The sequence below is a fragment of the Rana temporaria genome, chromosome 3 (genome assembly GCF_905171775.1).
Source record: "Rana temporaria chromosome 3, aRanTem1.1, whole genome shotgun sequence".
Lineage (NCBI taxonomy): Eukaryota > Metazoa > Chordata > Amphibia > Anura > Ranidae > Rana > Rana temporaria.
Window position 1 is genome coordinate 59317095 of NC_053491.1, and position 144179 is coordinate 59461273.

General features: G+C 43.6%; 2 protein-coding genes across 5 annotated transcripts in view; both read left to right on the plus strand.

Moving 5' to 3' along the window:
- Nucleotides 1-10299, plus strand: part of SHC4 (SHC adaptor protein 4) — a 142945-nt gene extending 132646 nt beyond the window's left edge. Inside the window, exons 9-12 of the mRNA XM_040342647.1 lie at nt 1239-1299; nt 3322-3456; nt 7496-7719; nt 9308-10299. Coding sequence (XP_040198581.1) covers nt 1239-1299; nt 3322-3456; nt 7496-7719; nt 9308-9457 — 570 coding nt within the window. The 3' untranslated portion in view covers nt 9458-10299. The remainder of the gene's footprint in view (nt 1-1238; nt 1300-3321; nt 3457-7495; nt 7720-9307) is intronic.
- Nucleotides 10300-30938: 20639 nt separating this feature from the next.
- On the plus strand, nt 30939-108289 carry CEP152 (centrosomal protein 152). 4 transcript variants are annotated; one of them, XM_040342648.1, is made up of 28 exons: nt 30939-31045; nt 33938-34062; nt 36296-36405; nt 41495-41558; nt 41671-41997; nt 44616-44781; nt 44866-45006; nt 49995-50134; nt 52343-52543; nt 61022-61169; nt 62173-62264; nt 63758-63912; nt 68198-68408; nt 68503-68613; nt 72587-72717; nt 77585-77713; nt 77824-77959; nt 78049-78240; nt 82098-82367; nt 83313-83444; nt 86801-87412; nt 87503-87620; nt 91777-91980; nt 95993-96080; nt 96189-96292; nt 99337-99493; nt 101369-101472; nt 107378-108289. In XM_040342648.1, the coding sequence occupies exons 2-28, from the start codon at nt 33973-33975 to the stop codon at nt 108211-108213; spliced, it is 5169 nt and encodes a 1722-aa protein (XP_040198582.1). In that variant the 5' UTR covers nt 30939-31045; nt 33938-33972; the 3' UTR covers nt 108214-108289. The 4 variants fall into 4 exon arrangements, with proteins under 4 accessions (XP_040198582.1, XP_040198583.1, XP_040198584.1 ...); XM_040342649.1 differs by lacking the exon at nt 83313-83444; XM_040342650.1 differs by lacking the exon at nt 78049-78240.
- Nucleotides 108290-144179: the final 35890 nt, after the last annotated feature.

Sequence of the window (144179 nt, forward strand, 5' to 3'; positions counted from 1 at the left end):
ATAAAAAAGATATAAAAAAAATGTATTCCTCAGTTTAGGCCGATACATATTCTTCTACTAATTTTTGGTAAAAAAAATCGCAATAAGCGTTTAACGATTGGTTTGCGCAAAATTTATAGCGTTTACAAAATAGGGGATAGTTTTATGGCATTTTTATTAATATTTTTTTTTTACTACTAATGGCGGCGATCAGCGATTTTTTTTCATGACTGCGACATTATGGCCGACACTTCGGCCAACTGACCCTGATTTCGAGGGACTGACCCTGATTTGGAACAAAGTCCCTCTTGTCCTTCTTTCCTCCGCATTTGTTCCTCGATTTGGTCTGATCTATATGATTATATATAAAATTCGCTATTTATCTTTTAAAAAGTGTTTCCCAGTGCTAAACCTTTCATCCAATCTCTAAATTGCTGCATTTGTAAATTCCAAAACCAGTCTAAGGAAATTGTTGTGGTATAAAAAGCACTTGGGGGTTTAACTAATCATTTGTTGTATATTTCTTCTTTAAGGGGGCGTGGCAGGGGGTGTGTCTTATGTCTACCTACTTTTATTTATAAGTGTCCCTCATTGGGAAGTATGCTATTGAGATTGCAGGCAAAGCCTGACAAGTGCAGCCTTTTCTGGTCAAACACTAAAAAAAAAAATTCAAATGCAGATACATGCGTTTAAATTATATGTAATCCCTAACCTTGTAAACAAACCCATTCAGTTTAAAATATAAATGAAAGGCAAAACATTTGTATATAGATATAAAAAACATTAATAACACCTTTTTTCCATTTGTTTTATAAGTGGTCACACACCCTCTGTTCTCAGCTGCATAAGAGCTGAGGGAGAAGAAACGGCATCACACTGATCTTCCCAGTGAATGGCTTACAAGGGGGGGGGGAGGGTGGGCGTGTCAAGAGAAGTCTGATTATTGGAGGTGAGCAGGCTGGGTTCCCAGCACAGCTAGAGAACTGACTATCTGTGCTCTCAGGCCTAGTATGGTCAGTTTTTATTAGGAAATCATAAGGACTGGCAGGAACACTGGGAATTTCACACAAATGAAGCAATAAAAAGAGAACAGGAGACTTTCTCATACAAGTACATGGTCCAGCAGGCACATATCAGGAATATGAAATGTTGGGTTAACATATTTTTTTACTAGAAGGCCCATTGACAGTTATTAGCTATATGATATAAACAAAAATATGTCTTCTATGTTCTCAAAACATATCTTGGCTGATTTCCAGGTGGATTACAAGAAAAGTGCCAACATATATGAAAACTGCCTAGAGAACCAGAAGACTCTAGGTAAGATATATTTAATATTCTGCACATTGTGTTTTTCCCTCCCTGTATGTTATTATATTGGACAAATCACAATTGTCTATAGCAGCCTTTCTTGACCTTTTTACCCTACAGGAATCAGTGATGGCCTGTAGTGGAGGGCACATGGGCGCAGCTCCCCTAAACCATGTGTCCGTCCCCCTAATCTAAATGCAGGGCGCCGGACGCATGGATTCCAATGGGGTTTTTTTTTTTTACGCATGCGATTAACCGCTTAACGACCGCCGCATGTACATATACGTCGGCAGAATGGCACGGACAGGCAGAACAACGTGCCCGCACATCGCTGCCTAGACGCGGGTCGGGGGACCCCCCCCCTCCCCCGATACATGTGGCGGTCGGAAATCGTCGGGGAGCGATCCGGGATGAGGGCGCGGCTATTCGTTTCTAGCCGCCCCCTCGCGATCACTCCCCGGGGCTGAAGAACGGGGAGAGCCGTATGTAAACACGGCTTCCCCGTGCTTCACTGTGGCGGCTGCATCGATCGAGTGATCCCTTTTATAGGGAGACACAATTGATGACGTCACTCCTACAGCCACACCCCCCTACAGTTGTAAACACACACTAGGTGAAACATAACTCCTTCAGCGCCCCCTGTGGTTAACTCCCAAACTGCAACTGTCATTTTCACAATAAACAATGCAATTTAAATGCATTTTTTGCTGTGAAAATGACAATGGTCCCAAAAATGTGTCAACATTGTCTGAAGTGTCCGCCATAATGTCGCAGTCACGAAAAAAATCACTGATCGCCGCCATTAGTAGTAAAAAAAATAAAAAAAATAAAAATGGAATAAAACTATCCCCTATTTTGTAAACGCTATAAATTTTGCGCAAACCAACCGATAAACGCTTATTGCGATTTTTTTTACCAAAAATATGTATAAGAATACGTATCGGCCTAAACTGAGGAACATTTTTTTTTATATGTATTTTTGGGGGATATTTATTATAGAAAAAAGTAAAAAATATTGAATTTTTTTTTAAATTGTCGCTCTATTTTTGTTTATAGCGCACAAAATAAAAACCGCAGAGGTGATCAAATACCACCAAAAGAAAGCTCTATTTGTGGGAAGAAAGGACGCAGATTTCGTTTCGATACAACATTGCATGACTGCGCAATTACCAGTTAAAGCAGCGCAGTGCCAAATTGTAAAAACACCTCTGGGCATTTAGCAGCATATTGGTCCGGGGCTTAAGTGGTTAAAGCTAGCGGTTCTAATAGGCTTCTAAAAAGTTTGGGCTCAGGGCAAAGAGCACTGTCCCCCGAGCCAACCCAATTGTGTTACAATAGCGAATTAATATTCGCTATTGTCTTCCTGATTCTCCTCCTGGCCAATCAGGAAGCCGGTCCTGAGACCCGTCACCCAATTGGCCAAGATCCTATTGGCCACCAAGGAGAAGGAGACGCAGGAGAAGCCCCAGGAGGAGGAGACGCTGCCCGGAGGAAGCGCTGCACGCCCCCCCCCCAAAAAAAGTATACCACGAGCCGTCACTGACAGGAATCCTTCAAATTATTTTCAGGTCTCAAGGTATTGGGGGTCAGTGGGAAAAATGCACCTTATATCGGTGGCTAGTGCGAAGAAAGCCTCCTTTACAGAGAGGTGAATAGATTACTGGTGTCATGCAGCCGGCTCTGCCAAGTGGCACTGCCCCTGGAACTATACAGGCACCATAAAATGGGATGTCAATTAACCACAGCTCAAAGAAGCCCTGGCAACCCCTGGAGGAACCCTATGGTTCCATGTAACCCTGGTTGAGAATGGTTGGTCTATAGTAGTGATGGTGACCCTTGGCACCCCAGATGTTTTGGAACTACATTTCCCATGATGCTCATGCATTCTGCAGTGTCATGGGCAATGTAGTTCCAAAACATCTGAGGTGCCAAGGCTCGCCATCGCTGGTCTATAGTTTGCCTATGTTCTGATTAAGCAATGACAAAATATAGGAATCAAATAAATGGAAACACACATTCTTTTTTTTTCAGGTCTTTCTAATCAGGATGGAGAAGTGTCAGCAGGTCGGGAAGAACTATTCGATGATCCCTCTTACATAAACACAGTGCCAAAAACACAAAGTCCAGATAAGACTCCGCTTTCCAGGAATGCCAATATAACTTCAGGTTTGCAAATAAGCATTTGTTTTGTTCTTACAAGAATATTTACATTAGTAAATCATGTATGCTTCAGGTTGACTATTTTTTATTTTCATATTGTATGAAATTGTTGATTAATAGTGTAATTATGGACAAAAATAAAAAAAAAATGTTTTTATTGTCTGCCAATACTGTACATACAGCACAGAATTCTTTTTTTAGTCTCCCATATATAACATGGCTTTATTGCCTGTCAGTCCTGCCAGTACATCTATTATTTTTGCAATTCCAGTACAGACTCAGCTGTCCAGTAAAAGTGGCAATTTAACGGGTTGGAAGAAACCATATGACATATGGGGGTGCATTGCATGGACAGTTTTTCCATATTGCATAAAGGCGAAGTGGGACCAAAGCTCTTTTGGCCATACTATTCCTATGGAGTGCACTCCGTTCTGCACTCCTGTGACACGTACCTAGCTGACAGCAGACTAAAATCTGCTGTTGGCTGATGTCACAGCTGGTCTATTCTCAGTATGTATCCCAACAATATGGTCAGGATCCACCCAGATGCCTGAGCATCAATTGGCTCTGCCTCTCAGTGAGCTGCTGACTGCCTTAGCCAGCCGCTCCCACCCCCTGCCCAGCCCGGCGATACAGTGAACACTGGAGAGGCAGAACAGAGATCCGGTGACTGAAAGCACCACCTGGTGGCCAAATGCTGTATCTTCCATTTGAAATCAACAGAGAACATTCCCCCTGCACAGGAAATAACCACTTAAGGACCCCTTCACGCAGATATATGTCGGCAGAATGGCACGGCTGGGCACATCAACGTACTGTATGTGTCTCTTTAATGCCCAGCCGTGGGGTCGCAAGCGCGCCGCCGGCGGCGCCCTCGCGTCCCGGTCCATGGCTCCGTGACCACGCCCGTGGGACCCGATTGCCGCCGGTGTCCCGCGATCGGTCACCGGAGCTGTAGAACGGGGAGAGATGTGTATAAACACCTTTCCTGTTCTTCACAGTGGCAGTGGCAGTGATCGTCTGTTCCCTGATATAGGGAAACACGATCACTGAAGTCACACATGCGGCCCCCCCTACAGTTAGAAACACATATGAACACACTTAACCCCTTCAGCGCCCCCTAGTGGTTAACTCCTAAACTGAAATTGTCATTTTCACAGTAACCAGTGCATTTTTATAGCACGTTTCGCTGTGAAAATGACAATGGTCCCAAAAATGTGTCAAAATTGTCAGATTTGTCTGCCATAATGTCGCAGTCACGAAAAAAAACGCTGATCGCCGCCATTAGTAGTAAAAAAATGATTAAGAAAAATGCAATAAAACTATCCCCTATTTTGTAAACGCTATACATTTTGCGCAAACCAATCGATAAACGCTTATTGCAATTTTTTTTACCAAAAATATGTAGAAGAATACGTATCGGCCTAAACTGAGGAAAAAAAATGTTATATCTTTATTGGGGATATTTATTATAGCAAAAAGTAAAAAATATAGAATTTTTTTCTAAATTGTCGCTCTATTTTTGTTTATAGCGCAAAAAAATAAAAACCGCAGAGGTGATCAAATACCACCAAAAGAAAGGTTTATTTGAAGGAAAAAAAGGACGCCAATTTTGTTTTGGAGCCACGTCGCACGACCGCGCAATTGTCAGTTAAATCGACGCAGTGCCAAATCGCAAAAAGGGGCAAGATCCTTAACCTGCATAATGGTCCGGGTCTTAAGTGGTTAAAGAGAAGGACCAGCGCCCCCCCACAAATACTGTAGCTGCTGACTTTTAATAATATTGGGACACTTACCTCTCCAGGGATCCCACAATGTTGAAACCCCCGCCAATTTTCGGATCGGCTCTCGGGTGCTGACGCCGCCATTCATGGTAAGGGAAACCGGCAGTGAAGTATTTCGGCTTCACAGCTAGTTCCCTACTGCGCATGCGCATAGCGTGCTGCGCTTTCTATCTGGCCCAGCGGTGGAGGAAGGAGGAGGGGGCAGAACTTCCTAGGGATGGTGCCTGTCAAAAACAGGTACCCGTTCCCCCCTCCCCCTGAAAGGTGCCAAATGTGGCACCAGAGGGGGGGGGGGCAGAAAAGCGGAGGTTCCACTATTTGGGTGGAACTCCATTGTAAGAACATTTGTTTTTGGCCTTCATTTGCACAGAACAATTGTGCATGCGCTCTACAGTGCAAATAGCCCCTAAAGGTTTAGTCATATTATTATGCTTTAATAAATGTCAGTCCATGCAGGACAGCTGCAGTGTACTTCTAGGATGAAGCAAGCCCATACCCGTCACACAGGCCTGAGCATAGCAGTACAATTTTGAGCTCATAGTTGATTTACCTTACAATGTTTCCTTTCTAGGATAGTCTCACTGGCAGGCAATGCACACAGCTAAACAAACAACAACTGTCAGCCCTTATATTGTTTTACAGGATTACTTTGACCACTTCAATATGGGCACTTTTACCCCCTTCCTGCTCAGGCCAATTTTCAGCTTTCAGTGCTGTCTCACTTTGAATGACACTGTACCCATATGACATTTTTTTTATAATTGTGTTCGCACAAATAGAGCTTTCTGTTGGTGGTATTTAATAAATAAATAAATAATAAAAAAAACATTTTTTAAATTAAAATTTTAATTCTTTATATATTTTTTTGACAATTTTTTTAAACGCACTTTGACCAGAGCAATATAATGTTTCCATAGTAATATTGTACTGCTCTGGGGAAATTATCAGTATTTTTCTTTTACACATTATCTTTGCTTATAGCAATGAACTTCATTGCTATATCGAAACAAAAAAGAAAGTAGGGCGCACCGACCTTGTGCATTACCACTAATATTTTTTTTTTTTTTATTAAAACAGAATAAAAAGCAATGGTCCTACTCACAAGACAATCGTAAGTAAGCACTTTTCAGACAACTGGACTGGGCCTCGCGGCACCTGCCAGTGGAACTTCAGACATCTGAACGGTTGACGCGTTTCTGGTGCGTACCCCCTTCTTCAAAGCCTGGATAGTCCGTGACTATCCAGGCTTTGAAGAAGGGGGTACGCCCCAGAAACGCGTCAGCCGTTCAGATGTCTGAAGTTCCACTGGCAGTTCTGTGAAGGGCTGCAAGACTTCTGATTTTTGCCGTTACACTACACTGCTGTACCCGGTTTGGCGAAACACCAGAGCGCAGGAGGTTTCGTGTTTTTTTTCTGTGCTTCATTGCTATATGCAAGCATTTTACTAAATTAAATCTACTAATTCAGTTTGTTTTGTTGTGATTAGCTGTGATTGGCTACAGCTGATCACATAGCACAGATGGGCCATGATTGGCCCATTCTGTACCATGTGGTCACTGTGACCAATGACAGCTAGCAACACAATTGTATACAATGGATGGCTTGGAAGGAAGCCATCCATTGTTTACAACTGTCATGTCACCTGCTGTGATTGGTTACAACGGTCGCATGGTACCGGCAATGGGCTGGTACAACGATCAGTCATCGGCTGTGTTTGTGAATGCAGCCGGCGCAGACACCGGCGTCATTCCCCCATAGGCTGGATGGGGACCGGTTAAAGTCTCTTGTACATTGCCTGCCACTGTAGAACTCAGGGCAATTTTTTTTCCCATTCTGGACAGAGTAAAGGAAGGTTATAACCCCTGTCAGATTTTTTGTCCCATTGGGGAGATTTCTCTTGACTTCATGTGCCATAGCCAGAAAAGGAAGTCAGAGGAAATTCCTCCAGCAAGGTAATCCCTGGTTTTCACGAGAACTAGTGTCCCCATTGGAAATTTTCCTCTCTGTTCCTGTTCTGGGGACAACCCAATATTTGGTATTTTCTTTCACTGTCAACTTCAGTGATAACAGTAAATGGGACATAGTGAGAGGTGATTCTCCATAAAGAGGACACAGACAGCAATAACAACCGGACAAGTGTTCTAATCCCTCTCCACTCCATCCAAAACTCCAAAAAAAGTTTTACCTTTAGTTATGCTTTAATTTGAATGTTTTAGGTGATAATTTCCTTCCTTCATTTTTTTTTATTTTTTTTATTCAAGATCTCGGATCCCCTTGTGAAAGTGGAAATCCACCTATCAGCAGCTCCATACAGAGAGAAGAGTGGTTTCATGGCAGAATGAATCGGAAGGTAGCAGAGAACCTTCTCCTTCATGATGGAGATTTTCTGGTTCGAGAGAGTACTACTTCCATTGGTCAATATGTATTAAGTGGATTACATGACGGACACCCGAAACATCTGTTACTGGTGGACCCAGAGGGAAAGGTATACACTTCTGTTTTCTTCAGTTACAAATACAGGTGTATAGTGAAATGCTGCAATAAAGATAGGTGGACACATACAACCTTAACCTCTCTGCGCCGACAGCACGCAAACATGCGGCCTCTTAGTGGGTGGTCCTTGGCGCAGAGCGGCCGCATATTTGCCTGCAATGCTGCAAAACAAGCTGTGCCAAGAGCGTTTGCGCCCTTTGTGCTCCCGGCACAGTTACCAGGGGCTAATGGAAAGCTTGCCAGCTTTCCAATCATGTGATTGGCTGTCACTATGGTCATATAATAATAAACCCTGCCCTGCCTCCTGACAACTGAAACTCCTTAAAGGGGGGCACCAAGGAGTTAAAAAGGGTTTCAAATCCCCCCCAAAAAATGTTTTAAGTCAGCAGCTACAAATACTGCAGCTGCTGACTTTAAATAAAAAGAGACTTGCCTGTCCAGGGATCCAGCGGTATCCTCACCTGTTCCAGCTCTTCCTCTGGGAAGCCAGCTATGACTCCTTGCAGCTTTACAGTCGGCTCTTAACTGCACATGCACCCTGTGAATGCCCCCTGGGACCTGTGGCGTATCCCAAAAGGCTGTGGGCAAGGGGGAGGGGGTTGGATGGCGGTGTGAACCTTCGCTCACCTAGGCAAAAGTTCTAGGCATGTGCATTTGTTTTTCGTTCCGAATCGAAATTCGGACACATTTTTAATTATTCGGACATACGGATGCATACGAATTCCCGAATTGTAATATAACGAATTTAACCGAATCCGAACGAAAGTTTTTGAATCGAAAACCCGCAGACGAAATTCGATCGAATTCGAAAACAAATTCTATTTGAATCTAATTAGAAAACAATTCGATTTGAAAACAAATTTGAATGAAAATTGAAAGCAAATTTGAATCAAAATCTAAAAAATATAAATCGATTACTAAAAAAGAATGCAATAAAATAGAATATAAAATAATAAAACAATAGAATGAAAATCAAAGAATAGTAAAGAACAGGATGGAATTTAATAGAATGTAATCAAATACAATAGAATATGACCTGGCTTCTTCTATCTATCTTCTATCTATCTTTCATTTTCTGAAATTCGAAATTCATATAGAATGAACTTAAATTTGAATAGAAAAATATTAGAAGAGTAGAATAATAATATATATATATATATATATATATATATATATATATATATATATATATATATATATATTTTTCTGCTCTATTCTAATATTTTTCTATTCGAATTTGAGTTCATTCTATATGAATTTCGAATTTCAGAAAATGGAAGATAGGTAGATAGAAGATAGATAGAAGAAGCCAGGTGAGCAAACAAAACTTGTCGTATTCATTTTATAGAACTATCTCATGTGCCATCTAGTGGGCAAAATGCAGTATTTGGTTCTGAGTACCTCAATCTAGAAAAAAATGATTTTTGTCCACTAGATGGCGCTTCGATCATCCCAGATGGTTCTGTAACATAGAATACAGCAAGTTTCGTTGTAGCTGAGCGGATGTGTGTCACATTCGTTCAGCGAACTGTTTGTACATTGACCCCATAGACTGAAGCACTAATGTTTTTTTTCCCTAGGTGAGGACTAAAGATCATGTCTTTGAAAATGTGAGTCACCTAATTAAGCACCACGTTGAAAATGAATTACCTATTATATCATCTGGAAGTGAACTTTGTCTGCGGAAGCCAGTGAAAAGGCAGGAAAAATTGAAATCCCAATTAGAATGAAAGATATTTTACCGCATGCGTAAGATATGCCCAAGAAAGTGAACGTCTGGGACAATGTGTCATTTTTGTGTATACAATGCTTGCTGGACCTGTATAAATTACAGACATACATAATAAATACATGATTAAGGCTACAAAGGTTTTTCCTTTTATATGTAAATGTGATTTTCCATTCTGGAAGTCTCTCAAAGAACTTTTGCCATAAAAGCTGTCAGTATTCAATAGAAAAATCTACATGCAAATACTTGAAAGCACAACCCTCACTAATTGTACATTAGAGTCAGCCAGAGTGAATGCTACGTGCCTTGGAATGACATTTCCTAGCAGGGTCTATGTTTTATGTCGGTGTAAGGACTGTCACTTCCCTTGTCAGTATTCCGTACCGGCCTATTAATGGGCCATACAAAAAGTCAATGTTATGTAATGGAAAATATTTGAAGCAGGTGTTCTACATTTGGGATGTACATACATTTTTACCAGCTGTAAAGTTCATCTTAAAATGTACTGCAAATATATATATATATTTTATTAACAGTAGTATTTTTGTTTGATAATGAATAGAGACATATATGTGCCATTGTAATATATTACAGAGATGTTTTATTTTAAAGAATCGAATATCATTTGTCCTCATTAATCATGTGCCATATAAGCATCAGCCACACTCCTGGGACATTCTATGTCATATGGGACCAGGTTGGTTCTGTCTGTATTGTTTTTATTTTAATTATTACTTCTAAACCTAAGCAATATGGTTGCCCTTTTATGTTGGGTGTACATGTGATGATACAATCGATTAATGTAATCATTGTTTTTAAATAAAGAATAGTTCAATAGTTTCAGAAATAGTTTGCTCTGATTCTGGCCACACATGTTACAGTCATTTATAATTATGTGTATGGCCAGATCTAATTGTTACAAAATATAGATTTACCCTCAAATCCTGTACTGTGTGACTGGACAGGAAGTGAGGTGTGTGTGTGTATGTATGTATGTGTATATATATATATATATATATATATATATATATATATATATATATATATATATATATATATATATATATATATATATATATATATATATAATAAATAGACCAGGGGTGCTCAACCTTTTGAAGAGCGAGTGTCACTCAAGTGATTTGGTAACCGGTCACGGGCTACAAAACAATAAAATTTTAAAGTCATTGTAAAGGTTCGAATTAATTTTTTTATTAAATAACATACTTATAATACTTACCTCTGCTGTGCAGCTCGTTTTGCACAGAGTGGCCCCAATCCTCATCTTCTGGGGTTCCTCGGCAGCTCCTTCCCGCATCAGATAACCCCCTCTGGGGAGCATTTTACCTTGCGGACGCATTTCCGGGTCCAGCATTTGCGTCTATAGACACGAATGCCAGATTAGGCCCTGGCGCCTGCGTCATTGGATTTGATTGACAGCAGCAGGAGCCAATGGCTGCGTTGATATCAATCTATCCAATGAAGAGCCAAAAAGACCTCGCCGAGATCCAGTGCATTCTCGACGCGGGACTTTGGAGGGATCAGGTAAGTAAACTGGGGGGGCTGGGGGGCCAGTAATTATCGGATGTTTTTTCACCTTAATGCATAGGATGCATTAAGGTGAAAAAACAGGAAGGTTTACAACCCCTATGAACTATTTCCTCCTGTAGCCACTGAATGCCGGTGGGAGGGAGGGGAGGAGAGGCCAGATTTCAGCGGTTGCGGGTGGAAAATTTTGTGAATTGGTTCCTGTAAATGCCGCCCCTCCTGTCCAAGTGTAAAACAGAATGTGATATGGAGGCTGCACGAACCCCTTAGAGCAGGGGTGTCAAACTCTATTTCACCGTGGGCAGCGTCAGCATTATGATTGCCCTCAAAAGGGCCGGTTGTATCTGTAAGATTAGATGTCCAGCGCAGCCCCTCTCCTTACATTGGATGTCAAGAGCCCCCCTACCATCAGAAGTTGAGTCCCCCACTCTCTCTTACATCACAGTACACCCCCTTTCCTTATGCTGCTGCTGGGAAGCAGCTGTATGCATTGATTGAAGGCAGAAAGGAAGGGTCCAGAGGAGGATCAGAGGAGGGCTGGAGCTCTCCGGCAGCTGCAGAAGAGGTGTGAGGGCCACATGAAATGGCCTGAAGGGCCGGATTTGGCCTGCGGGCCTTGTGTTTGACACCTGTGCACTAGAGCATAGTTTAGAGTGGGGGAGTGTGTGATACAAACAAATCTCAATTATGGGGTTTTACTGCCCCCCAAACTACAAATGTAAATGAGCCTTTACTGTCTTGAGCCCCCTATAAGGGCTAGTTTACACTTGCTTCAAATCATGACTTCAAACACGCTTTGTTAAAGCTCTCTGAATGCCAATCAAAGCTAAATAAAATGGTTAGCTTACAGTCCTGTTTACACCTTGCTTTAATGAGGCTTCGATGAGGCTTTGGTGGGGGTTTGGTGACGCTTTGTGGAGCTTCAGGCGATAGACTTCTATGGAGGCTTTGAAGACGCTTTGGAGCAACACTAAAGCTACATGGGGTATCATTTTTGAAGCAAAGCCAAAGCAAAGCAAAGCAAAAGCAAGGTGTAAACAGGACTGTAAGCTAACCATTTTATTTAGTGATGGGAGCTTTGACTGTCATTCAGAAAGCTTTAACAAAGTCTGTTAAGCAAGTGTAAACTAGCCATTAGGGCTTGTGACGGTATTACAATGATATCCCCGTCAACGTTCCCTTCTTCCCATAACGAAAATCACCCCAATATTCCACGAGGAGGAATATTCCTGGAATTGCCCAGAAAGCCACACATGAGACAAGCTTACTGCTGGAACAACACAGACTTTAATGGTTTTCTTCTCAGCTTTTTATACAGTCCAAGACATTCAAGCAACAATGAAATCTCCACCCCCCCCCCCCTAATCACACACTAAGGCTAATTACTAAAACATTCTAGACAGGTCGGCACCGACTGACAATTATCATGTCTAATCACTGCACATTCCTTAAACAGCATAACAACAAACCTGTGAAAGGGGGGGGAACTAATGCGCAAATCAACCTAACCAAGGTAAACAACTAGACTAAAAATGGAATAAAATACATAAATAACAACTAATAAGCAGCAGCCACGACTAAAAATGCTCACGCACTAAAGGTAAATAAAACAAGGGTGGGTGTAGTGGCGCTTGCCCAACTGAAGCAAATAACTTAATAAAAATATATGACAATCCAAAATATGTAAAGGCTAAAAAACATCAATCCACCACCGACCGTGGGTCTAAAAGTGTTCCACTCAAAAGTATATCCAGAGAATGACCACCCAACATTTAGGAATCAAATGTGGTAAGTCATAAGAGTGGTAAATAATAATACGGAGAAAAAAACAACAAATGTGCCAACCTCAGCACAATGTATATCGCTAAGAACAGTGATAACAATAAATATAATTGCAAAGAAAGATAATGAAATCCAAAAGTGCTTCAAACAAAAAGTGCATAGTGCAAAATGATTCAATATAAAAAAAGTCCACAAAATTGGATAAAGGACCAATAACGTAGCATGCACAAGTGGGCATGAACAAATAAGTGATAATGTGCAAATCAAAAGTAATTCAGATAGCAATCAATACCGAAAGTGCAGTGTTGAAAAAGTGTCCAGTGCACAATCCGTGCAAAAAAATATATATATATTATTCTTTAAAAAGTCCAAAATCTATAAATCAATAAAAATAAATATTAAAGTGCAAATAGTGCTCCAATGAATCCATCGAATGATGGATGGATTCATTGGAGCACTATTTGCACTTTAATATTTATTTTTATTGATTTATAGATTTTGGACTTTTTAAAGAATAATATATATATATTTTTTTGCACGGATTGTGCACTGGACACTTTTTCAACACTGCACTTTCGGTATTGATTGCTATCTGAATTACTTTTGATTTGCACATTATCACTTATTTGTTCATGCCCACTTGTGCATGCTACGTTATTGGTCCTTTATCCAATTTTGTGGACTTTTTTTATATTGAATCATGTTGCACTATGCACTTTTTGTTTGAAGCACTTTTGGATTTCATTATCTTTCTTTGCAATTATATTTATTGTTATCACTGTTCTTAGCGATATACATTGTGCTGAGGTTGGCACATTTGTTGTTTTTTTCTCCGTATTATTATTTACCACTCTTATGACTTACCACATTTGATTCCTAAATGTTGGGTGGTCATTCTCTGGATATACTTTTGAGTGGAACACTTTTAGACCCACGGTCGGTGGTGGATTGATGTTTTTTAGCCTTTACATATTTTGGATTGTCATATATTTTTATTAAGTTATTTGCTTCAGTTGGGCAAGCGCCACTACACCCACCCTTGTTTTATAACAACAAACCACCTTCACACACTGAGTTTCCTAAGCAGACGTTTCGTCTGCATCCAGTTTGACACCTATTAACACCTCTGAGTATCACTAGGTTGTAGACAGGGTTATCACACAATTAAAGGCCTTTCAAAAGCTAGCCTTATTTAACATATGAACAGTCTTTACAGAGAGAGATGAATCACACATGAACACCTGTTACCTCTAACCCACAGCATTAAATTAGCAGGGAGAATTAAACTGGAGCATATATAGGCAATTGCATCACAATGGCCCCCCCTTTTTCTCCCTGCTCCGGCAAACCCGGTTGGACCTTCCCTGGTCCAGTAGGGTTGACGGGTTCAGAGCTTTCAGTCCGAGGTTAACTCCGTTTGGCGTGACTGACCTCCCGTGGCAACTGCTTCCGACTTAGGTATGTCACCGGGTTGTCAGATCACACGCCGGTCAGTCCCCAAGTCTTTGTGTGATCTGCAGAGTCACCAGAAGTCAGTGTGAAGACGGCGAATGGGTCTGTGCGCCGGCGTCTAGGTGTCCCGCTATGGGAGGGGGCAGGTTATGGCTCTGAAGTGACAATCACAGGAGATTCATAAAAAAAAGAAAAAGTTATATTTGTTGAAAGGCTGTAGCACTGGTGCTCAGAGTCGGGGGGAATCAGTGCCCCATAGGGTCAGCCACCCCCTGCTCCTCTCTGCAGCCGCCGGTTCTCCTCTCTGAGCTTCTCCAGCTCCATCTCCAGTTCATGGAGCCTGGGGGGGGGTCAGCCTGCTGTGACCTGAGGTGGTTGTTCTCCTCCTCCAGCTCCATGTACTCACGGATGAGATCCTGCTTGCTCATGTCGTGCAGGCTCTCCACGTGGTCCTTCATCATCAGGAACTGGGTGGTGGTGTAAGGGGCCACCGGTGGGCCCTTGGCGAACATTTCGGCCCGCATCTGTGACGACCGCTGCGACTCCCTCTCCTCCAGTCGCTTCTTCTCCTCCCAGGTCAGCTTGTTATACGGCTTCCAGGACCTCTTCTTCTTGGAGGGTGGCCGGTGGTGCCTCTTTCTGCCCAGCTCCCTCCAGGGCCCCTCCGGCTCAGGGCTGGCGCCCATGACCAGCTGACAATGGTGTTCCCTGTTGTCCATAATAACAGATTGTACCATGAGGGCTTCGTAAGGGGTGCCCAATGGTTCTTCCCGACCCAGCTCCTGGGGATCCCAAGCCGAGTCTACACAATGGGCTGCTGCTGGTGGGCGGTACCCAGGTTGAGACCAATTTGACCTGGTGTTGTCATTCATGGGGCAATTCTGCTTGAAGTGACCCAGCTGTTTGCACTGGAAGCAGCGTTGTTCGTTGTCCTCCTGGCGTGGATAGCGAGGGCTAGATGTCATCGGTCTGTTAGGAGGTTGGTATCTAGCGGCTGGTGGGTGTGAGGGCGCCGTTGGTCGTGGAGGTTGTACCCGTGGTGTGACCTGGTTTGTCTTGCGAGTATCCGCATATTCATCCGCCAACTTCGCGGCCTCTGGTAGAGTCATGGGCCTGCGATCTCTCACCCAATCTTTGACATCCGTCTGGATGTGATTGTAAAATTGCTCCAGGAGCATTAGTTGCAAAATGTCCTCTGCGGTGGTGACCTGGCTGCTGTTAACCCAGTTAGAGGCCGACAGGGATAACTGGCATGCCCATTCCGCGTAAGAGTCTTCCGTGGTTTTGCGTGAGTCCCTGAACTTCTGTCGGTGGGACTCTGGGGTTACTGCATAACGAGCCAGGAGCGCTTCTTTAACCCGGGCGTAGCTATGGATATCCTGATCTGGCACGGTCCGGAAAGCATCAGAAGCTTTGCCTGACAGTTTGCCTGACAATATTGAAACCCACTCTCCTCTAGCTATTCGGTGCAGGTTACATTGTCTCTCAAAATCTGCCAGGTAGTTATCAATTTCACAGTCCTTTTCATCAAAAGCTTTAAAAGCGCTAAACGGAATCTTCCTTGTGTTTGCTGTGCTGTACTCACTGTTCGGAGAATGTGCGGCTGCTTGTTGGACTGCTGCCAGTTTTAACTGTAGCTCTGCGTCTCTTATTTGTTTATCCTCCTGTAGCTCTGCGTCTCTTCTTTGTTTAGCCTCCTGTAGTTCTGCGTCTCTTATGTGTTTAGCCTCCTCCGCTAACAGGTCCATCACTTTCAGCACCACATCCGCCGTTGGGTTCGGGCCGAACCATGCTAGCTTCTCTCTCATTAGCTTGTTGGCTGGCGATTCCTCTTCCTGAATCACTGGTGTCTCCATCTCTTGTACTGCTGACGTTGCTGCAACCAAGTTCTCCTGGTCTCGCTCCATTAATTCCGCTATGATGACCCGCTTGGTTTTGTTGCTAGCAATCCTTCCACGAGCTTCCAGTAGTTCTTCCAGTGTCTGCTTGGAATCCGGGTGTAAAGGAGAGTAGAAGGGAAAATCCCGCTGCTGCCAACCAATTGTGACGGTATTACAATGATATCCCCGTCAACGTTCCCTTCTTCCCATAACGAAAATCACCCCAATATTCCACGAGGAGGAATATTCCTGGAATCACCCAGAAAGAGACAAGCTTACTGCTGGAACAACACAGACTTTAATGGTTTTCTTCTCAGCTTTTTATACAGTCCAAGACATTCAAGCAACAATGAAATCTCCACCCCCCCCTAATCACACACTAAGGCTAATTACTAAAACATTCTAGACAGGTCGGCACCGACCGACAATTATCATGTCTAATCACTGCACATTCCTTAAACAGCATAACAACAAAACACCTTCACACACTGAGTTTCCTAAGCAGACGTTTCGTCTGCATCCAGTTTGACACCTATTAACACCTCTGAGTATCACTAGGTTGTAGACAGGGTTATCACACAATTAAAGGCCTTTCAAAAGCTAGCCTTATTTAACATATGAACAGTCTTTACAGAGAGAGATGAATCACACATGAACACCTGTTACCTCTAACCCACAGCATTAAATTAGCAGGGAGAATTAAACTGGAGCATATATAGGCAATTGCATCACAGGGCTCAACACACATCAACGGCTAGTTTACACTTTCTTTAAAACAAGGCATCGGACAGGCTTTGTTAAAGCTCTCCGAACACTGTGAATGAAGCCCAACCAAAGCCCCATCGAAGCCTCATCAAAGCACCAAGCAAAAGCAGGTGTGGACAGGACTGTAAACTAACCATTTTATTTAGTGACAGGAGCTTAGACTGGCATTCAGAGAGCGTTTCCGAAGTCTTGTTTTGAAGCGTTAACTAGCCGTTAATGTGTGTTGAAGCCGAAGCAAGTGTAAATGAACCTCAATGCCGCATACACGCGACCGTTTTTCACGACGAGAAAAACGACGACGTGAAAAACGACGAGAAAAAATACAGCAAGTTTTACATTTTTAATGGCCATTTTTCTTGTCGAAAAAAGGTTTGGATCATTTTTAATGACCAATTTAAAAAATGGCATTTTTCTCGTCATGAAAAACGGTAGTTTTTTACGTGGCATAAGGCTGCTTTCACATTGTTGCGCTGCAATTTACTCGTATCATGGGTGCAGTGCGGTGCACCTGCAGCTTTCCTGCGGGTTAGCTGTGCTTTGTCAAAGACTTCTATTATATCTTGCAGGTGTGGTGCACTTTTCTGAAAGCGCACCAAAACTCCTGCAGTTACCAGTATGTGATAGAAGTCTATGGCTCAGTGCGGATAACCTGCAGGAAAGCCGCAGATGCACTGCGCTCCACCTGTGGATTAGTGTAGAAGCTTTTATATGCGCATTGCAAAACTATGATGTTTAATATATAATATGCCCATTGCTTAACATTGCTGGCTGTTAGGTTCCTCTCCCTGGTGGAGGGATACCAAATGCATTTTGCCTGGGACAGGAGCCAGTGCTATACAGTAAGCATCTTGCAGCTCCTACTCCCTCCGCAGCCACTTGCTTCCTCGGGTGCTGACTCCATCCACCCTGATGCTCTGGGAGGGAGGGTCGGTAAGTCGTGGTCTGGGCATACTGACCTGCCATCCCAGTGCAGGAGGGGCTCCATGGTCCACATGTGGCCCATGGGCCACTGGTTGAGCACCACTGGTCTCTGGTCTAGACAGTATATACTGTGTGTGTGTGTGTATGTGTATGCATATATATATATACTGTATATAGTATATATACACTTCTTTTTTTTACTGGAAATGCCACATGGACTTGATAGAGTAGATTGTTTTAAAAATTAATGAGATATAATGAGAACTATTACAAGGAAACTGCATGATTTTTAAGGGTCCAAATATACTGTTTAGTTTTAAAAAGGAACATAGTTATCAGTGGCGAAGCTTCTTAGGTATCAATGTAAACTATTAGAAATGTTGTCTTTGTTTCTGGAGTTGAGGGAGCTCCTAATATGCAAGTTAGATTATCCCTCTTAAAACAACCACTAATTTAAAGCAGAACTGTAAACTATAGTGCCTTTAAAAAGTATTCATACCCCTTGAAATTTTCCACAATTTGTCATGTTACAACCAAAAACATAAATGTATTTTATTGGGATTTTATGTGATAGACCAACACAAAGTGGCACATAATTGTGAAGTAGAATGACAAAAATAAATGTTTTTTTATTTATTTTTTACAAATAAATACCTGAAAAGTGTGACATGCATTTGTATTCAGCCCCCTTAAGGCCTCTTTCACACGTGGGGATCACTCACGCTGATCCCCGCTGAGCCGGCGGATGACAGGGTGGTCCCCGCGCACGGTGCAGGGACCGCCCTGTCAGATCTCCGCTCTGCTCTATGGGTGGATCGGATGAACACGGACCGTCTGTCCGTGTTCATCCGATCCGCAGATGGATGGAAAAATAGGTTTTTCCTCCATCTGCAGAAACGGAGCATAGCGGAGCCTGATGAGATCGGATGTCAGCGAATGTTCATCTGTTGACATCCGCAATCCCATAGGGATACATATATGTCCGTTTTTCAACCGAAAACGGATGGATGAAAAACGGACATATGGTCTGCATGTATGAAAGAGCCCTATCTCCAATACCCCTAACTAAAGTCACCTGTGTGTAATTTAATCTTAGTATTAGGCCCCTTTCACACGGAGCAGTGGAGGTGCGGTGGCGGTATAGCGGCGCGATTTTTAGCGCCACTATACTGTCGTATTTACCGCGATATTCGGCCGTTAGCGGTACGGTTTTAACCCCTGCTAGCGGCGAAAAAGTGTTAATACCGCGGTTTCCTATTGATTTCAATGGGAAGGAGCGGAATAGGAGCGGAAAACACCCCACTCCTATACCGCTCCAAAGATGTGGCTAGCAGGACTTTTGGAGCGGTCCTGCTAGCGCACCGCTTCAGTGTGAAAGCCTTCGGGCTTTCACACTGAAGACTACAGGGCATGTTTTTTTCAGGCGGTATAGAAGCGCTATTTTTAGCGCTAAACCGCCTGAAAAACGTGTCAGTGTGAAAGGGGCCTAAATACAGCACTCAATACTTTGTAGAACCTCCTTTCACTGCAATTAAAGCTGCAAGTCTTTTTGGGGATGTGTCTACCAGCTTTGCACATTTAGAGAGTGACATTTTTGCCCATTCTTCTTTGTAAAATAGCTTAAAAGAGAAAGGGGTATGAATACTTTAAGGCACTGTAATGCACGGTTTTGGTGAAGGCACTTCATGTTAGTGTTTCTGATTACAGGTTATTTGAATTAGCAGGTTCGGCAGTAGATTTTGTGACTGAAACTGTGACTTTATGATGAATCACAGCCGTCTCTCCACTGAATATGCATGAGATCTCTCTGTGCAGTGAGACTGGTCTTGCAGCCTTCTGGTTCAGTCCCAGGAGGCTGTGGGACAGGAAGTAGGGTGACACTAGTGACATCATCCTCACCTAGGTGTGAACTGAGGAAGTGGGAGCGAGTACCAACAAAAAAAATAGGACCCCCAAAAGAACAACTGCAACAAGCTGGGGGACTGGAGAGCATTAGCGGTACTTTTTTTATTGAAGTTCTGCTTTAAATAAAAGTTTCTATCTATTATAAAACTATCTGAAAAATGTGCAATGTTCTGAAAAGCCTTTGAATTGGTGTTCAGTAATTATGAACAAGATGCATGTGTGTAACAATGTATTTTCTTGCAGACACTATAAGGGCATTTTTAAGAATACTTTGTGTTGTCTAGTATGTTTCTTATATATAGATTTAAAAAAAGAATAAAAAAAAAATTGTGTGTATCCACCTTTCATTTAAATGCCATTATTTTCAATAAACACTAAATTTTATAAATGCTGTTGTCAATGTTTATTGTTGCTGCCTGTTCTGAAAACTGAGAAAAATACATGTGCATGAAAATAAAGGAATACATCAATACGGTAATCCTGATTTAGCATTTGATAAAGTCTTTGGGCCAGATCCACGTACATGCGCCTATCTTTAGGCGGGCGTAGCGTATCTCAGAAACGCTACGCCGCCGTAACTTAGAAAGGCAAGTACTGTATTCACAAAGAAGTTACGCCTTTAGTTACGGCGGCGTAGCGTATATCGGGCGGCGTAAGCCCGCCTAATTCAAAAGAGGCTGGTTGGGGGCGTGTTCTATGCTAACTAATTGTGACCCCACGTATTTGACGTTTTTTACGAACGGCGCATGCGCCGTCCGTGAAAGAATCCCAGTGCGCATGCTCCAAATTACACCGCAAATCGTCAATGCTTTACACGTGAACGTAACTTACGTACAGCCCTATTCGCGAACGACTTACGCAAACAACGTAAAATGTAAAAAATTTGACGGTGGCCCGACGTCCATACTTAACATTGCGTACGCCGCATATAGCAGGGGTAACTTTACGCTGGAAAAAGCCTTACGTAAACGACGTAAAAAAATGCACCGGGCGGATGTATGTTTGTGAATCGGCTTATCTACCTAATTTGCATATTCCTCGCGTAAATCTACGAAAGCGCCACCTAGCGGCCAGCATAAATATGCAAATAAGATACGATGGCGTAAGTGGCTTACGCCAGTCGGATCTTAGCAAAATTACGGCGTATCTTATTTTATGAATACAGAAAAAAGATACGCCGGAGCATCCTAGAAGTTACGCGGCGTATCAATAGATACGCCAGCGTAACTTCTTTGTGGATCTGGCCCTATATCTAAAACCTCACCTGAGCCTTTTTATTTATCAATGCGGCTGACCTTACGAGGAAGCAGACTATTTTTTCAGGAGATATTTTACTGCGCATGCACGGGAGTTACGTCATCCCACACCAGCCAATCAAGACCGCCAAAGACCAGCACCCAGAAAAACCTGTGAAGAAGACGCTCATGGACATTGAATCAACGGAGAGGAAGGCCGTAGTGCAGAATTTAGTTTCACTTTAAAGTGGAGTTTCCATCAAAAAAAATGTTTTTCATTATTGTGCTCATAGACCTAAAAAATAAAAAAAAATAAAAAATGTTTTTTACTCACCTGGAAATGCCTGTTGCTATGCGGTCCCACGAAATCTGCCTTCGGGATCACCTAGGATTCTGACATCATCTCCCTCGGCTCCTCAGCACGCTAATGCTCCTGGGAAATGTGTGTCATCAATTCCCAGGATGCAGTGCGCTACCCCTAGCGATGGAATCGCGGGACTTCGAAACAGGAAGTGACGCGATTCCGGCTTCTTCTTACACGGTTCTACGTTGTTGTTGTTGGTTGCCATCACAACGGCGGGCACGTCAGAGGATGACACCCGTTGTGATGGCAACCCGAGTGCTTGGCGGTGCGGTGCTGCTATTGCAATGTGCATGCGCGAGAATGGGGAGGGACGGGCGGTCCATTATCACTCCCCATCATAGACTTTCAGGAAGTAAGTGCGTGTGGGCTTCACAATGCCCACAAGCAAAATGACAACGGTCTGGATGGAGTTTTATAAACTATCTTTTCAGAATAACTATGCGGCGGCGGATTTAAAAAACGTAAGTGACCGGATTTATATCATAAAAACACATGATGAAAGGACATACATTTAAAAAATGCTAATTGTGGTTGGAACCCCGCTTTAAATTACAGTGATTTATTTGCCTGCAATACATTTTTGGCAAATCTCCCATTCCTTTTTAAATATGCCACCAGCATGCTGCATATAAGTGCAGGCCAATTAACCAATTCTGTGCAAAAGGAGTTACCTCCCTGAAACAATTATGCTATCTGAAGCTATCTCAGGCTGCACTACTGGCTCATTACTGTGAGGTTCAGGGGCAAGGAGGGTGAACCTACCACCACATCATGGTTTCCTTTTGCATGAGGCAGCCTTCTTGTTTTAAGGCTACTGGATCTATCTTAACCACTTAAGACCCGGACCAATATGCAGGTAAAGGACCAGGCCCCTTTTTACGATTCGGCACTGCGTTGCTTTAACTGACAATTGCGCGGTCGTGCGACGTGGCTCCCAAACAAAATTGGCGTCCTTTTTTTCCCACAAATAGAGCTTTCTTTTGGTGGTATTTGATCACCTCTGCGGTTTTTATTTTTTGCGCTATAAACAAAAATAGAGCGACAATTTTGAAAAAAATGCAATATTTTTTACTTTTTGCTATAATAAATATCCCCCAAAATATATATATAAAAAAATTCTACCTATTTTTGGTAAAAAAAAGGCAATAAGCGTTTATCGATTGGTTTGCGCAAAATTTATGACACATTTTTGGGACCATTGTCATTTTCACAGCAAAAAGTGCTATAAAAATGCATTGTTTACTGTGAAAATGACAATTGCAGTTTGGGAGTTAACCACTAGGGGGGCTGAAGGGGTTAAGTGTGACCTCATATGTGTTTCTAACTGTAGGGGGGCGGGGCTGGACGTGTGACGTCATTGATCGCCTTTCCCTATATCAGGGAACAGACGATCAATGACAGCGCCACTGTGAAGAACGGGGAAGGTGTGTTTACACACACCTCTCCCCATTCTTCAGCTTCTGTGACCGATCGCGAGACTCCGGCGGCAATCGGGTCCACGGGTGCCGCGGTCATGGAGCTTCGGACCGGGTCGCGGGCGCGCGCCGCGGGCATGCGCCCGCGACCCACGGCTGGGCATTTAACAATCACGTACAGGTACGTGATTGTGCCCAGCCGTGCCATTCTGCCAACGTATATCGGCGTTAGGGGGTCCTTAAGTGGTTAAGATACGTAAATCTGGGAACTTTAGATTGCCTCTAGAGTCCACCTAGCCACTAGAGATGGGCTGAATGACCCCCTGTTTGGTTCGTGCCAGAACTCTCGAAGATCGCAAAAGTTTGGTGCCGAATAACGAACCCCATTGAAGTCTATGTGGCCCGAACTGGAAAAAATCAAAAGTATCCATTTTGAAGGCTTAGATGCAAATTATTGGGCATAAAACTGGTATGGGGGTCTGGGTACTGCTCTTGGGGACATGTATCGATGAATAAAAGTGTGTAAAAACACAGACTGTTTAAATAAGCATTGTTTTACTGATGCTTAAAGTAAAATTATAAAAAAAGTATATTTTTTAAATATAGTGCCTGGGGTGGGGTCCCCTTAGTCTGCCTGTAAAGTGGCGCATCTGTACCGTGTACAAAACCTGCTGCAGCAAAAATGACATTTATAAACCCAATCAAATTTAATCTTCCCTTCAAGCTTTCTTTATTTTATAAACAACGGCTTAGGGAGCCGGTCTGTATGATGAGGCCACATTTTAGAGCACACGCAACAAGATTTGAGATTTTTTGGATAAGTTCTGTTGTCTGTTTCGTAGACTTTGGAAAGAAGTAACAGGTGCGGTAAAATTGGGCTTTGGGTGGTCCCTTCACATCGTAACCCTATAGAGGCACTCTTGGTGAAAGCAAGAATAGGCCTTGCTGTCAAAAAAATGTAAATGATATGCCCCGGTCAAACAGGTGTGGAAACCCTATAGAGGTACTCTTGATGAAAGCAAGAATTGGCCTTGCTGTCAAAAATAGAAATGAAATGCTCTGTCAAACAGGTGTGAAAATATTGTTCCTTGGGTGTTAATTGTGCACATGAAACATATACCAAAAAATGTCTTCCAGATAAAATCAACACCCACAAGCTAGGCAGCCTAGACAGTCTCACACAGATTCCACATCTCAAAAACACTTAATCAGCAACATTGATAGCTGCTGCTAATCCAGGAATGATTCTGTCCCCAGCCATGATGACTTTTTCCTTGCAACCTTGCATTCCTTGTACCCTTGTCCCTAGCTTGGTCTGTATCTATATTTAGTTGTTCAGGTTCAACGGCTCTTGTTAGCTGGGTTTTTGATTCCTTTTGGGGTAGTTCATGTTTACTGTGTGCTATGTTTGCTGTGTTCATGGTTTGCTTTTTTTCACTGTAAATAAATATCACTTTAGTATATATATCCCTTGTTTGGTCTCAGTTCCCTTGTGTAGCTACGTGTCTGGTTTCCTTAGCCGCTGATCCTCACAGATTCATTTTGATAATTGTCAGCCGGTCAACAGAGTCTGTGGACAGAGGCGCTCTTTTATCTGTCACAAAACCTTTGGCAGCACTGAATGTCCTTTCGGAAAGCAGGCTGGATGCAGGGTATCCCAGTAGCTCAATTGCATACTGGGCAAATTCTGGCCAGTTGTCTATTCTCATGACCCAGTAACCCAGTGGCTTGTCAACTGGAAAGCTCTCCATGTCTGTTTTCCTCCCTAGATCATCTCCCACAATATGATGCAGACGCTGCCGATGGGATGTGGAAGCTGACAGCCCTGGGCACCGAGGATTACATTTTTTAAATGCATCACTGAGGTGACCCCCTTCTCCACCGCTCCTCTCTTGACCAACAGAAACTAGCTTTTCCATGAGACATTAACCTAGTCTGGAAAGTTATTACATGGTTAAGGAGGGTTGCCAACCAATAATTATGCTTCACCTTGATGCCACAAATCCTCGGGTCCTTTCGCAGGCTTTGGAGAATGAGGGAACCCATGCACCGCAAGTTTGCAGAGGCATGAGAAGCAGAGTCCTCGGGGTCACTCAGGATTACAGTATCTGGAACTGCCTCCTCCCAGCCATGTACTACTTCCAAGGGTTCTGGGGATGGAAAACCATCTCTGGGAGTCCTACAAGGAGAGGCAGACATTCCCATGGCACAGCAGAGTTGTCTCAAACAGATCAAGCGTTGCAAAAACACCAGCCATTTGGGTACCACATATTTGGCAAGGCATTTAACTTCCCAACACTCAGCCCATTGGCAAGGGCATCTGAAAGCCACACAAAGGGGACACAATTCTGCTCCTCCTCACTCCTTCTTACCTTTTAGGTCTACCCCCTCTATATGTCATGACCTCACAGCAGCCTCCACCGACAGGGATGATGGTATAGCGAAGGGTGTCACAGGTCCTTGCAGCATGTCTGCCAGCAGCACACCACCAGCTGTATACTATAGCAGGCACATTTCTCTACCTCAGCTATTCCGTCTTGTGGATTCTGCCCGCTTCCATAATTATGTGGAATGTGCTGTAACACAATGGCAGGTTCCCAGTTGCTATTTCTTTGCATGTAAGGCCATTCCAGCTCTGTATCATCACATGGAGGGCAATGTCGTGGCATCATTGGGCAAGGCAGCCCGCTGCAAGGTCCACGTTACTGCTGACACTTTGTCCAGCAAGTATGGTCAGGGACACTATATTTCGACCACAGCACACTGGGTAACTCTGCTTGCATCTCAGAAGGATGCAGGACAGGGCTCAGTGCTGCAGCTTGTTTTGCCGACACATCTCTATACAACTGGTGGTGATGATGAAAAATGTGTCTGCTCCACCCCCTCCTCCATGCCCTCCTCTGCTGAAATGTCCTATGAACCACCACTACCCCCTAAGTGTTCAAGGGGCTATTCAATGAGTCAGGCTAAAAGATGCAATGATTCAGCTGGTCTGTCAAGGGCACTTACCCTCCCCCTGTGCTGTGTTCTCCTGTCTCCTGCTCCCCCTGTACTGTACCCTCCTGCCCCCTGTACTGTGCCCACTTACCCTCCCCCCCTGTGATGTGCCCTCCTGCTCCCCCTGTAATGTACACTCCTACCCCCTGTGCTGTGTCCACTTACCTCCCACATTGTACTGTGCCCTCCTGCTCCCTCCTTTACTGTACCCTCCTGCCCCCTGTACTGTGCCCACTTACCCTCCCCATGCTGTGCCCGACTGCACTGTACCCTCCTACCCCCTGTACTGTGCCCTCCTCTCTCCTTTAATGTACACTCCTGCCCCCTGTACTGTGCCCACTTACCCTCCCTCGTGCTGTGCCCTCCTGCTCCCCTGTACTGTACCTTCCTGCCCCCTCTACTGTGCCCAATTACCCCCCCCCCTGCGCTTTGCCCTCCTGCTCCCGCTGTACTGTACCCTCCTGCCACCTGTTCTGTTCCCACTTACCCTCCCCCTGTGCTGTGCCCTCATGCCCCCTGTACTGTGCCCACTTACCCTTCCCCCATGCTGTGCCCACCTGCTCCCCTGTACTGTACCATCCTGCCCCCTCTACTGTGCCTACTTACCCTCCCCCTGTGCTTTGCCCTCCTGCTCACTCCTTTAATGTACGCTCCTGCCCCCTGTACTTTGCCCACTTACCCTCTGCCTATACAGTACATTTTTATCGCTTGAATTATTTTTCCCATTATGGGTGTGAGTGAGGCCTCATGCCTAAGTTTTGCCTAAGGCCTCACAAAGCCTAGAGCCGCTTCTGCTCAGAAGGATGCAGGACAGGGCTCAGTGCTGCAGCTTGTTTTGCCGACACATCTCCATACAACTGGTGGTGATGATGCAAGATGTGTCAGCTCCACCCCCTCCTCCATGCCCTCCTCTGCTGAAATGTCCTATGAACCACCACTAAGTGTTCAAGGGGCTATTCAATGAGTCAGGCTAAAAGATGCCATGCAGTGATTCAGCTGGTCTGTCTAGGGCAGGGATCTCCAAACTACAGCCCTCGAGCCGTTGCAGAACTACATGTCCCATGAGGCACTGTAAAACTCTGACATTCACAGACATGACTGGGCATGATGGGAATTGTAGTTCCTAAACAACTGTAGGGTCCTAGTTTGGAGACCCATGGTCTAGGGGACAGGAGCCACCCTGGAGCAGAGATTCTTTCAGCTCTGCAGGACAGGCCCAGAGATGGTTCACGCCATGCCAGCTGGAGTCAGGAATGGTGGTGTGTGATAAAGGCACTTACCTCATTTCTGCCCTTAGATAGGGAAAGTTGACACGTGCCATGCCTGGCACATGTCCTCAATTTGGTGGTGCAGCGTTTCTTGTAGTTACGTAGGATTGGAAGATATGCTAAAGCAGGCCAGAAGAGTCTGTAGCCATTTCAGGTGGCCATACACAGTCAGTGCTTGGTTGGTATTGGGACAAAAGCCATGCAGACCAATTTGATGCAGTGTGTGGCGTATGGTCTGAGCACTGACAGGCTGACCCCACCACCCCTTCAACCTCTGCAGCAATGCTGGCAGCACTCATATGTCTATTTCCCAAAGACAACCTCTGGATATGACGCTGAGCACATGACCTCAACTTCTTTGGTCGACCATGGCGAGGCCTGTTCTGAGTGGAACCTGTCCTGTTAAACCGCTGTATGGTCTTGGCCATCGTGCTTCAGCTCAGTTTCCGGGTCTTGGCAATCTTCTTATAGCCTAGTGCAGGGATATGCAATTAGCGGACCTCCAGCTGTTGCAAAACTACAAGTCCCATCATGCCTCTGACTCTGGGAGTCATGCTTGTGGCTGTCAGAGTCTTGCTATGCCTCATGGGAATTGTAGTTCTGCAACAGCTGGAAGTCCGCTAATTGCATATCCCCGGCCTAGGCCATCTTTATGTAGAGCAGCGATTCTTTTTTTCAGATCCTCGGAGAGTTCTTTGCCATGAGGTGCCATGTTGAACTTCTAGTGACCAGTATGAGAGAGTGAGAGCGATAACACCAAATTTAACACACCTGCTCCCCATTCATATCTGAAAATGACTAATTGGGCCCAATTTTGTCATTTTCACTTAGGGGAGTACTCACTTTTGTGGTTTCGACATTAAAGTGGTTGTAAACGTAGTTACAGCCCTTTTACATACATGTAAGCCTATAATCGGCGCATGTGGACTGAAGAAAGGGCACCATCGAGCCGATTCTAAAGGACCCGTGCCGTGACCAGCGGCTCATGTGCAAATGTGTGGGAGTGACGTCACAGAGCCGGAGTCCACGTATCACAGAGCCGGAGTCCACGTATCACAGAGCCAGAGTCCACGTATTACAGAGCCAGAGTCCACGTATCACAGAGCCGGAGTCCACGTATCACAGAGCCGGAGTCCACGTATCACAGAGCCGGAGTCCACGTATCACAGAGCCAGAGTCCACGTATCACAGAGCCAGAGTCCACGTATCACAGAGCCGGAGTCCACGTATCACAAAGCCAGAGTCCACGTATCACAGAGCCAGAGTCCACGTATCACAGAGCCGGAGTCCACGTATCACAGAGCCAGAGTCCACGTATCACAGAGCCGGAGTCCACGTATCACAGAGCCAGAGTCCACGTATCACAGAGCCAGAGTCCACGTATCACAGAGCCAGAGTCCACGTATCACAGAGCCGGAGTGCACAGCTCCAGAAGGAAGAGGGCAGAACATGGATGTGGCCATCAGCAGGGACAGAGCGGACTTCGTTTGCAGGTAAGTGCATTATGCCTTTACGTTGAAGGGGGAAAATAAAGTAAAACCCATCAGGGTTTGCTTCCTCTTTAAAGTGGTTGTATACCTTTTTTATTTTTTACCTACAGGTAAGCCTATAATAAGGCTTACCTGTAGGTAAAATTAATATCTCCTAAACCTCCACTGATGTCAGCGGCGAATGCGCTGTGAAGGCCCGGCTGAAAGTCCGGCACCTTGCCCAGGAAGAAGACGCCGCAAACCCAGAAGAAACGCCGAGGGAACATGTCGGCTCCCTCGGCATGGACCAGGATCAGATGCCGACACTTCATTCTAAGGAATTTCATAATGAGCTAGTATGCTATGCATACTAGCTCATTCTGCATTTGCATTAAAGTTTTTTTTTAATTATTAGTTATTATGAGGGGACAACAAATTTGCACTGTTATACAAGCTGTACACTCACTAATCTATATTGTATCAACGTGTAATTTCTTCAGTGTTGTCACATGAAAAGATATGATAAGATATTTACAAAAATGTGAGGGGTGTACTCACTTTTGTGAGATACTGTGTATACAATACCTATAGGTAAAAGTCAGTAAAAGTCAGTAAAATAAGTTTACTTCCTCTTTAACCACTTCCCGCCCGGTCAATGGACAATTGACGTCCAGGAAGTGGTTGTGAAATCCTGACTGGACGTCTATGATGATCAGTGATGCGGGGTGACAGACGCGAGTAGAGGAGAGCCGATCGGCGCCTCTCCTGACAGGGGGGGTTTGCGCTGATTGTTTATCAGCGCAGCCCCCCCTCGGATGCCCACACTGGACCACCAGGGAAGCCCACACTGGACCACCAGGGAAGGGCAGAAAAAAAAGGGCAATAAAAAATAAATAAAAAAAAGTGCAGTAAAAAAAAAAAAAAAGGCAGTACAAAAAAAAAAAAAGAATAGATGCCAATCAGTGCCCACAAATGGGCACTGACTGGCAACATGGACCCCTCAGTGTCCATCAGTGCCACCCCACAGTGTCCATCAGTGCCACCCCTCAGTGTCCATCAGTGCCACCCCACAGTGTCCATCAGTGCCACCCCTCAGTGTCCATCAGTGCCACCCCACAGTGTCCATCAGTGCCACCCCTCAGTGTCCGTCAGTGCCACCCCACAGTGTCCATCAGTGCCACCCCTCAGTGTCCATCAGTGCCACCCCTCAGTGCCACCCGTCAGTGTCCATCAGTGCCACCCCACAGTGTCCATCAGTGCCACCCCTCAGTGCCCATCTGTGCCACCCATAAGTACCCATCAGTGCTGCCCATGAGTGCCCATCAGTGCCGCCTATGAGTGCCCATCAGTGCCGCCCATGAGTGCCCATCAGTGCCACCTATGAGTGCCGCATACCAGCGCTGCCTATCAGTGCCCATCAGTGCCGCCTCACCGGTGCCCATCAGTGCCGCCTCACCGGTGCCCATCAGTGCCACCTAATCGGTGCCCATCAGTGCCGCCTCACCGGTGCCCATCAGTGCCACCTAATCTGTGCCTATCAGTGCCACCTCATCGGTGCCCATAATTGAAGTAGAAAATTTACTTATTTACCAAAAAAATTAACAGAAACAAATAAAACCTTAATTTTTTTCTAAATTTTCTGTCTTTTTTTAGTTGTTGCGCAAAAAATAAAAATTGCAGAGGTGATCAAATACCACCAAAAGAAAGCTCTATTTGTGGGAACAAAATGATAAAAAAATTGTTTGGGTACAGTGTAGCACGACCGCGCAATTGTCATTCAAAGTGAGACAGCGCAGAAAGCTGAAAATTGGCTTGGGCAGGAAGGTGCGTAAGTGCCTGGTATGGAAGTGGTTAAGGTTACCTACTGATATATGACATTATGATGGTGTCCCCCATATATCTCTATCAGTCTAGGATTGGTAGGATTTAGCGTTACATGTACTCTATGGGGGGGGGGGAGATATTAATAAAAGTGTCCGAGACAAGTTCTATCTGAACTGGTGTTGTTGCCTATAGCAACCTATCAGCTTCAAGCTTTTATTATCTGCATACAGTTTAGAAATTAAAAAGCTGATTGGCTGAGACACATTTTTTTTGTCTCTGTCCCTCTCTATGAACCCCTCACAGTGTCATCTCTCAGGGTGTGATATTCTCTGTGTCCCCCGGGCGGGCACTCTCCCTCTCACTGACCCCCACACTGACAACTCACCCCTACTGACTAATAATAGAGAGCGCGCCTCAGCCAATCAGCGCCGCGCACTGACTTCCCGCTGACCATCCCGCCACTGCCCCGCCCTCTGGCGGAATGAATAGAGGCTGTTGGCTGTACAAACCAACCAAACCTTACTCGCTGTATTCAACCGCTGGGATGGTTTGCTTTCCCCCACCACCTATCAGCTGTAGGTAGGAGGAGTTGTGCAGGCAGTGTTGGTCATTGATTGGGCTATAGCGTTGTCACTCTGATCAGTATCCGACCAATCGCTGAATTGCTTCCCGTTTTGACTGTTAGGAGGGAAGTGGACGATGTGTTGTGTTGGGGGGCCGCAGATCGGCAGCTGATGTCCGGAACAGAGTGTGGGGGGCGAGAGGTGAGTGTGCTGTGCGAGCGATCTCTGCTATTCTAGTATGAGGAGCATTGTGTGTTCATCGTACTTTGTATTGTACATCTGTGTGATCACCTGGGCTGTCTTCATGGTGTCAGTGAGCTTGTAATCCTGGATATACACCATACGATGTGAGTGCATTGTAGACGATTGTACAGTCTGATTGCACAGTGCTGCACTATACAGTCTGGTTGTCGAATCGTACGCTATACAATCTGGTTGTCGAATCGTACGCTATGCAATCTGGTTGTACAATCGTACGCTATGCAATCTGGTTGTAGAATCGTACGCTATGCAATCTGGTTGTCGAATCGTACGCTATGCAATCTGGTTGTACAATCGTACGCTATGCAATCTGGTTGTCGAATCGTACGCTATGCAATCTGGTTGTCGAATCGTACGCTATGCAATCTGGTTGTACAATCGTACGCTATGCAATCTGGTTGTACAATCGTACGCTGTGCAATCTGGTTGTACAATCGTACGCTGTGCAATCTGGTTGTACAATTGTGTGCTATACAATCTGGTTGTAGAATCGTACGCTATACAATCTTCTTTAGCTCTACCACCAACGTTATAGTTCATGAGCCTGTCTGGTTGGATTGTATAGGTCGTGTCCTCATATTATTGGTAGGTCTTGGGCTGGCCATACATTATACAATTTTCCTTTTAGCTTTACTAAAATCATATAATATGAGATCAAACCTAAACCCGTTCATTGTATGCAATCAGACAGGTGCTTGTATTACTCGGGCGCCGATAAATCTCTCGGAGGACACATCTAAACACCCCGTACAATTGCATCTGACCAGGCAGACCCTTCTACTACATAGTGTGTGATGGATCGTACAATCAGATTGCATAGTATGTGGTCAGTCTTGGGACTTGCTTACACCAGATGCAGCGAAAAGTGTTTTCTAAAAGCCGTACAGGAGCCCCTGGGGGGGAAATATGTGTGTTTTTCAGTCGGCATTGTGTACACCGTTGTGGTGCTTCATGTGAATGCTACTTTTTTATTTTTTATTTATTTTTGCTCTAAGGGCCCTTTCACACGAAGCGGATCAGTAATGATCGTAGACGATTGTACAATCTGATTGCACAGTGCTGCAGTAATGATCCGCTCCGTGGGCCAGATTCAGAAAGATCAGCGGATCTTTCTGCTGGCGTAACGTATCTCATTTACGCTACGCCGGCGCAAGTTTATCAGGCAAGTGCTTTATTCACAAAGCACTTGCCTGTAAAGTTGAGCCGGCGTAGCGTAAATCCCCCGGGGGAATTCAAATTCCGCGGGTAGGGGGCGTGTAAAAATTTAAATCAAGCGCGTCCCCGCGCCGAACGAACTGCGCATGCGCCGGCCGCGACAGAATCCCAGTGCGCATGCTCCAAATCGCGTTGCTATTTGTCAATGAAAGCGACGTGAGCGTAACTTGCGCCAAGCTCAATTGTAAATCGACTTATGCAAACGACGTAAAAATTTAAAACTCGGCGCGGGAACGACGGCCATACTTAACATTAGCTACGCCTCATATAGCGGGGGTAACTATACGGCGAAAAAAGCCGAACGTAAACGGCGTAAAAAATGCACCGGCGGAACGTACGTTTCTGAATCGCTGTATCTACCTAATTTGCATATTCCTCGCGGAAGTATATGGAAGCGCCACCTAGCTGTCGGCCTGAAATTGCAGCCGAAGATACAACGGTGTAAGACACTTGCACCTGTCGTATCTTAGGAATATCTATGCGCCTGATTCTCTGAATCAGGCGCATAGATACGACGGCGTATCAGAAGATACGCCGTCGTATCTCATATCTGAATCCGGGCCCCTGTGTCCACAAAAGCTCAGCGGGGATCCTCCGTAAAATGGCAGCTGACAGGGCGGTCTCCGCACACTGTGCAGAGACCGCCCTGTCTTTCCTCCGCTCTCCCCTATGGGGGATCGGATGAAGACGAACCGTGTGTAACGATATTTTTTTTTTTTTCTAACAATTGTGCAGCTCTAACTGACTCCATAAGGCTGCATTCACACCTGAGCGTTGGTCGTTTTTTCCGGCGCGTATTTATTCGTATTTGCACACAGCGTCGTTCGACGTTTTTGTACTTCAACGTTTTTTATTTTAGCCAATAGGAAAAATGATCATCTTTTCATCACTTGTTGCTATGTTGGTAGATTTTTTTTTATCTTCTGCCTGGGTGAAATGTTCTATTGATTAAAGCGACAAAACGCCCGTAGCAAACGCTCGTTGTCGCGCTAGTCGCTTGAATCAAGCGTTTCCATTACTTTCTATGGGAAATGCTCAAAAACGCCCGATTTGCGCGAAAGGGTCCGGAACTTGTTTGCGCTTCAGGCGTTCGGCGTCAGGCGCTTTGGAGTGGAGATGTGAACCATCTCCATAGGGAATAATGTATTTTTTCCCCTCTAGCGTTTTTGAGCGTCGCGCTTCAGGCGACAAAACGCTCAGGTGTGAATGCAGCCGAAGAGTTCCCTTCACTGGAACTAAGGAGCCATCCCCAATCCCTGAAAAAGAAGCCCCCCCCCCCCACCCACCATAATCCCCCCCCCCCCACCAAATGATTTGTACCAGTGGCCAAAGCAAGGTCCAAAAATTGTAACAACCATCATTTTATTCTTCAGGGTCTCTGCTTTCTGAAAAAATATATAATGTTTGGGAAGTTCTAAGTAACATTCTAAATAAAATAAAAAATGCTGATGTTTTCCATGTATGTGAGTGATGTCAGAATTGGCCGACAGGCAAGTGGATAATAATTGTTGGTGTATTTATTATTTTTCTGTACACCTAGATTGATACAATACGGTCCACACACGCTAATTAATCAGTCCAGGTAACGCCTTTTTTTTTTTCCCCCCTCTCTGATAGGTTATTGGCCCTACAAATAGATCGGATCCATCATCATGTCTATAGACTTTGACACGGGAGCGCTGCAGACCCAGCAGAATGACAATGAGGAGTATGACCCGGAGGACTATGCCCGGGAACAGTTGGTGAGAGTTCTGAGCTCATGTAATGAGGATGGGAGAGACACATGGAGTATGTACACCTGGAGTATGTACACCATGTGTCCCCTTCATTGTACACACCTCTCTGAGAACACCCCGGGGACTCGTTTCCTCGCACCATCTGCTGCGTTCTTCTGTCTGAATGGCAATTATTATTTTGTAAGGCGTAGGCTCTGTACAAATTCTGGATTATAATAAAGGGAGGCCGTACAGGCACAATATATCTGCTGCATGTACCGTATTCGTTAACATTTTTTTTTTTTTTTACAAGTGTAGCAAATGGCTGAATACAAAGTTATAATAAATATTTGTAAACCAGTATTTGTATAGCACTGACAGTTTAAAGGGGTTGTAAAGGTACAAAAAATGGCCTGGTCAGGATGGGGGAAAATTCTCCTGGGGCTGAAGTGGTTAAAGGACCATTTAAGTAGCAGATGTGTACGGATTATTTTTGGAGAATAAGCATATGGTTTTTGTGTCACTTTACATATCGTACATTCACATCAGTTCCTGCAATTTTTTTTCCCTAAATAGTTTCCTTTACCTTAGTGCAGTCCTCCTTCACTTACCTCATCCTTCCATTTTGCTTTTAAATGTCCTTATTTTTTCTGAGAAATCCTCACTTCCTGTCTGCAACTCCACACAGTAATGAGAGGCTTTCTTCCTGGTGTGGAGTGTCGTGCTCGCCCCTTCCCTTGGACTCTCTGACACACAGCTCCCTTCTCTATCTGCAACGTAGAGAGCGTCCTGACTCTCCTGTAGTCCAAGGGAGGGGGCGAGCACGACACTCCACACCAGGGAGAAAGCCTTGCATTACTGTGTGGAGTTACAGACAGAAGAACAGGAAGTGAGGATTTCTCAGAAGAAATAAGGACATTTAAAAGCAAAATGGAAGGATGAGGTAAGTGAAGGAGGACTGCACTAAGGTAAAGGAAGCTATTTAGGGGAATAAAATTGCAGGAACTGATGTGAATGTACGATATGTAAAGTGACACGAAAACCATATCCTTATTCTCCAAAAATAATCCGTACACATCTGCTACTTAAATTGTCCCATCCTGACCAGACCATTTTTGTGCCGCTCTAACTGACAATTACGCAGTCGTGCGACGTTGCACCCAAACAAAATTGACGTCCTTTTTTTTCCCCCCCACAAATAGAGCTTTCTTTTGGTGATATTTGATCACCTCTGCAGTTTATTTTTATTTTTTTGCACTATAAACAAAAAAAATAGCGACAATTTTGAAAAAAATATTTTTTTTTTTTTACTTTCTGCTATACATATCCAAAAAAAACAAATTATTCAGTTTAGGCCGATATGTATTCTGCTACAAATTTTTTGTAAAAAATAAAATAAAAAAATAGGTGTATATTGATTGGTTTGCGCAAAAGTTAGCGGGGGGGGGGGGGGGGGGGCGAGGGTTAAAACCACCCGCAATGCACCTCTGTAGAGGCGCATTGCCGTTGGTATAGCTGTGCTGTCCCATTGATTTCAATGGGCGGGAGCGGTATACACACGGCTCCTTTACTGCTCCAAAGATGCGGCTAGCAGGACTTTTTTTCCTGTCCTGCTAGTGCTTCACACTGGAGACACAGCAGCAGCTGTTTAGGGTCGGTTTGCAGGCACTTTTTTTTGGCTCAATAGCGCCTGCAAACCGCTCCAGTGTGAAAGGGGTCTTAAGGTGAGGATAAGTCAGGGTTGTGGTTGGATAATCAATAAACGGAAGCTCTCTGATTTAGGTCCTATCGGTGCTCTCTCCTCCAATCAATGAGCTGCATCTGTTAGTTTTCCTAGCACTGTGTAATGAAGGAAAGCCAGCCATAGATGGTGCGTTTTTTTTTTTTTTGGTTGCAGGGAAAAAAAATCACTTGTGCGTTGTGAATGGCCAGGCAATCTTCAGGGACCTGTGACATGTCCCAGAAGATTGCAGGGAGGGAAAGGTGAACTTCCACTCGGCACCAGGAGAGTACCTGGGTACCTGTGAAAACTATGTGGCATGTCAGGTCAAGTACTTAAAGGAAAAAGTTACATTTTTTGGAGCGCCGCTTTAAGGCGGGTAATTTTGGCAATCTAGTGTGTGTGTGTGTGTGTGTGTGTGTGTGTGTGTTTTATTTTTTATTTTTTTTTGTTCTTTCTGGGATATCGTCTTATTCTAAAATGTTGGTGGCTCGTGAGATTGTTAATTTTGTACTTTTTTATGTTTTTTTCCCTATTCAGTTACAACAGTTATTAACTGGCCTTCCCCATGATATGCTTGATGATGACAGCCTCTGCTCAGCTTCAGAACCCAACTACAGTGATTGTAGTGACCATGAATTATCAGAACAGTAAGGATTTTTTTTAATCCCATACATATTAAGATATGGTAAACAATGCCACAGCCAAAAGAGTTGTAGTTTTGCTTTATTGAAGTTATGTTTTGCATTACTTTTCATTTTAAAGTTTTTGGTGAAGCATTTACAGGCAAATTTTTTACCTGCAAAAAAAATGTGCATTTATTTTTTTAAGAAGTAAACTTATCCTTTGGATCAGTTGTTAGTTGTTACCCTAAAAATAAAAAAATGGATTTGGTCCCTTTAAAGCATGAATAATAGTACAGTGCTTGTGCTGTGTAATTTGGCCCCCTGTATCACCTAAAATACCTGGCTGATCCTGCCTGGTTCTGCCCTCCCCTCTGTAAACTGACCACGTTATCATGGCTGCTGAGCCCTGACACCGTGGCCCGTTTACATGCCTCTGTCATCCAATGTCTCTCCTTGCTCCCAATCCCCCCACCCCCGCCGGTCAGCTGTGTCATTGTAGCTGTTGGATTGGGGAAGACAGTAGCGGGCAGTCACGTGAGCGGCGCTCTAAAATTGGGTATGAAGCGACATGTTTTTTATTAACGTACACATGCTGTAATATAACACAGGAGCTTATAGAAAGGGGGGAAAAAGTGGCTTTACAACCACTTTGTTGGCCATAGATCAAAATTAAGCCGGGTATGTTGAAAATATTTTTTTGATCAGCTGGCTGCCACCGATTGAAGACTTCTTGCTGTCAGAATACAATGTCCCAACAGGGAAGATTCCTCTATTCACCTTGCTTGTGTGGGAGGAGGAATCCATTTGTTCTTTTGTGCACAGCCCATGGGCAGTGTTTAGAGTCCGCATCTAAATGTTTGCCTGTTCATATATGTTGGAAAAGTCCACAGTTTCCATGGGTTGCACTTACCTTTTTGACATAAATGTACCTGTAGGGTTCCAGGGCACTCTGTTATGCAAAAAGCAAGTTCAGTTTGGGAAGTCGGCTTTTTGATCTGTTCTTTTGAACTATTTATATCAGTAGCGCCACCCATCAGATTTAGCAGATATAAGGAGCAGGAGGAAGATTGTAGTAAGACAGAAAACATACAGGGGTAGATTCACATAGAAATACATCGGCGCAGCGTATCGGAGATACACTACGCCGCTGTAACTTACTTTTGGCTGGTTCGAATCCTGGAACAATTTGCGCTGTAAGTTACGGCGGCGTAGTGTATCTCTGGCGGCGGAATTCAAATCGGCGATTAGGGGGCGTTTTTCATTTAAATGAAGCGCGTCCCTGCGCCGAATGAACTGCGCATGCTCCTTTTCTAAATTTCCCGCCGTGCATTGCGCGAAATGACGTTGCAAGGACATCATTTTTTAAACTTAGACGTGACTTGCGTCCATCCCGATTCCTCGGACTTTCGCAAAAAAAAAAAAAATTCAAATTTTGACGCGGGAACGACGGCCATACTTAACATGGCAAATCTAACTATACGCCGCAAAAAAGCAGCTTTAACTATACGCCGGAAAAAGCAGACTACAGATGCCGTAAAAAAATGCGCCGGCCACTCGTACGTTCGTGGATCGTCGAAAATATCGAATTTGCATACCGACGCGGAAAACTACGTGAACGCCACCTAGCGGACGCCGAAGTATTGCATCTTAGATCCGAAGACGTACACCTGTTGGACCTAACCCAGAAACCGTCGTATCTTGTTTTGAGGATTCAAAACAACGATACGACGCGGGAAATTTGAAAGTACGCCGGCTTATCAGTAGATACACCGGCGTACTCGCTCTGTGGATCTGCCCCACAGTCTTTACATTTACAGCAAGCGTATAGACCTGTATGTCGCTCTCATAAAATGCACATCTGTATTAATGATAGACGCCCCTGATCTGATTTTATTGAGCAGGAGATGATCAATCAAATGTTTAGGGATGATTTTTTTTTTTTTTTAACAGGTAAAAGTTTTATTGACTTTCTATCAAAAAAAGTACAATTACAAGGATCCAGGACCGATCAGAGTGATGCGGGGACCAGGGGTGGTGGGGAGGGTGTACGGCAGGGATATGCAATCAGCGGACCTCCAGCTGTTGCAGAACTACAAGTCCCATGAGGCATAGCAAGACTCCTGACAGCCACGAGCACGACACCCAGAGGCATGATGGGACTTGTAGTTTTGCAAGAGCTGGAGGTCCACTAATTGCATATCCCTGGTGTACGGTGTTCACCTTTTCAGAAATGTAAAAGTGAACTTGCACTTTATTGGAGAATGCCAGTCAAAATCCCCCCTCCCCCTTTTTTTTCTTTTTCTTTTTTTTCTTTCTTCATTTTGCAAGAGTTATGCCCCGTACACACGATCGGAAAAAGTCAGATGTGAGCTTTTTATCGGAAATTCCAACCGTGTGCATGCTCCATCTGACTTTTGCTGTCGGAATTTCCGCCAACAATAGATTGAGAGCTGGTTCTCAAATTTTCAGACGGAAAAAAAATCCGATCGTCTGTAGCAATTCCGACGCGCAAAATTCCGTCGCATGCTCGGAAACAACTTGCCGCATGCTTGGAAGCATTGAACTTCATTTTCTCACCTTGTCGTAGTGTTGTACGTCACTGCGTTCTTGACGGTGGAAAGTTCAGAGAACTTTTGTGGGACCGTGTGTATGCAAGCCAAGCTTGAGCGGAATTCCATTGGAAAAACCATCCTAGGTTTTTCCGACGGAAAATCCGATCGTGTGTACGCGGCATTAGAGCCTCTATCAGGTGCCTCCTAATCCAGAAACTCTTCTGGTCAGAGTTGGTTTTATTGTTCCTTGTGTTTTGTCCACTTCTTGGATCATGTTACACCTGTAAATACCTACAGGCTTAGGGCCAGATCCACGTAGATCGGCATAAATTTAAATGGGCGTAGCGTATCGTAGTAACGCTACGCTGCCGCAACTTTGAGAGGCAAGTGCTGTATTCACAAAGCACTTGCCTCTAAAGTTACGGCGGCGTAGCGTAAATCTCCCGGCGTAATCGCGCCTAAATCAAATGAGGAACAGGGGGGCGTGTTTTATGTAAAGTAAGCATGACCCCACGTAAATTACGCTATTTTCGTATGGCGCATGCTCAGTATCACGTCGAATTTTCAAATTAAATTACGCCCGCTCAATGCCTAGACGACCTGAACGTAATTTACGCAAAGCCCTATTCGCGAACGTTTTACGCAAACGACGTACACAACGGAAAATTCAACGCTGGCCCGACGTCCATACTTAACATTGCGTACGCCTCATAGACCCAGGGGTAACATTATGCTGAAAAAAGCCTTACGTAAACGACGTAAAAAAATTCGGCGGACGTACGTTCTGAAAATCAGCGTATCTAGCTAATTTACCTACTCTACGCGGAAATCAACGGAAGAGCCACCTAGCGGCCAGCGTAAATATGCACCTAAGATCCAACGGCGTACTAAGACGTACGTCAGTCGGATCGAGCCCACATTCAGTCGTATCTTTTTCTGTGGATACAAAACAAAGATCCGACGGGGCTTCGTAGAACTTGCGCGGCGTATCAATAGATACGCCGGCGTAAGATCTTTGTGGATCTGGCCCTTAATCTGTAAGGTAGTTATGCCACCCATAGACGACTTGAGTCTCGGCCAGTTCAGCGGGGACTATCTATACGCAGGCTGATGGTACCCATAGTATTATCAATCGACTTTGGTACAACCAGCATGTCAGATTTTCACATGCGATTATTGCCAGCAACTGTAGCCGCTAGCAATAATTGCTGTGTGTTCTCCCGTCAGGGAGAACACAATAGCTCCACACAAGGGATTCATTCATACAGCAATTGTTTATGAGGGAATCAAGCAAATCCATTTTTTTTTTTTTTGCACCTGTAATTGCAGGAAAGAAAATCGCATCAGCTATGACCTGCCTATGATACCATTGGTTACTTCACTTTTCCTTATTAAATAAACCTTATCATGCGTCCATCACCTATAATTGGGTCTAAACCAGTGGTCTCAAAGTACCGGCCCGCGGACCAGTTATAAATGGCCAGCAGGCAGGGCGGAAGTGGGGGGAGCAAAGAGGAAAATTTTTTTTTGTGAGCTGGCGCCATCTGGTGGTGAGCCGTTGGTATTGCAAGTTATTACCACCAGATGTGAGCTGGCGCCATCTGGTGGTGGCCGTTGGTATTACAAGTTAAGCATTACAAGTTAAACAGCAATTCTAATGTCATTTTACACTATTTTCACTGCCATCTTCTTCCCTCTAATTAGAACCCCCAAACATTATATATATTTTTTATCCTAACACCCTAGAGAATAAAATGGCGATCGTTGCAATACTTTCTGTTACGCCGTATTTGCGCAGCGGTCTTACAAGCGCACTTTTTTGGGAAAAAATTACACTTTTTTTAAATTAAAAAATAAGACAACAGTAAAGTCTTATTATCCACATTTTTTTAAATATTATGAAAGATAATGTTACGCAGAGTAAATTCATACCCAACATGTCACGCTTCAAAATTGCGTCCGCTTGTGGAATGCCGACAAACTTTTTTACCCTTTTAAAATCTTCATAGGCGACGTTTAAAAAAATCTACAGGTTGCATGTTTTAAGTTACAGAGGAGCTAGAATTATTGCTCTCGCTCTACAAATCGCGGAGATACCTCACATGTGTGGTTTGAACACTGTTTACATATGCGGGCGCTGCTCGCGTATGTGTTCGCTTCTGCGCGCAAGCTCGTCGGGACGGGGTGCGTTTTCTGGCTCCTAACTTTTTTAGCTGGCTCCTAGATTCCAAGCAAATTTGTCAAACCCTGATTTACACCAGTGCTGGTGGTAATAATTCGCTCGCTGACACCAGTGCTGGGGGTTAATAATGTGTTCGCTGACACCAGTACTGTTGTTTTTGAAGTTTGAAAGTTTGCATGCGGCCGCCCATGGCATATGAAAACTTGTCTTGTGGCCCTCAGGTAATTTGAGTTTGAGACCCCTGGTCTAAACCTTCATAAAAGGTTGTTTTCAATTTATCAGAGCTCTTACCTTTTTATACTTTTGTCATCTTCAATGCATGAATAATAATGTATAATATGGCAGAACTAACTGTTTACATTCTGAATTTCTTTACAAGTAATGAACCCTGGCACCCAGAAACACAATGGGGGGATAATGGAAAAACGTCCGACCGCCAAAATGTAAGTTGTGTTTTTTTTTTTTTTTTTTTTTTTTTTGTGTTTTAGGAAGTTGATCAATGACTTTTGTAATTGAGAGATGACCTTGTTCTGATTGCTCTTCTTTTTTTCTTAGCAATATCCAGGTAAAGCAGTTGCGCCACAGTATATGGAGCAGCAAATGGGACCTCTGAGAAGTGAAGCGGGAGGAGATGAAATGCGCAATGGGTGGGCAGCCCAACATGGTGATGATGAGGAAATCTTTACAGATAAATATAACAATTACAGAAAACCTATAACTGAGGAGTCCAATGTGGGAAGCTTCCATAGTGACGATCATTATGATGGACCTGACCATTCCACAGGTGACCTGTATCATCTTCCCGCGGACTTTCAGCCGTACACCAATGGAGGATATCAGATCACTGAAAACTTTGCAGAGGCCAGTCACAAGCAGAATCAGGTTCGGTCATATTTGGTGTGTGAAATGATTTTATTTTCCTCTGTGGTTACTATAAAAGTTCCGCGCTGTCATGGTGCGATTGGCTGCGTTCTGGTCTAAATGCACGGCTTTCTCAAGCAGTGCAAGAAATATTCAGTAAAGTGGACCATACATGGATCAAAACTCAGCTAGTTCAGCAGGGACCGGACACATTTTCATCCATATATGAACACCCTGGTTGTGCACAAGTCAATCTATTGTTCAACTTGTGTACAACCAGCCTGTTGGGTTTTTCCTGACCAATTTGTGCAGCTGGCTGTAGCTGGCAACACTAATCATTGCGTTCTACCAGCAGGGAAGGCCCCACATCGGCAGGACACAGCACTGCAGGGGGGATCCCCCCCCATCAACCATGTAGTGCAGGAATCTCCAAACTATGGCCCTCCAGCTGTTGCTTCTGAACATCTGGAGGGCCAAAGTTTGGAGACCCCTGATGTAGTGGAAGAAAAAAAAAATTGCATAATCTATGGCCTGCCTAAGCTTTAACTGATGTTTAACTGCTTCGGCCCTGAAGGATTTGGCTGCCCAGTGACCGGGCTATTTTTTGTGGTACGGCACTGTGTCGCTTTAACTGACAATTGCGCGGTTGTGTGACGCTCTACTCAAACAAAATTTACGTCCTTTTTTTTTCTTCTCACAAATAGAATTTCACACAAATTTTGCGCTATAAACAAAAAAAAGAACGCCAATTTTGAAAAAAAAACCAATAGTTTTTTATAGGGCTGTTACTGATTAAAATTTTTGTTCGATTAATCGTTTTTTTTTTTTTGTTTTTTTTTTAATCGACTAATTTCGATTAATTAATGCAAGAATATACACATTTGCCCCCATGCTGTAAGATTATACACATTTGCCCCATGCTGTAATATACACATCTGCCCCTATGTGTACATTACAGTAGCATGGGGGCAGATGTGTACATTACAGTAGCATGGGGGCAGATGTGTACATTACAGTAGCATGGGGGCAGATGTGTACATTACAGTAGCATGGGGGCAGATGTGTACATTACAGTAGCATGGGGGCAGATGTGTACATTACAGTAGCATGGGGGCAGATGTGTACATTACAGTAGCATGGGGGCAAATGTGTATGTAAAGCATGGGGGCAAATGTGTATGTAAAGCATGGGGGCAGATGTGTATGTAAAGCATGGGGGCAGATGTGTATATTCTTGCAGTATGGGGGCAGATGTGTATATTACAGCATCTGCCCCCATGCTTTAATATACACATTTGCCCCCATGCTGCAAGAATATACACATTTGCCCCCATGCTGCAAGAATATACACATTTGCCCCCATGCTGCAAGAATATACACATTTGCCCGGTTCACGCAGATATTTGCCCGGTTGCCCCCATGCTTTACATACACATTTGCCCCCATGCTTTACATACACATTTGCCCCCATGCTTTACATACACATTTGCCCCCATGCTTTACATACACATTTGCCCCCATGCTTTACATACACATTTGCCCCCATGCTTTACATACACATTTGCCCCCATGCTTTAATCTAAAGGATGGTTGTCGTCCTCTCTTACCTACAGACCCGTTCGCAGAGTAGCTGATGGACACGTGCGCAAGGGAAGATAATACAAGCAGGCGGGCGGGTGATGATGACGTCAGCGTGCCGCTACTTGGCTGCCGCCGGGTGGACCAAGATGGCCGCGGCTCCGGAGCTAGGCCGAAGCCGCGGTCTTTCCTATAGGCGAGACCGCGGAGCTCACTCCGCGGATCGTCGATCAAAATTATTTTGGTCGATCAAAGAAATTAACGATTAATCGAACAATTAATGCAGCCCTAGTTTTTTACTTTTTGCTATAGTAAATATCCCACTTTATTTAAAAATATTTTTCGGTAAAAAAAAAATCGCAATAAGCGTACATTGACTGGTTTGCGCAAAAGCTATAGTGTCTACAAACTATGGGAAAGAGGTATTGCATTTTATTTTTTTACTAGTAGTGGCGCTGATCTGCGTTTTTTATTTTATTTATTTATTTATTTATTTTTTTTGCAGCGGACAGGTCTGACACTTTTGACACATTTTTAAGACCATTGACATTTACAGAGCGATCAGTGCTATAAATATGGACTGATTACTATGTAAATGTCACTGGCAGGAAAGTGGTTACACTAGGGGGTGATCTAGGGAGCGATCAAGGGGTCAACTGTGTTCCCTATTGTGTGTTCTAACTGTGGGGGGAAGGGGACTCGCTATAGGAGGTGACAGATCGTGTTTTCTACATTGTAGAAAGACACGATCTGTCCTTCTCTCCTCAGACAGCACAGGGATTTGTGTGTTTACACACAAACCCCCGTGCTCCCACTTGTGCACGCGATCGAGCCCTCTGGTGGCTCTCCTTCGCCCAGGAGAGCCATTCTGCCACAGTATATCTGCGTGAACCAGTTAATATGAATAACAAATACTGTAGTGGCATGTGATTTTTACATATTTATATGTTTGGGTGTTCTAAGTAATTTTCTAGCAAAAAATAAAAATGATTGTAACTTGTAAACAAGTTTAAAAAATAGGCCTGTTCCTTTAGTGGTTAATGTGTTCCTCTATTGCCATAGATGTACACTGCTCCGCAAGGAAACGGCGACCATCCTGAAGACTCGATCCCAGTGCGGTACAACCCATACCAGATAAATGGCGCTCATAAAGATGTAATACCAGATGCAGCAAGAAGACTTGACAATTATGAAGACCTTCAAAAAGAGTTCCTGGATACTGGGGAATGTAAGAGGATTATTTGGTTTTCTCAGGTACAACGTGTAACTTTTATAGTGAATTGATAGTAAAGGTGGTGTTGCTATTTTTTAGGTACTTCTGGTAATATGCAGTTTATACAATTACAAGTCCTTTACAAAGCAAAAGGAAGACAACTTGAAGAATTTGGTGCAAAACTGGACGAAAGTGAACGGCAACTGAGATACCTCAATCATCAGCTTGTGATAGTTAAAGGTGAACTCCTTTCCTCCCTACTCTTCTTCTTATTTATATTATAATATAACTGAACAAGTTTGGTAGTGTAGCTAATGTCGGCCAGAGACGCAGCAATTTTCTTTGTTTGCAGGAAAGAAAATTACTCAATGGCCCAGATTCAGGTACATTTGCGCGATATTTGCGGGGGAGCAGGGCAACGATTTTGCCTGCGCCCCCGCAAATATTTTGCGCTGCCCTCGATTCACGGAGCAGTAGCTCCGTAAATTGCGAGGGCGCGCCGGCAAAATTGCACGGCGTAAGCGCGCGCAATGTAAATGATCCCGCCGGGGGTGGGAATCATTTAAATTAGGCGCGCTCCCGCGCCGAGCGTACAGAGCATGCTCCGTCGGGAAACTTTTCCGACGTGCATTGCGGCAAATGACGTCGCAAGGACGTCATTTGCTTCAAAGTGAACGTGAATGGCGTCCAGCGCCATTCACGAATCACTTACGCAAACGAAGTGAAATTCAAATTTCACGTCGCGGGAGCGGTGGCTATACTTTAGCATTGGCTGCCCCTACTATTAGAAGGGGCAGCCTTGCGCTAAAGTTGCCGTATGGAAACTCCGTACCTGGCTTGCGCAGGGCCCGCGCAAGTTTGTGAATCAGTGGTAGTATGCAATTTGCATACTACACGCTGATCACAATGGGAGCGGCCCACGCAAGAATGCAGCCTAAAATCTGCGTGGCATAAGAGCCTTATGCCGCGCAGATTTTAGGCTGCAGTCGGTGTAACGAGGTTCCTGAATCGGGAGCACTCGTTACACCGGAGCAAGTAAGCAATTGCGCCGTGTAACCTATGGTTACACGGGCGCAATTGCTTCTTGAATCTGGGCCAATGTCCCTATCAACAGTCAGTGTTGATGGGTGAATCTGTCCCGTGGAGCTATTGTGTTCTTCCGGCCGGGGGAGCTGTCCTCGCTAGAACACAGGGCCAGATTCACATAGAATCTGGCTGCGCTGCGGCGGCGTAACGTATCCCATTTACGTTACACCGCCGCAAGTTTACAGCGTAAGTGCCTGATTCACAAAGCACTTGCCTGTAAACTTGCGGCGGCGTAGCGTAAATCCGCCCGGCGCAAGCCCGCCTAATTTAAATGGGGCGGGCACCATTTAAATTAGGTGCGTTCCCGCGCCGAACGTACTGCGCATGCTCCGTCCGTAAACTTACCCAACGTGCATTGCGCTAAATGACGTCGCAAGGACGTCATTGGTTTCGACGTTAACGTAAATGGCGTCCAGCGCCATTCACGGACGACTTACGCAAACGACGTGAATTTTCAAATTTCGACGCGGGAACGACGGCCATACTCAACACTGGCTAGACCACCTAGAGGGCAGCCTTAGTTTTACGCCGCGTATCTCGACGGAAACGACGTAAATTTAGAGCGAAGGGCAAAGCGTACGTTCGTGAATCGGCGTAACTAGTCATTTGCATATTCTACGCCGACCGCAATGGAATCGCCACCTAGCGGCCGGCCTAGAATTGCAGCCAAAGATCCGACGGTGTAAGTCAATTACACCTGTCGAATCTTTGTGAGAACTATGCGTAACCTGATTCTATGAATCAGGCGCATAGTTACGACGGGCGGATCTCAGAGATACGACGGCGTATCAGGAGATACGCCGTCGTATCTCTTTTGTGAATCTGGCCCACAATGATTAGTGGTTATAACAGCCACTAGCAATAATCGTGTGTAAAATCCAACAGGCTGGTTGTATCGATCGATCGATCAACTTGGGTACATTCAGCCTGCCCTGTATATGGTTGGAATCTCGGCCAGTTTAGCAGGAACTCAAACAGTCTATGGCCAGCTTTAGTGTGCATGGTGAATGGACCATAGAGAGGAGGGAGAGGATAGATTGTTTTTTTTTTTTATGAAAGGCAAATCCACTTTGCACTACAAGTGCACTTGGAGGTGCAGTCGCTGTAGATCCGAGGGGGACATGCAAGGAAAATTAAAAAAACACATTTTAGGTTGCCCATGATTGGATAATAAAATCAGCAGAGCTTCCCCTCATTTCAGATCTACTCCTCAGATTTACAGTGACCACACTTTCAGGTGCACTTGTAGTGCAAAGTGGATTTGCCTTTCGTAAATAACCCCCATTGTCACCCAAACAAAATGTATTGAACGTTTTTCCACAGCACTGACAAGCACTTTGAGAGTTTTCGTGAATCCTGTAATGACTGTCCCTGTCATCCATATATGGTGTGTGATGTGGGACACAGTGACAGTGCGCCGATCCCGGTACATCGCACAGTTTACTTTTTGCTTTGCAGAACTTTTTTGACACGAGTGTCGTCTCAATACAGTTCTATTCACTGCAGTGGTGGTGGTTTGTGTGGCAATCTTTTGCAGTGAAAAAAAAACAAAAGTTTCTGTGTGTGTGTGTGTGTGTGTGTGTGTGTTTTTTTTAACACACAACAGCAAAGCTGTGATGTGAATTGACATGATTGGAAGCAAGGCATTTTGCCTTGTCTATGTATTGGGGCTGTGCTGGAAATGACGCTCGGTGTACTGTGGCTCCATTGTATCTGGTGTGAACAAGCTCGAAGGCCTCGTACATACAATCAGACTTTCTGCGGCCAAAGCCTATGTTTTTTTTTTTTTTTTTATCGAAGGGCGTTGGCCGTAAACTTGTCTTGCATACAAACGGCAAAGAATTGTTGGCCAACAAACACAAAACGACATGTTTTTCAGCTCTTTAGCGCCACCCTTTGGGCAACTTCTGCTAATGTTGTGTTATGGTGGGCATTGCTTCCGAGCATGAACTTGTGCACACATCGGATAATCTGACAACACACAATTGTTGGCGAGCAATTTTAAAGCATGCTATCCCACATTTGTCCGCCGAAAATCTGACAACAATTGTCCAATGGAGCGTACAAACAGTCAGATTTTCCGACAACAGCCTGTCATCACACAATTCCCTTCGGATAATCCGATCGTGTCTATGAGGCTTTAGAGTTGGACTACAACATGTCCTTCTTGGCAGTCTCATGACAGGCTATTTAGTATGTTCCTGTAAATTGTTACTTGCCCAGATAAGAACATAGTAAATGACCTTTGCCAATCAGAAAACTGCACATTTGTGGTCACAAGGATCTGTAGTATACCTTGCATATGAAACTCTGAAGTCCACAGTGTGAGTTTACAGACCTGTGGGATTTATTTATTTAACAATATATTTTTATTAGATTAAATCAATTGCAAAGCCCATTAAGTACCACTTACCTGCAAAGGAAGCCCGCTGGTGGCCGCATCCATCTTTGCCCCTTTTTCCTTCTGGGGTCTCGAACTCTAGCTCTGTTACTGGCCAGAGCCGCGTGACGTCTTTCATGTGCATGGGAGCCGTTAGTCACAGCACTTGGTAGTTTAGAACTGGCTTAGAGGGCCATTTCCTTTCACAGCGCATGTATATATGGTAAATATCTCCTAAACATTACAGGTTTAGGAGATATTTACAGTACAGAGGTAAACCTTATTATAGGCTTACCTTTTAAGTACAAGGGGTGTAACTAGGTTTACAACCACTTTAATGCTCGATTCACATCTATGCATGTTGCTTTTGAGCCTTTCCACAGTGCTTTTTGCTGTGCTTTCTGCTTTTGTGTCGCATGTCCGAATTGGATAGATTGATGGCACTGCAGCTATTGGCTCCCTCTGCTGTCAATCAAATCCAATGGCACTGGGGGCGGGGCCGAGTCTGGTCTGCGTCAATGGACGCAGCAGCAGGACATGGGAGACCGCCCGCACGAGTGCCCAGAGGGAGAGCGCTTCTTTAAAGGGGCACTTGAGAGAAGGCGCCACTGAGGGACCTCAGAAGAGGAGGATCCGGGCCACTCTCTGCAAACCCAACTGCACAAAGGAGGTAAGTATAACATGTGTTTTTTAAGAAAAAAACTAACGAACCTTTACTTATCCTTTTAATTGTTTTAGTTGTTTTTGATACACCATAATTGTCCTGTGAAAGTAGCTTCTCTTTGACTGGTATTCTAGTCCATATAATTTTTTATTTTTATTTATACATATGCTGCATGGACCACACTGACTGAGTTGGCATATTTCTTTTAGTTTTACCTCTTAGCAAGAAAAACTGACAGGGATTCTAATTCTTCTCCACTGCATCCACCCCACTGGATATCATGTCATGAGGTAAAATACTGCATGTTTTCATGAGGTAAATACCTCACACTTAAAACATTCATGCCTTATTTTAGCAGCGTTTTAATTGTAAACTTTTGAAAAACGCTGTGAGCTATTTTACCTCAGATTTTAAAGCGGAAAATTGCTCTTTGTGAATTTTGCCCCTTGTAAGGAGGGAGCAGGGCCGAGCCGTTCAGGAGCGAGCCTTCATGTCTTCCCTCATAGAAAGCAGCTTGCTATGGGGGCAGACACACAGGAGGAGTAAAGAGCAATGGCGGGGAACCCGAGTAGAGGAGGTTCAGGGCCGCTATGTGTAATACTATTGCACAGAACAGGTAAGTATAGCATGTTTGTTATTTTAATAAAAAATATATATACTTTACTCCCAGTGCTCTGACACTGGACTTTCAGATCTCCTATTTAACAGCAGCTGAGTCTACTGCCCACCCCTAATCTCCTCTTGCCCAATCATAGAATGCTTTATATTCTGAACCCATTCACAAAATGCAAAGTCTTCTGTGAATGAAGTGGGGAGAGGAGGGTCAGGCAGTCGCACATCAGCCTAATCTCTCCTGTCAGAGTGCTGAGAGTACAGCGAAAGCTCTTTTTGTGTTAGAACTGTCAATTTGCAAATTTAAAGAGAGAAATCCATACACCTTGTTGGACTTGACCTATTGTAGCCCAGCACGTTTTAAATGGCGAAATATTTCCTGTAGTTTTCATTTTTTTGTAAATCTATAGTACATTCCAAAATGGAACAACACTTCTTACTATGTAACGTATGCTCATATGTTGTTTTAACACATTGTACATACAGATGAGAAGGAAGGATTGGCCATCAGCCTTCAGGAGTCCCAGACATTGCTTCAGAATTCCAGAGAAATGGAGCTTCAGCTGAGGGGACAGATGGCTGCCCTGCAGAACAACGTGGATGGATTAACCTCTAATGATGAACAGGTAGTGCTCAGTATATCATTTCTAAGCACTGTGTATCGAGCTTAAAGTGGAGTGCCACCAATAAATATAACATTACATCAGTAGTTTTAAAAAAAAATGTCATTAGTCCTTTAAGAATTTTTTTTTTTTTTTTTAGATGCCTTCAAAGTGTTGTTGCTAGGCAGAATAGTTAATCTTCCCACTTCCTGCACCTAGGTGCTTAAGCTTCACCGCACAGACTCCTGGGAATGTAGTGGGTATAACTTTCCAGGAGTCTGTGCACTCCCCAGTCTCGAAGAATCATGTGACTTGGACAGTACAGGTGCTGAAACCTGATCTGAAAACTATTACATTGCTTGTGCAGCACTGAGCATGTGCGAGATCTGCAAGGCTGAAATCCAGGAAGTCATACAGTCTGGCTTCATGATGCCCACACTTAAGATGGCCCCAGTCAATTTCTATTTTATAAAGTGTCTAAATGCTGTAACAACCTAACAAAACGGACCTTAGTTTACAGACTAACTTTACTAGAATACATTAAGCTTGTGTATTACAGGGGTATTTATATTTAAAAAGTGAAATTGTGGCCGGAACTCCGCTTTAAAGCAAAACTTTTTTTTTTATATTTTGGATGGAGCAAAGGAGGGTTATAACTAGGGTTGTGCTGATACTAAGCATTTGCACGAGTATCGGTACTCGTGCAAATGCGCCGATACTTGAAACCAATACCTTTAGGTTCGGATCCCCCCCCCCCCCAACAGATGGAATGTATACAAAAGAATGCAGGCAGTCATTAGTTGTTAAGGAGCGGGTCTGTCCTTAACAACCAATGATGTTTCAGCTGTCAGTGGGGATTTCCCTTCCCCCGCAGTAACCCGAACCGGCTTCACCCCTCCCCTTAGCTCCAGTTTTTTTTTTTTGTGTCCTCCCGCGATGTGCTTCTCCTCATCGGGCTCCTCTGCAGGTGGCTGCAGGGTGACAGATCTGCCTGCCTGGTGAGCAGTGTGTCAGGCTTTGCTGCTGCAGAACTTCTTGGCGGGGGAGAGCAGGTCAGGTCTGGTCTGCTGGGTGGTGTAGTGCAGTGTGTGGGTTCCCAAATACCCCCCCGTTCCCCTCCCCCCTCCCCCTCCTACCCTAGACAATAACGCCCCCTCCACGCCACTTCACCAAAAAAAGTTGGTTGTAAAAATAGGTATCGTTAATCGGTATTGGCGAGTACTTGAGGAAAAGTATCGGTACTCAATTTTAAAAAACTGGTATGGGTGCAACCCTAGTTATAACACCTCTCAGATTTTTATTTGCCATCTCTGTCCCATTGTTCAGATTTCCCTTCACTTCCTGTCCCATAACCAAACGGTTATGAAAGGAAATCCCTGCAATTATTTAAGGGAATTCCTTGGGGACCCCCAGGCAGGGCCGGCCTTTGCGCTGTGCGGGTTGTGCGCCCGCACAGGGCGCCATGGACAACAGGGGCGCCGTGCGGCCGTCACAGCTCGCAGTCAGTTTACCCTGAATGATGTGTTGAAAGTGTCACTGCTCAGCAGGCAGCCAGCAGGGCACCCCGGCGCTGCAGGGGGGGGGGGGCGCCGTAGCGCCCAAAGTGTCTGAAACACACTCACACAGGTCGGGTCCCCTTGGCCCTCCCTTCCTCCCTCCTTCCTCTCTCCTCCTCCTCCTCCTCTCCCCTGCTACTGTCCTGGGTAGCGGTCAGTGTGTATTGTGTAGTGGTCTGTGGGTAGTGTATTGTGTAGCGGTCAGTGTGTATTGTGTAGCAGTCAGTGTGTATTGTGTAGTGGTCTGTAGGTAGTTTATTGTGTAGTGGTCTGGGGGGGGTGGGGCGCGCCACAGGATTAGCTCGCACAGGGCGCCTGAACACCTAAGGCCGGCCCTGCCCCCAGGTCACCAGAACTAGTGTCCATTTTGGAAGATTTCTCCCCCATTACGTTTCTGGGGACAATGTAAAGCGCTGCGCAAACTGTTGGCGCTATATAAATCCTGTATAATAATAATAATAATAATAACCCAATTTTTGGGATTTTCTTTTACTTTCAATGATAAACAAGATAAATCTCCAAACTGGGGCACAGACAGCAATAAAACCTGACACGTGTTCTAATCCCTCTCCACTATATCCAAAACGAACAAAAAGTGTTTTGCCTTTTTAGTTCTACTTTAATGTCATGTTCTCTTGTCTTCAGTGCTCTAAGATGTTCTGTTGTCTTTACATAGTTGAGGAAGGAATTAAAGGTTGCCAAGCTTGCAATGGAGAGCATGCAGCAGCAAGTTATGGACCTGCGGCGCTCTGACTCAATAAACAGAGCACGGGAACAGCATGAGATGGTTGTGTCAACGCTTAAAAGGAAGCACGAGGAACAAATTCTTATGTTGCAACAGAGACTGGATGAGATTAATGCAGCTTTCCAAGAACAGGTATGTTATTCTACAGTTAATGTGTTTGTTCCCCCAACAACATATTCCTGATATGTACTTGTATAAAAAAAAGTCTTCTGTTTTGCTTGTATTGCTTCCTTTTGTGTGAAATCTTTGGTGTTCATGTCGGTCACTCTGCTTTCCTATTATAAACTGACCACACTAAGCAGGAGAACACACCGTGATGAGTTCTCTAGCTGTGCTGGGAACTCGGCCTGCTCTCCTCCAATGATCAGACTTGTTCTGACAACCCCTGCACAGCCATTTACTGTCATTTTAAAGCAACTGAACACTTATAAAATGACTAATAAAACTGGGCCAAAATTATCAGGTATGATTTAGGGTTCACAGAGCACTGAGGGGTATAAAAAAGAGCAGACAGCAGGGAAGCTTGCTTTGCAGCTCCAATGCAGTCTATGCAGACTAACACATCTTCTAGATGCCACATAATGTAAAGATTCTGTATAATTCAAAACTAGTGTTAGCGCTCCAAACTGACTGACTGTGCCTACGCTGAAATGGTGTCATCAGTCTGCTGCAGGCATTAGAGAATTTCAATAAAAAGACCCCAATTTATACTGGCTTTGAGGCCCCTTTCACACTGGGGCGGTGGGTGCGTCGGCGGTAAAGCACCGCTATTTTTATCAGCGCTTTACTGTCAGTTTCGTCGTGCTATTTGGCCACTAGCGAGGCGATTTTACCCCACCGCTAGTGGCCGAGAGAGGGTTAAAATCACTGCAAAGCACCTCTACACCTCTACTGCCCAGGGGCCCCAGCTGCATGGGGGGCCTCTGCACTTTCCCCAAAGCAGCTGGTCCTTGAGCCCACGCTGCCCCAAAATGGGGGCCCCATGGTGGCACTGAGAGTGATAGATACACAGGGGAGGCAGTCTGCCTCCTACCTACTTGATGTCTGTTTACCTGCACTGTCATCGTTGTAGGGGCCCCAGAGCATTTCTTTGCCCAGGGGCCCATGATGCTATTAAGATGGCCCTGGCCATGAGCAAAAAAACAACAAAACAATTTGCGTTAAATACAGAGTTTGGAGTTTCACGACATTTGTAAATCTCAATATGAATATCCGTTTAAGGTACTTGTGTGCTGAAATGGAAACTCTGGGATTGGCATAGCTGTGTAAAATATAACCATAGCCATTATATTACAAGATGCGTTATGACTTAATATTGATCCTAAAGACATTTGCAAACACTTTTGTTTTTTGCACTAGTGGGCACCTTTGAATGTCTTTCTTTTTATGCTGGCTTTAGCACTGAAGGGGTAAATGCTGAAGGTCTGGGCGCTAGTCATTTGCTGGGTGGAATGTCATGCCTGCACACTTGGTGCTCTCTCTCCTACTATTCAGTGTAAATGAGCCATATTAAACTCAGATCTTCGCTCAATTTCTAATGCCTGCCTACAGTGGTCACCTCTGGCTTGTAGACCCTCGTTGGCTATCAGTTGCCTGGGTTTATGAGTACCTGAGCATGCCTGAGCTATTTGCATCATGCTACATATCTGTATTTATACATGTAAGGGTGGTCCGATTGAAATGGGTGACCCCCAGCTCATGCCCTTCTTCTGATTCTGGGAATGTTTTCTCTGTACCTTCTGAAGGCACTGATTGTTGCAATCTGGAATCCTGCTAAATTTTTTATGGTCAGTGGGTGAGGCCGATCTTGCCCAATTCCTGCACTGTCCCCTGCAGAGTCAATGTTTAATCTTAGAAAAGGCTGTGCCACAAGTCTCAGTGAGCATCTCTGATTAAGACTCTATGTCCCCACAGTCTCTTTCTAGTGAGATTCTGTGTTTCCAGTCTCCCCGGCCTTGAGATCCCTCCACTGGCTGCCCGTACAGGATCGGGTGACATTCAAGACACTCTGCCTCACCCACAAATGTATACAGGGGAACGCTCCCCAATACTTAAGCGAGAAAATAAAACCCTACGTCACCAAGCGCGTTCTCCGGTCAACTGACCAAAACCTTCTCCAAATTCCTAAATCCCGCTACAAATCGAAGGGAGAACGTAGATTTTCGGTCCAAGGACCACGGCTCTGGAATGCTCTACCCTCTACAATCCACTTGGAGGAAAACCATCAGGCCTTTAGGAAAAAACTAAAGACCCACCTCTTCTGAAGGACCGGCACGACTCTGGACAGGAAGCGCCTTGAGGCGATTTAGTTTGCATTTGTTGCGCTATACAAGTTACTCACTCACTCACTCACTTGCAAGAGACCATTTCAGCCGTTCTTGAAATAGTATGTACCACTCTGCATCTGAAGGACCAGTCTGCTGTTTTCAAGTCTTGGGTCTTTCAAAGCTGCTACAACAGCAAAATCCTTAGGGCTCTTTCACACGGAGCGGATCCGTATTGATCCGCCCCGTGTGTGTCCGTCGGCTCAGCAGGGATCATCCGTAAATCCCCGCTGAGCTGTTGGCGGACACACTGTGCAGAGACCGCCCTGTCTTTCCTCCGCTCTCCCCTATGGGGAATCGGATGAATACGGACCGCGTGTATGAAAAATACGGCTTTTGAAGCGATTGTATGATAATCTGATCGCTGGTACACGGCTTTCGTCCAAAATTATCCGAACGTACAAACACGAACATTTTCTCGTACGATACCAGATCGATTGATTTTCATTTAATCAGTACAGTATTCGTCCGAAAATACAATACATTACATCACTTCAGAATCTGTCGTATGAGAATTTTCATACTTTAGTAACCTCTTCATTTTCGATATGGAGACTAGCATGCAAAACAAAACAGATGATCATTTGTCCAATAATCTCATCATGTGTATTAGGCTTTAGGGTCTTCCTACTTGGACTGACTGGCCTTCTTTTTTAAAGCGGTTCACCCTAAAAACATGTATTTAACATTCTATTCAGCATAATTCCAACATTTACACTATGCCGTGTGTTTTTTTTTTTTTTTTTTTGCTGTACATACCGTCTTATTGTTTTCCACCCGGCTTACGGGTTCTCACTCCCGCGGGAGTAGGCGTTCCTATGCAGAGGCTAGATGATTGACACCTTGTGAAAAACTTCCCCCTGGCGCATAAGGCGCGCCAAACTGCTAGTCGGCTCTATTCGGCGCCTGCCGTGTAGAGCTGACTGCGCAGGCGCCGTATAGAGCCGGCTACTTTCGGAAAACTGGTAATGCGCCTTATGCGCCGGGGGGAAGTTTTTCACAAGGTGTCAATCATCTAGCCTCTGCATAGGAACGCCTACTCCCGCGGGAGTGAGAACCCGGAAGCCGGGTGGAAAAAAACAATAAGACGGTATGTACAGCAAAAAAAAAAAATGGCATAGTACTGTAAATGTAGGAATTATGCTGAATGGAATGTTAAATACATGTTTTTAGGGTGAACCTCCGCTTTAAAGACATTCTTGCTTGATTCATTGCCTGGTACTAGTTAGGAGCATGATCATTTTCCTGGTTGACAATGTCAAGATGTAAGTTTATTTTTCCTAAACCTTGGTGTTGGGCATCAGGTTTATTCTGTCCATGATCATGTTGGCAGGCGGGGGGGGGGATTTGGCCTCATCTTACATCAGATGTTTTGGTCTTTTGAGATGCCTCTTGAGCTGCAAGCAATCCCCAGTTTTTTCATTGGGTCAGTTGGTAGTTGTTGTTTGCCCAGCCCCTCAGTTGGGCTGATTTTGGATATCGGAAACCTATATGCGATTCTGTGTTCCTCAATGGAAGAGAAAGAAGAAAATAGATTTGTATGCTTGCCGTTAAAGAGTCTTGGAGTCTTACCGCTTTTACGATCGTGCTCCTGGTACCGCATGCTATAAATTGAGGCATGCTGTGTAAACGATGGGTTATCCTGGGCAGGCCTCCAGGTACTTTTGTTTACCAGTGCCCAAGCCCCTTGTAGTTTTCAGTATAAACTGACCGTATGCGACATCTTGTGTCCCTCACTGGACTCCCTAAATTAAAATCCTTTTTTTTTTTTTTTGGAAGTATAAAATTCCTATTATTCAGATCTGAAGCCATTTGGTGTGGAGATGCATTAATAAGGGCCATTTTCATTATAAAAACAAATTATTTTGCCAGAACTTTGATTTATGATGAAGTTCCCACTGATTACACTCAGAATAAACATTCTAAAATATTGAAGCGAAGAAAAGTTGGACAACCTGTGGATGAACATGCTGGATTACAATCTGCAGATGCGCGGGACCGTTTGTACTGTTCATCCAAGTAATACAGAATGCTGCTATTTACGCATGATATCATACCATGTGAGGGGGACCAAGCTTTTGGTTAGGATTTTAAAGCTCTCAAAAGGACTGTTTATCCAAATTTCCATGGAAAGAAATTTGTTATATCTTGGCAAGAATCTTTCTAGAACATTATCGGCTCTTGCATGACCATTTTACAAGCTTCTGAAAAGGTTTTAGGACCTTTTTTAGAGATTTTCTGTTTTGATCTTTTATCTTTTTTGTCATGTTTCAAATCCCATTTAGAATTGCAGTCTACATTAAAAAATACATTTATTAGTTGACATTTTTTATATGGCCAAAGAAGATTATCCATTTGGAATGTTAAAAAAAGTAAATGTACACATTTTTTCAAAATAAAGTAACAAGCAATGCTCTTAAAAACATGGCTTATCTAAACAATATAATTTCATGTTAAAGTAGTGGAATTTGACTTTTATCTAACCTTCACGGGCGGTGAATCACTCAATTGAAAGGCGTGCACCTGGAAGATTCACCTTCATTGAATGTTTTTGTTTGGTGAATGCCTAGTGACATGACAGGGATCTACTGCTCCCTGTCATCGGGAGCAGTGATCGCTGTCATGTCAGTGGTAGCTCATCCCCCCCACAGTTAGAATCACTCCCTAGGACACACTTAACCCCTTGATTGCCCCCTAGTATTTAACCCCTTCCCTGCCAGTGTCATTTACACAGTAATCGGTGCATTTTTTTTTTTTAAGCACTGATCGCTGTATAAATGACAATGGTCCCAAAATAGTGTCAAAAGTGTCTGATGTGTCTGCCATAATGTCGCAGTCACGATAAAAATCACAGATTGCCGCCATTACTAATAATATGCCATTAATCTATCCCCTATTTGGTTTGCGCAAAAGTTATAGCATCTACAAATCAATATACGCTTATTGCGTTTTTTTAACCAAAAATATGTAGAATACATATCGGCCCAAACTGAGAAATAAATATATATAGAAATATATATAGAAATATATATATATATATATATATATATATATATATATATATATATATATATATATTTATATATATATAATTTATTATATATATTTATTATAGCGAAAAAAAAATCTCTTTTTTTTTTTTTTCATTATAGTGCAAAAAATAGAAACCGCAGAGGCTATCAAATACCACCAAAATAAATATCTATTTGGGGGGGGGGGGGGGGGGGGGGACAATTTTGTTTGGGTGCAACTTTGCACATTGCGCAATTAGGAGGAATAATTGTCTTTCTGGAGCCTTGAGACAAACTTTTATTTGCATGAATACATTTTTCTTGCTACATTCACCAGATGCATATTTGAAGTGGCCTTATGACTTGCATTAAAATGGCTGAAAAACTTGAAATATAGTACAGGTGTCAAACTTAATTTAATTGCGCGCTGCATCGGCATTATGGTTGCCCTTTTTATAGGTGCAGGGACTCAACCATGGCCCCCTGCAAAACCGCATTGAATGGTGGGTGTGGCCAAATTTCACATTTGGAGGATTTAAAAGGGGCAATAAATACCAGGAGTCTTATGTGCAGAATTCAGGGGTGCCCTATGCGAGGAGTGTGGGGTTCAGGGGTGCCCTATGCGAGGAGTGTGGGGTTCAGGGGTGCCCTATGCGAGGAGTGTGGGGTTCAGGGGTGCCCTATGCGAGGAGTGTGGGGTTCAGCTCTCTTTCACATGCTGTCCACATTTCACTTCCGCTCTGACCTCTGCAAAACTCGCCCCTGTTCCCCCTTTGCACATATCTCACTCCACAGCCCTCATCTCGCCCCCCCCCCCCCCCCGCAAAAGTTTTTTTTGCCTCTCATCTGCCCAGCCCACCTCTAGTACCTACCAGCAGTGTAGGCGGCTCTGCCTCCCTTTTTCACTTGCAGGAAGATCATTGGTACGCCATCTGGGCACTGATGGGGATAACGGTGCAGCTTACCACGTGGTACCCCCTCTCACACTGCATCTGCTTCTGCCTTTTCCCTGCCATGAGTGCAAGGCGGGCAAGGATGAGAGCCGCTGAGAGGAAAGTTGTCCTCCATAAACATAGAAAGCTTCTGTGTTTACAAGTGACAGTGGTGAGTGGAGTTCTGCTACGTTCTGGCTGAAAAAAGCTCTGGGTGCGAGGGCCACGTGAAATGCCCTGGCAGGGCCGAATTCGGCCCACAGGCCTTGTTTGACACGTGTAATACACAGTTCAGAAGGTCTGATTTTAAAAATGGGTTATCTTAATATGTATTACTTCAGGGATCGACAAATCCCGGGCGCCAGGTCGCCATGGCGACTAGAAATAGTGTCCTGGCGACTTGGTTTGGAAGGTGGGCAAAAAAAAAAAATATATATATATTTTTTTTTTTGTGAGCTGGCGCCATCTGGTGGTGGCCGTTGGTATTACAAGTTAAGCATTACAAGTTAAACAGCAATTCTAATGTAATTTTTCACTATTTTCACTGCCATCTTCTTCCCTCTAATTAGAACCCCCAAACATTATATATATTTTTTTATCCTAACACCCCAGAGAATAAAATGGCGATCGTTGCAATACTTTCTGTCACGCCGTATTTGCGCAGCGGTCTTACAAGCGCACTTTTTTGGGAAAAAAAAATACACTTTTTTTAATTAAAAAATAAGACAACAGTAAAGTTATCCACATTTTTTTAAATATTATGAAAGATAATGTTACGCAGAGTAAATTCATACCCAACATGTCACGCTTCAAAATTGCGTTTTAACACCGTTTACATATGCGGGCGCTGCTCACGTATGTGTTTGCTTCTGCACGCAAGCTCGTCGGGACGGGGTGCGTTTTCTGGCTCCTAACTTTTTTAGCTGGCTCCTAGATTCCAAGCAAATTTGTCAACCCCTGTATTACTTCCATTTATAAACCTCTTGGGTTCCATAGATGAACATTCTAGTGCACATAGTGCTTGATAATTACCATATGCGATATCTATTAAGCAATAGATATTTTAGTCTGGAATTCATAAATGACCTTGGACCTCAAGGCATGCCCTCCACATACAGTATATTCAACTTTTACAGTAAACCTGAACAATCCCAAAAATGTTGTTAGGCCCAACGTCGATTGGATTTTTTCTGCTTCAAGTGGGATTTGTATTCCCATACAAGTTTATGGAAATGCAAACCTGCTTGACGTGGATCAACTGCAAATCAAATTCAATAAATGCTGCATATTCTAAGGATTGTCTCAAACTGATGCCATTGGTCTCTTTGTACCTGTGGAGCTTTCTTGGCTCCTTTTAGAGCAGTGGTTCTCAACCTTCTAGTGCTGTGACCCCTTGATAAAACTTCCCAAGTTGTGGGGACCCCTAGTAGTAAAATTATTTTTGTAGCGTGGGTTGTCAGCACCCGGGGCAAGACAGGTAATTTGCACCCCTAACCCACAGACATTTAGCGCTCCCTGAGTCCCTTCCACTCGTACAGTATTAAAACCCCTTATGGTACATTTTAGGATTTTCTCTTTGTTCTCTTTTCTTTCCCTTTTTATCTCTCTCTATCCTAATTTCTTGTTTCCCCCCCCCCCCCCATCCCTCTCTCTAGCCGTCTCTCTTGTTCTTTCTCCTATTCTTTCTCTCCCTTTTTCTTTGTTCCTCCCCCTATTTTCCTTTCCCATGTGGTCTCTTTTTTTCCAACAGAAGGGGAGTTCTGATCAGCCAAATTAGGTGCTTTTGATCAAGGCCATCTGCTGATCTGAGAACTGTAGTGGGGACTTTTAATAGCAACTATAATCACAGGTAGTGTTGCTCACTGTGTCTCTGACTTCACTGTGTCTCTGACTTTGTGGTGTCTCGCAGCAGTGACACCTATGCCCAAATCAGGAGATAGGGTCTCCTCCAGCCCCTCCCACTTCACATTCCTCACCAGCCAGCTGACACCTAGTCTCTGCCCCCCAGCCATGTCGTGAACTGAATTGGTGGCTGCAAAGAGGCTGAGTGGGCGGCCATGGGCTCCAGGAACAGGCCTGCTGGGCAGCCATGAAAGGGCTGGGAGAGCGGTGCGGGATTCAGTAACAGCCCAGGATTTGGTGACCCCTGGCAAATTGTCATTTGACCCCCAAGGGGGTCCCGACTCCCAGGTTGAGAACCACTGTTTTAGAGTGTATAGATGACCAATTTGGACCCCTGAGATGATGTTGTCTTTCCTGTGCTGCATTTTCTATGGCAAGTGTTTTATCACTAGTAGTTTTAACTTCACATTTCCTCTTGTTATTTTGTTTTTCATAATGTAGAAAGAGTGTTGTAGTCGACTAGAGGAGCAACTGAAACGGTCTGAGAGGAAGGGTGAAGAAAGCAAACTCGAAAAAACGGAAATGATCAATCGCTTATCCAGGAGTCTTGAGGAAAGTCAGAAGCAATGTGCCAATCTTTTACACACAGGTGAGCTGGTACAGACGTCTATTCATGTGACATGAGGGCAGCGATGTTGTAAAATGTACTGTTTTATGTTAGATACAGCTGCGTAAAACCACCAAGTGATGGTAGATCTTGACATTATAAAGTATTGGTGATGTGTACGAACACTATATTACCAGAAGTATTGGGACACCTGCTCATACGTTCACATTTTAGGCAAAAAAAACGCAATAAGTGTATATTGATTGGTTTGGGCAAAAGTTATAGCGTCTACAAAATAGGGGATAGTTTTATGGCATTTTTTTTTCTATTAGTAACGGTGGCGATCTGCGATTTTTATCTTGACTGCGACTTTATGGTGGACGCTTTTGACACCTTTTTGGGACCATTGTCATTTATACAGTGATAAGTGCTATAAAAATGCACTGATTACTGTGTAAATGACACTGGCAGAGAAGGGGTTAAGTGTGTCCTAGGGAGTGATTCTAACTGTGTGGGGACTGGACTACAAGTGACATGACAGTGGTCACTGTTTCCGATCCGATCACAGGGAGCAGTAGATCACTGTCCTGTCACAAGGCAAAACAGGGAAATGCCTTGTTTACAATGGCATCTCCCTGTTCTGCAGCTCTGTGACAGGATCACGGGCACCCGGCATAAAATGCCGCAATTTTAAAGGGGATGTACAGGTATGTCCATATGCGCAGCCGTGCTACTCTGCTGACGAAAATAGTCATGCAGCAGTCGGCAAGCGGTTATGGTAAAAAGTAAGTAAGGAGTGTGTATGAGATACTGGTACTTTGAGGCAGCTGCAGTTGTGCTCGGTGCAGCAGAAGGTCATCGGATTGCAACAATGCCGGCCTGGGTAGTTGGCACAAATGTGGTGGTTTTTTTTTTTTTTTTTTTTTTTTCACAAGGGCCCAGTAACTAGAATGTGCTCCATTTTAGAATTCTAGTCAAGTTTTAATGCTGTGTTTGATTGTTCTAAACTTTGAAACTCTCTAAACGTTAAACTTTAAATTTTTAGGTTCGATCCAGGAGGCTTCACAGTTAAGAATGCAGCTTCAGCAATTACAGTCATCAAAAACCATTAGTGATGGAATGAATAAGGCACTGCAGGTTAGTGTTCTTTTTTTTATCAGTGTAGATTACATTACCGCAAAAGGTATTAAACACAAAAGCAAACATGTAATATTGCAGCTTACTAATCTTTAGATACGGTGGCCGCATTCGTTTTTTCTTGTTCGTTTTTTTTTTTTTTTTTTTTTTCTTTTAGGCCTCGATTATTTTCATCTGTTGATCTGGTCAATAAGTCTGTTATTTTTCAACTTCTTTTTTGGCAGACCAAGCTGTCCAGCAAAGGTGCCAGTTAGAGGTTGAGACAAACTAATCTAAACACAGAAAATAAATTGCGAACAGACAGGCTCTTTATTTGCATATCTTCTGCAATAAAATACACTTGCCTGCCTGTCCACAATCCTCCCCTGAATATAAATGGAGCTGTGCAGAGCTCTGTGTACATTTCTAGGTCAGTGTCGGGATGAATGGTTTCTGCATATGTACAGGAATAACGTTATCCCGCCAGTCAAGGTGGCTTAAGACCAGGACCCAGAAAAAGCCAGGAGAAAATGCTGGCAAGGGACCTTGTGGGTGTCGGTGGCAAGTATTTGTGCCTTTTTTTTCATTCCACTTTAACCCTGACAGGGGTGCCAATAATGGGTGCTTTTATTAATTTATGTTAAGCGTTTATTCTAATACAAAAACAGTGTTTCTGTGACCACTTTAAAAAGTGTTACCTGGAGTTCAGCTATGATTTGTTAGCCAAGTCCATCTAAATCTGCTAGTGGCTCGTGCCAGAGGTTTCCAAACTTTCTAAACCAAGGGCCAGTTTACCATCCTTCAGACTTTAGAGGGGCCGGACTGTAGCCATTGGAAGTAGAAAATGGCCCGGCATCAGTGGGAAGGAACTGGGCCCCATTGTTGGTGTGGCTGGGAGGCGCTGGGCCCCATTGTTGGTGTGGCTGGGAGGCGCTGGGCCCCATTGTTGGTGTCGCTGGGAGGCGCTGGGCCCCATTGTTGGTGTCGCTGGGAGGCGCTGGGCCCCATTGTTGGTGGGCCCCATTGTTGGTGTCGCTGGGCCCCATCGTTTGGGTCAGAGGATTAAATCTTGCCCCAGGAGGCCGGATAAAAGCAAGCAAAGGGAGATCACTGTGCTAGTCCATCTACCTCTGCTCTCTCCCCAGACTGACAATGCTGCTGATTGAAGACACCCTAAAGCTGGCCAAACATGGTTAGTTTTTTTTTCATTCTGCCAATGGGCAGTAATGAACCAAGACTACCAGATTCCTCATCTACATAAACAAGATCAATGGAGGAGTTCCACTCCCCCTTGCCCTAGTACATTGTATTTTGACCGTAGCACCCGCTGCTATCAGAATTTACTGCAGCCCCCATATTTAGGGATTGGTAAACTGCAATTTATTTGGTATTTTGGGTTTATAACTGCTTGAAAAACTTTTACTCAAAGAATGAGTGTCTTGTGAATTTCTTTGATTCTGCCCACCCTAACGGAGAAGGAATGCATAAAGTAACATGTTTTCTTTGCACTATAGGAGGAAATAAATGAACTTAAAGAACAAATCACAATGTATGAATCTGCTGCTAAACTGGGGGTTTTCCTTGGTGCAGAAGAGCAAGAAGAATTCTCTGACTCCTACAGGGATTTGGGTATCAAGAAAGTTAACTGGCAAAAGTCTCGATTCCAAAGGTATATTGTTTGTGGCACAAAAGTGGCATGCAAAAGAAAAGGTGTATTGTAGCCTCTGGCTGGAGGAGGGCAAAAAGAAAGCTGTGCCCTTTATTCCTCGCTTACTGTCATCAGTTATGCCCCATTCACACGTGCGGATCCCGGGAGGATCCATTTTTGGACATCCGCTTGCTCAGCAGGGAACGCTCCGTTGGTCCCCCGCTGAGCCGGCGGATGTCTAGTCCATCTCTGCACACTGTGCAGAAACGGAACGTTCAGCTCTCTGCTTTCCTGTATGGGGGGGGATCGGATGAAAACAGACCGTCTGTGCGTTTTTCATCCGATCCGCAGACGGATGGTAAAATTAGAGTTTTCCTCCATCAGTTTTGGAGCATAGCGGAAACTGATGTTCATCCGCTGACATCCGCTTACATTTTGAACTTACAAATCGATAAACTCCCCTTATCGTTCCAAACGGTAACTGCCCATGTTTTCCTGGTGGCGAGAACAATGATGGCTAAACACTGGAAGATGTCCCAAGCTCCTAATAAATCGGAGGTTATAGCCTTTGTCTTACACATAAGTTTTGAGTATAGCCTCAGATCAATTATTTAAAGAATCATATAATGTACCATCATCCAGGAATTAATAGAGAAAGGGGGACCGGAGGATAGAATAGTAGCGGCTGCTAGTACCGCAAACCCAAAATAACTATCACCCAGAAGAAAAAAAAAAATATGGACTTTCTCGGTACTGATGACACAAATAAATACAGTAAAAAATTCATTTATTATACATAAAAAAAAAAATGTACAGTTTAAAAACAGGACTATGACAATCAACCTCACACTAGTTACAGCGGTAGAATATAAACGGAAATCCGTATAGTATCTGTAACTTTACCTCACAACAACAGATACTATACGGATTTCCGTTTATATTCTACTCCTGTAACTAGTGTGAGGTTGATTGTCATAGTCCTGTTTTTAAACTGTACATTTTTTTTTTTATGTATAATAAATGAATTTTTTACTGTGTGTGTGTATATATATATATATATATGTATAATATATATATAATGTATATAATATATATATATATATATATATATATATATATATATATATATATATATATATATATATATAATGTATATAAAAATACATATTCTTCTGGGTGATAGTTATTTTGGGTTTGCGGTAGAGGTCGACCGATATGGGTTTTTCTCTGGCCGATGCCGATGCCGATATTTCGAAATCGGGGCAGCCGATGGCCGATATATGATGCCGATTTTTGCGGCCGATATTTTGGGCCGATTTTTGGATTGGGATGCATTGTGGAGGAGGATGGATGGTGCTGGGCGTGGGTGGGAGATGCGCTGTGGAGGGGGAAAGATGGTGCTGGCTGTGCGTGGGGGATGCATTGTGGAGGGGGATGGCTGGATGTTGCTGGCGGTGGATGTGTTGTGGAGGGGGATGGATGATGCTGGCCGTGGATGGGGGATGCGTTGTGGAGGGGGATAGATGGATGGTGCTGGCCGTGGGTGGGAGATGCGTTGTGGAGGGGGATGGCTGGATGTTGCTGGCCGTGGAGGGGAAGAGATGGATGGTGCTGGCTGTGGATGGAGGGAAGGGGGTGGATTGATGGAGCTGGCCGTGGGTGGGGGATGCATTGTGGAGGGGGATGGATGGATGGAGCTGGCCGTGGGTGGGGGATGCATTGTGGAGGGGAAGAGATGGATGGTGCTGGCTGTGGATGGAGGGAGGGGGGTGGATGGATGGTGCTGGCTGTGGGTGATGCGTTGTGGAGGGGGATGGATGGATGGAGCTGGCCGTGGGTGGGGAATGCATTGTGGAGGGGGAGATGGATGGAGCTGGCCGTGGGTGGGAGATGCTTTGTAGAGGGGGGTGGATGGATGGAGCTGGCCGTGGGTGGGAGATGCTTTGTAGAGGGGGGTGGATGGATGGAGCTGGCCGTGGGTGGGAGATGCTTTGTAGAGGGGGGTGGATGGATGGAGCTGGCCGTGGGTGGGAGATGCTTTGTAGAGGGGGTGGATGGATGGAGCTGGCCGTGGGTGGGAGATGCTTTGTAGAGGGGGGTGGATGGATGGAGCTGACCGTGGGTGGGAGATGCTTTGTAGAGGGGGGTGGATGGATGGAGCTGGCCGTGGGTGGGAGATGCTTTGTAGAGGGGGGTGGATGGATGGAGCTGGCCGTGGGTGGGAGATGCTTTGTAGAGGGGGGTGGATGGATGGAGCTGGCCGTGAGTGGGAGATGCTTTGTAGAGGGGGGTGGATGGATGGAGCTGACCGTGGGTGGGAGATGCTTTGTAGAGGGGGGTGGATGGATGGAGCTGGCCGTGGGTGGGAGATGCTTTGTAGAGGGGGGGGGATGGATGGAGCTGGCCGTGGGTGGGAGATGCTTTGTAGAGGGGGGTGGATGGATGGAGCTGGCCGTGGGTGGGAGATGCTTTGTAGAGGGGGGTGGATGGATGGAGCTGGCCGTGGGTGGGAGATGCTTTGTAGAGGGGGGGGGATGGATGGAGCTGGCCGTGGGTGGGAGATGCTTTGTAGAGGGGGTGGATGGATGGAGCTGGCCGTGGGTGGGAGATGCTTTGTAGAGGGGGGTGGATGGATGGAGCTGGCCGTGGGTGGGAGATGCTTTGTAGAGGGGGGTGGATGGATGGAGCTGGCCGTGGGTGGGAGATGCTTTGTAGAGGGGGGTGGATGGATGGAGCTGGCCGTGGGTGGGAGATGCTTTGTAGAGGGGGGTGGATGGATGGAGCTGGCCGTGAGTGGGAGATGCTTTGTAGAGGGGGGTGGATGGATGGAGCTGGCCGTGGGTGGGAGATGCTTTGTAGAGGGGGGTGGATGGATGGAGCTGGCCGTGGGTGGGAGATGCTTTGTAGAGGGGGTGGATGGATGGAGCTGGCCGTGGGTGGGAGATGCTTTGTAGAGGGGGGTGGATGGATGGAGCTGGCCGTGGGTGGGAGATGCTTTGTAGAGGGGGGTGGATGGATGGAGCTGGCCGTGGGTGGGAGATGCTTTGTAGAGGGGGTGGATGGATGGAGCTGGCCGTGGGTGGGAGATGCTTTGTAGAGGGGGGTGGATGGATGGAGCTGGCCGTGGGTGGGGGATGCATTGTGGAGGATGAGATGGATGGAGCTGGCCGTGGGTGCGAGATGCTTTGTAGAGGGGGATGGATGGATGGAGCTGGCCATGGGTGGGGGATGGATATATATAAAATGTGTGTGTATACAGGAGTATGTATATGAGTTTGTATACAGGAGAGGGGTGTGCTCTGACATGTACACACTGTTCCCTCCAGCACTGCCCATTGGATGACACCTGTGAGCTCCCACGTGAGTAGAGTACTATCACTAGAGAGCCGAGGCACCTATCATAGATAATATGAATACTGTACATTACCCCAGTATCAGGCTGCCAGCCTCCAGCAGCACGAGAAATGAATCCCTCAGCCACGCTGCTGGTAGCCTCAGCCTGCGCGCCGGCCCCGCCCCCCTACCTCGGCAGCTGCAGTAGTTGTCTGTGCGAAGAGATCACAAAAGCTTCCTGCATGCTGGGACGGTGGCGAGATTACTGAACATGGACTCTAGGCTACGGCTGGAGCTGTAGCCTAGAGCCCATGTTCAGTAATCCCGCCACCGTCCCAGCATGCAGGAAGCATTACAAGTGTGATCTCCGCACAGACAACTACTGCAGCTGCTCGGGCTTGTGACATGTTTGCTTTCTGCTACAGCCCGCCGAGGTAAAGGGGGGGGCGGGGCCGGCGCGCAGACTACCAGCAGCGTGGCTGAGGGATTCATTTCTTGTGCTGCTGGAGGTGGAGCGGGACTTAGTGTGGCAGCCGAAAATCGGCCGATTTTTTTACAATAATCGGCCGATGCCGATCTCTTAAAAACGGTCAAATATCGGCCGATATATCGGCCGACCGATATATCGGTCGACCTCTAGTTTGCGGTACTAGCAGCAGCTACCATTCTATCCTCCGGTCCCCCTTTCTCTTTGTCTTACACATGATCAGAAAATCGGATGGCAAAAATCACTTTCGAAGTGATCGTATGATAATTTGATCATTAGTACACAGCTTTTCGAGAGCAGATCACGACAGTTCATGCAACAATATCCGAAAGCACGAAAACTTTTTTTTTTTTGTTTGTTTGTTTTTATCCTATTGCAATGTGTTGTCTAACAAATTATTAACCCTTTTATTTGTTAAAATGAAAATGGTAATTTGCTCAGTGAACCTTATTTGTTTAGTTGACGTTTGTTTTTATGTCCATGCAGGTCACTGCGCACTAATGGTGTCCGAAAAGACCTTCCATCTGATGCTGTCATTACAGAGCTGAAAACAGAGCTGGAGCGTTGCATGAGCAGCAACAAAGCCAAACGTCAGCAGATTATGCAGCTCCAGTCTGATCTCAAGGGTTATCAGTCAAAAACTGAGGAACTCAAGAAGCTACTTGAAAGGGCTGAAAAAGAAGTCAAGGACTGTGAAGTATGTTCTGTGCTGCTATAAAGGCAAGAAGGTTCTAAATGTCACTGCAGCAGACCTTCCTTATGGTTACTATTACAATATTATCACTTTACAGGTCAGACCAGGGAACTTTGATTGCATGGATCCACACAGATCCACAGAGCAAGAGAGTCAGGAGATTCAAAGGCTGCTGGATGAGAATCGGAAGCTTCAGCAAGAAGTTGAGGTACTTTTACCAATAATACATTTATGGGTTGATTTACTAATGGAAAATAGACTGTGCACTTTGCCAGTGCAGTTGCGCTCCCATTTTTTTTTCTTCATTTAACAAATCAAGTGCAAGGGAAAATAAAAAAAGCATTTGCTTGCCCATGATTGGATGATAGTAAATGTGGTAAAGCTCTGCTTATTTACAAGCTCTAGGGAAAAATTAGTGTAATTGCAGAGTATACAGTCTATTTGCCTTTAGTAAATCAACCCCAATGGGTTTAAGGGCTTGTTCAAACACATACATTGAGATACATTAATCTGCATTGATCAATGCAAGGGATCAGAGAAACAATTGTGGTGGTGTGTGTTGCTTAAAAAATGTAGCAGAGCTCACATCACCGCATGCCAGCACACCACAGAGTATTGCAGAGTTCAATGAAGTGTTTTTTTTATAACTTTTATTAAAGCGGGAGTTCACCCGAAAAACAATTTAACATTAGATTCATGCTTATTTTGTCTAGGGGAATCGGCTAGTTTTTTTAAAAACGAAGCAGTACTTACCGTTTTAGAGAGCGATCTTCTCCGCCACTTCCGGGTATGGTCTTCGGGACTGGGCGTTCCTATTTGATTGACAGCCTTCCGACAGGCTTCCGACGGTCGCATACATCGCGTCACGAGTAGCCGAAAGAAGCCGAACGTCGGTGCGGCTCTATACGGCGCCTGCGCAGCGACGTTCGGCTACTTTCGGAAAATCGTGACGCGGTGTATGCGACCGTCGGAAGCCTGTCAAATAGGAACGCCCAGTCCCGCAGCCCATACCCGGAAGCGGCGGAGAAGATAGCTCTCTAAAACGGTAAATACTGCTTCGATTTAAAAAAAAACACCCGATTCCCCTAGACAAAATGAGCCTCAATCTAATGTTAAAAATTACGTTTTTGTGTGAACCTCCACTTTAAAGTGAAAAACGTAAACACTGTGTGTCATAACAATGCATTTCACCACCCCTACTCGATGCACACCAGTGGGATCACATTATATGGACTATAAAGCATGCAGGCTGGTATGGACAGAACCAAAAGTATTGGACTTGGTGAAAAGAAAGTGAGTGCACAAGTTGCTCCCAAAGTAAAAAAAGACAAAAAGCAGCGCTAATCCGAGTGTAGTAGTGTTAACATAAAACTTTTATCGCAAATGGTTGCACTCACTAGGAAGTGTTTTTTTTTTTTTTTTTTTGTGGGCACATCGTAAGGTAGCAAACTTGGATCACCAACTGCCCACCAGCAACCACCTGACACAGTGACGTCTGGCTGATCCTTCCCTGCACCCTCCACATCAAGCTTGGGACACTGGAAACCACCGGCGCCACTGAACTCTACAGGACCGTGCTGCAGCAAGTCACCCTTGACTTTTTTATGTTAACACTACTACAGATTGGCGCTGCTTCTTGTTTTTTATGTTCCTATTACCAGAGTAACTTCTGCTCTTCAGCTAGCTGCCTTTTCAGTATGGACCCCCAGATTGTCACTGTCCTTGAGGTTTTTACCCAGGATACATGTTGTTTTTTTTTTTTTTTTTACTTGGACTATATACAAGCTTTAAACCCCTTTGTCGTGGTCTACATGTGTTTTTTTTTTTTTTTTTTTTTTTTTTTTTAACCGTTAAATATCATCCCCTTACCACTTTTCCTACCCACCATTGATGCAATACATCTACTATTGTGTATGGTCAAACGGTCAATATACCCTCACCACTATCGCCGCCTACACCTGGGACTGCCTTGGCACGACAAATATTGTTGTCTTGTCTTCCAAAGTCAACTATTCAGTTTTTACCATTTTATTTTAGTAGGCGGAGGTTTAAAGTGATTGTAAAGGCACCATTTTTTTTTTTGAAAAATAACAAACATGTAATCCTTACCTGCTCTGTGTAATGGTTTTGCATAGAGCAGCCCATATCCTCCTCTTCTTGGGACCCCCTCTGGCACTTCTGGCCCCTCCTCCCTACTGAGTGCCCCCTAAGCAAGCTGCTTGACGTAAAGTCAATCATGTGTGCTCACTCCTGAGCTGGCTCTTTGTGTCCTTAAAGCGGAAGTAAACCCATCCATAAAACCGTTTCTGGCACGTGTCTGAAATGTAACACTCCCATTGGTTGTGCTCTTAACCAAACTGTCAAACCATCCAATAGCTGATGTCATAACGACTGGGCACAAGGGCGTACATGTACATTCCCTTTAAGAACCCAGCCGTGGGTCGCAAGAGCGCCGTCGGCGGCGCGCTTGCTACCCGGTCCGAAGCTCTGTGACTGCGGGACCCGGGTCACAGGAGCTGAAGAACTGGGAGAGGTGTGTGTAAACAAACCTTCCCCGTTCTTCTCTGTGGCAGTGTCACTGATCGTTCGTTTCCTGTTATAGGGAACGACGATCAGTGACGTCACACATTCAGCCACGCCCCCCTACAGTAAGAAACACACATGAGGTCACACTTGACCCCTACAGCGCCCCCTAGTGGTTAACCCCATCACTGCCAGTGTCATTGTCACAGTAACCAGTGCATTTTTATAGCACTTTTCGCTGTGAAAATGACAATGGTCCGAAAAATCTGTCAAAAGTGTCCGATGTGTCCGCCATAATGTCGCAGTCACAAAAAAAAATTGATCGCCGTCATTACTAGTAAAAAAAAATAATAATTATTAATAAAAATGCCATAAAACTATCCCCTATTTTGTAAACGCGATAACTTTTGCGCAAACCAATCAAACGCTTATTGCGTTTTTTTTTTTTTTTAGCAAAAATATGTAGAATACGTATCGGCCTAAACTGCGGAAAGAAAATTTTTATTTTTTTAAAATATATATATATATATATATATATATATATATATATATATATATATATATATATATATATATATATATATATATATATATATATATATATATATATATATATATATTATAAATATTTATTTATTTATTTAATAATTATTATTATTATTATTATTATTATTATATATATTTGTTTTAAATTGTCGCTCTATTTTTGTTTATAGCGCAAAAAATAAAAACCGCAGAGGTGATCAAATACCACCAAAAGAAAGCTCCATTTGTGGGGAAAAAAGGACGCCAATTTTGTTTGGGAGCCACATCGCACGGCCGCGCAATTGTCAGTTAAAGTGACGCAGCGTCTAATCGCAAAAAAGGGGCCAGGTCCTTAACTTGCATAATGGTCCGGGTCTTAACCGGTTAAGACACATAAACTCAACACTAAAGTTGCAAAATAGCAGGCAGTCACTTTTATGGTTGGTTGTGCGTGCCACCTACAGTTTCCCAGGTACTCGGAAAACCACCAGGCTTTTTATGTTGCAGCATGTCTGTGCCTCTTGCTATCCATATGCATGAGCCCTTGGCTTCACTATATAGTGGAAGAAGCATGTAGCCAGTGAAATCCTAAAAGGTCCTCCTGTGATGCAAGCCAGATTTGCTTAAATTAAATATACTGGTAGATGTCAAATGCATATTCTTTGGCAAAACTTCAGCCCAGGCTTAAAACAAGTACTAGCCATCTGTTCACCAGAAATCTCTATGATCGACTTCCGGTGGCGACCGATCCGTTCTCCAGCTCGCCGATCATACGGGTGAGCCTGAAGAAGTGGTGGAAGGGGGGGAGGGGTGTGTATGTCCCTTCCCGCCATCTGTATAAGGGATCAAACGCTATGATTGTTCTTACGGTGCACAGAATCGCCGGACGAAAAAGATATTTGGATGATGCCTGTAGCTGCACCCATCATTCAGATATCTCCACTCAAAGTCCAGGATGTCATATGATGTCCTTGGGCTGGAAGTGGTTAATCTGCTATTTAGGAATTATGGGAAGGGGAGACATAGGACTCCATTATTACACACTAATTGTATCGACCTAGAACAGAGCTGAATGTAGCTTTATGTGTTTCCACGTTTTAACCTTTTTTTTTGTTTCCTTTTTCCTATAATAGAAACATTTGTTGCATATCGATGAGCTCACAGCAAATGAAGAGAAATTGAAGGCAGCAAATCAGCAGCTCTGTAGTGAAATGCGAGAAATGATTCAAGATTTTGATATAGATAAGAAGGAATCCATTGAGAGGTGAATTGTTTTGCATTTTTACAACTATTTTAGTCTTGTTCTGTTTAGTACTTCAAACTAAAGCTGGGTACACACAAAGATTTTCAGCGACTGTTTGTCCGAAAATTCTCCGTACAATAAATGGCCTGACAAACCTCCATTTAATGTGAAAATTCTGTCCTAGATCACTTCAGGCTGGCCCCTTGTGCAGGTATAGCTATGCAAAACAATTAAAAATAAGTGCCCATACTGTATAAAATCCTGTAATACACTGTCTCACCCAGCTCTGCACATGTTTAGTTGCTCTCTATTTTTAGGCTCTGTGCCGAATATGTAGAGGCCAATCTGTTGACAGCCTAAAGATTTACTGCTGCTCAGGGGCTCTAGGCTTCAGCAAAATGGCAGCCACCGGCAAGAAGAAACCGTAACTATGCTGGAGGCAAGTTACAGTGCACACTAATTTTGGCAGCATAATTATTAATGTGAAATTTATGCTCCTCACTAAAGAACATTATTTTTTTATCAAGTTGTTATAGGTAAAGTTCCATTTCAAAAGAACTTCAAAATTTTAGGGCCAGATTCACATATCTTTGCGGCGGCGTAACGTATGTCCTTTACGTTACACCGCCGCAAGTTTTCAGCCCAAGTGCCTGATTCACCAAGCACTTGCGTGTAAACTTACGGCGGTGTAACGTAAAGCTGTCCGGCACAAGCCCGCCTAATTCAAATGGGGCGTGTACCATTTAAATTAGGCGCGTTCCCGCGCCGAACGTTCTGCGCATGCTCCGTGTGGAAATTTCCCGACGTGCATTGCGCGAAATGACGTCGCCCGACGTAATGTTTTGAATGGCGACGTGCGTAACGTACTTTCGTATTCCCGGACGTCTTACGCAAAGAAAAAAATTGAAATTCGACGTGGGAACGACGGCCATACTTTAACATGGGCTGTCTAAAATTAAGCCATGAAAAAGCATGCTTAACTTTGCGACGGGAAAAAATGACTAGCGACGACGTAACGAACGCGCGTACCTTCGTGGATCGCCGTAAAAGCTAATTTGCATACCCGACGCTGGAAAACAACGCGAACTCCACCCAGCGGCGGCCGAAGTATTGCATTCTAAGATCCGACGGTGTAAGTTAATTACACCTGTCGGATCTTAGGGCTATCTATGCGTAACTGATTCTATGAATCGGCCGCATAGATACTCTCAGAGATACGACGGCGTATCTCTTTTGTGAATCTGGCCCTTAGTTTTTAACATTTGATTTTGGGACGAATGTACTTTACTTAACGAAAACCACATACACTGTAATAAATTTGAGAACATTTTCCCATCCTACTCCTTTAGTCACAAATGATTGTCAGTTTGACCTCACCAACAATTAGAAAATTGATCAGATGTTCTTAAAACTAAAATCTACTGGTGTATACCCAGCTTTAGGCCGGCTATTCATGTAGCATTGGGGCCAAGCAGTCTATCTGCTATTTGGTTTGTATGACAATATACACTCACTGGCAACTTTATTAGGTATGCATTGCTAGTACAGGGTTGGACCCCCTTTTACCTTCAGAACTGCCTTAATTCTTCATGGAATAGATTCAACAAGGTGTTGGAAACATTCCTCAGAGATTTTGGTCCATGTTGACATGATAGCATCATGCAGTTGCTGATGATTTGTCGGCTGCACATCCATGATGCAAATCCCTCCCACCACATCCCAAAGGTGCTCTATTGGATTGAGATCTGGTGACTGTGAAGGCCATTGGAGTACAGTGACCTCATTGTCCAGTGGTGAAATGATTGGATCTTTGTGACATGGCACATTATCCTGCTGGAAGGAGCCATCAGAAGACGGGTACACTGTAGTCCATAAAGGAATGAACATGGTCACCAACAATACTCAGGGAGGCCGTGGCATTTTAACGATGCTCAATTGGTACTAAGTGACCCAAAATGTGCCAAGAAAATATCCCCCACACCATTACACCACCACCAGCCTGAACCGTAGATACAAAGCAGGATGGATCCATGTTTTCGTGTTGTTTACACCAAATTCTGACTCTACCATCTGAAATCGAAACTCATCAGACCAGGCAATGTTTTTCCAGTCTTTTATTGTCCAATTTTGGTGAGCCTGTGCGAATTGTAGCCTCAGTTTCCTGTTCTTAGCTGACAGGAGTGGCACCCGGTGTGGTCTTCTGCTGCTGTATCCCATCTGCTTCAAGGTTAGATGTGTTGTGTGTTCTGAGATAGTATTCTGCATACCTTGGTTGTAAGATTCATCTCAAACCAGTCTGCCCATTCTCCTCTGACATCATCAAGGCATTTTCGTTTACACAACCGCCGCTCACTGGATACTTTCTCTTTTTTTGGACCGTTCTCTGTAAACCCTAGCGATGGTTGTGTGTGAAAATCACAGTAGATCAGCAGTTTTTGAAAAACTCAGACCAGCCCATCTGGCACCAACAACCATGCCATGTTCAAAGTCACTTATAGTGTATGTATGTATGTATGTATAGTGTATGTAAACTCCCTGGTCATTTTCAGCCAAGGAAGCTGACATCTTTGCCTCTGTTTAATCTACAACTGCCATGATGCTGCGCATGTGATCGGTTATGACACCAGCCATTGGATGGTTTTACAGTTTGGTTGAGAGCACAACCAATGGAAGTGTTGCATTTCCAGCACGTTCCGTAAATGAAACTGTTTTATGGATGGGTTTACTTCCACTTAAAATCTCCTTTCTTCCCCATTCTGATCCATTGAGTTGCTGCCATGTTATTGTCTGTTTAGCAATGTGATGCCAAGAAATTGAACCGCTGTACCTAATAAAGTGGCCAGTGAGTGTATGTTTATGGTGAAATCATACAGATTCAGACTAGTGATGAGCTCAGGCGTGTTCGTATCCTAAAATTACAAACAAATGGCCCACTCTCAATAATAATCATAGTCTTCTGGGGCCCCCCAATGGTGCTCATGGCAACCATCCCCCCCCCCACCCCCCATCGGTAAAGTCTCTAGGAGAAACTCTTCCCTGGGGGTTATTGTGTGGGCCGCGCTCCTGAGTCCAGCATTTGCGTTTATAGACACAGAATGCCGGACTCTGCCCTGACGCTCGCATCATTGGTTTTGATTGACAGCAGCAGGAGCCAATGGCTGCGCTGCTATCAATCTATCCAATCAAGAGCCGAGAACCCCAGCCAGAGAGGGACAGCACGTCTCCGGTGTGGGAATTACGGGGCTCAGGTACGCTGGTCAGTGTCAATTTTTTTTTTTTTTTTTTTAACCTTGATTAAGTGATAATAAAGGCACATTTTTTTTAAAACAACAAACATGTTATACTACCTGCTTTTGTGCAATGATTTTGCACTAGTTTTCTTGGTTTTAAGGACCCCTTACTAAATCCAGTTGGTCTGTGAGAATACGCCCCTTTTATATTGGTGTTCAGTAGGAAGCATGCAATATTTACAGTAGAGGTGTCTCCAGTTATGTCTGCTATCTCACTGCAGCCCCTAAATACTGACTTGCCATGCCTTGTTCTGCAGTCTAGTAAAGACAGGTCTTTGCTTCCTCATGTCAGAGCCTCCAGCACAGAGAACAATGAGCAGCACAGTAGTGACCTCACCAAATCTCTCTTTAAATCTCCTAACGGTCAGGGACAGAAGTGCTTTAGATGCCATCAGACTGTAGACACTGAAGTGTCTGGGCACACTCGCATAGCAGGAAGCGCACTGCTCTTTTCAGAAGGAATTCCAGAACCAAGGTAGATTTTTCAGGGTACTGCCTGGGCACAAGTAATATTAGTTATATTTGTTTTTAGAAAACAAGTTTATTTGTACGTCTACCATTTGCAAATAGGTGCAACTATATTAAAGAGGCGTTATGCCCCCCCACACAGGTTTGTTTTTGTTTTGTTTTTTTTAAAGCCAAATACTCTAGCTGCTGACGTTAAGGCGCTGTGGTTTCTAACTGGCCCGGCAGCAGAGAACAAAAACAGGTACCCATTCCCCCCTCCCCCTGACATGTGGCACCGGAGGGGGGGAGCAGATAAGTGGGTGGAGTTTCGCTTTAAGTAATAAAAAAATGCATTTATTTTTATTCTTTTAATTTAATCCTGCAAAGTATTGTAACCATGTTCAGTGGATTGTGGGTGCAATGCTCTAGCTCCTGCAGCTTCTTTCTCCAGCCACAAGTCAACACCGAGGTAGACATTCAGGTTTTGGAGGAATTATCAGTACAATGATGTCACCACACTTGCGCTCCGTTGAAAACGGGGAGGTTGATTTACTAAAGGCAAATACACTGTGTACTGCAAGTGCTGTTGCTCTAGATCAGAGAGGAAGATCTGAAATTAGGGAAAGCTCTGCTAATTTCTATCATCCAATCATATACAAGCAAATGTACTGTTTTTTTTTTTTTTTTACCTTGCATGTGATTTGTGTTTTTTTTTTGCAAAGTGAATCTTTCCCTCATTTACAAAGCTCTGGAGCAACTGCACTTGTGTTACCTTTAGTAAATAAACCCCAATGAGTCCCTCTACTGCGGTGGCAGATAGGACATGTATTTTTTTCCCTTCACAGATTCCTGTGAATTGCACGGCTGTGCCAAATTCAAAGTCGGCCAGTGGAAGAACCCCCAAACTTTTATAAGTGAGGGGGTCCGTTTGAGGGTGGAGGGCTGTGACCATGTTACACCCTAAATATGGGGATAGCATAAAACATAAGATGGTATTTTTTTACATTTTGGGATGAATTATGTTGAAGTGCAGAGAAAGGGAAAGTGTTTATTTTGCAAGCTTTTATAAATGCGTCTCCTAAGTGTTTACAGCTGTTTTGTAAAATTCCCTAAGTTAGTTCCTGATGAATAATCGGTGCGTGTTTTCCCAGGTGCGAGCGAACGTACGAACAGCATCATGAAGACATTAAGAATCATTTAAGAATGGAGCTCAGCGAGAAGCTTGAAGCTGAAAAAGTCCAGTTGAGCCAGTCCTACGAGATGAACATTTCCCAGTTACAGTAAGGATTTCTTGGTTCAATATCCAGCGTTCCAAATGTGTTTTCTTTTTAAAAATACATTGTCAAGTCTTCGCCATAGGTAATACCTCTTCCCCCCCCCTATATTGCAGATCACAAATGAATGAATTGTCCAATGAGATGACTGCAGTACAGGAGTGTTACATAGCCATGTGTAAAGAGAAGGATACCCTGGAGGACACCATCCGTGAGAATCTGAGGAAGGAATTCCAGCTAAATGAAGAAAAGGTACATTGACCTACAATTCGGTTTCCTATATACTGTATGTGCAGGAGACTAAATACCTACAGGCATTCTAAGTGTCCGTTTCATTATAGTGGAGAGATCAGCTGCTGGAGGAAAAAGAACATTTGTTGCAGTCTTTGAAGAGGGAGTTAGAAGATAAACACCAGTCTGAATTGGCGGTGATGAAGGCACAAGGGCAGAGAGAAAAGGAGGAAGAAATTAAGAGGCAAACTGAAATTCATTTGGCTTTGGCAAAAGAAGATTGGATAAAGGAGCAGCAACAGGTGTGTGTGGTCCGCTGATGGCAACTAATGGTTGCAAACCTGCATATTTTGTTGTTGAGTATGACCACATAAAGCATATGTACCGTATTTATCTGCCTATAGCGCGCACCGGCGTATAGCGCGCACCCCTAATCTAGAAGGGAAATTCCTGGGGGGGGGGGAATGAATTACTAACAGTTTTGGTGTCTTGCCCGGCATCCATCGGCGGCCTTGTTCGGTCCGGCGTCCGTTTGCAGCCGTGCGCGGGGTCCGTCCAGCCTTCCTCGCGGCGTCCGTCCAGGTGTCCGTCTGCGGGGTCCTTACAGTCCTCCATCCGCACGTTGCCCGGGGTTGCGGCGGTGTTCGTATTTGAATTAGGCACCGAGCCGAGAGGAGCCGGATTTCCTGTTTGTTTGGCTCCTCTCGGGTGGCTGTGGGCGGAGCCGAGTGTGCAGTACATTCGGGCTCGGCTCTAGGCTGCGGCGCTCGTCGCCTAATTAAAAAAAACCAAACACCGCTGTAACAGTATCGGCGTATATCGCGCACCCACGATTTTCCCCTGATTTTAAGGGGAAAAAAGTGCGCGGTATACGCCGGTAATACAGTTCCTGTAAACGGTGCATTACCTGTGTTTTTTTTTTTTACAAAAAAGTGGCTGTCTAGTGGCCCTAAAAAACCCTGCTCTGGACTGTAGAAAAAAAGAGCAGCCGCACACCATTGATGACACATTGGGGTTGTTTTACTAAAACTGGAAAGTGCAAAATCTGGTGCAGCCGTACATGGTAGCCAATCGGCTTCTAACTTCAGCTTCTTTATTTAAAGTGGTTGTAAATCTCACACGTGAAATATGAACAAAGTATATCCCTCTATTGCAGGGGTCTCAAACTAGTCCAGCTGTTGCAAAACTACAAGTCCCATCATGCCTTTGCCTGAGAGAGTCATACTTGTAACTGTCAGCCTTGCAATGCCTCATGGGACTTGTAGTTTTGCAACAGCTGGAGGGCCGCCAGTTTGAGACCCCTACTCTATAGTGTGTACTTATCTCAATTAGGTGTAATTTCTGTCTCCTGCCCCCTCGCTCTGCTATTGACAGGAGTCACTTCTGACAAGTTTTCCTAACACCAAGAGAAAAATGGTGACAGGAGGGAATCTTCAGCTGATTGACAGCCCCAGCTTTGATATTGTGTGCTGTGCGGAGGGAGTTGTGTCCCTTCCCTTCAATCAGCTCTCATTGCTAAAATCTGCAGAACTCAAACTTCAGCTCCCGGTCCCCTGCTTTCTGAAATCTCAGACAAGCTTTATAAATTCTGGACATTGAAGGGCTGTAGAGAAGAGATGATAAACGGGTACAGTAGGAGAATTTTGCTTAATCTCTGTGTATCACTTGGTGCCAGTCACTTCACTGGGTTTATGTGAGGGTTTACAACTACTTTTTAAGTTTCGACAAAAATGGAAGGTGATTGGTTTCTATGTAGAGCTGCACCAGATTTTACACTCTCCAGTTTCAGTAAATCAACTCCAATGGTCACAGCTTTATTCCACAAACCTGCTCTGGACTGTAAAGTAAATCCATGAACTGTCAGCGCTGTCCTGGAAAACATTACAAAAATAAAACGGCAAATTACTCAATTTTTCATGTATATGGCAAAAACACCAGCATGCTGCCATGGTAGTTGCTGAAAGGGACTTATAAATACATAGAATAGCCATACATCAATCAGGGGGGCTTTGCTAGTGTGATCCTGCTTTGATCGATGAGTTTCAATACTGGGACATGGTATAGCAATCAATAAATTGGATGCAAGTTCTTCTAATCATTACTGTATCACAATATAAGTAGAATCACACCTCCTAGAGGCACTTGGAGTGGTGTGTCACTTCCACATGTACTGTGTCTGCAAATGTGTGCAACTGATGACTCTTTTGTTAATTAAGTATTAGAAACCAGTTTTAAACACAAATTTTGCATTTATATGCTGCATAAAAATTTCTCAAGCGTTCACTGCTTGTAAAAACTTAGCCCCCTTTTTTTTAAATAAGATCACCTACTGGCTCATGAACAGTAAATGTCTCGATAAGCTCTTCAAATACTTCCCATGTGCCCCCAAATACTTCCCATGTGCCCCCATTCTCCAGCGCTTCATTGGCTCCTTGGTGGTAAAGGCCCCAGTAGATGAGGTTTCCTCTCACCTAGTAATTTAGGTTAGTGAGTGTGAGAATGAACCCTTTGCACACAGGTGTGAATGTCACTGGGAACCCTCCTAGTCACCTAGTAGAGGGCGATCAGAGAGGCCAGGAGATTGGCGTTGGGATTGCACTTTAAACCTGTTACTTGGTTCACTTTTGCAGAAAGAAACAAAAAGGTCAATGAACACCGTACACCCTTTCCCCTCTCTAACCTGATCTTGGCTGACCAATCGGAATTGCTCTGGTTTGTCCCAGAAACGCTTGAAAGAGAAGAGTGGGAAATTCAAATCTCGGGAGCAGCTACATGGGCATTCACAGCTCAGAATTCCCAGTTGGGTACAGCAGGGGCTGAGAAAGCGAGGAGAGTGTATGGTGTTCATCTTTTCATTTTTTCTGTGAACCAACACTTGAACTTCACTGTACAATTGACTGCTAACAACAAAACCTGGGGAATGCCCAGGGAAAAACCAAGCCTACTTACCGACCAGCTCGCAGAACAGCCAATTAACCTGTCTAACAGTATGCGTTAAAAACAGGGGATTTGTCCGCCAGCATTTGCAAACGCATGCGTGAGCCACAGAGCCGCGCCAAGGCACCCTGTAATCTGTGGTCCTAACACTAAACAATGAGTGTCCCCACAATGGAGGCACATGCATTCTAATGGATAGATGAGGGCAGGTGGACTGAAGGGGAGCCACCCATCCTTAAAGGTGCAGGCGCACAATTGACTTCTACCCTAAAATATTCCTTTACCTTGACCCTACACTTAAAGCAGAACTATACGCTCCTAGAATCCAGCGATACGCCGCCCCGGAGCTCCCAGCTGGGCGCTGGCTGGCTGGCTTCTGAGTCCTGATCACCGGCCGCCAAGCAGAGATGACACATGAGCAGGAGTAAAGGATTTCACCTGCGATATGATGGTCACATGATTTACTTTTTGGGAAATTTCGCATGGGATTGTAAGAGAGAGTCAATTCATCAAAGTAAAATATTAAATGTGAAGTAAATGCCACAACAAAAGATCTCATTTAAGTAAATTCACTAAAGAACACGCACATTCGTTATTTACCACCAGGCAGTCGGCATTTTAGCAATGTACTAAATAACAATGAGGGGATCTCGGCACTGGTCAGCAAGTATACAATGTATCCGTGTGGAAATGTTCTGCCCTGAGCTCAGGAATAAAAATAAATTGTAACATTTCCTCAGAGGGCGATCGTTCTGTGAATGAACGCATGCTTTAAATTTTTCAGTTTCATAATATTTGTGTGCATTTATTTACTTTAACTATCCTCGGGTGCATTGTCGGCATGAAAAAATTGCGAAAAATAACCAGTGCTAAATATCACAAAACATAAATATTTAATGCATTCAGTAAATAACGCATTTTATTTTTTGTGAATCTACTGCTTTTGAGATGAATATTGTATATGTTATTTTAACTTAAAAATTCATGTGGTATTTATCGCTTGGTGAATTGATTCCGATATATAAACTGTCCAATGGTTTCATTCTTCTCTGACAGTCCATTTGTGTTTCTTTCTGCACTCTTTCTGAGGTTGTCGCTTTCTTTTGATATTTCAATCTATATTATGGAGCTTCTTTACTATTTTTGCTGCTTTTCATATTCTTGATATTCTACAAATCATCTGACGATGTGTGGGTTTTTTTTTTATTTTAATTTTTTTTAGGCAACTGCAATTAAAATTCAAGATATTGAGAATCAGTGGAAACACAAGCTGGATAACGCTTTAAAACATGCCAGAGAGACGTTGATGCAGCGTTTAGAAGACTGTGCTGTACAGACTGAGCAATCATTAATTGTACAATCTGTGCTAGAAACTGAACAGCTGGAGGATCTGAAGATGAAACTCGGCAATGCTATGCTAGAGAAAGAGAAGGCCGTCCAAAAGGCTTGTATGGAGCTGGAAATAAAGCATTGGGAGGACATTTCCACTCAGGTACTTTCACCAGTTCATCTGTCACACCTGTGTACCCCTAAGACCCCATTCATACCTCAGCGTTTTATAGCTTGAAGCCTGAAGCTCCAAAACGCTGGAGGAGGAAAAAAAATCAACTATTCTCTATGGAGATGGTTCCCATCTCTACTCCAATTTGCCTGAAGCCACACTCCTGGCACTCAGAAAAGTTCTGGAGCTTTTTTTGTAGCTCAATTCGGGCAGATTTGGCTTTCCTTTTTTTTTTTTTTTTTTTTTTTTTTACATTGGTGGCCTTTTTGTCCTGTACAAAATTGCTCAATACGATACATATAGGTGTGAATGCAGCCTTATGGGCTAGAGCAATTTTTATATTTCATAGTTAACCTTTTTTCTATATATTCATCTTTACATTTCAGCTATAGGCCTATTGATCCGGTAATAAGGTTGTCACTACTTAGCCACTTGCCGACTGCAATATAGCTGAATGGCAGCTACAGCACAGCTGGCTAGTTTTGGGAGTCCACCCTATGGCAGCCTCCTGTGACTGCGCCCGCTGCTGGGACTGATTTAAAGAGTCAATCAGCAGCTGTTTACCATGTGATCAGTTGTGTCCAACCACAGCTGATCACAGATGTAAACAAAAGCCGGTTATCTGCAATTCTATCGGCATTCGGCAAAAAATTATTCTAAACTCAACTGCCTAGAAACTACTATAAACGACCCTGTGTACATGTACTGATAAGATACCATAGAGGAGAGTTCAGGGGCAGCTGAAAAAAAACAGCTGCTCTTAAACGTCTGTTTACCAGCAGCAGTGTACATGAGGCCTTAGTCATCAGTTTGTGAATATGCAGTAATTCAATATTCAGCAGTTCATTGTTATTGAAAAGTTTCCACAGTGGATTTTTAATTCATCATCATTTTTTGGGGGTTTTTCCTCCCTGTTGTTTTTTTTTTTTTTCTTAGGTGGAGTTGGCCTTAACAAAAGGTCGTGCCAGATGGCTGCAAGAACTTGCCAGCTTACCTGAATACAAAACAAACTTGCAGATTGAGAAAGATAAATGGGAGAAGCTTAATAATCTCAATATTGAAAAGCAGGTATAATTCATGATATACTATACCTTTTTAGCAATATAAATCTTACTGGAACAGATACAGGTTCACGGAAACTGCAGGTTACCTGTCCATTTTAAATACTTTTGTTTAAGCCAGCTTGGTGAAGAAAAGTATGGCTTTTAAAAAAATAAATAAAAAACTGATCCCAACAACAGCTGTCCCCCGCCAGATCTAAGATCAATAAGTGAATGTTTAAAGACCACCGATCACTCAGTTCTTGGCCTTGAATCTGCAGAGAGTGGCGACTGTTGGTCACTGGCTCTGTGCTCTGCCCCTCCCAACCCCCCTGGAGCGCTGGGCTGTGAGGGGGTTGGGGCAATGTTGGCCCCCCTCAGCGGTGAATGGGCGCCGCTGCGGGCGCTTCGTTCTAAGATAAGTATTTCATAATGTTTTAGTATGCACATTTATGCCAATGTCTTGCAGGTGTGTTTTTTTTTTCAGTGGTTTACGACCACTTTAAAAATGTGCATAGGCGCAACGCTTTAAAAAGGTTTACCCCTTTTTAGAGTTGCTCTAACGTTCGTGGCGATACCTCACATGTGTGGTTTGAATCCCATTTACAAATTTGGGCACAACATTTTTACGCGTTCATTTCTGCCTGTGAGCACACGGGGGTGCTTTTAAATTCTAATATACACACACACACATATATATATATATTTTTTGTATTGCTTTTATTCCTATATACAAGAATATAAACATCCCTTGTAATAGGAATAGTGCATGACAGGTCCTCTTTACAGAGAGATGTGGGGTCTATAAGACCTTGCATCTCTTTTCTAGGCCAGAAAGCCTGAGAACGACCAAAAAAAAAAGTATCTCGGCCTTTCCAGCTAAAAACAAGGCAGTGTTTTCATCTGCCGAGGCAGGAAGTGGCGTCGTAATGACGCGTCTGGCCTCCAAGGTTCATTGAGATGGCCGGGGACCATCTGGTTCTCGGTTAGCTCTATAGTAAACGGGCGCTGTCAGCTGATTCATTCTCCGACTCGGGCAAGCCGGTAGAAGCACCAAAGGGTGGACGTCCCCTCCCGCCACCTGTTGTGACAAAATGACCAACCTGGCAGAATGTACAACCCACGTCACATCCTGTGACGTGGAATCAGCTGGAGCTCCAAACCGTGCAGGCGCAGCGCGTCATACATCCCTTCAGTGGTTGATGTCAGTACACTGAGGAATTTGCCTGACAAAATGCTTGACTGACTACTGCGAATGCGCACGGCGGAAATCAACCAACGCTTATGAAATCTACGTTCTTAAGGCCATCTTGTTACACCTTACACTTAATCTCATCACATCTACATTAAGCAGGCTGGGCAGCGGACATCTTAATTTGCAAAATAATTTCAGCAATCGAGTGAGCTTATCTACATATATATAATATACACATGTAGATAAGCTCACTCGATTTCTGAAATTAGTTTACTAATTCAAAACAGTGTTTGGTGTAGCAAGACGTCCATTGCCCCTCCTGCTTTCTGTAGGTATGATGAGATCGAGTGTAAGGTGTACCAAGATGGCCTTAAGAATGTAAATTCCATAAGTGTTAGTTGATTTCTGATATGCGCAGTAGTCTGTCAAGAATTTTGACAGGTAAATTCCTCGGTGTGCTGACATCGGCCACTGAAGGGATGTGTGATGTGTTGCGCCTGGGCAGTGCACGCGGTTTGGTACCCCAGCTGATTTCATGCCACAGGATTCTGCCAGGTTGGTCATTTTGTCACAACGCCCTGGTTAAGGACATTCATTCTCTCTATTTGTCCTGTTTTATCATTGAAAGTAAAAGAAAATCACACATTTTGGGTTGTCCCAAGAAAACTAACAGAGAGGAAATCTTCCAATGGAGACACTAGTTCTGGTCACTTGGGGGTCCCCAAGCAATTGCCTTAATTTGCAGAGATTTCCTGTTTGGCTATGGGACAGGAAGTGAAGGGAAATATGATGGCGAAAAAAAATCTGATCTATCCAAATGAAAAAATAATGTTTTGCCTATAGTTCTTCTTTAATAAAACGCCTGCAACTGCAGGTATCATTCAGATATCTCCACTCAAAGTCCAGGAGGTCATATGCTGGCCTACTGGCAGGAAGTGGTTGAAACATCATTCGCTATTTGGGGGCCAATAAGCAATGGGAGATAGGGATTTTTTTTTCTTTCAACTGGTTAGTAAGGATGGCCTTTTGCTTTAGTTCATCCTAGAGCCTGTTTTGGGCAACAAGCTTTCCTTGAAACTTCAGACCCCGAACGGAATTGTAACAACAATTGCCTATGGCAGGGGTTTTAAATCTTTTTAACAAAGGGCCAGTTTATTGTCCTTCAAACATTAGGGGGGCCGGACTGTGGCCATTGGCAGTGGAAATTTTTCCTGTCATCAGTGGGCATAAACCTCACCACATTTGGTATTGGGAAGAGCAGTTATTGCCTCGTCGGTATCATTGGAAGGAATAGTGCCCCATTGTAGATGTCAGTTGGCAGAATAGTCTCCTATCAGTGGAAGACTAGTGCCCCAAGGGCCAGATGAAGGCAAGTAAAGGGCCACGTCAAATAAAAGCAAAGAATTTCCAAGCTCAACTTGCCAACCAGCCTGCGACCAACCAAATTAACAGTATGCGTTAAAAACAGGGGTTTAGTTGCGCACATTTGCAAATACATGCGTAAGCTGCAGGCCCCGCCAAGGCACCCTATATCCTGCAGACCCCAACTCTAACTTTGAAGAGTCTCCACAGTGGGAGCAGCACATGTATTCTGATGGATAGATGAATGGCAGATGACTGGAGGGAGCCCAACCCTCCTTAAAGGCCCAGAAACACACTAGACACCCAGCACATTGTACATTGGCAGCAAAGGCGTCTGTGCGTTGCCTGACCAATATGTCAACAATACAAAAAAGGGTCACTGCCCCCACCTATAACTGGTAGGTGGGGGCAGTGACCCTTTTTTTTGTAAAGTAAAGGGCCACATCTGGCCCCCAGGCCACAGTTTGGAGACCACTGGCCTATGGCATTTAAATTAACTTAACCGCTTTCAACCGGTGGCCCTTTAAATGGGTCTTAAGGCCAGGAGGTAAGGCGGACTTCCCAATCGTATTGCTGTGTCAGTGATCACATGATGGGGTACCCATCCAGCTCCTTCTCAATCATAAACAGCCCAGGAGCTGTCTGCAACAACCTGGTCACTGTGGTGTGAGCGCACTCTCATCACAGAAAACATGGACCCCAATGGGGTGTAAGGGCCTTTAGGCCCAACCTTCCTGCTGCCTCATATATGCGGTACCTGGTTAGCATGAGGTTAAACATAGGTCATTTTTATTATTTATTAAACAAACTATTGTTTCCCATCCTAGATATCAGATGCAGTTGCTGCAGCGGAAGATAAATGGAAGCTCGAGTCTGAAAAAAGTCAACACAAAGAATGTGAAGAGAAAATTGCAGCATTACAGCGGGAATCGGACATGAAGGCCGAGGAGTTTGAAGCTCAGATGAAAGTTGAAGTCGGGAAGGCACGTGCTCAGTGGAGCAAAGAGAAGCAAGAAGAAGTCCAAGCCGTTCAGGCACAAAATGAGAAAGATTTCCGCACCTTCTTGGACGATCATAGGACCAAAATCAGCGACGTGCTTCATACAGCAAAAGCTGATTTTGAAAAGCAGAGAAATGAACTCCTCGCTCAGAAAGAAGCAGCAATGACGGAACAATTTAATAAGAGCCTCAAACTGCGCATTTCTGAAGAATCAAAGCGTTTGTATGATCACGATAATGAGATCCTGTCTGAAATCGAGAACCTTATGTCTGAGATCCACGATGAACTGGTTGAAAAATGTAAAAGGAACGAACGCTTGTCGCATGCAACCGGCAGCTTAGAGGCACAATTTCTGCAGAAGTTAAGATCTTATCTTCAGAGATCAGTTAAAGGGATTGTTTACAAAATAGTTTCAAATGCAAAACAGGGGATGAAGCCGGTATGTTTGTGCGATTACACATGACCATGTTGGTTATTTTTGGGATGTTTGGATATGCTTCCTTCATGTGTTTCCTTATCTTGTCTTTAGAAAGCTGATGAAAATGAGACTTCTCGTGATTCTAGTGTCTTAAGAGGGAAGGAAAGACTTCATCCTGAAGGTGCACAGAAAAATCCAAAAAGGATTCTTACAGAAAATTTGGCAAATGGTATGCTCTGCTTTTTTATTGAAACCTACTTTGCTGAAGCTATTCAAGATAATGGGGGTTATTTACGAAAGGAAAATCTACTTTGCACTAAAAGTGCACTTGGAAATGCAGTTGCTGTAAATCTGAAGGCTAGATCTAAAATGAGGGGAAGCTCTGCTGATTTTATCATCCAATCATGAGCTAAAATGCTGTTTTTTATTTTCCTTGCATGCCCCCCTTGGATCTACAGGGACTGCACTTCCAAGTGCACTTGTAGTGCAAAGTGGATTTTCCTTTAGTAAAATAACCCCCAGTGTTTTTTTTTTTTAAGTGGAAATCCAGTTTTTATAATAAACTTCTGTTAGTCTTTTACAGCTGTCCAGTACCTCCATATGGGAAATGTTCCCTGTCTCCCAATAGGATAGGAGGTGAAGGAAAATCTCACTTCTGTATACAGATCATAATATACAGCTACTAGAAGTTCTGCTCTTCCCTAATGTTGGGAGTTGTCACCATATGTGTGTCAATGATGGAGATTCCCCTCCCTTCCAGTGCTGGTGACAGCATTGTCATTAGCAATGTTCACATTAGGGTCACAAAACCTACTTCAACCTATCCATAGCTTTTTAAATGGACCTTTTCATAGCTCCCCCTTTTTTCCATTGATTCTTCACTTTATTATATGATTTTTTTTTTAAGTGGAATTAAACTGTATCTGAGCCCCCCAAACTATATACCATTACATTTATTTGTAATATTTACAGGAAACTTGCCCATTCATCCATGTCTTCATGATTTATTTTATTAAGAGATCACTTTGAAAAATTCCCCCTAGCATTTCTTGTCATGGCCATCTTGAGTAAGGCCCAATGCTGTATCCTGGCCTAGGCCAACAAGGCCCAGGCCTAGGGCAGCACTTTGCAGGGGGGCAGCACGGAAAGTGTCCCCATTGGCTTGTGCTACACTGTTGGTGTAACGCAAGCTTTTTCTAATTTTGACTGTCCTATCATCCTGGACCACAGACCTTCCTCACTGTGCTATATGTTTTCTGCTGTACCATTGGCATGGTTATATCTTCTCCATAAAATTATCAGAAATTTGTGCTTGAAGTAGAACTATATGCAACACTTTTTTTCCCATTTTGGATAGAGTAAGGGAGGGTTCTAGCCCCTGTCAGTTTTTTTTTTTTTTTTTTTTTTTTACCATCCCTGTCCCATTGCAGAGATTTCTCTTCACTTTCTGCCCCATAGCCAAACAGGAAGGAAATCTATGCAAATTAAGGGAATCCATTCCCCCCCAGGCATTGAGAACTAGTGTCCCCACTCGAAAATGTCACGGTGGGTCTTAAACAGAAAGGGGTGTGGCCGTGACAGGAAGGGGTGGGTCATATTTAAATTAGAGGGTGCACGAGTTTAGTCAGGCCTAGGGCAGCACAAAACCTAAATACACCTCTGGTAAGGCCAGATGATTTGTAGCATTTACCTTTCTGAAATCCACCTCTCTTGGCTCAGGCATGCAGCCAGAAGGATGTGATTGGATGAGAAAGCCCCTTCTCCCCTCCTCCAGATGAAAAATAAATAAATTAAGGCTTCTGGGTATATATGACATCATTTTGGCCTAGGCCAGAAACCAGGAAGCAACTGAAGAGATTTAAAAAAAAATTAAATGAAATATAGTAAATGTAATCTACATTCCTATCTATTTACTAAGGCTAGCAACATAATGATTAAAAATAGTTAATGCTTATTGAGAGAGTTTACTTCAGGTTTAAAATGCACCTGTCATATTTTGTTATGGCTTTATAGTATGAAGTGTTGGGCGTAGAGTGTAAATACATCTGTTGTTGTTGTGTCCAGGTATCAGAGATGATTACAGAAAATGCACACATAGGTGTATTTTTCCCATTGTAAAATTGTATTTTTTAAATAAATATGCTCATATTCATACACAAGGTATTGGAAATGGACTCATGGACTTCAGCATCTGGAATCATCACAGATCAATGCACATAGCACACCATGGATTGTCAAATGTTGTCTGAACCTCTTATTGCAGAAAGATCACATCACAAAGGACCACATCACAGGACCCCTTTATCCGGCATGTGATGACAAAGGGGTCCTGCATGGCTCCGAAACGTTGCACTTAGGGCCAGATTCTCGTAGATCGGCGTATCTTTGTTCTGGCGTAGCGTATCCTATTTACGCTACGCCTCCGCAACTTAGACGGGCAAGTGCATTCTCTGTGTTCTCAAAGCACTTGCTCCGTAAGTTGCGGCGGCGTAGCGTAAATAGGCCGGCGTAAGCCCGCCTAATTCAAATTTGGAACAGGGGGCGTGTTTTATGTAAATAACTAGTGACCCGACATGATTGACGTTTTTCACGAACGGCGCATGCGCCGTCTGTGGAATATCCCAGTGTGCATTGCTCCAAAGTACGCCGCAAGGACGTATTGGTTTCGATGTGAACGTAAATGACGTCCAGCCCCTTTCACGGACGACTTGCGCAAACGACGTAAAATATTAAAAATTCGACGTGGGAACGACGTCCATACTTAACATTGGTACGCCGCATGTACGCCTCATATAGCAGGGGTAACTTTACGCCGGGAAAAGCCTAACGTAAACGGCGTATCTGTACTGCGTCGGCCGGGCGTACGTTCGTGAATTTGCGTATCTAACTGATTTACATATTTATAAGCGTAAATCAGCGTACACGCCCCTAGCGGCCAGCGTAAATATGCAGTTAAGATCCGACGGCGTAAGAGACTTACGCCGGTCGGATCTAATAGAAATCTATGCGTAACTGATTCTAAGAATCAGGCGCATAGATACGACGGCTCAGACTCAGAGATACGACGGCGTATCTGGAGATACGCCGTCGTATCCCCTTTGAGAATCTGGGCCTTAGTCTTTTGTGATGTGATCTTTGTGCAATAAACGGATTGATGAGCCAGGGTGTGCTGGCGAATATGTCCATTATCCACACCGTGTATGACGACACAACAGAACCAGCGCAGTTTTTTGTTTTTTTGCTGCAAGAAAATGTGTGTACATGTGTGTGTGTGTGTGTGTGTGTGTGACTGCGCACCAGTGCACAAAGCAAGTCCATGAAGACATGGATGAGTGAATTTGGGGAGGAGTAATTTGACTGGCCTGCACAGAGTCCTGACCTCAACCCGATAGAACACTTTTGGGATGAATTAGAGCGGAGACTGCGAGCCAAGCCATGTGTCCATATAAGTGCCTGACCTCGCAGATGCACTTCTGGAAGAATGGTCAAACATTCCCATAAACGCACTCCTAAACATTGTGGACAGCCTTCCCAGAAGAGTTGTCGCTGCAAAGGGTGGGCCAACTCAATATTGAACCCTACGGACTAAGACGCCAATAAAATGCAAAGGCAGGTGTCCCAATACTTTTGGTAATATTGTGTGTGTAATAAATATATACCGTATTTATCGGCGTATAACACGCACCCCAAGTTTAGGAGGGAATTTTAAGGAAAAAAACTTTTAGGATGGAAGTTAAAGGATAAAAACATTTAAACACCCATCAATGCAGCCTTATCAGTGTCCATCTGCAGCCCTGCCCAGTGTCCACTCCAGGTTGTGAATTCACTTTTGTAATCCAGCTTACAATGTTATCCTTTGTTACCATTTTTGCACCAGAATGCAGTTGGAGTGAGGGGCAGATTATATTTAATGTAGGTAATTATATTATTTATATAAGGCCCTGTTCACATGGGACGATTACATCTGTGCCCGTCTGCGTTTGCCCATGCAGGGATGCACAGGTGTTGCATGCATCCCTGTGTGGGTAGTCCCATCCATAGCGGGTGCCCTCTGAGTGTGTACCCACACGAATATCACCTTTGAGGCAATGGCTATATCCGTGTGTCTAAAAAGTCTACACAGTAAATGAAAATGATGCTAAATTCTGTAAAGAAAAAATAAAAGCTTTCTTGGGTGAAAGTGGTACCGAGCTTTACATGTGAAAAGGAAGCTAGCTCGCCACCTGCTGGCTGGACAGAAGACTACCTAATAATATGAAATATTCAGTTTTAAAAACAAATTAACCTTTTCTTGCTCGCCATAATAAAACAAAATGTACAAAACCATTATACCTTTTATTTAGTAGCCTAATAAACCTGTTGCGCTTATCTCCAAATTGCTACAGGACATTTACAGACGATGCTGACCGTAGATCCTCCGCTAAAGAAGAAAAGTGAAAGCTCTGAATTTGGTTGCTGCGAGAATTGCCAGAAACCACTGGAGAAGTCCAAGAAGGAGTGCCAGGAGCTGCGGAATAAACTGGACAAAGCATGCCGCCATCTTCAACAGGCAGTCAAAGAGCAAAAGCTCAGAATGGAGCAATTTAAAGGTATGCTAAACATCTTCATTGTCCTTTATGAACGACAGACTATTTAGATTTTTTTTTACACGCAGCGATCGTTTATTGATATTTACTCACCTGTGTGTACAGGCCTAATGAAAGCACGGATGTCTCTGAAATTGCCCCCCAAGTCGGGAGTGACATCTGGGAACTAAATTATGTGAGTTCAGCTGATCTAAATAAAAAGTGCTACCGCGCCACCACTCAAGTGTGGGATGACCGTGAATAATTAACTAAAAATTAAATACCGTATTTATCGGCGTATAACACGCGCCGGCGTATAACACGCACCCCAATTTTAAGATGGGAGTTTAAGGAAATTTTTTTTTCTCAGCACCCTTTACAGTACAAGCCTCACCCATCCAGTACACATCCCCCCATCCATTATACATCCCCCCTCATCCAGTATACAGCCCCCCCCCATCCAGTATACAGCCCCCCTCCATTATACATCCCCCCATCCAGTATACAACACCCCTACATTATACACCCCTCCATCCAGTACACAGCCCCCCTCCATTATACATCATACAGCCCCCCTCCCCAGTATACATCCCCCATCCAGTACACAGCCCCCCCATACATTATACATTCCCCCCTCCCCAGTATACAGCCCCCATCCATTATACAATCCCCCCCATCCAGTACACAGCCCCCCTGCACTCCCAGGAGACCCCCAGTCTCCTGGGACAGTGCTGCCAGCATTCTCTACAGTTAAGTAAAAAAAAAAAAAAAATCACCGTCAGCCCCTTCCACACTGCTCCTCATGTGTCCCCTATTGCAAAAACGAAGCTTCCATTTACCTTAATAGCTCCGTTTTTTTTCACCGATCTGGTCACATGACTTCTCTCCCCTGATGGGCATGTGACTGCTCTCCTTCTCCAATCAAAGCTACAGAGGAGGAGGAAAGCAGCCTGAAAAAACTGAGCTATATAGACATTTACAAGCTTCGTTTTAAAATGAGGCTGACAGAGGAAGAGCAGTGTACAAGGGGCTGGCAAGTGACTTGTTTTTTTAACTTTAGACTATGCAGAGAGCGCTGTTCCAGGGCCAGGTCCCGATCCTCGCCCCCTGCTGGTAGAACATGATATCGGCGTATAACGCGCAGGCACGTTTTACCCTCTGTTTTCAGAGGAAAAAAGTGCGCGTTATACGCAGATAAATACGGTAGATGCTGCTAGATCTAAATGGGTAAATGAGTGAATAAATACCTGCAGTGAATGTGTTGAGGAAGTGATCAGCGCATGTATTCAAATATATAATGATGAAGATAGTATATAAAACTAATAGTGTAGAACAAGGTGAGTGATGGGTGACAATGTAATGCAATAAATGCTATTAATCCTATTGATCCCAAGGTGCAAACACAAGTCAAGCAGAAATGACAAAATAAATGATGAGTGTCCTTGTGTAATCCAAGTGTTAAAAAGCTGATCTGAGCTCCTTCTGAAACCTTTTTTTTCTTAACGGATAGCACTTCTGCCTTGCAGGAACACTGTCATTGGTTCAAATCCCAACCACGACAGTACCTGCATGGAGTTTGTATGTTCTCCCTGTGCTAGTGGGGGGTCATCTGGTTTCCACCCACACTTCTTGTTTAAATAAATACAATTGGAAAGATTTAGTGGGGAGGATTCCTGTATCTAAAACGATTTGTACAGGTGAAAGAATCCCCCCCCAGAAAGACTATCCTTCTATGGAAAGTCTGGTCAACTTTTTCTCCACATAATCTGCCTAGTGTAGTTATAGTAACTATACCTACCTACAAATTCACATAACCACTGTGATATTGTGTTATGTTTTATGTAGTTTTTTTCAGATTGGATATTGTGTAAAAAAAAAAAAAAAAACATATTGGGATAATTATACTTTTGCATGTTAGTTTTTTAAACATTCTAGTCTTGATACTGTTGGAACTCCAGAGATTATATCATTTGCATGCTTGTATTGTGCCGGCTTTCCAAGTACACATATATAATACCTGATCGGCCTCTGTGGGAAACGTAAATCAATGTAGAAGGCCTCTGGTTACTATGCAGAAGGTATAGGAGGTTGCTTGCTCGGCATGGCTGCCATTTAGAGAATGCCTTTCATTTTTCTCAGTGAAAATTTTCTTTAACTGGATGAGGTGGAGATCATGAGGTCATTCCCCTCCACCTTGGTCAATCAGAAATGCAGTCATTCTGTGGATACTATGCAGAATACCAGCCACTCTGTGCGGCACCCAGACGACTGTTGCTATCACTGTAGTGGCTTAGGCTACTACTACAGGGATTTACAGCTTGCAGAGGGGCCAAATGATTATTACATGTGCATACTTGCAATGTGCCAAGCTTATCCAGTGTAAGTTTGCTAAAAATATAACATCCCCAGAGTTCAGCTTTACCTTGACCCACCTTGGTTACTAATACCTGTTGATTTGTCTGCACACACTGTGTGTGTGTGTGTGTGTGTGTGTGTGTGTGTGTGTGTGTGTGTGTGTATATATATATATATATATATATATATATATATATATATATATATATATATATATATATATATATATATATATATATATGTATGTATGTATGTATGTATGTGTGTGTGTGTGTGTGTGTGTGTGTGTGTGTGTGTGTGTGTGTGTATATATATATTAGTGCTGTCAAGCGATTAAAATTTTTAATCGCATTAATGTCATAGTTAACTCACGATTAATCGCGCGATTAAGGAGGTTCACCCTTTAAAAAAATTTTTTTTTGTTTTCCAATTTATTTATTTATTTTTATAATATTAAATTGTGTTTTTTTATTTTTTTACATTTTGATCACTTTTATTGCTGTCACAAGGAATGTAAACATCCCTTGTGACAGCAATAGGTGGTGACAGGTACTCTTTATGGAAGGATCGGGGGTCTAAAAGACCTCCGAGCCCTCCTTTGCACTTCAAAGTATTCAGATCGCCGAAAACGGCGATTCTGAATACTGTGTACTTTTTTAAATCCGGCGCCATTGGCAGCCGAGAAACCCGGAAGTGACGTCATGACGCCGCTTCCGTGGTTTCAATGCGGAGACTGAATCAAAGCCGCTTACGGCTTAGTGTCAGTCTCCAACCTGGACACAGAAGGCGGCGGATCTAGAAACGGGTCTCCCGGTGGGACGGGAGGCCCGGTCAGAGCGGTGAAAGGCGGCGGGAGGGGGGGATGTCCCCTCCCGCTCCTCCGGCATAACAACCGAGCGGCTTTTAGCCGCATCGGTTGTTATGTTTGGATAGCCGATCGCCCGCTCTAAACAACGGTCCTGGGATGATGCCTGCACTAATATATATATATATATATATATATATATATATATATATATATATATATATATATATATATATATATATATATATATATAATTACACAGTATCTCACAAAAGTGAGTACACCCCTAATTTTTGTAAATATTTTATTATATCTTTTCAAGTGACAACACTAGAGAAATGACACTTTGCTACAATGTAAAGTAGTGAGTGTACAGCTTGTATAACAGTGTAAATTTGCTGTCCCCTCAAAATAACTCAACACGCAGCCATTAATGTCTAAACCGCTGGCAACAAAAGTGAGTACACCCCTAAGTGAAAATGTCCAAATTGGGTCCCAAGTGTCAATATATTGTGTGGCCGCCATTATTTTCCAGCACTGCCTTAACCCTCTTGGGCATGAAGTTCACCAGAGCTTCACAGGTTGCCACTAGAGTCCTCTTCCACTCCTCCATGATGACATCACAGAGCTGGTGGATGTTAGAGACCTTGCGCTCCTCCACCTTCCATTTTGAGGATGCCCCACAGATTCTCAATAGGGTTTAGGTCACATGAAAAGATAGAATAAAATTATTTACAAATATGTGAGAGGTTTACTCACTTTTGAGATACTGTGTGTGTGTGTGTGTGTGTGTGTGTGTGTGTATAATATATATATTTTGTGTGTGTATATATTTATGTATAATTATAAAAATAAATATTTATTATTTTCCTGCAGAAAATGAAACCATTGTCCAAACTCTAAAGATAGAAAACCTTGACCTGCAGAAAAAGCTTGATGAAAAATCTGTCAACCCCAAAGAAAGGTAACATTACTGTGTGTGTGTGTGTGTGTGTGAAGTTTTATATTGTGTGCTTTTTGTTTATTTTGAATCAAAGTAACCCATTTACTTGATGTTCTCTTGTCATTTTAGTTCTTCACCAGAAGAGGGTTCCGAGAAGGGCTGTGATATGTGTAAAGGAAAGGCTTTAGAAGAGATGCGTTCTCAGTATATCAAAGCTGTGGACAAAATAAAAAGTAAGGCAAATAAAAAATAAGACTTAGATTTCAGTTCAGTGGACTCTCCAGTGTCAGCTGAGGATTAAAAGCTTACTTCATGTTACACCAATATTTAAGGTGAAACATGGTCCTGTTCCCGATCCCTCTCTGCCAGTTTCTGTTAATAAGAAAACACGCCCTGAGTCAGACAGTGCAACAAGGCAAGTTTAGCATCTTTGCATATTAGTATATTAAATGAGGAGTGTAGGAGTCCAAACCCCCTGGACCAAAACCCTATGAGGCAAGGACAAGCCCACCAAAGGTGTACTACATCACCCCGTTGGCCACAACCTCTAAATCATCATAGGGTGGGGTTCGTGCTCGCTATAGGGGCCAGAACCCAGTACCACCAAGAAGAACTATGCACTCTATACCTTTTTTTACAATGATAGTTGCATTTAAACATTTGTACGGGCCATACTATGTATTCTCCAAAACTTTAAAGCATCGTTCCACCCAAAGATGGAATTCTGCTTTAAGTGCAGGCGACCCCCAACATGACGATTTTTTTTGGGGGGGGGGGGGGTACCCTTTTTTTAGAGGTACCCAGCTCCCACTTCCTCCCCTGGCGCCGTGGCCCGGGAAGAAAAATCACCTCTCCCCCTCCCATCTCCTGGGACATGTCGCAGGTCCCAGAAGATTCCCTTGCCATTCGCAGTGCGGCTCGTGCATGTGCAGTGAGTCCACATCCGGGGCACCCACAGTTAGAATGCCACTTAGAGGAGCAGGGCTTCGTGCGCCTGCATCGCTGGACCGTGGGACAGGTGAGTGATTTTTAAATGTCAGCAGCTACACTTTTTTTTTGGGTGGAATTCTGCTTTAAAGTTATTGAACAGTCTTGTGTTTTTTTTTTTGCTATAATAAACATGTCATACACACCTGCTTTGTTGCAGTGGATTTGCACAGAGCAACCCAGAGCCTCCTCTTCTCAGGTCCCTGTTCTGTACTCCTAGCCCCTCTTTCATGTTCAGTGCCCCCACAGTAAGCAGCTTTCTTTGGGGGCACTCGAGCCGAGTCACAGCTCCCTGTGTCCATTCAGACAGAGCCCTGACCTGGCCCTACTTCCTCTCTTCCCTGATTGACTAGCTGAGTTTGACAGCAGCGGGAGCCAATGGCGTCGCTGCTTTGTCTCAGCCAATCAGGAAGGAGAATCTCTAACGGCTGAGACACTCGCGGACATTGCTGGACAGAGAGGGACCTCAGGTAAGTATTAGGGGGCTGCTGCACACAGAAGGCTTTTTATCTTAATGCATATAATGCATCAAGATAAAAAATCTGCCTTTACAGCCCTTTTAATAAGGACCTATTGAACTTTATTTTTGTGCAGCACACAGCGCTGAACAAAAGGCACGTTTTTTTTCTAAGTAAGGGCTCATTCAGATGGGCGATTAATCCTGTCCTCCATGCAGAGCCCCCGGCAGGTGTGTTCACATCCACATTGGAGCTGCATGCAGGCAGTGTCTGCATTCAGATCCACGCTCCTGCCCACACATCAAACCTTGACATGCACTTGTGTCTGTGCAGTGTGCATCCATTTCTATGGGCTGCCTGCATGCAACTCTGAGGTGGATGCACACCCATCTGCCAGCGACTCCGCACAGAGGACTGGATTTCTTCCACCTTCTGCATTAGGCCTAAAGGGTCAGTCCACCCAGAAATATTTGCTATCTGTTTCTAGTCTATCACCAACTGGCTTCTTATTTCTTTAGGACCTCAATCTTTTGGATCTGTATACCATAAATTCTGACTGCTGTCCTCCTTGGGTTGTATACACTTCTCTTCCTAAATTCATCATGGTATAAATGTAAAATGTGCAAGCCTGAGAGGTTTAGGAGTTGGGTTTTATTTATGAAGCTTTGTCCAAAAACAGAAAAAGGTGAACTAATCTTCAGATTTTTTTAATTGTCTCAAAATGGGAAAAGGTGCTAGTAAATGTATTTTTGTATAAAAGAAAAAAAGAAAAAGGGGGACTTCACCTGTTCAGTAATCTCTGTGCAATGTTTTTTGTTGTTCTTGACACTTTTTCCTTCCGACGGTGACGGCAGGGGCAGATCTTTGCTAATGTGAAATCTTACTGTTTTACTTGTATATGTGCTATATGTTTAGTTCTACATACTTGCTAGTCAGTAGTTGGAAAAATCTACAGGGTGGGCCATTTATATGGATACAACTTAATAAATTGGGAATGGTTAGTGATATTAACTTCCTGTCTGTGGCACATTAGTATATGTGAGGGGGGAAACTTTTCAAGATGGGTGGTGACCATGGCGGCCATTTTGAAGTCGGCCATTTTGAATCCAACTTTTGTTTTTTCAATAGGAAGAGGGTCATGTGACACATCAAACTTATTGGGAATTTCACAAGAAAAACAATGGTGTGCTTGGTTTTAACGTAACTTTATTCTTTCATGAGTTATTTACAAGTTTCTGACCACTTATAAAATGTGTTCTATGTGCTCTCCAGTGACATGCGGCGAGTGCTACGCTGTGGGCTCTTGCTGAATAAAGCTAGGACAGCCACTGATGTTTCTTCATTAGAACCCTTTCACACTGGATACGCCTATAGCGGAGCATTAAAATCGCAGTAAAACACCGCGATTTTAACGCTCCGCTATAGGCGTATCCAGTGTGAAAGGGGTCTAATGAGGAAATATCAGTGGCTGTCCTAGCTTCATTCAGCAAGAGCACACCATTGTTTTTCTTGTGAAATTCCCAATAAGTTTGTGTCACATGACCCTCTTCCTATTGAAAAAACAAAAGTTGGATTTAAAATGACCGACTTCAAAATGGCCGCCATGGTCACCACCCATCTTGAAAAGTTTTCCCCCTCACATATACCACATATGCCACAAACAGGAAGTTAATATCACCAACCATTCCCATTTTATTAAGGTGTATCCATATAAATGGCCCACCCCGTAGTTTTGGAAAAAAAATCGTAACCTTTTATTTATGGTTTGAACAAAAACAAAATGTAGGTACTGTTTTTTGACAATAGTGAAAATACTTAATTGTTCCCAACAGGTGACATGCTTCGATATATTCATGAAAGCAAAGGAAGGGCTGCTGAAATGTTGAAGTCGGAAGTTTTAAAAGAACGTCAAGAAACGGCACGAAAAATGCGGAAATATTACTTAACCTGTTTGCAGCAGTTATTAAAGGATGATGGAAAGAATGAGGGGTGAGTGGTTGAAATGTATAGTGACAACATCAGCTGGCCATGGATGAATCAAAATACGGCCAGTTCAGCCGGAGCTGGACACATTTGGATCCACATGTGGCTGCGCCCGCTCAACAGAAGTCGATCCAATGACTTCTGTCACACAAAATTGTTGGAAAATTTCTCTCGATCACCAACTGCAGTCGTTAATCTGTGTGTTCTGACAGTCCCTGCTGTCAGGATACAGAATACAATGTCTCCATGGGGAGGATTCCTCTATCCACCTCGATTGTTTGAATGAAAGAATCTGTTTGTTTTTTTTGGTCCAGCCTACTGGCCAAAGGAGAAAAAAGTGTTCCATCAATGGCTAGCTTTAACCACTTAAGGACCACCTAACGCCGATATACGTCGGAAGAATGGCACGGCTGGGCACAAGCACGTACCTATTTAAACGCCCTCGACCGGTCCGAAGCTCCGTGACCCGATCACCGCCGGAGTCCCGCGATCGGTCACGGGAGCTGAAGAACGGGGAGAGGTGTGTGTAAACAAACCTTCCCCGTTCTTCACAGTGGCAATGTCATTGATCGTCTGTTCCCTGATGTAGGGAAAGGCGATCAATGACGTCACACGTCCAGCCCTGCCCCCCTACAGTTAGAAACACATATGAGAGTAAGGGAGGGGTAACCATATGAGATAAAAGGAAAAGAAAAACAAGATGAAAGATCAGGAGGTATAGGATAGACCCATGTTGTTAATGTTGTTGTTGTTGTTGTTATTTCTGTTATTTATGTAGAGTTGTTTGTATTTTAAATGTGATCCGTTTTTGTGTATGTTCTTTGGAAATGTAAAGTATATTTGTGTTTCTTAAAAAACTTTGAAAAAACAAAATGTTAAAATCAAAAAAAAACTCATATGAGGTCACACTTAACCCCTTCAGCACCCCCTAGTGGTTAACTCCCAAACTGCAATTGTGATTTTCACAGTAAACCATGCATTTTTATAGCACTTTTTGCTGTGAAAATGACAATGGTCCCAAAAATTTGTCAAAATTGTGCGATGTGTCCGCCATAATGTCGCAGTCATGAATAAAATCGTTGATCGCTGCCATTAGTAGTAAAAAAATATATATATATTAATAAAAATGCAATAAAACTATCCCGTTTTGTAAACGCTATAAATTATGCGCAAACCAATCGATAAGCGCTTATTGCGATTATTTATTTTTTCTTTCCAAGAATAGGTAGAATACGTATCGGCCTAAACTGAGGAAAAACGTTTTTTTTATATATATTTTTGGGAGATATTTATTATAGCAAAAAGTAAAAAATATTCAATTCTTTTCAAAATTGTCGCTCTATTTTTGTTTATAGCGCAAAAAAATTCAAATTAAATTTTAAAAGCAAAGAGAATGTGGAAATTATGATTAAAAAATACCTAATTGTATTATGCAGGCAAATGCTTAGCATATGGAGTAATTCACACTTATGTGTTGCAACTTTATAATAGAATTCCCTTATCAGTGTTTGGGGATATACAGACTTGAAGAACTTTAGATCTTGCGGTTATGAGAGCGGACACTAAAGCCCCGTACCCACAGGCCAAATGTCGGGAGACATCGGCCGGTTAAAAAGAAAACTGGTAGACATTCAGCCCGTGTGTAAGTCAGTCTGGTCAGACGAGCACGCTGGGGTGGATTGAGAGGCGGTTTTTAGCACAAAAACGTCTGAAAAGCACCCCAGTGTGAAAGGGGTCCAAGATCCGTTTTTGATTTTATTTCTCCATTTGAATCGGTGTAATTGATTGACAAATGCATCATAAATGCCTGTTTACACTAACCCTTATGCTTGTTCATATCAGAATGTGTCATTATGTGTGTGTTTTTATCTAATTTCTTAGTGCTGAAAAGAAAATCATGAATGCGGCAAGCAAGCTTGCAACTATGGCCAAAGTTCTGGAAACTCCCATCTCTCACAAAACTCAGAGCAGAAACTTCAGAGTAGGTATGTATAATAGCAGTGCGTGGTGAGCTGATCATACACTGTTCATTTATTATTCGTTCAACCAGCCGGCAAATGAGATGGCTGTAGGAACCCCCCTGCCGGGACATTGGCTGCAGCCACTGATCAACAAAATATTTCCAACTTGTCCCTTCAGCAGAAATTGGTCAAACGTCCGATTTCTGTTGAGGGGAGGTGCCATACTCTGACATTGATTTGACTAGCTTTAGGGAACTGGTGTGCTGCATGTTGCACAATGTATCAGTGATTTGTCATATCGTGTAGCAATTGGGATTTTTTTATTGTAGGAGAAGCCTTTTGCACATGAACCTAATAAAACGTGAACATTGTTTCAAAGGATCCCGTTAGAACAGAAATATGGATGTTCTCAATGCTGACTTAGAGATGGTTCGGAGGCTGACCCAGAACAAGCATGTGGTGTTGCTGGACACTTAATACCAGGCATGTGCTTGGTCCAGGTTTGTCATTTGGCAACTAGTGAAGGAAGATGTAGGCCAAGAAGCTTACACTTTGCAAAATAGTCAGCATTTCCAGCTATTCTACCTCTCCTTCCTTGTAAGCTTAGATAATTAGGTGGGGGGGGGGGCACAAGTCCCTGTATAAGTAATCAAAAAGGTAAGTCCCCACCCCTCCTCAAAAAGAGGTGATGTGGGAAAAGTGGATTTTAATATTTCAGTATTTTAATATTTCAATATGTCTAAAAACGACAAATTTTATCTATACAAATATATATTTAAAAAAATCATCAACATATTATTTCGAGAGTCAACATATGATTTAACCATTCCATGCAATCAACGCATGGTCTTGGTGCATATAACTTTTGATGCATATGGATTAATGTGTTTTGCCCAAGCAAAGGGGCTTCTTCAGGACCCATGTTTCAATATTGATAAGTTAAATAGCTGAGATGTTGACCACCAAAATATCTGATTCATCACGCCTAATATAGCCACAGTCAAGCAGAAAGGTATATATCCACAGGTATATCAATTTTCATTAAAAACAAGGGACAAAAGCACCAACAGATCCCTGCCATCAGTAGGTCTAATAAAAAGTGATGAAACACAATAAGTAGACTACTAGGAGAAATAATCAGAAATGCCATTCATATTGATCCTGATATATGTAGTTTAATCATCAAGGATCACAAGACTGAACCAAGCAGGAACCCCAGGTCTCAATATGACTAGAGAGAGGAGCTATCCACCAGTGTCATGATCAGACCGTGCACTATGTGGCCTAAGGTGCCAAAATGTGGGCCCTGAAGAAGCCTCTTTGCTTGGACGAGACACGTTGATCCATATACATCAGAGGTTATATGCACCAGGACCACGCTTTGATTGCACCAAATGGTTATATCATATGTTGACATATGTCTATATAATATGTTCCAATGATACATATATTATTTTTTTTGTATAAATAATAAATTGTAGTTTTTAGACATTTTTGCATTGCTGCGTTATATCTTTTTTTTGTTTTGGCACCTTAAGATTCCCTTTTCCCACCATTTCCTTTTTTTTTTTTTGAGGAGAGGTGGGGACTTATCTTTTTTGATTCCTTGTAAGCTCAGCCTAATAATCCAGACCTTTAGCCTTGTTTTATGCTAAGAAATACTGTATGCACTACGCCACAAACTGGAATGAGCAATGCATGTTTTAGAATTTTGATTCTTCCATCTATTGCACAACAACATCAGGTCTTCATGCAGGGAAGTTTTCCAAAAAAGTCTCCCAAGTGCAATAAAGGGCACCTTAGACTGCTAAATTCACTTCTCTTCACAAAGAGCTTAGAAACAGCCCATTCATTCGAAACAATGATCAAAATCGGATGCATCACTTGTTACTGGTATGTTTATGGGTAGCATGGTATATTAGTGAAGTTATGGTGATGGATTATGTAAAGGTTGACAGGCAGAAATAATTAGGTGGACACTAATAGCCGGTTTACACTGGGGCGACTCGTCAGGCGACAAGTCGCGTCTCATTCTATTCAATAGAACCGTTCTAATAGGAGCGACGCAAGTCGCTCCGACTTAGAAAAAGGTTCTTGTACGACTTCGGGGGCGACTTGCATTGACTTCTATACAGAAGTAATTTTGCAAGTCGGCTCTGAAGTCGTCTTCAGGACGCCTTGCCGAGTCGCCCCCGAAGTCGTGCCGCCCCTGTGTGAACCGGCTCTGCTACATTTATGCTTTTTTTGTTTGTTTGTTTTCTATTCTTTTCATTCAACCAGTGGGTTTAAGTAAAAATAAGATAAAATGAGCCGATTCCAACATCCCCACACTTGAGAAGGATGGGGGCATCACTCCGACTGAGTCATTGTATTCTTGTCCGCCCTCAAAATGCAATGATCAGTGTTGCACGCTACAGCTGACGGCATTGGTTGGTCGGGAAAAAGACAAACAAGTTGATCGATCAACTTTTATCTGCCCATACATGGATAGAAATTAGTCCACTAAGTTGCGGGGTTGCGGTTAGTCCCAGTGACCTTAATAGACAAGTTTGAAAGATGCTCTGCAAGATCGACAAGCTCTGCAAGTTGAGCTAAATGCAAGGTGTAATGAGTACTACGCCGTCTGGCTGCAATGTTAGGATTTAGGTGTATGGTCAGGGGGCTGTAAACATGTGGATTAACTGCCTGCTTTTACTGCTCCTTTGCCACCCATATGAAATGGCCTTTAAAGGGGAGGTCCACCCGAATATATATTTTTTTTATTTTTTTTTTTAAAGTCTATTCCCGGGGTGGGTGCAAATACCTGTATTATACAGGTATCTGATCCTCCCTGAAAGGTGCCAAATGTGACACCGGAGGGGGGGGGGGGGGGTTTGTAGTGGTTCAGAAAAGTGGGGGTTCACTTTTTGTGTGGACCTCCGCTTTAAGAAGTTGAAATGGCTATTTTATACACTATTTCTTAGGATTTATATTTAACATATTTTTTTTTGTATTATTCACCTCTATATATAAGGCAGGATTTTCAAAGAGGTAATTCCATATCTCTGTGTCACATTGGCATTATTCTTCCCTCCCTGCATTACTTTTTTCAGTGTTAGACTGTCTGGTGTAACCACTGCCAAATTCTTTTCTTCTGTATTATGAGTAGGATATTTCAGGAATGCGGAGCAATGTGTCTACTCAAGTTCATATTTGAAATATTCCATAGAAACCATTTTCTTCCACTGCCTCACCTGCAGATCAGTAAAATCTGTACTGTATATTTTAATGAGTGGCCTGTGTAGGTGCTTTTATGTTTTTAAATCCATATGGGAACACCTGTATCTGTGTATTCTGAAGTCCTTCTACACGTTTGTGATCAAGAGCTGCATTGTTTAACCAATTCACCTCCGCAAGATTGTGATACGGCAGTAGGTTACTTTAACTGACAATTATGTGGTCATGCGACACACAAATGGAGCTTTATTTTGATGGTATTTGATCACCTCTGTGTTTTCCGCTATAAAAAAAAAAAACGTCGGACAATTTGAAAAACATAAATATATACCGTATAGGCCGAGTTTTTCAGCACATTTGTTTGTGCTGAAAATGCCCCTCTTGGCTTATACGGTATCACCTTTTTGCACCCGATCTCCCAGACTTTGGGGCCCTGGTGCCGGCCGTAGGTCCCCTGGACCCCAATCTTGGCTCACATGTAGCCCCACTCTTCCTCTACAAGTGTGCAGTTTGTTGTCTGGGGGATTTATGGCCGGGGAGCACCGTTTTTTTTTTTTGTTTTCCCCCAAAGCCAGGCACCCCTTCTATAGACTCCCATGTTAAACATCAGTCTAGTCATGGGCACAGTGAGGAATGCGGATGGACACCCTAGGCTTATACTCAAGTCAATACGTTTTCCCATTTTTTTGTGGTAAAATTAGGTGCCTCGGCTTATATTCAGGTTGGCTTATACTGGAGTATATACTCTGTGTGTGTGTGTGTGTGTGTGTGTGTGTGTGTGTATAATATATATTCTAAAATTAGATCCTGCTATAAAACATATCCAAAAGAAAAGTAAAACATGGAATTTGTTCATCAATTTAGGCCAATATGTATTCTGCTACATGTTTTTGGTAAAAAAAAATCCCAATAAGTGTATATTGATTTGCGCAAAAGTTATAGCATCTACAAACTATAGGATATATTTTTGGAATTTTTTTTTTTTTTTTTTTTTTTTACTTGTAATGGCGGCGATCAGTGACCTCTAGCGGGACTGCGATATTTCGGCGGACAAATTGGACACCTGACACTTTTAACCCTTCTGACCCTTCTTTGGGGACCAGTGACATTATAGTGATCAGTGCTAAAAAAAAAAAAAAAAAAATGCACGGACACTGTACTAATGACACTGGCAGGGAAGGGGTTAACTTCGGGGGGGGCGATCAAAGGGTTAAGTGTGTGCCTAGCTGGTGATTGAGTGTAGTGGGGGAGATGCTTTTACTAGTGAAAGGCATGGGTCTGTGTTTCTGCTTTACAGGAACACAGGATGAATGCTTTCTGTATTGACAGAACGGCAATCTGCTTTTTTTTTTACATAGGCAGACTGACTTTCTGTCTGTTTACCGAATGATCAGCAGGGGTTGGTGGACATCAGGCCCACTGATCGCTCCCACTGTGTAAAATCACAGCATGAGTGAGCCACCAGCGGCGCGCCTGATTCCCAGGGATGCAGTTTTGTTTTTTTATATATATATATATATATATATATATATATATATATATATATTATACCGTATTTGCCGGTGTATAAGACGACCCCCCAACTTTACAGTTTTTTAAGATTTTTTGCCTGTACTCACTGTATAAGACGACCCCCCTTCCGAGGCTTCCAACGATTCATATTTCTTCCTTCTGGAGCCATAATCTTCTTCATTCTTGCTGAAGCTGGAGCCATATTCGTCTTCCTTCTTGCTGGAGCCATATTCTTCTTCCTTCTTGCTGGAGCCAATCACAGCGAGCGATGAATTCTATTAATGAATACAAAGCCTGCTTGGATTGGCAGAGGCTGTAACATCATAAGCCCACGCCTCTCTGACTCTCAAAGCCAATCCGAGCAGGCTACTGTATGTAGCCTGCTCAGATTGGCAGAGGTTGTTACTCCAATCGAGCAGGCTCTGTATTCATTTGAATACGTCGCTCAACGGGATTGGCTAAGCGGTATATACTGTATGTAGCCAAAGCTGCAATACAGTATTACCACACATACAGCAGGCAGCTGACCCGGAGTATAAGACGACCCCTGCTTTTTGGCCATTTTATTTAAGTGTAAAAGGTAGTCTTATACGCCAGCAAATAGAGTGTGTGTGTGTGTGTGTGTGTGTGTGTATGTGTATGTGTATGTGTGTATATATATATATATATATATATATATATATATATGTATGTATATATATATATATATATATATATATATATATATATATATATATATATATATATATATATATATATATATATATATATATATATATATATATAGCCAATTCAGATATTCTACAAATTTTAACCATAGAAACAAGAACCTACTTATGTGAATGAGATTTCTGATTTCCTAAATGTTCTGTTTTTTTTTTTTTTTTATTATTATTATTTTGCTTAAAGTGATTTCTAAAGGCTCTTTTTTTTTTTTTCTTTCCTTAAAATAAAAAAAGAGCCCCTTTTACTTACCTGCTCTTTAGACTAGTATTGCACAGAGCGTCCCAAGCCTGATCTTATGAGGTCCCCTGCTGGCGCTCTGCTCCTCCCGTTCTGTGTCTGCCCCCATAACAATCCACTTGCTGTTGGGGGGGGGGGGGGGGGGCGGGGCATATATGCAGGCTTGCTCCCAAGCCAGGGCTGTGTGTGTTTTTAATAAATGTAAAATTATTGGTTCTTTTTTTTTTTTTTTTCATAGCTCCTGTACAGATTGGAAATAAAACTGAGCATGAAATGGCAAAATCTGTGAATGCTCAGATTTGTGTAACTGACAGACTAAAGACACCAATCACAGAGCAAAGAACGATTGATGAACTGATTAGGAGACATATGAAAGAGAAGCTTGATGGAAGCATATTCCCGACTGTGGACACATCAGCCAGCAAACAAGATGAAATATCAAGGCAGCTCAGAAAGGACTGTACCATTGCTCCACCAGTATGTACATTGCCTCTAGAAGAGGGCCGTACTTTAAACTGTACGGGTTCAGATGCAGAGTCCAACCAGAGGCCTTTTCATGGCCGCAGCGAGCCCTCTTTTTTACAGGGCTTAAAATCTTTTGACTGCCAGGATCATCTTAAGGCCAAAGGATCCAGGAGACGGTTTGAACTTCAAGAAACTCCAGTGCGGGATAACGGAGACAATGGTTGGGGCTTGGTCAGTGGCAAAGGTCTCTTCCCATCACAAAGCCCTTTAACCAGCATGAAAGTGCCGTCTTACAATCTGGACGCTGGAGGGAAACTTTCAGCAGCAGGTTTATTTTCTCATGCAGAGGAAAGTCGTGATGCCTTTGGCAGCAGATATGAAGGTCAGAATCACTCTGCTCACATTGCAAAGAGAAGAGATCAGACTCCCAGTACATGGCATTCTAGTAAAATCACGGGCCATCCGCCCACATCTGTTGAGTCAGGGCCATACTCCGATGTAGGTCGAGACAACCAACTACCTCAACGAACATTATTGAAGGATTTTGCCACTCCACCGCAAGACAGTGGCTTTGACAGTCCGTTCCCTGATGTAAATAGTTTTAAATGACACTGGTGTGCTATATAGTTAGTTTTTTTTTAATTTTCAAAAAACATTTATTTATTTTTTGACATGCGTGTATATAAATGATTTTTATATTTTATATTTGTTTTATATGTGTGTGCAGAGATGTATTTTTCTACTTTTAATTTATGTGTTTGTTCCTACAATTGTGCTATTTAAAATAAAGTTAATTTGAGTTTTTTAAGGTTTAAGCTGCTGTGAATAGTTTATAAGGAAAGTGAAGCATAAAAAATGGGTCATTAACCACATCAATACTGGGCATTTTCACCCCTTTCTTTCCCTGACCAATTTTCAGCTTTCAGCGTTCTCGCACTTTCAGTGACACATGCGCGGTCATGCTACACTGTACCCAAATGAAATTTTTATCATTTTGTTCACACAAATAGAGCTTTCTTTTGGTGGTATTTATTCACTACTACGTTTTTAATTTTTGGCGATATAAGCGAAAAAAGAGTGGATATTTGGGAAAAATGTTTTTCTTCTTTCTATTTTAAAATCCAATAGAATCGAATTTTGTCATAAATTTTAAGCCATAATGTATTCTGCTACATGTATTTGGTAAAAAAAATACATTTAAGTGTATAATAATTAGTTTGTGTGATCACGGACATGTACGCAGATGATCATTGCTTTACTGGTACACGTGGGGTACATGTGTTTTTACTGTGTGGGGACTTTGTGTGGTTTACATTGTTTGGGGACACTAGACTGGTGATCAGTGTGTAAAACTCTGTAAAAAAAAAAAAAAAACGGCTCATTCTTACTGATTGCCGGCCGGCTACAGAGATCCGCTCTCCTCTCCTCACTGACAACTTTTGTGTAAGGAGAAGAGAGCTGATCACCCAACAACCGGCTCTCTATTTACATCACATGACGGCTGTGATTGGACACAGCCATCATGTGATTAGGAGGGCCAATCGCAGAGCCCTCCTGCAGATCAGAGATGTGCTGTGTCTGGGTGACCTGAGCACATTGGGATCGTGCCACTGTGCGGGCACCTGCAATCCCCCTCCTGAGGAACGTCCCTCAACGTTGACTCAAAAGAAGGAAGCACCCACCTGGCCTTATATGTACAGTGGCCAGGTGGGATGTGGTTAAAGTATAATGGAAGGCAAACTTTTTTGGATAGAGTGGAGAGGGATTAAAACACCTGTCAGGTTTTTATTGCCATCTGTGTCCTTGTTTGGGAAATCCACCCTCTTTATTGATCCATTATTATTGAAAAAAAAAAAAAGTAAATCCCAATATTTGAGTGATCACCAGAACAGAAATTGAAGGGAAATCTTCCAATGGGGACATTCGTTCTGGTTCCAATATCACTTTTAAAAGGCAGGAACAAGAAATGTCTCTGGACAGCCGCATTCTGAACAAATTGTAGCCTTTATTAAAAGGACATCACTACAAGTCACAGCAAAAATGAACCCTGGCTACTGACGCGTTTCGCACTGGAACTAGTACTTAGTCATAGCGAGTGCATTGCCTGTACCTGAGTTATCTGCAACAGTGGATCTTCACTTGGGTTCCCACCTGGAGCGGCTACTCCCTTTTTCCTATCTCACTTTGAAGAATTTCCTCTAACTTGCTGTTGCGGCTTATAGGACAGAAAAGGAAATCTTCCCAATGGCACACTGATGGCAAAAAAAAAAACCTGATGGAGGTTATAACTAGGGATGCACGATACCATTTTTTTTTTTTTTTTTTTTTTCGAGTATCGATACTTTTTTTTTTTTTTTTTAGTAGTAGTCGCTATTACCAATACCTACCGCGACTGTTTCGTTTTTTACTTCAGCTGTCAGCAATAGTACAAAGCATTGAAAAGTTCTTTACAAATGAAATACATTTTTTATTTAATTTTTAGCTTTTTCAATGTGAAGTGTGTGTGTGTGTGTGTGTGTATACACACATATATATATAAAAAAAAATTTGCAAACAAAAAAAAAACGTTTTTATTGTTTATCATTTATAAAATGGAGGCGAACAAAAAAAAAAAACAGGAAATTATTTAAATTGAGACTAGGAAGTTAATTAAGGCTGACTAGAGTAAATTAAGTGTTAATAAGGGGTTAAACAGAGGAACATTTGTTCATCCCTTTTGATCTGCAGATAAAGAAACAGAAAGATACAAAAAGAAACAATGTTTCTTTTTATTTTAGTGTTTTAGCAGCTGAGCAATGTTGTTAATAAACATCAACAGGTCCCCCTTTTTTTTCTTTCTTTTTTTTTTTTTTAACAGCTTTAATTACCGGTCTTCTTTAACACTTCAGCTGTCAACAGGGGAGACCCACTGACAGCTCATAGAACCGAGCCTGAAAGTATTGGTTTCAGGGATAGGTGCATTTGCACGAGTAACGATACTTGTGCATATACTTGGTATCGGCACGATTACCAATACTAGTTTTGATGCAACCCTAGTGGACAAGCTATACAAAACTATGACTGCCACCCCAAATTTATAACTAGCCTTTACAGTATTGTACCCATGGAAGGGCAATGCACCTTACAAACGGGCAAAAATTTCCCAGCAAACTTACCAGCCAGTCTGCAATAAAAAAAAATATGTAACCCTGTTTAACAATTCATGTTAGTTTTAACACATTAGCAAAATATGTGGAAGCCGCAGTGTTTACATCTAGGCTCCTCTGTGTACTGCGGTCCTAACTCTATTTTTAACAGTCTCCAAGTTGGAGGATATACTGTATAGGAATGGATTAATTAAGGGCAGGTTTATCTGGAGGGAGCCAACTTACCCCTAAAAGCAAAGGGATGCATTGGATGCCCAGTAAGAGGACAATGGCATCTGGCGCCATCCAATGAGTCCCCACACCAAATCCAGCAAACAAGTTCTACAAAAAGATGGCAACCACCCATATTATAACTGGCCTTTGTAGCAAGGTGCACATGGAAGGGCAATGCATTATATAAACGGTCAAATTTCCAGCACATTTACCAGCCAGCTTACAAAAAACAAACAAATTAACCCTCTTAAAATTTGCATTAAAAACAGAGGTATAAGGTGCACACATTTGCAAATATATGTGGAAGCTGCAGTGCCTATGACAAGGCCCCAGTATACTGCAGTCCTAACTATATTTTTTGAGAGTCCCCAAGTTGAAACATATATTGCAGTGGCTACATTAAGGGCAGGTTTGCCTGGAGGGAGACTAGACCTCCATAAAGGCACAAGGTCACATTGGACAGCCAGCTAGAGTACAATGGTGGCTGGAGGCATCCAATGTGTCCCCCAAGAGGGTCAGTTTTTATTTTTTTGCAGGTTAGCTGTTCTAGGCAATTTTTTTTTTGTCTGTTTGGGTTATAACCCTCCCTAGTCTAAAATTAAGAAAGAATTGCCTTAGGGTCTACTCTTAAAGGGTCACTAAAGGAAAACATTTTTTTTTGCTGAAATGACTGTTTACAGGGTATAGAGACATAAAAGTTAACTGATTCCTTTTAAAAATGATTAAAAATAGATTAAATTCAATCATATAATGTGCCTCTAGTTTCACTTTCGGTTTTAAACTGGTTTCATGTTTCTGTGAAGTAAAGAGACCCACAGAACAAAAACAAACAAATCCAGGGCAGTGTTTTGTTTTTAAAATGAATCTGATTGGTTCTGAGGAGTTTTAGACACACAGCTTGGACCACAGTGAAAAGCTGCCATGAGATTTTTCATAAGGAGCCAGACAAGCAGGAAGTGTGGAGATCAGAGCAGAATTACAGCTACTTCAAAGCAAAAACGAACAATAACGACATGAAACCAGGACTGCAGTAAGGTAAAGGAAGCTATTTAGCTAAAACAAATGTTTCCTTTAGTGATCCTTTAAGACAGGGGTGCCCAACCTTTTGAAGAGCGAGGGCCATGTAAGCAACTTGGTAACCAGTCGAGGGCCACTATGAGCGGAGCGGGCGGAAGACAGGTCACAGCTACTCTATAGGCCCTCTAATCCGCCCAGATGAAAGGGGATGAATTCTCCTCTGTTTTTCAGATTGGAGGTAGGTGGGCATAAACAGACATCTGTCGCTCTATATAGGTGATTTAAGGGTCCCATTTGGTCGGGTAGATCTTGTGAAAAGGGCCTAAGACTGCTTTCACACTGATGTGCTGCGGTATACCCACACCGTGGGTGCAGTGTAGTGCACCTGTGTCTATCCTGCGTGTTAGCTGAACTTTGCCATAGACTCCACCTGTGGCAAAAGCCGGCGCTGTAGAGGAAGCATCGGCTTATGGGGCTCTGCAGCCACTTTCTTCCTCTACCACCAGCTTCATTCACAACACTGATGCTGTGGTATGGCTGGTCGGCAACCTGCGATCTGGGCTTGCCAACCCTCCATTCCAGAGAAGGAGGTCGCGGGCCACATCAGAGAGCTCCGCGGGCCACATGTGGCCCACCCCTGCTTTAAGACTAAATGTTGATACTGATATTTTTGGAGCAGGTTTTATCGTTACAAGATTTGCCTTTTACCCCTTTTCTTTTTTTTTACCACCCTAAAATGCTTAACTTCCTATTAATTCACTGTCCAGATGACAATGGTCACCAAAACAAATTGGGGTGAATATTCCAAGTGGAGACCCAGGCAACACGGAGAATAGGTTTAACGATTCTAAACCTTTCCCATACAAAACTAAAACAAATTTTGGTATTTATACACAACGTGTATCATTTTCATTTTATCAAGAATGCAGCAAGAGATGTGGAACTCCAGACCTGGAATTATAATGAGAATAAATAGATAATAGTAGGATGTCTTTACTGATCTTCTAAAAATATTAGGGACCAGGCTGTCTGTCCTACTTTATAAATCAATGACCTGGAGCAAAGTTGCATCTGTTGCAAATTATTAATTATGTCAAATTATTAATGCCTCCCCCTTCCTTTTTTTTGTATATATTGGTCTTCACTTTCTGGTAATGCTTTCTACAAAATGTGCATCCATCTAACCAAAAGAGCAATTGAGGTCAGGTACTGACAAAAGGTTTTCAGTTTATCCAAAAGTTTCTTTAATAGGTTCAGGTTAGGGCTTTGTGCAGGCCTCTTGAATTCCTCAACATCAACAAACCATATATATATATATATATTTTTTTTTTTTTTTTTATGTACCTGACTTTGTGCAAAAAGGTTGCCAAATTGCCAAAATGTTGGAAATATACAATTGTCTAAAATGTCTTAGTACACTGTAGTGGTAACAGTACCCTTCACTTGAAACCCCTGAACTCAATCATTTGGAGGCTGATCACCTACTATATATAGTGTATAGGTTTCCCAGCATAATCTAGAGGTTTTTTTTTTTCTTTTTCCAACTTTTGCCTATTTCAATATTTTTTAAGGATCACGCTGTTTAAAACAAAAAAAAGTTACAAAACATCACATTGCTACTAATAGCAGTCAGAAGTATATATGCATGAGCCTATATCTGTTCAGGAAATTTGATATTTAAAGCATTTAAAGGACAATTTAAAAAACGAAACGCATCATACTTGCCTGCTCTGTGCAATGGTTTTGCACAGAGCAGCTCCGATTTTCCTCTTCTCGGGTCACCTGCTGATGCTCTAAGCCCCTCCCCCTTGCCGAGTGCCGTCATAGCAAGCAGCTTGCTATGTGGGCACTCGTGCGAGCTCGCTCCCAAGCCAGCTCTCTGTGTCCATAAGACACAAAGTGTTGCTCAGCCCCTCTCCCACCTCACGGCTGTGATTGACAGCAGCGAGAACCAATGGTTCCTGCTGCTGCACCTCAGCCGATGAGGACCAGGAGAGCCTCGACAAAAAAACATTCAGCCTTTACAACCTTTAAAGGGGTAGTAAAGGTACAATTTTTTTTTTCCCTAAATAGTTTCCTTTACCTTAGTGCAGTCCTCCTTCACTTACCTCATCCTTTAATTTTTCATTTAAATGTCCTTATTTCTTCTGAGAAATCCTCACTTCCTGTTCTTCTGTCTGTAACTCCACACAGTAATGCAAGGCTTTCTCCCTGGTGTGCAGTGTCATGCTCGCCCCCTTCCTTGGACTACAGGAGAGTCAGGACGCTCTCTACGTTGCAGATAAAGGAGCTGTGTGTTTGTGGTCAACCTGATTCTCCTGTAGTCCAAGGGAGGGGGCGAGCACGACACTCCACACCAGGAAGAAAGCCTCGCATTACTGTGTGGAGTTACAGACAGAAGAACAGGAAATGAGGGTTTTTGAGAAGAAATAAAGACATTTAAAAGCAAAATGGAAGGATGAGGTAAGTGAAGAAGGACTGCACTAAGGTAAAGGAAGCTATTTAGGAAAAAAAAAATTGTACCTTTACAACCTTAAAGGGTCACTAAAGGAAATTATTTAATTTTTTTAGCTGAAATGACTGTTTACAGGGTATAGAGACATAATAGTTAACTGATTGTTTTTTATCTATTTTTAATCATTTTTAAAAGGAATCATATAATGTGCCTGCAGTTTAGTTTAGTTTTTGCTGTTGTTTCCTGGTTCTCTGATGTACAGAGAGCCAATAGAGGGCAGTGTTACTTTGTCTAAAACTCCTCAGCACCAATCCAGTTTAGTTTTACACACAGTAATCACACCTCCTTGATTAGTCACCACAGTGAGAAATCTCCCAGTACTGTGGTGATCAGGAAACAGACAACCAGGAAGTGTCCAGAACAGAGAGGATTTACAGCAACATCAAAGCAAAAACGAACAATGAGGACATGAAACCAGTACTGCAGTAAGGTAAAGGAAGCTATTTATCTAAAAAAAAAAATTCCTTTAGTGACCCTTTAACCACTTCCCGACCGCCGCATGTAAATGTACGTCCACAGTATGTTCATGTACGTCCTTGCCTTCTAGCGGGTGGGGGGTCCGATCGGGACCCCCCCGCGCTACATGCGGCGGTCGGGTTCGCTCGGGGAGCGATCCGGGATGACGGCGCGGCTATTTGTTTATAGTCGCGATCGCTCCCCGGAGCTGAAGAACGGGGAGAGCCGTATGTAAACACGGCTTCCCCGTGCATCACTGTGGCGGCGCATCGATCGAGTCATCCCTTTTATAGGGGAGACACAATCGATGATGTCATTCCTACAGCCACACCCCCCTACAGTTGTAAACACACACTAGGTGCACCCTAACTCCTACAGCGCCCCCTGTGGTTAACTCCCAAACTGCAACTGTCATTTTCACAATAAAGAATGCAATTTAAATGCATTTTTTGCTGTGAAAATGACAATGGTCCCAAAAATGTGTCAGAAGAGTCCGCCGTAATGTCGCAGTCACAAAAAAAATCGCTCATCGCCGCCATTAGTAGTAAAAAAAAAAAAAATTAATAAAAATGCAATAAAACTATCCCCTATTTTGTAAACGCTATAAATTTTGCGCAAACCAATCGATAAACGCTTATTGCGATTTTTTTTTTACTAAAAATAGGTCGAAGAATACGTATCGGCCTAAACTGAGGGAAAAAAATGTTTTTATATATGTTTTTGGGGGATATTTATTATAACAAAAAGTAAAAAATATTGAATTTTTTTCAAAATTGTCGCTTTATTTTATAACGCAAAAAATAAAAACCGCAGAGGTGATCAAATACCACCAAAAGAAAGCTTTATTTGTGGGGAAAAAAAGGACGCCAATTTTGTTTGGGGGCCACGTCGCATGACCGCGCAATTGTCTGTTAAAGCGACGCAGTCCCGAACTGTAAAAACACCTTGGGTCTTTAGGCAGCATTTTGGTCCGGGGCTTAAGTGGTTAAGGCTGCTTTCACACTGCAGCGTTGACGGTAAAATGCTGCAAGTTTTAGTGGTGCTTTACCCTCATTTTAGCGGCGCTATTCTGCTGCTAGCAGGGCACTTTTAACCCCCCGCTAGCGGCTAAATAAAAGATTAAAGGTGCTCGTGTAGCGCCGCTGCCGAAGGGTTTTGCAGGTGCTTCGGCAGCTCTGTTCATTGATTTCAAAGATTGATTTCTGTCCTTAGTCACAGCAGCTCTAGTTCAACCTCCTGTATGTGCAAATGCAGATGGGAGCCTTGTGCACATTTACTACTTGGAGGAGATTTTGAGACCTCTGTGAAGAAAACATTCTAATAGGCATAACCTACATGATCTAAATTGGATAACGCTTCACATCCAGGCAAAATACATTACAAGCTTTTATGTCTTTGAAGTCCCTGTCATCAGGCAAACGGCACTATTCCATTTTTGGCAAAAAACCTTTGGCTGACAGTGTAGTAACAACATTGAAATTCTTTCTATCCTTTTAATAAAGTGTCGTATGTATATAGATGAGGGGCTGTGTTATGTCCTTTGTGATAGGGAGTAGTCGGGGTCAGACAAGGTAATGGCAATACATGCATATACACTTTCTAATAGTTCAAAATTAATGTTCATTTATCTTATTGCAATTCTTATTGCAATTCACATTACCACTTAGAATGAAATATCCGTATCTTAATTTGTAATTTCCTGCCCAACCATCTATTTGTGTTTGTATGGCAATCGGTGAAAACTGGATTTAGGAATATTCAAAAAGGGGGTTGGGTACAGTAATGCTTATCAAATGTTGAATGGAATCTTTTTGGGGTAAAGGATCTGCATGCAAGAAATAAGAATATTTAAACAAAGGTTTAAAGTGAAATTGTATCTATTGGAATTTTACCTTTTTTATATACCGTATTTTCCGGGGTAGAAGACGACTGGGCGTATAAGACGACCCCCTAATTTTCCAGGAAAAATTTTGGTTTTGGGATATACTCGTCGTATAAGACTACCCCCTTCTTACTGTCTTTCTGGAAGCTGAGGGGTAGCCAGAACCGCTGACAGAAACAGGCTTTTTCAAATCTCACTGCACTGTGCCATTACATTACATTCCTCACTGTGCCATTACATTGCATGCCCCCACTGTGCCATCACTTGCCCCTCACTGTACCATCATTTGCCCCTCACTGTGCCATCACTTGCCCCTCACTGTGCCATCACTTGCCCCTCACTGTGTCATCACTTGCCCCTCACTGTGTCATCACTTGCCCCTCACTGTGTCATCACTTGCCCCTCTCTGTGCCATCACTTGCCCCCACTGTGCCTGAACTTGTTGCCCCCACTGTGCCTGAACTTGTTGCCCCCCAGTGCAATCACCGCAAACACTCACTTTTTTTGCCGGCGGTGACAGTCTCCGTACTGCGAGCGTCAATGATTTGAAAGCTGCGCCTTCTCTTCAGAGTGTTCTGTGATAGGCGGAACACAAATTTTCCCAGCAGCGCCTCTGTTCTGTGTTCCGCCTATCACGGACGTCTTCTCATCTCGTCCGAGGATAAGAAGGCATCTGTGATAGGAGGAACACAGAACAGAGGCGCTGCTGGGAAGATTTGTGTTCCTCCTATCACAGAACACTCAGGAGAAGGAGCGTCTTTTAAATCATTGACGCTCGCAGTACGGAGACTGTCACCGCCGGCAAAAAAAGTGAGCACGGAGACCGTACCCGGCGTATAAGACGACCCCTGACTTTGGATGCATGTTTTTGCATGTTTTTGCATCCAGAAAGTCATCTTATACGCCGGAAAATACGGTAGTTTTGAGAAATAAAATGGGCCTTGCTTTAAAATGCAAGTTTGCTGCTTTTGTATCCTCCATTAAAGTGGTTGTACACCCTGTACAACTACTTTTACCTACAGGTAAGCCTAGATTAAGGATTATGCCTCGTACGCATTACCAGTTTTCCCGTGACAGCTTTTGGCCGGGAAAACTGGCCGTGTGTATGCTCCATGGAAATTTTCCAAACCAAAAAAACGCCGGGAATCCCAGCGGGAAAAATAAGAACATGTTCTCTTTTTTCCTGATGCGATTCCCGGCGGTCTTTTTACCGGCAGTTTTCTTATGGGAAACACTGCGGTGGAGCGTACACACGGCCAAAGCTCTCATGGCAGTTTTTCCTGCCAGGAAAACCGGCCGTGTGTAGGGGAAAAAGCTGCCGAGCTGGTTCTTGGCTTTCCCCTCGGGTTTCCCGGTGGTAAAAAGTCCATCTGGAAACCCGTACGGGGCATAACCTGTAGGTGCTGGAAATATCTCCTAAACCGTGGAGGTTTACAATTGAGATGAGTGCCGATGGCTACGGCGCATGCGCCATAGACAATGTTGCAGGCGCACTTTAGAAAGGGCGATCGTGCCGTTTCTAAAGGAAGGTCATGCCGGGACTGGTGGCTCCCGCGCGCATACACTGGAGTAATGTCACGCGACCAGAGCCGGAGTTCGCTGCCCTGGAAGGAAGAGTGGTGAAGAACGGACGCTTCCTGCAACAGGGGGCAGCGGTGACACCGCAGGCTTTGGTTTCAGGCAAGTGACACATAATGGGCTACTATGCTTTGCTTTACCTTTGCAGGGAAATAAAGAGGAAGTAAAACCCATCAGGGTTTACTTCCTCTTTAAGAAAGTGAAGGATCAAAAGAGAAGAAAATATAGGCCAAAAAAAATTACTCTACTTACACCCTAGCTTCCTGTGATCTCCCCTAGGTAAGAGTAATATTACTAGGTTTTCTTGCTTCCTGGGAAAGCTGAGGAACCCAGATCTCACAAGAAGTTGCTCCTGCACAGAACCGGAATTACTTCTCTGTGATTTGAGCTTCTAAACGTTCCCAGAATCCCTAAAGAAGGTATAGTGATATCAACTTCACCTAGGAAGCAGGGGGCAACTGGGATGTAAAGTAGCTTTTACATTTATGCTTCTAGTGTTTTATATTGTTTTTTCTTTATAACAGGGAGGGATAGTGTGAGGGTTTGTTCTACAAGGGTGGGTTAGTGTGAAAGGATCCTTATGTCGCGTACACACGATCGTTTTTCGGCATGAAAAAAAACGTTGTTTTTCAGCATGTCCAAAAAACGAAGTTTTTCCAACTTCATCATTAAAAACGATGTTGCCCACACACCATCGTTTTTGAAAAATGATGAACAAAGCGCGGTGACGTACAACACGTACGACGGCACTCTAAAGGGGAAGTTCTATTCACCTTTGGGCTGCTTTTAGCTGATTCCTTGTTTGTAAAAGACGATTCACGCTTTTTCTGTCTGTTACAGCGTGATGAATGTGCTTACTCTATTATGAATGGTAGTTTTACCAGTCTCTCCCGTCTCATAACTTGCTTCTGGGCATGCGCAGGTTTAAAACGTTGTTTTTGCCCACACACGATCATTTTTTACAACCCGAAAAACTACATTTTTTAAAAACAACGTTAAAAAATGCAGCATGTTCGATTTTTTTTGTCATTTTTCAGAAGCCGAAAAATTATGTGAAGCCCACACATGATCATTTTAAATACGTTGTTTTTTTTCATGCCGAAAAACGATCGTGTGTACGCGCCATTAGAGTTGGAAATTTCATGCTGCGCTGAAAACTTTCAGAGCCAAGCTCCTGACTTTGACAGCTAATATATACACAATTTACTTCTACATCTTTTAGCTGCTTCCTGATGGGAGCTGACATGATTCGCCATAGAAAAAAGGCTTTCTCTGTGCGATATTAAACATTAAAGATTTCAGCATGTTTATGACGTGTGCTTTTGATATATAATATAAAACGGCTTTGGACAGAATCAAAGGAGCATGACCAGAGACACAGTATGCTGGGGAGTTGCATGTACTATACTTGTATGGCACTATGTGATGATCAAAATGTCCAGTACAAAGAAATAAGGCTCATGGAGAAACTTACAGCCAGAATTTAGAACACGCTAGAGAGATTCTGAAAGTCTGGATTTATTAGGATCAATATAATCCAATTGACACACACCACTCCCTGTAATGAGGCCTTAAAGGCTGGCCCATTGTTGCTGCTTCACAGACCTTAGGTCCCTGGCTACCTAATACCTTTCCATTCTCGTATCTTCCCAAGGGCTTCATGCTCGTACAGGTTGACTTGTGGACCACTTAAGCCTTGTACACACGATACGATTGTTGGCAGGGGATTGTCTTTTTGACAGACTGTTGTCCTAAAAATCTCACTGTTAGTACGCTCCTTTTGACAATTGTTGTCCCAACTTTCAACCAACAAATGTTGGATGGCAGGCTAGTAAATTTTCGGCGGACAACGTTTTTTCATCAGATTTTCATATGGTCAGTACACAAATCCGTCGCACAAAAGACTGTACAAAGAAAGTACAAACACGCATTCTTGGAATCAATGCTCACCAAACACGAAATTTGCAGAAGGGGCCCAAAGGGTGGCGCTCAAGAACTGAAATTCCTTGTAGTACGTCACTACGTTCGTGTTTGTGGGATGACAATTGTGTAACGTTAGTATGCAAGACAAGATCCTGGCACACGCCCTTTTGACAAGAATCAGACGCTCGGATGGCCAACAATCGTATCGTGTGTATGAGGCTTTAAGATTCTAGCTTTTTATTTCTGTTCCTTAGCAGCAGCACCTCTTCCCTATGGGCAATGTCTGCTATACACTGACTTATGGATGTCATGCTTTGCCGAATATTTCGTCTCTTCTGATAGGACTGGCTATTTGAACAATACTGTTAAATTGCTTCTGATATGCTGTGAGGTTGGTTGGAGCACGTTGTTGGACTGTACTTAGTCCCATGACCCCGCCTGGGTGCCTTTTGCCAATCCCCTGGCCCTGACCCTGTGGCTCACTTGGGGGTGGTGGGTGGTTAGTTGGAGGCCTGGTGCCCCCCCTCCACCCTTGGGGTGGGTTGCTGGTCTGGGCCTAGGCCCGGGGGCCCCTTTGCTCCCCCCTTTCTCCCCTTTATTTGGCACAGCACTCATACAGGCTCCCTGCCCGGTTCGTACCCGGGCTCCGGTGATCTGGTGGATATCCTAGCTCTACCCCCTCCAACGCCCCTAACTGCATTAGTTTGCCCCCGTGCCCTTTCCGTTGGCTGCCCATCTGGCCGCCATGTCGCCCAGGGAGCTGGGGCAGCGGCTGGCGTCCCCTTGGGTGTTGGCTGCCGCGGTGGTCCTTGAGACCGCGTTTATGTTTAAGATGGACTGTTTTTATGTGCATATACAGTGTGCGATGTTTGAAGTATATTTTGACTACCAGACGGCCCTGCGAGGCCTGGTTTCAACGAGTAACGCCCTGTGGACATGTCTGTCCTTTGTTTTTATATGCTTTCTCCCCCTCCCTTTTCTGTTTTTGTTCCCTTTTTATTTCTTCAATAAACACTGATTATACAAAAAAAATTGCTTCTGATTCTAATGCCTTTCGTCTTTGGGACATTCTGTATATCTTTGTTAAATAAATAGATCCTCCATATTTCATACCTCACGCTTACAAATTGGGAATATTTGGTTTTAATTCTGTTATAAGATGTGATCTGAATCCTCAAGATGCTTTTTGGTAGTGTATTGACAAGTTCTAATCCACAAAGTTCTTTTTCGCCTTGTCGGAGGACATTCAAATATATGAGAGCATTTAGTAATTACAAAATAAATATAAATACTTAGCTGTTTCCTGATGGGTTTGTGTTGCAAAAAGTGATATTGCATATTTTTTTCTTTGGATTTTATTGTATTCTATATTGGCTTTTCTTTGTGGCTAACTTTTGATCTGCCTCTATGTTTACATGTGACAATGGCCTATCAATATAAAGCCCCCATACACATGAACAGAATATTGTACTAAAAATAGTCTTTCTGGAAAAACCTCCCTTTGTCACTTATTGGGAAGATAAATTTGACTAAGATGAAAATTGTGCCCTTATTCTTGTACATCCTAAGAAACTCCCCAGTGGGGATCCCCAAATCATTTTTCAAATCAATAGATAGCATGCTCTCCTCCTATTTATGGCATGGAGGGATTCCCTGTCTGAGATTGGCCATACTACAGCAGCGAATGCAATCATAAGTTGCGCACGCATATGTAAGCGGTGATCGCACCACACATGTGAGGTATTACCGCAAACATGAGAGCGAGAGCAATAATTCTAGCTCCAGACCTCCTCTGTGCCTGGTAAACTTTAAAGGCTTTTAAAGCGTCTCTAATAGAGATTTTTAGCTACCGTCATTTGGCACCGTTTCACAGGTGTACGCAATTTCCAAGCGTGCCATGTAACATCATCGTTTATATTTTATCAAAAAATTGGATATTATAACGTGTTTGTGTGCAAAGAAAAAAAAATCCAGTAAAGTGAATTTTTTCCACCATTTTATTCTCTTGGGCAGGGGTCTCAAACTGGTGGCCCTCCAGCTGTTGCGAAACTACAAGTCCCATCATGCCTCTGCCTGTGGGAGTCATGCTTGTAACTGTCAGCCTCAAAATGCCTCATGGGGAATTGTAGTTTTGCAACAGCTGGAGGGCTGCCAGTTTGAGAACCCTGCTTTGGAGTCTCTTCTAACGTTTGGGGGGTATAAGTAATTTTCTTGCAAAAGACTACAGATTTTGGCCCAGATCCACAAAGAACTTACAGCGGCGTATCTATTGATACGCCACATAAGTTCTACGATGCGCCGGCGTATCTTTGTTTTGTATTCACAAGACAAGATACGCCTGAATGTGGGCTAGATCCGACTGACGTACGTCTTAGTACGCCGTCGGATCTTAGGTGCATATTTGCGCTGGCCGCTAGGTGGCGCTTCCGTTGATTTCCGCATAGAGTATGCAAATTAGCTAGATACGCCGATTCTCAAACGTATGTCCGCCCGGCGCATTTTTTTACGTCGTTTACGTTAGGCTTTTTCCGGCGTAAAGTTACCCCTGCTATATGAGGCGTACGCAATGTTAAGTATGGACGTCGGGCCAGCATCAAATTTTTTACGTTTTACGTCGTTTGCGTAAGTCGTTCGCGAATAGGGCGGTGCGTAAGTTATGTTCACGTCTAAAGCATTGACGATTTGCGGCGTAATTTGGAGCATGCGCACTGGGATTCTTTCACGGACGGCGCATGCGCCGTACGTAAGAAACGTCAAATACGTGGGGTCACGATTAGTTAGCATAGAACACGCCCCCAACCAGCCTCTTTTGAATTACGCGTGTTTTTACGCCACCCAATATACGCTACGCCGCCGTAACAAAGGCGCAAATTCTTTGTGAATACAGTACTCGCCTTTCTAAGTTACGGCGGCGTAGCGTTTCTGAGGTACGCTACATTTGCCTAAAGATAGGCGCCTGTACGTGGATCTGGCCCCTAATGTGTAGGAGAAAAATGTCAGAATTGGCCTGGGTGGGAAGTGGTTAACAAGGAGAAGGGGAGGACTAGCTTTAGGGGAATAGCATTGTTCTATCTAGGCAGGAGGAGATGGGAGTGGCGGGAAAGAGGTTGTGTCTCACACAGACTACGGAAGATACAGGGAGTGGGGAGATGCAGAAATGCTGACTGAGGCATGTAAACTGACCACGCTATCAGAGATTAGCAGCCATGATAAACGTGATCATTTTACAGAGGGGGAGATAGAAACACGCAGGATCAACCAGGTATTGATGCACAGAATGGTGGCAAAAATATTTTACTTTTTATGGCTCTCTGGGATGTAGGCACCCCTCTGTCTAAGATTATAGTTTTTGTTTTTTTATATTTTGTATTTAAATAGGCTCTGCAGATCATAACCTCTTTTCTCCTTCTTCAAAAGGCCGGTTTTATGTGCGCGATAATGTTTTCACTGTTGGCATAATGGCATTTTTTTCCCCTGTCAATGCTGTTTACTTCCAGTCTGTACAGGCCTGAAATTCAGCTTTTAAGATGCCGCTGCTCTCACTGAAGTTCACTTGGAAACTTATTCTACAGCAGCTGATTTAAATGCCTGGTGGTAGGCTGACGTTGCACCTCCATTTGAGTCTGCAGTTTAAGGTGAAACAGACAGAGTTGGAAATGGCCCCATTAGAGGTTTAAACAAAAGAGCTGCCAAAGGCAAAGCATTGTCGAGGAGCCAGAAAACTGAAATCAGAATTTTCCAGCCGCCGTTTTTCCCAGGCTTTTCTGTCCCGCTCTCCAATGTCATTTTACTCAACCACTTCTGTTGCTATGTTCTTAATCCTCACAAAGGGCAACATTCTGCAGCATTACAGTCCATTCTCATAATTTCTTTGTAAGAACAAGCACAAGAAACAAAAAATGAAAACATGAAAAGTATCTCAAGACATATCATACTTTATGTAGTTTTGCCTGAATTTTGACACACCTAAAAACTATTTAAAAAAACACACACCAAAAAGAAGAGAAGAATAGCCTGTCATATTAATCAGGACTTTTATAAATCTCAAGTAGTAGGGCACAACTGCACATGGGAATTTTATGGTTTCTGATTATGAGTTAACCCCTTGTTGATTGCTCCTACTGAAATCAATTAGGTAGATTCAGGTACATGGGTTTAACTTTAGGGCGGCGTAGCCTAGCCTGTTTAGGCTACGCCGCCATAATTTAGCTAGGCTAGTATTGATTTTCAATCTTCTTACCTGCTAATCTACGGCGGCGTAGCCTCAAACGAGCCGGCGTAAGGGCGCCTAATTCAAATGACTTGGAGGGGGGCGTGTTGTATGGAAATGAGGCTTGACCTCACGTTTTTGACGTTTTTTGTCACTGCGCATGCGCCGGGCAACTACATTTCCCAGTGCGCATTGCGGCTAAGTACGCCGTATGGGCCTATTGATTTAGACGGCGACGTAAACGACGTAACTCCCGATTCACGGACGACTTACGCAAACAACGTAAAAAATTCGAACCTCGCGGCGGGAACGGCGGCCATACTTTAACATTGTTATTCCACCTCATAGGTGGAATAACTTTAGGCCGCCTAAGGCCTTACAGAAACAACATAATTTGACTGCGGCAGGCTGGCGTACGTTCGGGAATCGGCACACAAGCTCATTTACATAATCTACGAAAGCCGCAATGGAAGCGCCACCTAGCGGCCATCCGAAAAATTGCAAGCTAAGATAGAACGGCGCAAGCCGTCCTATCTTAGATATGTTTAAGCGTATCTCTGTTTGAGCATACGCTTAAACATACGGCGGCGTAGATTCTGAGTTAGGTCGGCTTATTTACTGATAAGCCGGCCTAACTCTTTGTGAATCTACCTAAATGTGTTTAAAATGATACACTTGTCGATAAGATTAAATCAAATGCTCACAAGTACTGTATTCAAAAGCAACCTGTCAGGAAAGTAGTACAGACACTTCATATGATAACCTATATTGTGGATATCCTAACCTTTTTTTACTACTTGGGGAGCATTAACTGAAATTAATGTGTGGACATATCAGGTGTCACAAGTCTTCAATGGCAGCATGCTTGTTTGCAAATCAGTGACTCGCTAAGCAGTAAAGCAGAGGTAAGAATTATTACCCTGGAGCCTGCACCCTAAAAATCTAGTCAACAATAGCACTGCCCTTATTTCTCTTCTGACTGTCAGGAATTGGATCACCTGCTGGTGGTGGTGTGGTTCTCAGATCTGAATGGTGAAGTTTCAATGTCCATAAGCAGATGTCTTCCAGTAGTAAGCAGAACCCAGCAATTAGTCCTACCTAATGCTGGCTACTGGGAGGGTATTTAGCCCCTCCTCTAGCATTCCTCAGTGCCTAAGTGTTTGCCTGTGCACCCATATGCTTAGTTCCTGTAACCCTGAACCTAAACTCCCCACTACCTGTCTTACCACCCTGTGTCCCCCCATCCCTCAACACTAACCTGGTTCTGTGTCATCTCTCCAGTGCTAGGTAATGTCAGTATTCTTATCGCACACTTTCCTGAATAAGGCTTAGGAGTAGCAGGTGCTGAAGCAGCAACCAGCCGAAACTGGAGACATCATAGGTCAAATGCAAATGTTCGCCTGCACATCGGATCATCGAATAACGTTAAATTTTTTTTATTGAAAAATTATCAATCATAGACGACATAGTGCATCCTTTCGGAGCCACGCATTGCCTGATGAAGGGGTCCTGCGTGGCTCCAAAATGTTGCACTATGTCCTCTGTGATGTGATTGCTTTTCAATAAAGATTTGGACTCTATTGGATGATCAGTGGTGTGTTGGTGAATATGCGTACTTAAGTGTAAAGAAACCTGCGCTGGGATATCAGAGGTTAGAGGCTGCTGCCTTTCTGAAAGACTGTCCCCTAGAGGACAGGATGAATAAAGAATATAAAGTGAATAGGAATAGTGGCGCTGCCTAAGTGTATTTCTACACCTATGTGATCCTGGTGTGGATCTACCTAGACCAGTGTGGGTAGTGGGTGCCCCACTGGATACAAGTCCCACTAGACTGACTGGGGTCTATGCTGGTGAGAATCCCACAGTGCCAAAGGGCTAAGGGAGCATGAGCTCAAGGGCCGTCAGCTACACTTAGAGTACTCTAAAATTGGTGTAACTAAATGTTGGATACCAACAAATATGTACTGAAAATGTGCTGCTAGACAGTAAGTGCCTGAACTGATATATCTCTATATGTGACGGCTATCACAGTATACAGACACCAATATATAAACACTCGCAGATTGCAACAGATGCTATTAAAAAACCAATAGTGTGAACCCGGTAAATGGTTCCAATATTAATCCAGCAAGAGTTATATATAAAAATGAATAAAACAACCAGGATAACAAAGTGGGTAGTGACCAAAAAACACAATTATATGGATATCACATACAGTGACAGTGCATAGTGTAACAGCAACACCAGTCCACCCTGTGATCAACACAGGAAAATGTTTTTTGAAAAAAGATGCATATAAATGACAGCCTGTAAGGAAAAATTATATATAGTGTCCATAAATTTCCAAAAGGAGATAGTATAAGAATATAAAACTCTTGGTGAGGCAATTGGAGTCCAGTGGAAGGGTCTGGCTTGTGAAAAAGAGGTGCTCCTATATCACACTACGACGTGGTCCCGGTGCTCCCCTCAGGGTTCCCAACTCACCAGATAAAGGTCCCCTCTTGGGGTGCCATGCGTGTATTGCCGGGTCTTATAGACGTTCCTCTGCTCCAATCTTTCCTCCTTCCTTCAAATGGATTTCAGGCCTCCGAAGACGAATCAGAATTCGAAACGTGCGTCAGGCTGCGTCACATGCTACGTCACTTCCGGGTGAACGTCGGGTGGTTCGGCTGGAACGCAAGCCAAACACCTAGACAGCACACGCTGTTGTGCATACTAGCCAGGTGGCGGTATCCAACGCCGGCTATTAGCAGCCCTTAGCGCTGCTTCTTTGCAGACAACGGACCCTTTTTATTATATCATTTTTACATTTTCTTTGCTGTAGCCTGTATTGTTTCTTTTTGTAAAGTTTTTTCCCTGCATACTCCGTTATCGGAGTTACATGTGGACTCTGGCATAGGCACACCTGCTGCAGCAGCCAGTTTCACTGCAGGCTATGTTCTATTGTGAATTTTAAATAAATACCATGAATTTTTGACTACACCTTCTGGTCATACTTTATCACACCATTGGAGCCCCTGGTTTTGTTCCCTTTGAGGAAATAAGGCAGCAAAGTCGTGGAAACATTGGAAGCCTGAAATCCATTTGAAGGAAGGAGGAAAGATTGGAGCAGAGGAACGTCTATAAGACCCGGCAATACACGCATGGCACCCCAAGAGGGGACCTTTATCTGGTGAGTGGGGAACCCTGAGGGGAACACCGGGACCACGTCGTAGTGTGATATAGGAGCACCTCTTTTTCACAAGCCAGACCCTTCCACTGGACTCCAATTGCCTCACCAAGAGTTTTATATTCTTATACTATCTCCTTTTGGAAATTTATGGACACTATATATATTTTTTCCTTACAGGCTGTCATTTATATGCATCTTTTTTCAAAAAACATTTCCTGTGTTGATCACAGGGTGGACTGGTGTTGCTGTTACACTAATGCACTGTCACTGTATGTGATATCCATATAATTGTGTTTTTTGGTCACTACCCACTTTGTTATCCTGGTTGTTTTATTCATTTTTATATATAACTCTTGCTGGATTAATATTGGAACCATTTACCGGGTTCACACTATTGTTTTTTTAATAGCATCTGTTGCAATCTGCGAGTGTTTATATATTGGTGTCTGTATACTGTGATAGCCGTCACATATAGAGATATATCAGTTCAGGCACTTACTGTCTAGCAGCACATTTTCAGTACATATTTGTTGGTATCCAACATTTAGTTACACCAATTTTAGAGTACTCTAAAGCCCCATACACACTATCAGTTTTCCTGATGGTTTTCTCTTCAGGTTTACCAAAACCATCTAATATGAGGTCAAACCTTAAGCATTTCAATTTCAATGCAATCAGGCAGGTCCTTTTACTACATGGTTTTGGTAAACCTGAAGAGAAAACCAGCAGGAAAACTGATAGTGTGTATGGGGCTTAAGTGTAGCTGACGGCCCTTGAGCTCATGCTCCCTTAGCCCTTTGGCACTGTGGGATTCTCACCAGCATAGACCCCAGTCAGTCTAGTGGGACTTGTATCCAGTGGGGCACCCACTACCCACACTGGTCTAGGTAGATCCACACCAGGATCACATAGGTGTAGGAATATGCGTACTTGCTCTTTCCAGTGCTGTCTCTGACTCCAGAGTCACTTCTGGGTTTCACAGGAGAATTTTTTGACTCAATTCTTACTTTAAGTTTGTAGCGCACCCCCCGTGGGAGCTGCTGATGAATACAGTCGTATCTCTCAACCCCCCCCCCCCCACCACCATCAACTAGGATAGGTTAAGGGAGCATGGGATACCCCAAAAACTATAGAATGGAGTAACTTGAGGACTCCTCAATTGTTGACTGCACTACACAAGGTTGCTGGCTGCACTCACTGAATGTCCCACAGGATATCTATTCTGTAGGTAAGCTGTACTACTCCCAGAGTTAAAGCTACACACTGTCACTTTCCTTCGGCACAAGGGTTTTCTACTAAAATAGCCACAGGATAATCAGTTGCCTCTTGTCGACATCCACCAGGCTCTTTCTAGTGAGGGAAATTTAGTCTCATACCAACACTGGACAGCTGTACTCTTTCCCACCAGTCTCCTCCTGGCTCTATATTTCAAACCCAACTTGATCCCTTAACAAGGATCTGCAAAAACAGGTCCCCCAGCTAAGCCTGTGAAAACAAAGGCAGGGAAAAGAAGGAAAAAAGCGCCAGGCCACTCCTAGTGCAGCATCATTTTAATAAAAATGTTGCAAAGTTAAAAGCAACATAAAATGCATTCACATAGTGCTCAATAGGTAAGGGCTTTTCGGGTACAGAATTAGCCGCCAATGGATCCTTTGTTGTTAGACACAAGCACCGTGTGTGAGCAGGAGCTGCAGCATCAAGGATACTCAAAAAAAAGCCGGCAGGGTCTCTCGGTGTGGAGGTGTTTCGGCGCTGTCAACCTTGGTGTTGCCTACCACTGTGTTGGTCAGTCAGAATGCGTTTCGGAGGCAAGGCCACACCTCCTGGGACCTCAGTGTCTTCCTCAAGAAGTGTCAATTTCTCAGAAAGGTGACAGTATATACAGTCTAAGATATCCTATGTCCCTCAATGGACTACCAAGAAAAGTATTTTAAGATGAATTGGCCACTAAATCCTCTTTTTCTTTTTAACATATTTGTATTCATTTTTTTTTCTTTTTCAAAAGAAATAAGTAAAATCTTTCAGCCATTATTGTGTCAGAGAGAATTCAACATGTGTTTTTTTTTTTTTTATGTGACCAGATTGTTGACCTGATGGCAGAACTTTGCTACTTGTATTATTTCAGTGGTATGCCCTTTATCCAACATAATCTGATTCAGAGAGGTTCATTGTATTAAGGCTTTAGGCTTAAGCTGAAATTACTTGGCATCAGACTTGCTTCTAAAAATTGCTCAGTGTAGGGAGAACAATGTAAAACAAAGGAGGAAAAAGGAAAAAGTGATCTAACTTACAGAGAAGAAGTGGAAATAATTGTGGAGGGGGGGTGTGGCAATTGCTCCCTTCCTTCCAGTTTCTCAAGTGTATAAGTTATAAGATAAGTAAGGAGTTGCTGGAATTAATTGAAATCTAGTGTTCTAGACACTGTGGACTGGATTCACATACATCGGTGCATATTTATGCCGCCGTAGCGTATCTTTTTATGTTACGCCGACGCAGCGCAGAGAGGCAAGCACTGGATTCACAAAGCACTTGCCACCAAATCTGCGCTGGGTTTCTTAGGTGTAAGTCGTCGTAAGTTGAAGTGGGCGTGAGCCATGCAAATGAGGCGTGACCCCATGCAAATGATGGGCAGAGCGCCATAAAGATACGAATAACGAACGGCGCATGCGCCGTCCCGTGGGCGCATCCAGTGCGCATGCTCAGAATCACGTCGGAACTACTCCCTAAGATACGCTGGATCACTGCCTACGACGTGAACGCCTAGTCGTATTCACGTACAACGTAAACGACAAAAGATGCGACGGCTTGTGTTCCCTGGTCCATAACTTTGCATGGGTTGCGCCTCATATATGGGGAATAACTTTACGCCGGACGTACGACTTACGCAAACCGCGTATATTATGCGCCGGGCGCAAGTACGTTCCAGAATCGATGTATCTCCCTCATTTTTATATTTGAATAGGAAATCAATGGGAGCGCCACATGCGTCCAGCGTAAATATGCACCCACGATACACCGGCGTAGGCAAGTTACGTCGCTCGGATGAAGCCTATTTTTAGGCGTATCTCAGTTTGTGGGCACGGCGCATAGATACGACAGCGCATAAGTGCACTTACGCGACGTATCTCGAGATACGTCGGCGCAAGTGCTTTGTGAATCCGGGCCTGTGTAACTACAAGGCTTAATAAACTGTTGTATAGTAACACCCCCCCCTTTTTTTTTTATGAATATGTGCTCATCAAAAAAAGCACTCAAACAAAAACCTTTTTCTGTTCTGGACAAAGAGGTGAGAGGTTTGAACAACATCCTCGCTGGGGAAGAGTCCCTCTTTTTCCTGTACAAGTGCTTTTGGGCCAGTTACACCGCCGCAAGTTTTCATCGCAAGTGCCTGATTCACAAAGCACTTGCAATAAAAACCTACGCCGGCGGCCTCCGGCGTAAGCCTGCGTAATTCAAAGGGGCGTGTGCCATTTAAATTAGGCGCGCTCCCGCGCCGGACCTACTGCGCATGCTCCCTTTTGAATTTCCCGCCGTGCTTTGCGCGAAGTGACGTCATTTTTTCGAACGGCGACGTGCGTAGCGTACTTCCGTATTCCCGGACGTCTTACGCAAGAAGGAAAAATGTTTACATTTCGACGCGGGAACGACGGCCATACTTTATACAGCACATATGTGTGCTGTGTAAAGTTAGGGCACCAAAAACGACGACTTACTTTGCGACGAGAAACTAGACTAGCAGCGACGTAGCGAACGCGAAAAACCATCGTGGATCGCCGTAACTCCTAATTTGCATACCCGACGCTGGTTTACGACGCAAACTCCCCCCAGCGGCGGCCGCGGTATTGCATCCTAAGATCCGACAGTGTAAAACAATTACACCTGTCGGATCTTAGGGCTATCTATGCGTAACTGATTCTATGAATCAGTCGCATAGATACTCTAAGGCCCCGTACACACGAGAGGATCCATCCGCTGAAAAATCTCAGCGGATCGGTTTCAGCGGATAGATCCCCTGGTGTGTACGTTCCAGCGGATATTTATCCGCGGATATTTCCGAATTCCAGCAGATAAAAATTTGTAGACATGTCTACAAATCTATGCGCTGGAATCGGCTCCAGCGGATCGATCCGGTGGTCTGTACAGACTCACCGGATCGATCCGTCCGAACCCATCCCTCGCATGCGTCGTAATGATTCGACGCATGCGTGGATATCCTTATATGACAGCGTCTCGCACGTCGCCGCGTCATCATCGTGGCGACGGCGCGACACGTCACCGCGATGGGAATTCGGCGCGGATTTCAATCCGATGGTGTGTACACTCCATCGAATTAAAATCCGCAGAGGATTTATCCGCGGATACGGTCCGGCGGACCGTATCCGCGGATAAATCCTATCGTGTGTACCAGGCCTGAGAGATACGACGGAGTATCTGAGATACTCCGTCGTATCTCTTTTGTGAATCTGGGCCTTAGTCACTGAGACAAAGCTTTCCAATGAGGACACATACTGTATGTTAAGACAAACACAGTATTAGCATTACAGCCATTCAGCTAGCATTTTCAGAGGTCATCCATTACAGCCCCCTTATATTTGACATGGCAAGTTTGCATTAAAAAAAGAAAAAGTTAGAAGATTACCAAAATCTAAGCAAGCATCACAAAGTAGTCAAAACCAAGTCAGGACAGTTATTTCAACTATCAACCAGGTACCCAAAATTCCGGATGACTTTATATACAAAAACCAACCCAGGGCTCTTATGATTCATTCTCCCAATAATTTGTATATTTAGATGCCCAGCTTTATGAAAGATCTTGTATGGTATACTTTTTGGCTCACCTATTGAAAATACTATTACGTCTAATGACAAGAGATTATTGATCATTTATGAATCTTATAGGACACACTGGGTTATCCGTGAAAATATTTCTTATTTAACTGAAGATCAGCTGGGAATGTGGTCTTGTGCCTTTACCATAACCTTTCCATTCACATATATCGGAGAGCAGATGCTGGGGGGATATGTGCCTAATTTGTAGTTTTATACATATAGAATTATGTTTTGTTGAAATAAACACTGTACTATGGCATCAAAAGCAATTGGTATATTTTTCTTTTTTTACTTTTTCTGTTATAGTCATGAGATGTGATGATAAGTGGTTGGTTGAGTCATAAATATTTATTGTTTTTTCATTTTTATGTGTATACTGATATATTACCAAAAGACTACTCCACTTATGAGAGCGGAGTTCCGGCCACAATTTCACTTTTTAAATATAAATACCCCTGTAATACACAAGCTTAATGTATTCTAGTAAAGTTAGTCTGTAAACTAAGGTCCGTTTTGTTAGGTTGTTACAGCATTTAGACACTTTATAAAATAGAAATTGACTGGGGCCATCTTAAGTGTGGGCATCATGAAGCCAGACTGTATGACTTCCTGGATTTCAGCCTTGCAGATCTCGCACATGCTCAGTGCTGCACAAGCAGTGTACAGGCATACCCCACTTTTAAGTACACAATGGGACCAGAGCATGTATGTAAAACGAAAATGTACTTAAAGTGAAACAATACCTTTTTTCACTTCTAGGGTGTAGTGGGGGGGTCAGGGACTGTAGTGGGGGTGTCCGAATCTGTAGTTGAGGTCTCAGGGGCTGTAGTGGGGGTGTCAGGGGCACACCGGAACAGGGCGGGCTATGCTCTCGGAGCTTCAGCTCCTTCTACTGCAGCTGCAAAATGTCTGTACAGTACTTGTAAGGCACTTACGGGTATGTCCTTACTCGCGAGTGTATGTAAAGTGAGTGTACTTAAAGCGGGGTATGCCTGTAATAGGTTTCAGATCAGGTTTCAGCACCTGTACTGTCCAAGTCACATGATTCTTTGAGACTGGGGAGTGCACAGAATCCTGGAAAGTTACACCCACTACATTCCCAGGAGTCTGTGCGGTGTAGGTTAGGAAGCTTAAGCACCTAGGTGCAGGAAGAGGGAAGATTAACTATTCTGCCTAGCAACAACACTTTGAAGGCATCTAAAAAAAAAAAAATTTTCTTAACCACTTCCCGCCCGGCCTATAGCCGATTTACGTCCGGGAAGTGGTTGTGAAATCCTGACAGGACGTTCACGGACGTCCTGCAGGATTTCATGCCGCGCTCTCCGATCGTTGATGCGGGGTGTCAGTCTGCAACCCTGCATCTCCGATCTCGGTAAAGAGCCTCCGGCGGAGACTCTTTACCACGTGATCAGCCGTGTCCAACCACGGCTGATCACGATGTAAACAGGAAGAGCCGTTGATGGCTCTTCCTCACTCGCGTCTGACAGACGCGAGTAGAGGAGAGCCGATCGGCGGCTCTCCTGACAGGGGGGGTTCGCGCTGATTGTTTATCAGTGCAGCCCCCCCTCGGATCGCCACACTGGACCACCAGGGATGCCCACCCTGGACCACCAGGGTGGGCCAAAAAAAAAAAAAGTAAAAAAAAAAGCCTGAAAAAAAAAAAAATAAAGCATTAAAAAAAAAAGATGCCAATCAGTGCCCACAAATGGGCACTGACTGGCAACCTGGGTAAATCACCTGTGCTGCCCCACAGTGTCCATCAGTGCCACCCCAGTGTCCAGTGCCACCCCACAGTGCCCATCCATGCCCAGTGCCCACCTATCAGTGCCCATCTGTGCCACCCATAAGTATCCATCAGTGCCACCCATAAGTGCCGCCCATGAGTGCCCATCTGTGCCGCCTATGAGTGCCCAGTGCTGCCCAAGAGTGCCCATCAGTGCCGCCTATGTGTGCCCATCAGTGCCGCCTATGAGTGCCCAGTGCTGCCCAAGAGTGCCCATCAGTGCCGCCTATGTGTGCCCATCAGTGCCGCCTATGTGTGCCCATCAGTGCCGCCTATGTGTGCCCATCAGTACTGCATACCAGCGCCGCCAATCAGTGCCACCTCACCTGTGCCCGTCAGTACTACCTCATCGATGTCCATCAGTGCCATCTCATCGGTGCCCATCAGTGCCACCATATCAGTGCCCGTAATTGAAAGAGAAAAACGGATTTACAAAAAAATTAACAGAAAAAAATAAAAACATAATTTTTTTTTCAAAATTTTCAGTCTTTTTTTAGTTGTTGCGCAATAAAAAAAAAATAGCAGAGGTGATCAAATACCACCAAAAGAAAGCTCTATTTGTGGGGAAAAAAGGACGCCAATTTTGTTTGGGTACAGTGTAGCATGACCGCGCAATTGTCATTCAAAGTGCGACAGTGCTGAAAGCTGAAAATTGGCTTGGGCAGGAAGAGGCGTAAGTGCCTGGTATGGAAGTGGTTAAAGGACAAATTACATTTTTTTTAAAACTACTGATGTAATGTTATATTTATGGGTGGAACTCCACTTTAATATGATATAGTGGACCTTGAGCTTTTAAGCATTTATTACTCATGACCCATCCTACCAATTAAAAATCAGTATTGGGCATTGAGGCTATAACACACCAATCGTTTTTACTCATGAATCATCTTACCATCTAAACCTCAGTATTGACCATTGAGGTTGCCTATCACACGCCAGCGGGCTAAGCATCCCAAGATTCTAGGCACTGATGACCTGGTGTAACATGTACCAGTTTCTGAACACATTGGTCTTGCTAGGTCAAATAAAACAGGCTAAAAAAAATTGGTTTCAGTGTAGCACTAGCACCGTGGTGTTGGTCCTAATTGGAGAGAGTTCTGTGCTTAGTCAGAACTTGTGAACTGCAGACTATGATCTATATCAGGAATCCTCAAACTACGGCCCTCCAGAACTACACATCCCATGAGGCATTGTAACACACTGACATTCACAGACATGACTAGGCATGATGGGAATTGTAGTTCCTGAACAACTGGAGGGTCGTAGTTTGAAGACCCATGATCTATATCATCTGGATCAGGCGACAGGTACTGTATGTATTAAAAATCTTTGAGTCTGCTTTAACCAAAAATGCTGCTAACAAGGTATTTATCAGTTGTGGGAGAGTTTCACAAATTGGAACATACACATGACAACTCCTGCATGTCATAATTGAGAAAGATTGAGATGAACAAGAAAAAAACAATAGGGTGGTTAAGTGCAAATTAATGTTTTTCATTATTAACTTAAAGGAGTTGTAAAGAATTTTTTTTCCCACCTTAATGCAATCTATGCATTAAGGTGAAAAAACATTGGATGCTGCCGCCCCACCCACCTCCCCCCCCCCGAGCCCCCGTTATACTCACCTGACCCCTCTAAAGTCCCGCGCGGTCCCGAGATCCTCTTCGCCGCTCAGCCTGGCCGCTGATTGGCTAGAGCGGGTGGATTGAGAGCAGCGCAGCCATTGGCTGGCGCTGTTGTCAATCACGTCCAGTGACGCGGCGCGCCGAGGGGCGGGGCCAAGTGATACAGTGAGCGGCTATGGCCGCTCGCTGTATAACGGGAGCGCGCCCACAATTAGTGACCACCATGCGAGCTCTCGCATTACTGTGGTGAGTAATTGCAGGGAGGACAGAGACAGCCGCCGAGGGACCCCAGAAGACGTGGATCGGGGGCACTCTGTGCAAAACAAACTGCACAGTGGAGGTAAGTATAACATGTTTGTTATTTTAAATGAAACATTTTTTTTTAACGCTTTAAAGCTTCAGGGCTATAGCTGTAAAAGAGAGTGCCTGACTCAGGAGAGGAAAATACCTAGCTGTTATAACCCTTAAGAGACTGTCTATGTTTCTGTCAACACAATCTTGATCACAGTAACTATACAGCTCAATATGAACCCAACCACCTCATCATTTGTCTTTCTTCTTCTTCAATTCAAGTTTTTATCCTAGTTTCCTCAAGGGGTAGGACTCTCTCCAATTTGGATCATGGCTGCAGTTATTGTGCTACAATAAACAACCAAAAACATTTCCAACCTGTTCAGTTTGACCAGAAAAGATCAATGTGATGAAGAAATTTGTGTCCGTTCATCAGTGCATGGGATCTTGGAGTGCTTAGCCTCATTATTGGCCCATTAGTGTCCTGGTTTGAGAGCATACTTACCACTATAATGACACGACTAAACCTACCACTCTCCACATCATCAGGACCTGATGCCGCGTACACACCATCGTTTTCTGCGATGGAAAAAAACGTCATTTTCAAAAACGTCAATTTAATTGACCGTGTGTGGGCAAAAACGTCGTTTTATGTCTTCTAAAAAACGACAGAAAAAAATTGAAGCATGCTTCAATTTTATGTGTCGTTTTTGGCCGACGTCGTTTTCTGTGTTCTAAACATTGACCGTGTGTACGTAAAAACGTCGATTTAAGCCCGCGCATGCTCAGAAGCAAGTTAGGAGACGGCAGCGCTCATTCATGTAAAACGACTGTTCAGAATGGAATCAGCACATTCGTTAAGGTGTTTTTCAGCTTATAGACAAGAAAATAAAGCGCTTCTTTAACCCCTGCTTTTAACTGCTACCCAGAAATGGACGTTTGTTGCGGCTGATCTTGTTGCATAGTTATGACAAGCTTTTAATTAGTTTCTTTCTTGTTTGATAATGTTTATGTTTGTGTTCTGTTATTTAGTTGTATCTTCCATCTTAAACATTTTAAATATATATATTGGTCCACCTTTTTTTTTTTTTTTGTCACCAATTTGATTAGTAATCTCTATTTTGTTTTTATTTAGGAGTGTGTGAAGTGTCTGCAACAACCTAATTTTTTAGTTAACTCACCCACAAGCATGTTTTTTTACCTTGTTAATGTTTGCATTATTTATTTTGTAATGGGTCTGCCCACTCAATACTGATCTCTCAAATCTACAATAAAGAAACATGTTGAAATTTGGCTGAAAAATTAATTTTTATTTTAGTCTTCATAAAAATTTTGAAAAAAAAAAAGTGGCAACCCAAAAACACAACATAATAAAAACAAAGATGCCAAGGTAGGCAGCACTTTAGAGCATGCTTGTTTTTTTCTGAAAACAAGGGTCCCCGAAGCCACAAATACAGCCTGTGAGTCCACATTAAAATTCCATCAGGGGCACCGTATTATTTCTTCGCCCTTTTCTTCCCAGCAGCCTTCCCTGCAGTCTTCCCTGCAGCCTTCCCGGTAGCCCGAGTCCTTGGGGGCTGGGTTCCTGGAGGAGATGAGGTGGCAGGAGCCATAGCAGCCTCATGAGGTGGAGAAGCAGGAGCAGGTGGAGGAGCAGGAGCAGGTGCAGGAGCAGGAGCAGGAGCAGGAGCAGGAGCAGGAGGAGCAGCAAGGACAGGAGGAGCAATCCGCACAATGTGGGTGTCGTCATCGAGCTGCCCCAGGGATGCCATGGTTATGGCTTGGAAGATGAGGAGTTCGCAGCGCACACGCTGGCTCTGCTCCAGATTGTACATCTTGGCTGCAATGAGCCCTGCGAACCCCTCAACTTCACTGGGTGGCTCTCGGATGGCTGCAGTAGCTTGGCGAAGCAGGCCCTGGGTTTCCTCCTCCATTTGTCGCATACTCCTGAGCCGTTTATTGGGATTGCGGAATGGAGGGATCCGGGAGATGGTATCCCGCCGGCTTGCCTCCTGGGTCCCACTGGGGCCTGCCACCTCCTGGCTCCCAGTGGGCTCTGCCACCTCCTGCCTTGCAGTTGGCCCTGGCTCCTCCTGGCTCCCTGTGGGCCCTGTCTCCTCCTGGCTCCCTGTGGGCCCTGTCTCTTCCTGGCTCCCTGTGGGCCCTGGCTGTTCCTGGCTCCCTGTGGGCCCTGGCTGTTCCTGGCTTGGGTCTGCCTGTGTATGAAAAAAAGGAACATATGTTATTTGTGTTTGTCATTAATCACACACATTTTTACAATCATGAGTGATGCAAATTGAATGTCAATATATATTACACACAGGGTCGCCATCCTTAATTATGTGGCCCCTTAAACACCTTCAGACATGGTCCCCCTGGAATTATGTGGGTTGTTGCATGCCTAATTTAGTAAATAAGTGGCCTTTTCCCCAAAAATTCATTTAATCAATTTAGTGTCAACTAGATAGTACTCAAAAAGGGTGTCTTCCATCTGGGACCCCTTGCAGGTGTATTGCGTTACTCCCCCCCTACTGGCCTATCAGAAAATGCCACCCACTCCTTCATCAACATTATTAATTTGCCCATTTTGACCCCATCATGTTTTCCCACTACTGACTATTGATCCTATCCCTAAACTTACGAGATTCACATAGAATTTAGAACAATAGTAACATACATTTACCATTATTACTATACTTGTCATATACTAACTAAATTCAAACAAAAAACACATACCATTCTCCACGGCTCACAATTGGGGTCCTCCAGGAACTCTTCCTCTTCCTCCGAGCTTGTCTGCTCCTGTCTGCAGGGAACACTGGAGGATTGGCTGCTGGGAAGCTGGGAGCTACCTCTTGGGGGAAGGGTAGACATGGATGTCCTGGTCTCAATGTGGTCGTCCAGGAACTGCAGCTGACTATAGTACCACAGGGTTGGTTTGTATATGGAGTCAGCTGCAGCCCCAGACCTCATTGAGGCCAGGACTTGGACCCGTTGGGCCCTGTAGGTGCCCCTGATGGAATTGATTTTATTTTTCACAGTGGCTGTTGTGGCGTTGGGGACCCTTGTTTTCAAAAAAACAAGCATGCTCTGTCTAGCTTTCTCCCTGGCATCTTTGTTTTTATTTAGTGTGCTTTTGGTTTGCCACAGAACTGGATGTTCCTTCCATTTTTGGATGAATTCTGTCAGGAAGTCCGCATCCTTGAAGGCATCCATTCTTTCTGCACATGAAACAGAAGCCAAAACATAATGTAATTAAAGACACTAGCTTACTTCCCCTAACTAGCCCACAAACTCATTCCCTATTCACTATAATAAAGTCGGAATTAAAAACTTACGTCTCGTCGTTAGGAAAGATCGGGAATTACGACTTCTTCCACAGACTATGCAGGCCGTTTCCAAACACGTCCCATCCCTTTTACACTACGCACGCGTGACGCTCCGCACGACACCCCGCCCCTGACGTTCGGTATCGTCCTTTCCACGCCCCTTCTCTGTCGTTTGGTGAGTGAGAAAAGATGGACAACATGGAGGTGTATTCTAGCTCTAGCCAGGAGGCAGGCCAGGCCCAAACACGCCGCAGATTCCGCTGCAGAGCCTCCAACATGAGCTTTAATGAAATGGTGGAGATGGTCACCATATTGAGGAGGGAGGACTATGATGCCAAGCATGGCCCCTACATGCATCCCAATAAAGTTAAAGCCAAAATTATGGAGAAGGTCATCCGTAGGCTCCAGCGGAAGTTTGGGAAAACCAGGAGCAGAGAGCACCTGCGCAAAAGGTGGTCGGATTTAAAAAAAAGGGAACCCCACCAACTTTACAGAATTAATAGGGTGATTCGAAGAAGAAGTAAGTTTTTTCCATGTGTATTTAATTATTTTGGTGTGTTCTTTGTGCCATTTTTTTTTTTGGGCCAGGTTGACCATAAAATGAATATTATGAATGTGGACGCATGATGCAGTCGTCGTAGTCGTCGTTCATTCGGTGACTTTCAATAATCCAATACCATATTAATGAGAAATGGCATCATGCCTAGTTTGCATGTGCAAAGGGGAGTTGAAGCACTGTATCTGAACAAAAATCGTAAATTTAGGAATTGTGGGCGAATGAACGACGACTCCTATGACCAATTAGTCGACACAAATATGAAAGTTGTGACATTTTTGGGGCTTAAAAAAAAGGTGTATTCAATTCTGGAATAGATGGAAATGTGTTTCAGCTTATTTTAGAAGAAACGTAAATACCTTGAGATTCACAAAAAGGAGCGTTTGCTACTCCTTTTTTTATTGAACATGTGTACTCAGTAGCACAATTGTTTGTCACAATCACAACCTATGTTGGGTCACACACAGGGGTGAGCAGATCCAGGGGAGACTTGTTTAGCTTACATATCTAAACTTAAAAATTGTGTTAACTGATTTGACATTACTTTGTGAATGGATTAAATATTGGTCTATTTTATTGATAATTGTTTAAAAATCAACAATAGTGACCTTTTGTTTAGCATTTCTTATTTTTTGGGTGTCATTTAATGCCGCTCGTAATGGTTGAACCTCATGTTTTCCCTTTCTTCAATCTTGTAGGGCACAATGAAGCACAAAGGCAGGAGGCACAAGCCAATCAAGCCACACCCCCGAGGGATGTAGAGGAAGAGGAACCTGCCTCAACATCCGGTAAAGTAACATCTACCACATTTTCTGTGAATATAGATATAGGCATACAATCTTTTAACACATGTTTTGGTTCCACATTTCAGGAGGAAATCGGGCTGGTCAGGGACTGGACACGTATAGTGCCCAGCTCCTCATCGGCGAGGTTCTCACCTGCAGGGCCCAAGTTGAGGACATACGTCTGGCCTGCCGTGAAATACGTCACAAAGCAAAGACGCTGGAACGGCAGCTTAAAAATTTTATTAATGTTTTGGGGAGGGTTTAATTTTTGGTGTATTTTCTTTTTTCCTTGAATTTAAAAAAAAAAAAAAAAAAAAAAATTATATTTTGTAATAATCAAAAAAGACCAAAAAAATAAAAAAATTATATTATATTTTGTAATAATCCAAAAAGACCAAAAAAATAAAAAAATTATATTATATTTTGTAATAATCAAAAAAGACCAAAAAAATAAAAAAATTATATTATATTTTGTAATAATCAAAAAAGACCAAAAAAATAAAAAAAATATATTATATTTTGTAATAATCAAAAAAGACCAAAAAAATAAAAAAATTATATTATATTTTGTAATAATCAAAAAAGACCAAAAAAACAAAAAAAATATATTTTATTTTGTAATATTTAAAAAAGACCAAAAAAATAAAAATATTGATTTGTTGTACTAATCAAAACTAAAAAAGTAACAAATAAATAACATTTTGGACTCCAAACAATTTGTGTGTAGTTATTGGTATCAATGCAGACTCATTCAATTACTCAGGCATATTTGTAGAGTTATTAAGATTTAACACTCATGGGAATTTATTACATCCCAAACACATGGCTGGATGAGAACCTACGAAAAAGAAACATTACCCCCCAAAACTTACAAATAACTAAAATCAAACAAATAAACACTGTTTCATCAAACAAAAAGTAAATTTATTTTTTTAAACAAGATCAGGCATTGCAATGGCCCCCCTCCCCATAAAATAGTCCACATAGGATTGACGCACTGCACGTGCGGTTTGGGGGGCCAAGCCTCTATGGCTAGCCTGATGTCCCGGCTCCGGAGCCACAAGATCAGCCTCATCAGGCAATACCGTCAGGTACGTTTGAGAATTTCTTTTCAAAAAATTGTGCAAAATGCAACAAGATAGTATGATATAATTCCACTTGTATTCCGCCATGTTTATTGCTGTTAAAAACAATCTGAATCGGCTGGCCATGATTCCAAAGGCATTCTCTACCACACGTCTTGCCCTGGCCAGCCGATAATTAAAAACCCTCCTCTCAGGGGTGAGGGTGCGTTGGGGAAATGGCCTCATGAGGTGGGGACCCAAACCAAAAGCCTCATCTGCTACAAACACGAAGGGCAGACCCTCTTCGTTCTCCTCCGCAGGTGGCAATCCTAGGTCCTCCAACCGAAGCCGTTGTGCGAACTCCGTCTCCGCAAAGACACCGCCGTCCGACATCCGGCCATTTTTCCCAACATCCACGTACAAAAACTCGTAATTTGCAGAGACCACCGCCATCAAAACAACGCTGTGGAACCCCTTGTAATTGAAGAAATGGGATCCACTATGGGGTGGGGGCACAATGCGGATGTGCTTGCCATCAATGGCTCCTCCACAGTTCGGAAAGTTCCAACGCTGGGAGAAGTCCGCTGCCACAGTCTGCCATTCCTGTGGCGTGGTGGGGAACTGGATAGAAAGAAAAAATAAAAAACATTAGAACAAAGATTTTAAACAGAATATAGCTAAAATTACAAGGGATCCCACCAACAATTCCACAAAAAAGGTTAGTATTAAAAAATAACATGTGAACAATTAAGCATATTAATCACCCCCCTCTGATGTTGAAAAAATATATTTAGGGGGAGTGGGGCTCAAGATGAGATGAGAAACAACCCCCCAAAAAATATCTAAATAAGAAAAATAATTATTAGTATGTATTTCAAAAATCTAGGGGGGGGGGGTTTGGACAATGGAGGCCACAAATAAACGGGGATATAGGGACACACAAAATGCAGCACTACAATGGAGGCCACAAATAAACGGGGATATAGGGACACACAAAATGCAGCACTACAATGGAGGCCACAAATAAACGGGGATATAGGGACACACAAAATGCAGCACTACAATGGAGGCCACAAATAAACGGGGATATAGGGACACACAAAATGCAGCACTACAATGGAGGCCACAAATAAACGGGAATATAGGGACTATGCTAGGTGGGTTTGCCCACAACATAGAATGATGGACAGGTTGGCTAAATTAAATAAACATGTAGGGCTTTACTAATTGTGTAGAACAGCATACATAGAGACAAAGTGAGCATTCTGAGCATATTAGAAAAGTTTTTTTTTTGTTTTTTTTTTGGGAATTAGTTTGACCATTGAAAGAACACCACTTACCTTAACATAGTCCTCCTGAAGAACCTGAATGATGGCCGAACAGGTCTCAGGGATTATGAGGCCCAGAGCCTGGGGGGAGATGCCCGTCGAGAACTTCAAGTCCTGCAGACTTCTCCCTGTTGCAAGGTAGCGCAACGTAGCAACTAGCCTCTGCTCAGCAGTGATGGCTTCCCGCATAACGGTGTCCTGCCTGGTGATATATGGCGACACCAAAGCCAAAAGCTGCTGAAATACGGGGTCAGACATCCTAAGAAAATTCCTGAAATCATCAGGGTTATTTTCTCGGATCTCCCGCAGCAGAGGCATATGAGAGAACTGGTCCCTGCGTAGCAACCAGTTCTTGGTCCACAACCTCCTCCTCACCCTGTTCATGGACCGTCGCTGGGATGCAGCACACATCCTAACAACAAGCACAGCACGATCTCGGCGACGAGTTCGTACCCGCAACATGGCTAGAAAACGGTCGTCAAATCAGATCAGACTAAAAATTACGCCCTGAAGTAAAGAATGGCCTTTGAAGAACGACCTGCTAAACAGCACCGTGCACACCAAACGTAATGCCTAAACAAATACGTCCTTAGTACAAGCACTGTATCACAGATCCGACAACAAATAGACAAACTGTACGACAGAAAACGAAATTTAAAGCACAGTCACTGAAAATCACGAATCGTATCTCACCAAACTTTTACTAACACGCAGCAACACGATATCAGCAAAAGAGGCCGTCTTCCGCATGGAAACGACCCTTTATAGTGACGTCGTGCGTGATTGACGGAACTGCGCTGTGCTAGAGCGTTGTGAAAAAGCGATGGTGTGTATGCTACGTCGTTGTTCAAATTGAAGTTTGAAAAATGACG

Coding starts and splice junctions, on each gene's coding strand:
- CEP152 (XM_040342648.1), top strand. CDS start 33,973: ATGTCTATAGACTTTGACACGGGAGCGCTGCAGACCCAGCAGAATGAC. Junction 34,063..36,295: donor ACTATGCCCGGGAACAGTTG/GTGAGAGTTCTG, acceptor TTCCCTATTCAG/TTACAACAGTTATTAACTGG. Junction 41,559..41,670: donor AAACGTCCGACCGCCAAAAT/GTAAGTTGTGTT, acceptor TTTTTTTCTTAG/CAATATCCAGGTAAAGCAGT.